Source organism: Ammospiza caudacuta, chromosome 3 (assembly GCF_027887145.1).
Source record: "Ammospiza caudacuta isolate bAmmCau1 chromosome 3, bAmmCau1.pri, whole genome shotgun sequence".
Lineage (NCBI taxonomy): Eukaryota > Metazoa > Chordata > Aves > Passeriformes > Passerellidae > Ammospiza > Ammospiza caudacuta.
This window is the reverse complement of record NC_080595.1, coordinates 45,581,980-45,726,158: the sequence shown is the minus strand read 5'-3', so window position 1 is coordinate 45,726,158 and position 144,179 is coordinate 45,581,980. Positions and strand designations below refer to the sequence as shown.

The 144,179-nt window shown below is 40.1% G+C and overlaps 1 protein-coding gene across 1 annotated transcript; it reads left to right on the top strand.

Annotated features, from left to right (window-relative positions):
* Positions 1 to 43,055: 43,055 nt before the first annotated feature.
* On the top strand, positions 43,056 to 131,952 carry GALNT2 (polypeptide N-acetylgalactosaminyltransferase 2). The gene is made up of 16 exons (XM_058801069.1): positions 43,056 to 43,203; positions 91,886 to 91,976; positions 93,802 to 93,955; positions 98,889 to 98,987; positions 99,560 to 99,627; positions 100,558 to 100,623; positions 103,663 to 103,784; positions 110,382 to 110,469; positions 114,265 to 114,352; positions 114,890 to 114,993; positions 118,504 to 118,630; positions 121,878 to 121,970; positions 122,168 to 122,251; positions 124,007 to 124,133; positions 127,750 to 127,869; positions 129,092 to 131,952. Exons 1-16 carry the CDS (start codon positions 43,081 to 43,083, stop codon positions 129,245 to 129,247), a joined length of 1,710 nt encoding a protein of 569 aa, XP_058657052.1. The 5' UTR covers positions 43,056 to 43,080; the 3' UTR covers positions 129,248 to 131,952.
* The last annotated feature ends 12,227 nt before the right edge of the window (positions 131,953 to 144,179 follow it).

Here is a 144,179-nt window from a genome sequence, read left to right as displayed (position 1 = left end):
ACGATATATTATATTAAAAGAAAATGGTATATTAAAAATATACTAAAAGAAGAGAAGAAAAGATTTCATCAGAAAGCTAGCAAGGAATAGAAAGGAGTGGAATGATAATAAAATCTTGTCACTGACCAGAGAGTCCAAGACAGCTGGACTGTGATTTGCTGTTAATTAGAAACAACTAACATGGGCCAATCAAAGATGCACCTGTTGCGTTCCACAGCAGCAGATAACCATTGTTTACCTTTTGTTTCTGAGGTCTCTCAGCTTCTCAGGAGAAAAGATCCTAGCAAGAGGATTTTTCATAAAACATGTCTGTGACACTGGTGCAGTGGGGTCCTGACTGCAGGGTGAGCCCTGCATGTGGTGTGTGGGGAGAATGCTGGGTGGTGTGTCTGCTGGATGGGCAGGCAGGTGGGTAACAAGCACAGGTTGCCAGAGTTTGGTAGTAAAAACCTTGTTCAATAAGTGCCCAGTTTGTTTCATGTTCCTAAAAGAACAGCCACTTCTTTGCTTTTGCTGTGCCTTCCCTTTGGGGTCCAGCAACCCCGGGCTTGATGGTTCCCTATCAGCGACTTGATGGTTCCTCAGTCCTGGAGAAGCCCTCCTCTTTCTGCATTGAACCACTCTCAGAAGCACCTCAACACCACTAGGAATATCTTTCCACAGTCCTAAAATAATTTCAATGGGTTTCATTAGCAAAAGAGGATCTGCTTTGAAAGAGATGTTTTTCTTTAGTGGATGTTTCTCTTTGTAGTTACCCTATCTTAACACTCTAGTCTTGATTTTTGCAGTATTTAACTGAAACCCAAATGAGTTTCCCCTGATCCTGTTTTCTCTGCATGCTATATTTCCTCCCCTGAATATCAACCTTCATTAAGTAAAGGCAGTCTTTTTTTTTAATGCCTGATATCATGAGTGTTTTCTGTTTTGATTACATTAGCCCCTAGCTCACTTATAGCTACTGTATAAGCTAAGGGCTAGGAACTTTGTTAATTTTCAAAACAAAATGCATCTTTAGGCCTAGACCTGAATGATGGATGAGCAACACAGTGCTGTGACTGTGGCTTGATTAGACCTTAACATTTAAAATAATTGGATCTACTTTAAGTGGTGCTTACACTTTTTTCTGCCTACCCCTCAGTCACCATGAGGAGACATGGTGGAGCTTGATTAAAAGAAAAGGATTTCAAAATAATGTTCCTATACATGGGCACCCAAACTGAATTTGAAATGTTTAAATATGCATGTCTGCTTTGCCTTCATGTTAATCAATCACAGAGGTGAACTGGCCCATTTTCTGTTAGCTAACCAATTAGGCAGCACAGCTTACAAGCTCTAAGTCAAATATTGGGCAAGATAGCTGTCTGTCACATTTGAGAAATAGATTTAGGAGTTAATGGTCTGTCCCCAGATATGTTATGAGCAAGAAATTGGCCTAAATGTGTAGAATGAATTATTTACTGTGTACAATTCTCCCAGTTTTTCTCGTTCAAAATGCACGATAGTTAAACACATGCCATTATCTCCACTTTTCTAGATTCATAGATCTTAAGGCCAAAGGGGTAATTAAGACCATCTAGGTTGACCTGCAGCTTAATGCAGGCTAAAAATTCAGTTCTGATTATTTCTGCATGGAGAGCATAATTTTTGCTTGAGCAACAGCACATCTTTTAAAAAGACAGCTAATTATGCTTTGGAAACATCGTGTGTTACAGAATCCAGTACATCCCTTTAAGCTGTTTGGATAATTACCCTTGCTGCTAACATTTTTTTTCTTGTTTCTGGTCTTTTAGCTTTCAGCCATGGAATCTTATTATGCCTTTACATCACCAGATTACAGATCCATCTGCCACCAGAAATCCCTTTCATAATGGTTTGTAAGTCAGGATCAAGCCACCTTTTGTCTTCTCTTGAATAAGATAAAAGCATTAAGCTTTGTTCATCTTTTACTATAAAGCCTGGTTGTCCCATCTTGGATTATTCTTGCAGCTTCCACCTGAATCTTTTCTGGTTTTAGTTTTTATTAGGCAGGCATGCACAAAATTTCCTTAGAATTGCCAAAATCCATAGATGGCAATTCCCTGTCTGGGGGACTGCATTCAGCCTCGTATAGCTCTGAGCTAGTCATTAATTCAGAAAGAGGGATGCTTTGGGCACAGAGCTGAAACTTGCCTTGTTCTTGAGTGTCCCTATTACATTCATAGAAGCTAAAATCCAAGTCAGTAACATAGAAAGCTTAGTAGTTTAAAAATCCAGTTTCCTGATGTCAAAAACATTTAAAAGCCAAATAATCCTATAGAAATAATTTGAAATGCAAGACATCATGGTAGTTTTGTTTCCCTGAAGCTCCAAATGAGTAAAGAAGAGGTAGACAAGTTCAGAGAAGAAGTAGAAAAGTTCAGAGCAGGACAAGAAGAATGATCACAGATACAGGGAAAATACTTTCATTCATAGAGTGATTAAATAGACTAGACTTTGCCAGCTTGGAAAAGGGTTGATTGAGAATGGAAGGTGGCAGAATGCAACTGAAAATGAGGTAAAAAAGGTGACTGGCGATGACTGAGTGCAATAATGAGGGATGCATTGAATGAAAAGACAGAGTGAACAAAAAGAGATGCTTCTTCATCTGTCCTCTCACACACTTTGATGTTTCCTGCCATATGGCCTGCTGCTAATAGTCTATCTATATTCCAGAAGCCACCAGGCAAGGGAAAGGAAGTAAGATCCAGTGAAGGCCTCCAATGCCAGCTTGGGAGGACATGCTGGAGGGTTTGGAGGTGGTACAGGGAGGTGCTACTGGTGTTTGTGCTGCTCTGTTTGTACTCCAGGCAAGCTGGCTGCTGCTGGAGGGTCACTTTGAGGGCCTTGGATTGCACTCTTTCCAGCTGTTCTCGTGGTCTTCTTAAATTGGGAATTGTATTTGGGAATTTTATACAGTTGCTTACTGCATGCCCCAAAGAGAAAAAATGTTCCACTCAGCTCCCCAAGAGAAAAAATGTTGCATTGGTAAGAAAAACCAGACTGGCTTGAAATAGGCAAATGTAGCTGAATACAAATGCACACACACACAGGGGAAAGGAGATAGTAAAGAATATCAATTAGAAGGATGGAAAACCAGAAAAAGTCTTAATGAAGCGACAGGACACCAAGAAAAAAACTAAGGTAAGAGGGCCATTGGCAATAAAAGAAAGGTTTGACTATGTCTGGTAATACCAAAAAAAAAAAAATCCTAACAATGATTCTAGTCTATAAAAACATGTTTTTAATGTAGAAATGTCAAATAGTTTCAATATATCTTGTTCCAAGTGTTTTTTTTTGAAAAGTCTGCATGAAGAATTCACAGAGGGTGAAGATGAAATCTGTTCCCTTCCAAGAGTAACTTGGCATTATGCAGAGCTAATAAGCCGGCTGTTTTTAACCAGTAGGTCTGGATGCAGCAAGAACTTTAAAGAGCTGGATGAGGAGATGTGTGGGCTATTAAAGTTGGTAAATCATGGGGATGCTAGAAAGGCTTGCCTAGAGAAAAGGAAGATTCAGATATTGGTAATTATAGACATATCAGCCTGACATAGACAGTGAGCTGGAGCAAAATAGTGCAAACTCGTTAACAACAAGGCAAAAGAAAAAAAGAACTGCACTTAACAGTAATCAGTTTAGGCTTAAGGGAAACAAATTGTTCAATACCATCATGGCACCACATCTATTTCTTTGGTGGGAGAGTTGTTGGGAACAATTTATTAATATTTGTCAAAGGTATTTGATATCGTAATTTTTTTCTTAACAATTATTCCAAATAACAAGGAATATTAAAAATATGGTAACATACTAGGTCTAAAACCTGCTGCTGAGTATAGGGCTACATTCAGTAGGGGACTCTTGGCTTTCTTGACCTGTGCTGTCTAACCCTTGGCTGTGGGAATGTCTTAAAAGCAAATCCACAAATATTATTGAAGGCTGGAGAGAGAGGATAATGGAGACGTTATTACAACATTAAGACAAATTACTTCTTCCAATGGGAGCCTGCAAAGACTTGTACTTTAATACAGCCAGAAGTGAAGTGGTTCTTGTAGGGAGGACATGAGTAGGCTGCACTTCCAGAAAGGGGGATGCTGCTTTGAGTAACAGCAACCCCAGAAGAGATTTGACCACAGCCTGTATAGCTATATCAAGAACAGAAATCTTATCCTGGAGGGCTCCTTACCCTGCAGGACCCAACAGTTTGAGCCTCAGCTACAAAGCTCCATTTTGAGCTAAGATCCACTCTTTTTAACACCAGGAGTTCCTAGCCATGAAACTGCTTCCTAAGATTTCTCACAGACTCTTTGTTGCCATAGAAGCACATAAAGCTCTTTTATACAGGAGGTCATTCCAGAAAAGCAATTTTCACTTTATTCAGGAAATGGACTTTCAAAAATTTCCATATGCCTACTCTTTTTGTGCTCTTTTACAGACCTTCCACAATTAGCCCATGGACACCTCAGGAGACCAAATGGGCCCGTCGACCCCTTCTGCACACAAACACGTTTCCATGAGTCTCTGAAATGGGCACAGTATTTTTGTGGATTTTCACTGGATTTTTCCAGTATTTCACTGGATTCTTCCAGTGTTTCACTGGATTTTTATGAGGGATTCCTCCACCTCCTCGGTATTTTCTCATGTCAACTGCATAACCACTCTGTTGCATAGGATGTTAAGCTGTGTGCTCAGGCTGATCATCCTCATCCTTTTCAGTGTCCTGCTGTCCAGCTCTTCAGTGTCACTGTGTTCTTTCTTGCTACAGACATGATCTAGATCCTAAGTTATGAACTCCCTGGATTGCTATGTATAAATGAGTTGTCTCCTTCACTGCTTCATGCTCCCTTCTTTTTAGGCTCAGCCAGAACATTATCATTGATGATTTTAATAATTTATTTCAGATAACTGTGTTAAATGCAATTAGCTTGCAAACTGATAGTAAGCAGAGATCTTTATTGCCCAGCCTAATTCCTTACCATCTACAAAGACTCTTTGACTTTGAAGGGAGATGGATTCAGATTTGACCAAGCAAATTATGTTAGGATTAGGATGATAATTTTGTACTTAGCTTGTTTTTCCTGCTTGGACTGCTAGACAACATTTCTGTCTCATTTCTTTCTATAACAGCAGTAAGGGACAAAGCCAGGATTCAATTGAGACAAAGAATGAAAGGCAGAAGAAATGTTCTTCAGTGGTACAGGATTGTTTCTTTCTGCAGAAGCACACAAAGTGCCTGTTTGTTGTGTGTGCAATTGCCAAGCTGAGAAGTTATAGACAATATTGATTTGGGCTCCCAGCTCTTTGGAAGCAGGCACTGGGTGGGAGCCAAGAAGGCTGAAGTCTAAATGCGAAGCTGTTTGTGCTCAATGAGCCATTCTTTGGGAGAGGGGACCCTTCTTCTTTTCAGTGTTTGCACCTGTGTGGGTTGTGTGTGTGCATAAGGAGTTAACAGGAGGCAGCATTGTCCAGACACCACAGCAGGGAAACCAAGGGAAGGATACTCCCCACTAGCTCATGGTTCCAAACTCGCTCGCTGGGTTTGCAGGCAGCCTGTGTGAACTCTTTCCTAGGCTACATTTAAGTGCTCTCAAATGGGGATAACATGATGCATAACATGTTGAGGGTTGTTGGAGGGGTCTAAATGAAAGCCAAAAATAACCAAGTAGTAAGTTTCATTATGGAATTTCACAAATCCTTTTCATGAGTTTTGATGGATATTATCTTCTCATATAATTTCATGACTGTGTAAACCACGAACCTTCTCTCACCAGCCATGAGATGAGTTAATCCAGATTGATATGGTTTTTATTTTTTCAGGTAAGCCTTACAAGATTACGCAATAATTGTTTGATGGTGACTTCACACAGGTAAGAAGAAATATAACTTTATCAGCCTTTCTGGGCAGAGTGTTTGGACTAGGTGTGGAAGGTGAAGTCTCCTTAATGAAAGTTTTTGCTATTTGAAATGTTTCTGTCATGTTCTCTTTTTGATGTGGGGAGCTTGCCGTCAGAGAAGGCATTTCTCAATCTCAAAACTGGTTGGAAAATGTGAATTTGAATTATCTTTTCTGTTTTTATGAACAATGCCATTTCTATAAGAACATTTACATGGCTTATGACTCTCTCTGGTTTTTATGGCCTGTAAATGTGGAAAATGTGTGCCAAAGGGCAAAAGCATTCCCAGAAATCAATATAATACAAACATCCCTGCACAGCCAGCCTGCAAGAAAAATGTGATGCTTGACAAATTCTTTGCTGCCCGCAGGACTTCGGGTTCTTGGCTAACCTCAAACATGCATGAGTTAAAGTCTATGTGGATGGCAGGATTTTGCTCACATCGGCATTGTCTGACCTCTCAATTTCTGCTGCATATCTGTGTCACCTCCTGATTGCTCTCTCTGTAAAATAATCCTCCTTAAATTATTTAGATACATATTCTGTCTTCCCCTTGGCTGCTGTTCTAATTCTGGCGAGTGAAATGACCTCAATTAGAAATTCTTGCTAAAACATACAACATCACTGAGAGGGTTGCAGTTTGTCTTGTCCCTTTTTAAAGGCCCATTTTTGTATGTGTTTGCTTGTCTGCAACTCATTAACTCCTGTCATTACTTTCCCTTATATCAAAACTAAGTATAAGATAATTATTCAGTTTGCAAAAAGGAATTAAATTAAAAAATGCCGTAATTAAGGTTACAGTTTTCCTTTTTATATCCTTGAGGGGATACTATGTTCCCTAATTATATAATCATACAAAACCTAGCACCATACACACATATGTGTGTGTTTTATATCAGTGGGGGGTTTTTTATTATTTCATTAGAAATGCTTCCAATTTGTGGCAGCAAAAGCAAGACTGGTGTGATGGCTGTTAATTTGCAACTCAGAGCCTTTTATTGTTGCTCATGTTACTATACTAATTAAGACATACAGTATTGAATGTCTCTTAACAACTCTGTTTTAGTATCACTTCCAAATATGTTTTGCACATTATTCTTATGTCAAAATCAGTAATACCATAGCTCCAAAAGTAGCTGGTTTTTGACAGAGAGAGTTCTTCAGTTTATCAATTCTTGCAAAAAAATTATGTTTCACCCCAGCATCCACTTACTTACAAATATTTTTTTCATAGAAATTATCTGGAAGTTGATCTGAAATTTAATTCTGTAGCCCACCAAAAATTTTATCACATTTTTCCTTTTTAATTCACCTATCTGAAACTTCTGGTGCTTCCTCATTCTTCATTACCCCTGAGAAAATCAGGACTGATGACATGGAACTCTGACCTCTGCCTGAGCCAGGGGTCTCCTTCAGGTCAAGCTTTCCAAGGTCACCCCTGGCTGTCACATCCGTGTCATCTGAAGTTTACCGAAAACATGCTTCAATTTTTTACCTCATCTTTCCAAAAGAAAGGTACTTTGTGGAGAAAACCCACATCTGTCTGACAGGATTTGCCTTTCAAAAAACTCTCCTGACTCATGATTAATAAATAATTCTCTCAGAATGCACAGTTTATGGCCCGACTGTTTGATCCCTAATCTCCAATATTAACTGTGGATTAACTCATACTTGCCTGGTACTTTGTGTCTGTGTCCTACATGAGAAGCTCTTTTGCAGTCTTTCATTAATATCAGTAGTCTCTGGTTTGGACTCAGTAGCCACACATGTCCTTCATAGGTTTGTCATTAACTAATTCAGAGACTAGGAAAATGTCCAGTTGGCTTTTTATTATTTTTTCCCAAGAGGTCTGTTTATTGACCCATTATTTTTCTGCAGTTTTCATTCCTCCACTATGCTGATGACTTTTCCTTTCTTTAATGATGACATTTCCTTTCTATATTCTATAATATTAGAATAATATTTCTATATTTATACACTTTCCTCTTGGTTGCATTTTCCCCTCTTTTTATTTTTCTCACCATGTTCTAATGTTACTCATGTCTCTTCCTATAAACTCTGAACATTGCTGTTCTGTTATTTTTTTCAGTACCCACAGTTAGACCATCATTTCTTTACTGGAATCCTGGAAGTATGGCCAAATTCCACCCTGATAGCATTTGTTGGATTTGGCAGATGAAAACCAAACAAGCCACATCCGGCAATGGATTAATATGTGGATAGATTGCAAAATCAATCTTATGTTTATTTCAAATATTTACTGACGTCAAAAGACACCTTTCTTCTTCCTCCTGCCCTTTCCTCCTCCTTTTCCCCCTACATCTTTTTGTACTATACATCACCATATGCTGCATTCTAGATGGTCTCATGGGGCAACATCTCCTGGCATCTGATTCCAGTCACCTTCTTGCTCCTAACACCAAACACCTCTGGCATTCATGCTGAAGGCTGCTGGATGAGCAAGAAGGAGGTGCAGTCTTCCCCATGAGCCACTGGGCAGGAGCAGGAAAAAGAGAGTGGACTGAGCACAGTGCAATTTTTTTTGCATCATCTGATATCTCAATCAAATTCTTCCAAATGTATTATTTAATGGGAAAAGAGGGTTGGTTAAAAAAAGTGGTTGAGGCAAAATCCAGGAAAATGAAAAGTATTTGAGGAAAAAGGAGAAGAGCTCCACTTCAAACTCGGTCAAATGAACATGACCTTGCTCTATTTTGTAAAACACTATTTCTGGTTTTTCATCATTTCTAGCAAATACACAGGAAGGGTGCTGACAGGAGAAGAGATTTATTGTGGCAAATTATAGTCTGTGGCCAAAGTAAGGCTAGCCTTTTTCACTGACTACAACCTTAGAAAGACATTTGAGATTATATGAACAGAGCTGTCTGCAATCTGTTGAATATAATAATCAGAGAGGTACCTGGTGGGTTTTTTAATCTGTGTGAATTTATTATGTAGAGACTCCACACCTGGTGGCTGTGTGCACCAGGATCCAGTATTTTGCTGTCCCTGCTGTCAGTGACTATGGCTTGTAGATCTTCTCACTGACAACAGCACTATCATTCAGTTTTGACCACCTGTGTGAGAGCAGAAGAGGTAAACTAAACCAGACTGCTTACACCTACCGCCACTTTTGGCTTATTTATCTTTTTATCACTTTGCTTAGCAATAGTGCTTTGAGACTCTGTGGACTGAAACCCCACTGTGCTACATGCTGTGCAAGGACAAAACAAAAAGGAAGTCTTTGCCCTGAATGATTTACTTTTTCAAGATAAAACCCACCCAGACAGCAGAATGAGATAAAGGAACAATAGTCATCATAGCAGTAGTGACGCACCAGGGTTATAGGCAGGGGATGTGGGTCTCTGCAGCATTGTCCCTGCAGAAGGATAATGATTGCTTTAGCCAGGAAAATGGATGTTAGACCAACAGAGATGTGAGATGATGAGGAACAGGGTAAGATTCTTGCTGGGCAATTGCATCATATTATGAAAAATATGTGATTCGGAAAGAAAAGACTGTGGAACTAAGGGGAGAGCCTTGGAGCCCCAAAACATGAAGGAAGGACAGAGAAGACTTCCCAGCTGAAGGGACAGGAAAGAAATGCAGCAGCTGCCTGCATTGAGAGTGATGGACCAGTCAAGATAAAGGATAATGAGGAAGGTGGAATCTTGTAGTCTGATTTAAAATACTCATTAATACTTGCCTGTAAATCCCTTGCCAAATCATGTCCCTAATGATATCTGAACAGCAAAAATATATCATATTCATGTCCTCAATTTCTATGCGTAAAGCACAAAAGGCTGTTCACAGTCAGGTAGAATAAGCAGATGTGCAGAGAAAGCAGCATCCCTGTCTGAGAGCTATGATTGTTCAGGAAAGAGGAAAAGGAGGGATTAGAAGCTGCTCACACCTTCTCAGCTGCACAGTGCAGGAACAAGGGAGCTGCAGGGAGCTCTTATAGAATCCAAGAGCAGTGGCAGCAATTGAAAAAAGAAGCATGGGGAGTCCAGGAATGATGCTGAGGTTGCCAAAAGCACATGGAAGAGGAAACATGAGGAAAACAATTGAAGTACCAGTAATACAATTGGCAAGAGAGCTGATGAAATCCACCAAGAGATCAGGAACATCAGGACAAGGAGGGAGAGGAAAACAGGCAAATATCAAGATGATGCTGACACATCCCTGTGTGTGTAGACAGTAGCCCCTGGTCCCTGTGCTGCTTCACTTTCTTCTCCAAAGAGGCTGACAGAGCAGGTGGTGAACAAAGATGCTGGCCAGACACCATGGGGCTGGTGTCCAGTGAAAGGATTGGTTCTGCTGTGACCTTCTTCCTCACATCACCCCTGCCCCAAAGTGCACACCTCAAACAGGCCATTTTCTAACCACCAGCACTTTTAAACTCATCCTATATTTTCTGCTCATGGCTTGTGACAGCATCCTCCTTATGTTTATATTCACTTTGGTTCGTCTCTCTGTTTCTTCATGTGTGGATTTACACCTCTGCTTTGTGGTGTGTGAGATGGGGAGAGCCTTTACATAATATATGGCAGGTGATGTTTATTAAAAAAAGGAGGCTGAAAACAGAGAAGTGAATGATTTGGTACAGTAACTCAATAAGCTAAAACATATTTTACAAAAAAACCCACAGGCAATCATGTAGTATAATATCACATGCTGAGCAAAATTCGTGGCCATGCATAAGTTAGTGCTGTGTCTTGGCAGATAAAAAGATTAATGAAATCTTCCCTTTCTGCTCACAGAAAAAACAGTTCCCACAGACTCCCTTAAATCACTTGTCGTTGCCAAACTCCCATTTTCCTTTTCCATGAACTCAAAAGCCGGGGATGAAAAGGCATAGAGAAATTTTGCCAACCTCCAGCTTCATATTTTCTGGCATCAACATTTAATTATCTCTGCAGGCATGTGGCAGGCAAGTCTGTTGCCATACATTTTTTATACACAGAGTATGAAATTTTGTGTGGTGACTAGAAGGTACCTGATGTGGGATGAGGAGATTAATTGGCTTTAAAATGATTGTCTGTGTATCATCAAAAGTGTGTAGGGCACTTTACATACAAATTTAGAAAATCCAAGTCACAGTGAAAACGAAACCTCTCAATCTCCAGCTCTGCAGTGATTTACATAGCACCCAACTTAACCTGCCCATGCTGCTTTAGGAGACTTGGAAACCACTGGACTTGATCCAGTGAGCCTCATATGGATGTTTAGAGACAATGGAGGTGCCTCTGGATTATGAGCCACAACTGCAGCTGGTGACCTGGAGTGGTCCAGGGTTCCCAGGCACTGCTCCACCTGCCCATGTCTCAGGACCTGGGGGACCCCTCTGGCAGCACCAGAGAAAACCTGGTCCCCAATGGCTTTGGGAGTCTCTCTGGGTGGCACTGGGCTCCTGGTGAGGTCAGAGGTTTGGGATGCCCAGGTGTTCAAGGTGCCTGGGCCAGGTGACAGCCAGCAGACACGGAGCTGGACAATAGGGTGAGAATTTTCCCTGGCACTGCTTTCCCTTCCAGGACACTTTGTTAGCACCCAGAACAGTGGTGGAGAGGACTGAAAAGTGAACTTAACATTCATTGTTTTCCCTCAGACAGGACTCAGCTGCAGCCTGGACAGCTGTTCTGTCTGCATTCTTGCTGGCTATATTTTTCTAAGATGCTCATTATTTTAGGTGCTGAGTTGTTCAAACCCTGTCCTTCTTCACAGCTGCCCTTTTAGCAGCTCTATGGATTGCCAATCGATTTTCTTTTACTTTCTACTGTATGTGAGAATAAAAATTGGAGTGTGGAAGAGTTCATTTCCATATTTACAAGACAGATGCATGCTGGCAGAAGGAGTAACTACACACATTATTCAATCTTCCTTGTGGAATTTCTGCCCTTCTTTTCAGACCCTGCTCATAGTCTCTGCACTGTCATGTCTTTCACCTGCTGAAAAGGCTCCTCTTGGGAGGCTTGGTGTGTCTATCCAGATGAGCTGGCTGATGAGTGAGTTTGTTACAGCACAAAGCAACATATGTAGTTATTGTGAATGCCACCCGGAGACAAATAGTGTACTTCGGCAAAAAAGGAAAAAAAAAAAAAAAAAACTAGAAAAGGGATTCTTTAGCATTTTATTTGGTTGGTTTTTTTTGGTTTTGGGGTTTGATTTAAAAAAAATTTCTGCTTTATTTGAATGCCCCTCCGCTGTTAGTATTTTTATTTATTTATTTATTTTTGTTCTCCCTTCGGAGAGAGTAAGTGTAAAAGAAAAGATGTAAAAATGTAAAATGATGGATTTTTTCCCTCATGGAACAAACCAGAGCTGAATATTTTTAACCCATTTCCCTAACTCACATGGCTCTTTGCATCAGCAAAGAGTGTAAAAACACTTAACAAGCTCTTGCCTAGAAAAATAGAGAGCAGTGAGCCCAAACTTTCCAGCTTGGTGGGTCATGATGTCATTGTGGTGTCAGGGTGGGCTGGATGCCAGACCCATTTCTCTTCTATCTGACTGGATTTCCTGCCCATGCACCACACAGTCTAGCACTCTAAATCGCAGCCCCTGGTCAGTGCATTGCACAGCACAGGTCATTGGCTGCTGCTTGGGGACAGTGAGCAGCCCCCAGGCAGGCAATCCAAGAGCAGATTGTACAAACACCTGTCAGGAGGGCTGCAGGTTTAGTGTGTGATGGGGCTTGATGGCTCCAGGGTCCCTCCAACCATATGGCTGGGGATTCTGCCCACGACGTTCTTGTCACTCCTGGGGAGCTCCAGGAGGTGGCCATCAGCAGGGCAGTGCTGCTGCCTGGTCTGCACCATCCCTTTTCCTGAGAAATGCCTTCAGAGTATGTCACAGCTGGCTATTTGTCTCTGTGCAGGGAAGGCTTGAGACCCTCAATATGAGTGTTCAGCAAGCTTCGTTTATTGCAAAGAGCATCAAACTTTTATACACAACCAGTAATAAGCTCATGCATATTCCGTAAGTTAGCAGTCTATTGGTTATATACGGATATCAGCTTCTTTATTCTAAAAGAGTTACTTTTGCTTTTTCTCATGTCTCTAGTCTCTTAACTACAGCAGTCTGTTATGGCAACACAGCTATGCTCAAGGACAGTGTCCTTGCAGGTGCAGAACTTAGATTAGCTGGGCTCTTGTCATGTAGCTATTTCTCTACAAGAGCAGGCAGACAGAAATGCATTCTCTGCTGTAGCAGCCCTGACAGCTGCTGGGAAAACTCCTCCTTGGTCACTCCCAAGAGAAAAGGTGCCAGGGGCAGGCTGTGGAGCAGTAAATAGTCCTGGTAGTCTGCATTTGCTCCATACATGAGCTGAGTTTGGTATTCCAGTCAGGGACGCCTCAGGACCTCTCCAGGTGACACACTAAGGTGCAGGTAAAAGCAACGCAGAAAAAGGTGAGTGGAAAGAACCCACAAGAGTGAGACATTTGGAGGAAGACCAGCTGGTGGACCTTGAGATTTTCATCCTGTTACCCTAAGGAGCTGAAGAGGTAGTAAGAAAGATGTTGAAGAGGCTGGAGGAGACTAGACAGATGGCACCAAATTGGTGTGGGAAGCAGCATCCCAGAGTGCTTCTGGAAAAGCAGCAAGGGAAAGCATTGAGGAGGGATGGGGCAGAGATACAGGGAAAGGCAGAGCTGATGGGAGCATGAGGAACTTTGGGATGTGATGTAGGAAAGAAATGAGGACCTTTGGGATGTGATGTAGGTGGTGTACAAGGACCAGGCTGAGAGAGGACAAGGAAAGATTGAAAAGCTAGGAAAAGAGGTTATCCATTGTATTGGTTCATACATGTTATGGTTCAGGGAAGGATTATGGAGAGTGAAGTGACAGTAATAGCCCAGCAAGTATGTGGCCCAGTACAAAATCACAAGCTGTGTCTGGCTTTTAATCACTCAGAGACACATCTGGCTGGGATTAGTGTGCTCATGACCAGAGCAGCTCCATTAGTTGTGCCATCAGGGTGGATGAGACAGTGGCTGGCAGTGGCTGGCAGTGGCTGGAATGCAGGGAGGTCAGGGATAGAGACTGAAAAGAGTAACTTGAAGCGGGGTCCTCCCTCAAAACCTCCAAGCAGTTCTTTGGAGGATCTCTCTGCTATGCATGGACCACGGGGGCAGGCCATGGAGACTCACCTCCTGCCTCCAGCATCCTGTGGCAGCAACACAGCCCCTGGCAGTGGGGAGGGCAGGCAGGTGGGTGCTCCAGAGCTCCCCTTGCCATCCCTCAGTCATTGATGCCCTTGTCCTGTCAGCAATCTTGGTCCCCCCACAGTTTTATTCAGCCATGTAGTTTGCAGAGCAAGGGCAACAAAAATGTCATCAGCAGGTCTGTTGGCCTCAGCTTGGTCCAAGCAGTACTCAGACTTGCAGGGTGTTAGGTGAGGGCTGTGATAGCTGTTAAATGCTTCCCATGTGCTATTCATGTTCATATTGTTCTTCTGACCCGTGATACCTTTTTTCCATTGAAATGGTATCCCCTTGTTGGCAGGCTTTGGGTCAGCAAGGAGGAGACCTGGCCTGGTCCAGTTAATTCTGTAATTGCCATCTAACTGCTGACAGAAAGGTTTTGGGCAGCTTCCTAAGCAGCCTAATGACTTTACATTGTGTACACCTAGAGAAGCACTCAGCCCTTCCAGCTCTTTGGTGCACTAACATGTCGTGTAATGAAACCATTCAGTTGAGATTAGAGGAAAGCTGTAGGGGCAGGCAGCAGGGAGTTGGCTGGTCACAACTGTGTCTTCCTGGCACTTGTATTGCCAGGGTCACAGAAATGGGGGAATGGAGCATGAAATGAGTACATTGCTGAGAGTTTATTAACAAACCAAATTGATATTGAGCTAGCTAATAGGGAGACTAAGATTTTGCTCCTAAATCCAGCTGTGGCAATGTTACCCTCATATTCTTACAAAGCACTTTTCTCCCTCCAAGACCTTGAAGGACATCTTTGTCTGAGCTCAGTAAATTTCAGTGTAAAAAGATGGCAATTTCTATTCCATCACAGAAGCTGCCCCATGCCTTGTTATTAATTGTTTTTAAAGGCTGAAGTTAAGTAAGCAAAATTGCAATTGTTCTTCCCCTAATCTTTCAGCCAAGGGAGGGAGCATTTATACAGATACTGCTCAGAGTATTTGAGAAAATATTTGTTTGTGGTTTTAGTAAATTTCCAGTGGAGCCCCCCATGGGTTATTTCATAGTTCTGTGCTCAGGGAACTCAGCTATGGTAGTGAAGGACAGACTTCTGCAACCCTCCAACTGCTGGGTGGCTTATGTTCCTGTGAGTAGTAGAAGATTCAAGGGACTACTTTTGCAAGCACAACTAAAATTGCTCATGAGTTTCAGGATTTACCCTGGAAAGCATAGTAGAGAAAACTCAGAGAGTGGAGTGGTTTCTCATGCTCCAAACCGAAGAAATTGTATTTCTTTTGTTCTCTCATTCCTTCATTTCCTTCCTTCCCTTACTGCCTTCTCATCCTTCCTGGCTTGCTTTCTCTTTCTTCTCTTCCTTCTCCCTCTTCTGTAACACAGATAATTGGAAAACATTCTGGAATTCCTTTGTCCCTGCAGAAGGCACTGAATAGTGATTCCAAAATAGTGCAACCTTTCTTTCAATCCATAATTCATCATCCTATATTGTTGCTCCTCACTGCAACCCTGAACAAAATGTCAGATGCAGCAGAAAGAAAAGAAATCAAGCAAATGAAAAAGGGACAAAGGGAAATGCAGCAAACCCTGAGGGTATCTGCAAAGAGAAGTAATTTAATACAAAAAGGCTTCTCAGGTCTCATACAGGAGATCTGACTTGTGCCATGTGTGTCACCCTGTATTGGGGGAAAGCAGGACTGGTTTCATCTCGAGATGTGCTGCAGAGTGGCTTACTGCGAGAGGGGGAGTAAAACAGAGACATGGAAAGACAGGAGAAAACAATTTTATCTACCACCTGTACTTTGACAAGCAGACCTGCAGTGAGTAGCCAGGCTTGGCTCTGTTGAGGCCTTCTCCACCCCATGTCAGACTGAGGTTTGCTCAGCCGACACCAAGAGCTGTCACTGACTGAGCCTGATGGCCCTGCCCTGATCCCTGTGGAATACTGTAGCAGCCATGGGAAAGCTGTGACACCGAGACAGTGAAGTGGGATGGGGTCTGCTGTGGGTGGTGGTAGTGCCTTCAGGTCCCTGAGGGCTGTACTCAGCAAAACTCCACACACCAAGGTTGCCTTGCAGTGATACACACCCCAACACAATGTTGCATTAATATGGATTTTCTTGAAAATGTCTTTAACTGGAAGGAATCCAAAGAGTGAGTTTTGTGGGATTGTAACCTGTAGTTTCTCTTCATCTCTGGCAGTGGTCATCTGGAAGCAGCTTCCTTCTGTGACCTGTGAAGTGCCACCAGCTTTAGGTATGGAAGCAGACAGAATCTAATCCTGTCCAGACAGGATTGCAAGAGTAGGCAGGTAGAAAGCCAGCTAGGCAACAAAGGATCCTGAGGGCTGGAATAATTGAATTAATATGTACTAGTGTTTCTGCCTCTGTTGAGGTCAATGGGGGCTCTTACCATGATCTTCACAGGAAATGGGATCAGGCTCACTTTGGGGAAGAGAAAAACAAAACTGGGGACAAATGCTTGCACAAGGGATTGTGCCATGATTTGAATCTTGTTTGTTTTCCTGTGTTATCCATGCAAGGATGTTGGAGAAATTAGATTGAAAAAGATTTTAAGCTCCTCCTGTCAAGAGAAAAAGAATGGAGAAAGCCATGGGGTTAGTAAATGCAATTATTATCCATTCATTCCCTTTATCCCCTTAGGCTTGTGGCATTCCCATTTGAGTTGTCCTTTATACACACTGATTTCAGTTAGTCTTGATGTTCCAAATAATGCCAGGAAAAAAAAAAAAAAGATAAACATATTCAAGGCCTTTCAAAAACTTGTTCTGCTGTGAGAAAGAGAGGTTAAGTCCTTGATCCAGGAAGGCATTTTAACATATGCCTTTATTTTAAGTGTGTGAGTCGTCCCATTGATTTACACTCAAGAATTCTGCTGAGGTAGGAGTCTTTGGCTTGTGCCTCAGCAGCACAGCTACACACGTGCTTTGCTTTTGGCATGTGCAGTCCTGTGACTTTCATGAGGACACTCACATGCTTGGCTGGCTCAGGGCTGAGGGAGAGTCTTCAGGAGAGGGAGCATTGCAGGACGGCCAGGGTTAGAGGAAAAAACGTCCCAGATCCCTGTCTCTGCCCCATTCATCACCTCTCTCTCAACTGTTTTACTCTGTCCAATGGTTTGTAGTTCTGGGATAAACAATAGTAGTGGGAGAGATTCTTAGGAAAAAACCCCAAATTTTACTCAACGTTTTGGCCTTTGCAGTTCTGTCCTTTGCCAGACATGGAAAAGAAAAGATGTAGCCAAGCCCTTAGAGTGTGGAAGAAGAGGATACTATAAGTTTGGTTTTAATCAGGGAGAGGAGTTTTGGAAAGCAGAGAGAAAACAACAATTTGGGTCCAATTCTGCTCCTTCTGGCAAAATACCCCCCCTCACCACTCTGCATGAGATCATTAGTGTGGCTTTTCTCCAGGCTGATAGCAGAAGTGTCTGGCTCGTACGCCTTGCTCCCATGCTCAGATAAACCTCCTGCCAGTTTTGGGGCTAAAAGGGATTTCTCTCCCAGGTCAGCTGCAGTGACTCTTTCCCCCTCCTCTGCAGGGAGAGGCACAGGTTGCTCCCCCAGACCACTTGGGCTGGTGTGTCAGACCTCATCCCAGTGCCTTCTGCGGGAATAGCTTTCTGTGGGAAGAGCCTCCTGCAGGAATAACTTGCAGTCTTTTACTACAAGCCTTGAAATTATAACGGCACACTGAGAAGCATTGTAGGGTGGAGTCGACTGTTCCTCTGCCCCAGGTCTCACCCCACATTGCCTCCAACGCTGGAGTTTGGGCTCAGCAGTCCCAAGATGCCCTCTAAAATCCAGCCAGTGTGTGCACTCTGGGGAGGGAGACCCATTGCAAGCAGTAACTGCTGGCAAATAAATATTATTGCAGTGAGGGAGCGAGGTGGATACATGCACAGGGTGTGTTTTGTCAATTCATTTTGAGCTGGAATAGCTTCTGTCTCGCTGTCAATGCACAACCTCCCTGCTCCTTCCAAAGCAGAGCAAAAGCTCTGTGCCAGGCATGCCACTAAAGCTTTGCTGGGAGCTCAGCAGCCCAGGCAGCTTGAGCAAAGCACACAGAGAAAGATCTGAGCATACTGGGGTGTAGGAATGCTGGGGAAAGGATGATGGAGTTGTCTGGGATTCCAGCTTCTTGGGCCTGACTCAAGGCTTTACACTTTGTTTATGCAAGAGTAATCCCAAGCACTTCACGTGACAGATCCCTGGTGATACATTTCGGGGGGGTTACACTGATTTACACGGCTTGAGGCTTTGGCCTCTATTTTCCAAAGAATTTTCCAAAGTTTTCTAATGAAAAATACCAGAGTGGTGGGATCAGTGCAGGGTTAGGTTACCTCAGTGAGCAGGCTGGAGAATACCGGGAGCCCCTCTCCCCAGTGTGCCCCAGGGAAGCTCTGGGTGAAATCCCTCCCAGCCTGAAGAGGGGCTCAGGGTGAGCTCTGTAGGCACTCACACTCCTGGAGTTTATCTGCTGGCTCTCACACCCTGGGGAGGACTGTCTGCAATGCACTCAGCTCCCACTTTTAAAGCTGTGGGGCACCCCTTGGAAGGCATAGAATTTAAAAGTCTCAACACTGATTAACTCCTTCAGGCCCAAAGAGCACCCCAGAAATATCCTTCTCCCATTGCCTCCATTCAGCTCTGGGAGTGGCAAAACTGAGATAGTACAATAGGGCCTGCAAGATCCCAATTCCCAAGTCAGATGAAACAACAGTAGGATCCAGACTTATTCTCCATGTTCCTGCTGCTGTACAGCTCAGAAACAGGCACTGCTTTTGCCAGTACCTGCTGGGGGAAGCCATTTGGCAGGAGGCAGGAAAAAGAGGTCAGGAGATCGTCTGTGCTCTGCTGGAGCCTCAGACCCTCCTCTGCATATGAACAGCCCTAGCAGGTCAGCCATGGGATCCATCTTGCCCTGGCTCCTGTTTCCAGCAGTGGCACTGGCTGGATGTCACACCTGTGACCCTCATCACCCTCTGTTTCCTCGTCCAGAGCTTCCCTGCAAGGCACTGTGCTCCTCTGAGTAAGGAACAGCACAAATGTAGGTAGCATCTGAGCATTTCTATCCAGGTAGGAGGCATTTGCTTGTGCTGAGTTTATGGATGAGTGGAGAAAGGGTGTAGGAGGAGAAAAGGGATGATGAGAACTAAGTGTGCAATCTAAACCAGAGTGTTTGTCAGGATTTTGAAGTCTGTGTAAACCATATTATTAATATTTAAACAAGGCTTGCTTTTAATTTTTTTTTCTTTCCTTTTTTTCCCCTCTCTCCTGCCTTCTTGTTACAGGATTGCAAAACTCATTTCCAAAGAGGCTTATTTTCTCGCTGTTACTATTAGCAGCAGAAGAGATTTATATGCACATTGGGAGAATAAGTGCATCTGAAAAGAAAAAAACATCCATCCTTTCTTCCACCTGTATCCAAACTTACTCTTTTTTCTTCATCTTTCCCTCAGGGCTCAAACACACAATGAACTTAGTGTGGTTTCTGGAGCTGCAATGGTAACTTGATAGTGTGTCCAGGCCCAAGAAAAGCCCAGCTTTGCCTTGTTGAAAGCAAAGTTTCAGTTTCAGGAGCTGGGAAAGGCTGAGATGTTAAGAATATTGTCTGCCTACAGGCAGTGAGGTTTCCTCTGAAATTCACTGCTCTGGTTAGAATTTGCGTTGCAGATTTTCACCTGGAATTAATTTTAATGATTCCATCATGAGAGGGCTCTGCCAAAGCAAGTTTATAATGGGAACATTGTCTTCACTTTAATGGGAGCAAGGAGAGGGCAATATCAATGCCTGTGAATATTTAAGCTTGTTTGGGCTATTTTTGGTGTTGGAAATCTGAAGGTCTTCCTGAGGGGCCCCAGCCCAGCATCAGGCTGAAGTGTGGTGGCAGGGCTGTGGATGGCACACGTCCCTGTGACAGAGCTGCTGCAGAGGGAGGCGCAGACCCTGGCCACACCAGCCCTGCAGTTGGTAGTCCTGCCCAAATGCTTTCCTGTGCAAGTGTTTTGCAACCAGAATAGAAGAGCCCAGCACCAGCACTGTGCTTACACTGTGGGAGAAGGGACAGACTTAACTGAAAAAAAACTTTCTAAGGTGAAACAAGTGACTGTGGGAGGGTTTTGTCAGGCTGGAACAGATGAAGTTGACAGCAAATACTGTACCTGATTTTGGTGGGTTTTCTCTTTGAGGTTGGTAAAGGTATGTTAATGAGTATCATTAGAATTGGAAAACAATGCACTTCCATGTAGGGTTGCCTGACTCTCTTTCTGTGCTTTCAAGCTGAACATATGTTTTCAATTATTAACATGATTAATGGGAGTCAGATGACTTGAATCCCAATGAGCTCTATCTTGCCACCAAGTGCAAACCCCTTGGTTATGGGCATGTTTACGCAGTGTGGAAGTGCATGATTTCCTTCTCTTTATTTCCTTCTCTTTCTTCCTGGTGTTTGGAGGTCCAGTTGTCTAACTTTGAACAAATCTAGACATCCACAATCAGAGGCCCTTGCTGTATTCGAGTGCCTGGGCTCCTGCCCCTGTGTCTCTAGGAGTATGGGATATGGAATGTGCTGTGCAGGAGTCAATTCATATTATGTGCCCCAGCTTGGCCTGGGTTCTAGTCCCAAGCCTGAGAAGGTTTGGGAAACATGAAATCACCTTCTCCCCATCATCACCTGCAACAACCTACAGGACACACAAATCTCCGATTCAGCTGACTCTCCCACTAATTTGTGTGGGCTCTAAACCTCTCTTTCCATTCTTACTGAGTTTTGCTAAGTTGTGCATAATTTTTCACTCTTCTCTATGTTTTTGGGAAGGGAGTAAAGTTGAGGATCTAGAACAAGAAAACCAGGCATTGAATATTCTTGTAATGTTTAATTTTTCTCTAGCTGCTAGACCCAGAGACCATGTATATCTCGGACCTTTCCCGCCACCCCCCTCATCAGTTAAGTCCTGGTCTAATTCCTTCTGACAAAAGTATATATAACTCCCAAAATCTGAAACTATGTATCTGCCAATGAGTCATTCAGCACCTTAGCCAACAGAGGTCAAAGCAGAATTGTACAGAATGAGTGCATCTGCCAAAGATCCAATATAGAAATGGATAGAGGAACACCCTCCTTCAGATCAACAGAAACAAAGCAGTGCCATGAACGCTGGAACCAGTGAAATCAGATTTCCCATTGTTTTGGGTCTGGTTCTTGAATTAAAGTTCCCATTTAATTTTCCTCAGATTCCTAGACTCTCAAAATTTGCTGTCTCTTGCAGATTCTGTGGGGTAAAGTGAGGGTAAGTTCATACCACATCCTTTGCCTCAGTCACAATACAGATTGAGGCTTTCTCCTGTGTCTCAATGCATAGTTTTGTTGATTCTGTAAGAAACTAGCCATTTCCAGGTAAGCTGCCAGAAAGGTTTGAGACTGCAAGGAGAGCAAGCAGGTGGAAGGAGAATGAATTCTTAATTTTTTATCCTTGGGAAATGTGACTAAAACTGCTATACAGTGCAAGCACAGATGGCTTTTACAGTACCAGCAGAGTGTGCATGTGTGTATGAAGATAGACATGAGTTAGCATCAAGGAGCTGTGTGACTAAATCTCCTTTTTAGTTTTGAAATATTCTATATATGTGTAAATATGTATATATACACATGGGCAAAAATTATATCTTCCTGTCTGTCTCTACACTTATATGTGTGGATTTTTCTGTCTAAGGATTCTATATATATATATAAAGAGTGTACAGCATTGTTAAATAGGCTGATATATGATTTTTTGTCTTACTGCACTTTAGTAATATACTTATTATTTTCAGATTTACCAAATCAAACAAACAGGTTGCATATCTGAGATCTCGAATTCAGCCACAGAAGAGTGTCTGGGGGGGTGTGTGTGGGGTGTGTGTGTTAGTTTAAGTGGGTTTGTGTGCAGTAGGTGATGTACAGCCACATAAAGGTTGCATTCACTTGGATGAGAGACAGCTACATATCTTAAAAGCAGCAAGGCCACTGCAAACAATGCTATCAGATGGTCCATAGTCACCTGTTCATGCTCCATCTTTCTGAGAGGAATTTTACTGCTAGCAGATGTGAGAATTCATGCCATATGAATAATCTGCAAATGGTTATGGGTCTTATTTCCCAATGTGAGTCTAACTGGGATCTGCATGAATAAAAACTTGTCTAGTAACAAACTATGGTTCCCAGACTGTAAAAGCTTACAATGATCTGCACTCAGTTGCTGATTTGTTTGGGTGAGCTGCCGTGACAGAGAGGAACATTACCAGTTAACTAATGGCATGCTAGTAGAAATTATGGACTCAAGACCATCACTGCTAGAGGTGTACACAGAAGCTGCTGTCAAGCAGCAACAGTTTCTGGTAATTGCCAAGCACAGGGTGAGGCAGCAGTGCTCCATATTCCATTACCCATTCTCCCAGACATCCACTTTTGCTGAGGAAAGGATTTTAGAAACAGAACCTATATTTAAGGTCAATTGAAGTCTGAAGAGGTTCCAATTTCTTTTAAAGTTGCCATTATTCAGTGTAATGCATCACTATGAGCATCTGGAAAAGGCAAGTCAGGGGAGGGAGCTGCTCTTATGCTGGGAGCTGAGCAGGTGTCTGGAAGCAAAGCAGCTGATGTTTGGTTGGGATAAAGCAAGCCCAAACTGCGGCCTTAAATGAAAGCAAACTGCAGCTTGTGAGAGAGCGTGTACCAGACTGTGAGCCACTTTCTGCATGACACTTTATCAGCATCAGCTGGGCTAAAGAGGTTATTATTGCAGATGATGGGGTTTCAAACAGGAAAGAGAAACTGCTTTAGCAAAGGGTGTTGATGTATGCTCATGTAGGGCATGCTCTTATGGCTACCAGGCTAGTCCCAAAAGACCTCTTAGCTTCCTGCATCCTTGGCTGCCTCCACCTGGGATAAAGCCATGTGTGTGCTATAGCAGGGCCTGATAAAAAGGACTGACTCCTTCACACATCTTCTTTTTCTATATGTAGTATGAAGTAAATCACACACAACAGCCTGAGTTTTAATAACAAATGTTCATCATCTGGAAAGTGCCTACAATTAAAGATGAGCAGGAGTCCATGGTGCAGCAGTGTTAGCTGGCACTTAAACAGCTTGCAGGGTTTGTTGCCCTGTTTTGGTACCATTTTTTGCTGGCAAACTTTCAAAAGCCAAATCTTTGTATTTCATTCTCAGCATCAGATTAATCCATTGGTTGGGCTCTTATGTGACCCTGCTAGAACCTCAGTTCTTGAAATACCTAAATAAGACGGAGAAAGGGGGACTTCCAAAGATGGGTCTGGGAGCTGATCATCCAGGCCAGGGTGCAGTATGCAGTGGTGTGGGCACTGCTGAGCCCCCAGGTGATCCCACTCAGGACCTGGTGCCCTGAGGCGTGAGCTGTGAGCTATGTGGCAGTGAGGAAGGAGTGGAGGTTTGCTTTATCCCACCCCTCCTTTCCCAACACTTTGGGTGGGCAGGCAGCCCCTGCCAAATGGCTGAGGGAGAGCTGTGGGAGCACAGCAGCAGCTGTGCCCAAGCCTGCCTTCCTTATACTTCAGTCACAGCCCTAACTCCCTTCCAGAGTGAATTAAGATAAACTGAATTAGGGGCTCTCTATTACTGAATGAGAGTGTTTAATCTGCTGCTGATTATGTGTCATCACCCAATCCCCTTCCAAAGATAAATCAATTTAATTCTTCTGTATGTCCCCATACCAACAAGCCCTGAACATGAATATCTTCCGTGCCTAAGGTGGCTGGAGAGATAACCAGGTTTAAGGACATCTGGAGCAAGTGATGACTGGAGGCAGGCAAGAGGCATGGCAATAACCTACTTCTCTACAACCCCATGAACGTTTTCCTGCAGAGACCTTTGTGTCTGTGTCAGCAGAGGCATTTGGTGCCTTCAGTAGGAGAGTGAGAGCCAGAAGCCTGCGGGTGCTGGTGTTGGCTCATTCTCAACTCCATCACTTCACATGCCCAGAGCACATTCCTGCAACTGAAGGCAGCACCATGAACAAACTCACATTCTTCTGCCCCCATTGTCTCCAGCTGCAGTAAATTTTAAGCAAAATCAGACCTTGTTTAACAAGGAAAGTTTACTTTTTTTACTTCTTCTTGCAGGTTTCAATTTGTAAATAGTACTTAAACCTCTGTATTAGAGTATTTTACCATTATGACATGGCAGACTGTCAGTACAATGCAGTATTTTGATGAATGCCAGAAGAGATATAGTGATCTGGAAGCATACCAAGACCTGAAATTCAGTTCTGAAAGTACTGTGAAAATTTGCCTAAAATGTAGATGTGTATTGGTACTATTATAAAACTGAGAATCTTTGAATTTTTGCCTTGTGATAGGATGACAATGAGAATACAGAGTTTGCTACTGCTGTGCTGCAAATAATGGGGTTCAAACCCAGCCAACTCAGACAGAAGAATCTTCACTGCAGACTGTTAGAAGGCTGGTAAGAACAATGACAGTTTTGCTGTTGGAAACTACATCTAGAACATCACAGCAGGGAACCTGAGTCATATTTTAAATACTTTTGAATTTAATGTTTTTTTGAGAGAGCTATTTGAATGCCACCCCCTGAAAAGTCAGTAACTGCTCATACAGGACAGAACAGGGAAGAATGTATGCTTCCCTCTCTGCAGCCCCCCGTGAGAATGTGTTATAAGCCTCTATGTGATGCACAGAGGGTAAGATTATTTGCATGTTTGAAGAGGTGCAGCTCTTTGAGAAATTAATGATTTTGTTTTGTTTAGGAAAATCCTGGTATTATTATTATTATTATTATTATTATTATTATTATTAATGCAACATCATTTGAGATGGAAACAAACTATTTTATTTCAGATAAAACAAAATATTTCATGGAAATGAATTGCAGATGGGGGTGTTATTCATTTCAGAAAACATCTACTTTTTTCCAGTCCATTTTATCTAAACCTGGAGTTGTTTTTTGTTTTCTTCCTCCTCCAAATGCACACCACACTGAAAATCCAAGTATCACAAATCCTAGATCCAACTTCCTTTCAGCACTATGTTTCACCCACTCAGTCCTCCTGCACTGGAAGGATGTGTCCATGACATCTATCAGCTATGCCCCCAGAAATAGAAGGACTCACCTCTGAGCAGGGGGTTATATGAGGAACCTTCTCTGCTGGTGCCCGAGTTTTGGAAAGAAAAAAAAATTCATACAGAAGATTCCAGATTTGTTCCCTCTGCCAGATGTTGGCTGAGAAGCTGTCTTCATCTGCTGATGTGAAAGCTCAATTTTTGAGACATGTGTCATCTGGTCCAGACCTATCAATATATCGTAGCCTGTGGCTTTTAGGTGAGCAGGATGAACAGGTGAGAAATCACCTGAAGAAGTTCAACAGGGGATAAATATTTCTCTCTATGTAATGATGGAAGACAAGACTGAGTAATGAGTGATTTTCAGTTTCAGCAGATGGCTTTTGTGCTTTCTTCTTGCTCCCTGCTATACCCAGAATAAACTCCAGTAACTCATTTGTAAAAATACCATTTCATCTTCTGCAAATCTCATGTTGTTTGTGAGGTACTGTTCAACTGTTTTGAGTAAATGTTTATTAGATGTTAATCACATGGTTTCAGTATTCCTAGTTGTATCTTCTAAAGAACATAACTGGGCTACTTGTGCCCAGAACACAAGCATCTTATAATTTCTAGTCCTTCTCTTCATTTCTCAATTTCTTCCTTATAGGTCTTCTTCTTGCACTTGATGATTTGCCTTAAAAATTATTTAAATGTATTTGATTTAGAGACTTTTTCCCTTGGTGCTTGTATGACAGCATGAGTCTTGTCTAGCTAGAGTATTCATAACAATCACACAATATTTGCTTATCATCACAGCAGGGACAACATGATCCTGTGGCTTCATCCTGCTTCCAACGGAATTCTGTGGGAATTCAGATAACTCCCTGTCTATGCAGGGGCAAGCTGGAGTCCATTACAACTGCAAGTCATCAATATCACCCTTCAAGGTTCATGCCAGGGGGTCAGAGGTTCTGCTGGCTCAGGGCACAGCTCACCTGCCTGGTGCATTTGTGGGGATGTCTTGTGCTTGGTGCTGCTCTGGTCACAGCTGGGCATCCAAACCTGATCTGGAGGGATGGTCAGTTCCTCACCCCAATCTGCAATGTTTCTGGTACCACTAAGCCAGGCAGTGGCTCTTCCAAAGTGCCTGAATGGGAATAGCTGAGATGCCAATTGACAGCAAGTAGCTTCCAGTCCAAAACACTGAATTGCAATTTGAGATGCATTTAATACCAGCTTGAAACAGCTGTTGTTCATCTGCTTGTCCATAGTGCTGAATTATTTACCTGTTGGCCATTGCACAGCATTTTCTTGTTGCAGTTTACTGTTTTGTACCCTGCACTCACTCTCAAAAGAATAATACAGACTCACAGGAAAACTTTGCATGTCAGTATCCAGCAACTGAAAATCCCTTTTATTGCTGAAGTTGTTCATTTTTGAACAACATGAGACAAAGGACAATTTCTGAGATAGATGTTGTTCCATCAACACACATTTTTGGGCTTTCTGCACTTTTCCAGGCTTTTGATTTCCCTCAGACCTCTTTCACAAAAAACAAGTGACGTACCATAGACAAGTCTGGCAGGTCATCAAGATGCAAAGGTTGGACTGTACACTAAGAAAAAAATCAGATACAGTTTAACACTTCAGTCATTGTTCCCAGAACACCATCCTTTTGGTTTATGGGCCTAAATATAGTCTGACTGGTAATTTATATACTATTTGACCTACCACGCCCACAGATTATTGTTTTTATCACACTGGAATAACTGGTGAAAAGTAACAATTACTGTACTCTGAGCTTGCAGTGGAAGCACATTTCCCAGTGCTGAAGGCAATGTGCCATGTCCAAGGGAGTTCCACACACAAGTAATTTCCGGGTATCCTTTGGGTTCTGCTGCAGGTTTTGTTATCGCTGTTTATTTACCGAGCACTGCCAACGAGCTCAGCTTTGTACACTGTGTAAGGAAAGCACGCAGAGCCTGACTCCCAGCCAAGTTAAACTGGCATGCTGTGCTCTGGTGAGTCTGGCTCTCACTCCCTTATCCTTGGGCTTACCACCAAAGGCTTTCCCTGCTGCATTAGGTACTAAGCTTATTTCATTTGCTAACTGTACATTCAAACCCTTCTGGGGAACCAGCCTTGCTGAGAAACTGGGACTTAAATCAGCTGCAGGGGGAATTCCAGTACCTCATTCCTAAACCGCACCAGTCTGCTTTTCCTTTTATTGTGTTTCTCTTATTTCTTTTGTACCACTTCTTGCATGCAGAAAAGCTGTCTTACTGTATCTTACTGGAAGCAAATGCCACAAGGTTTCTCTTATTCCTTTGAACACCAAATCAAAATTCTCCTGGACATGAATAGCACACAGTCAGGGCACTTGGTGATGTGAGGTGCTGCACAGCCAAAAACTTAACCTCCATTACTTTCCTCCCTGCTTGGACTTCTAAATGCTGTTCACCGAGGGGCTACAGAAAGTCTCACTTGTCTGGGGGAAGGCTTTTGTATTTGCAGAGTCTCCAGATGAAGAAATTATGAATCTGACTCCATGTTCTCAGAAGGCTAATTTTTTATTTTAAGATACTATATTATATTAAAGAATACTAAACTATGCTACACTAAAGAATACAGAAAGGATACTTACAGAAGGCTAACAAGATAATAATGAAAACTCATGACCCTCTCCAGAGTCCCGACACAGCTTGGCACTGATTGGCCATTGAGTCAAAACAGCTCACAACAGAAACCAATGAAACAATCACCTGTTGGTAAACAATCTCCAAACACATTCCAAAGGAGTAAAACACAGGAGGAGTAAATCAGATAATTATTGTTTTCCTTTTTCTCTGAGGCTTCTCAGCTTCCCACGAGAAAAATCCTGGGTTAAGGGATCTTTCCAGAACATGTGAATGCCACAGAAGGCCATTATCTCGTGAAGGAAATTTCCTTGTGAGCTCTGCAGGGAGCAGCTGAAAGGCTACATTCCTGGGCATTTGGCAGACTCTGGGCAGAGATGTGCTGAGGCATCATGAGTTGTGAGGAAAGGTACATCGGGAAAGGGGGCACATTTCTATTCACTGCCATTTCTAGACAGGACCATGTCTCCTGGAAGAGCCTTGGGCACATCCCCCTTTGAACCCAACAGAGTTTCTGCATTTCTCAGAGCATTCTGCAGCGCGGGCTGGGGTAAGGTACAGGTGGCTGAAGGCTGTCATGCCCTGCTCATGGAGGTTGTGAGCTCCCTGCTGTACCTCTTACAGCTACTTTGCTATGCAAGAATGGGCTTACACCTCTCTTGGGCCTTGTATTTTTGTCACAGCAATGAGCAGAGCCACAGCTAAGGCTCCATGTATTTATTAAGATCCTAGACAGACTTTGCAGTCCATGCTAAACTCTGCATTGCTCTAGTCCTACTGTTTTTCATACTGAGCTATTGTGAAACTAGGTGTTTCTTCAGCTGTAATTGTACTCTGGCTTGTAGTGTGCTCATAGTTGGAGGGATAGAGAACAGAAACTTACCCCACCTCCAGGGAACATGAGTCAAAACTGGGACATGATGGGAAATGTGAAAAAATGCGAGGGCTTCTGTAAGGACAACAGCCAAAAGCAATAAATATCTAAGTAAATAAATCCATAAATAATTGAGGAAATATGTCCTCAGGTGTCATAAAGAAAGTAAGTGGAAGATGGAATAGAATTAGAGAAAGGACTGGAAGAGAAGGAAAGGAGAAGCAATGAGAAAAACAGAGTATTTTATCATGTGTTCATTTTTCTTAGGGGAACTTGAGAGAGGGAATTGTGGAACAGGAAGAAAGGAAATAGAAACGTTAAGATCTGTGAAAGTAAGGAGAAACGGGAAGATGCTGAAAGATGTAAAAAAAAAGTTAAAAATAATGTTGAAGTTAGCGATAGGAAAACACAGGCTGTGAAAGGAAGCAAAAAGCAAGCAGAATCAGACTTTACTGTCCTTACACACAACATCTGCTGCTCAGTGTGATTAAACCAGTGAACTCAGAGGGTTGCTCTGCAGAGCAAAGGGCCTGTCTGTGAGAGAGAAGGGGTAAGAATCTGGCAAGACAGTGAGGTAGATGGAGAGTTGGATCAATGAGAATGTACAAGAGAAATAAGAAAAATCAATGTTACTCTGGAAAGGCTGATGCCAGAACATTATGGCAACAAATATTAATTATTCAGTTTCTGCAGAGCATGACTGCTGAGAGGCAGGAGCACTGGGTAGGTTTGGTGGTGGCTGAATTGTGTGTTCACAAGCCCCTGCATTTGGGTGCAAGAGTGAATCTGCCTCATCCGAAGTTTTCTTGAGATTTTTTTAGGAGTCACCTAAGTGCATCCATGCAGTGATCTTTTTTTGTGCACAGCGATGTATCCAAAGCCCAACAAGAGCAAGTTAGCAGGAGCCTTCCTTTATTCTGACTCAAAATCTCTTTTGAAAAAAAATAGAAATCTGAAAATAAAGAAACATCATCAGACTGGAGATCTTCTTTGCATCACCATGCAGTGTTTTTATTATGGTTGGAAAATATCCTCCTTCTGCTCCAAGAGACAACCAAATCCATGTGGAGAGGTAGTAAAGGAAAATGTAGAAGCTTGTATGCAAGTAATTCTCTTCTTAGGAAGTGTAAAAAGGTGCAATTTCCTGAGGCTGTCATTCAATTGATTGCATTGTGGGGGGCTTAGGGCTGTGAACAAATAAGAGCCGCAGTGAAACAAGGCAAATCAGCTTGTGTGGTGCTCCATCCTCCAGCAGATAAACTGCATCTTGTAGTTCGAGGTTGTCTCACACTTGTGGATACCACACCACTGTCAGCAGCACACAAGAGAGTAGAGATGAAGACAAACATTGCCCACACTGTTCCTCAGCACCAAGACAGGAGCAGCTGAGGTGATGATGGTGGTACCTTCATCTTCTTGCAGCACAGGCACTCCCTGTACTTTAACCTTCAGGGGGTAAACTGGAACAGTGCTGTGTATTTCTCATTTTCTGGGCCCTGGTGGGCAGGGGGGATACAGCACATGCAGCCGTTCACACAGACCTGCACAGCAGCCCATGGTTCAGCTTGGAGGGGTTCCAGCATCCCTCAAGCTTTGCCTTTAGCAAGGTTGGTCCTGGGATGGACATTGAATTCTAAGGGTCTTCATGGACAGCTGAAGCCTGAATAAACCTTCTCTCCTTTGGCTACAGAGACAACAAAGATTCAGGGTGATCTAGAAAATATTAACGGTAGCGTCCAATATCAGAACAAGTTTCAGGAGTGTCTGGAAAGGGGTTATGTGTGACACTGGAGTTTACTCATGCCATGTAGCTGTGAACATACACAGCTCACCACGGAAAGAAGAGGGAATGGAAATTCCTCAGGACTCTCACTACTGGAAAATCCGCATGTGAAAGCAGGGAGCAGAGTTGAACAATGATAATGATTCCTGCTTGTCCAAGAAAAGCATGAGAAAGGAAAGGTGTCTGATCCTGAATTTGTAACTGCCAGAGTGTTGAAGTGTCTGAAAAACACCTGCAGCTCAACTTCAACTCTGTGCTGTTGCAAACAAAAAGGAACTGGATGGATCTTTTGACAAAATAGGATTGAGAATGTTGATAAACTGTATGAAACCACTGAGAAAATTTCCCTGCTAAAAGTGGGATAAAATATACCGGTAGCACTGTCAGATCTTTTCCTAAACTTTTCTACAAGCAGAGTCCTGAGTGTTCATAAGAATTATTAGCCAGTTCTGAATTTTCTTTGATCACCCAACTGCCATTCTACCAGATCCACTGGACTTTTTCCTGAAAACTGAGTAAAGGAAGTAAGTTACTGTTGTCCTTTCTTGGACATTCTTTCATATGCTGGAAAACTATTATCAAATCTCCCAGTGAAGCTTCTATACTGACGAACCTAATCATACATGTGTTTCTGATAGGCCACATTCTAAAAATGTCTTATGTTTTTATTGTTTTTTTGAAAAGACATACTCAGAGCTAGGTCAAATATGCTAGCTGGCTCTTCACCAGTGCATTGAAGAGCTGAAAAATTCCCTATTGCCTTTGACACTCCTGTAATAATGCATCTCATATGAGATTTGTCTTTTAGGAGACTTAACTGCTTTGCTTGTATTTGCATTGAGTAATATTCTAGTTCTCACATCCTTTTTTCCCCAGCCCTTCCAACTCTTATGATTTCTCATTTTGTATTTGCGCATTTGATCTTTCATTTCTCCATTTAGTGTTTCGTGTACATTGTTACTAAATTCTGTCCTGATAATTTTAGACTATTTCTCCAACACATTAGGATAATTTTGTATTCTGATCCCATCTTCTGAATTACTTCCATCCGCTCCCACCTTGGTGTCATCAGCAATTTTTATAAATGCTCTCTCCACCCCATCATCTCTGAGGATGGCAAGAAGATACTGAGCTAGGTAATAAAACCATATTTTTAAAACTTGCAAAGATAAATAGTGAGCCTAACTCTGATAAAGAACACTTCAGGCTAAAAAAGGTGGGAATATATCTTAGCTCTAGGATTTCTAATCCCAGTTTGTGTGACTACTTTGCATGTACTACACACTTCAGTAAAGATTGAGAAAATGCAATCCTAATTTTTGTTAGAGGCCTTTTTCCTCTACTAGCCTAACCGCAAATGAAAAAAGATGCTGGTAAACTGAAGTATCAAAAGAGCCATATTGTAAAGTACAAGACGGTACCAGGAAGAAGTTTAGTATTCAGGGAATGTGCAGCACTAAAGTACTTGTCAATGTTGCAGTATTTTGACATATAAGTGGGACACGTCTGAAGCCTTATCTTTGCCCTCCATTGCCTAGTGCTAAGACTTGGCACAGTGACAGAATTCATCTTGCTCAGGAGTCAAGATGTTACAAGAGCCATCTCTAGGAAAAAAAAGGAAAGAAAGAGAAGAGAAGAAATGACAGCATCTCTAGAAGTCATACCTCTGGGTTGGCAATTGCAGCATCTATACTCTTGACAAGCTTGGAAGGTTTTCTCTGAACTCAGAAATTCACAATTTGTGAACTTGGTCTCTGAGAAAATGTCAAGAAGCATTGGATGAAGAGGATACTTTCCTTAGCCTTTGGGATGCTGCCAGTTCTCCCAAATTGCTGTCAACCTTGCCATTGCTTGTATGATTTTCCCATCTGTGTTATCAATTGACAAAATATATCTTTTTATTTCCAGAAGGTATTCATCCTGCCTTCACTTGAAGTGCTTTGTTGCTTTTGTTTTGTTTTGTTTTGTTTTTCTCTGTAGGGTTGTTTTCACGCCTGGAGATCTAAATGGAACAATGAGCTGGAAGTACAGTAAATTCCAGTTGTATCTGTTCAAATTTTTGGTTGGTTCCAGCAAATTTCATGGTTCTGAATGGTGCTGTGCCAGCAGCCTCTGTACCGAAGTTGCTTTTCTTTTCCAAAGAGCAGGAACAGGATCAGTGCTGGCTTTACCAAGGCTCCTTTACTGGTTTCTATCTCAGCCCAGTAGGGCTAAGAGCAGTGTAGGCACTCGGTTGTGGCCCCATCACACAGGGACCTGTTACAAGTGCAAATGGTCATAAGCTGTGCTGTGGATTCTGATCCACTGTGAGTGGGCTGAGGCCAGGCCATTTCAGAGACAGCTATTGAACAGCACTGGGAGGGACTGAGCAGCCACTTCTCTCTGGCACAGACTGGGAGCTCTGTGTGTGCTGTTCCCAGCTGCCTGGGGCTGCCAGCTCTCCCAGCAGACACATGAAGCCCCTGCTTGTGGCAACACCAGTCTGAATGCTTCTGTGCGTTTCTCAAGGAAGCAGAGGGAAACCTTGGCAGAGAGAGACTTAAATGGGAAGGGAGTAACTGATTACACACTGAAAAGACTCATTGGCTCAGCTGATTTATTTATTCAAACTTTTCTCAGCTCTAAATAATGTCAGTTGCCATGGGGCATGCAGGATAAAAGAACACTTCTAGACGGGTTTCCTGCACTGGAGAAGTTCCTCTCTAAAGACTTTATTCTTCTTTAAAAGCAAAGCCTCTCCACCTGGTAAATTCAGACTTCTCTTATATTTGCAGGTACATGCCCTTTGGTTCTGCATTTCTTAAAATGTCAGAAGCACACTAACTCCTCTCAGCATCTATTAGCTATTGCCTCAAGTTTCTACCAGGACCCTGTTTCCTTCTCTGTGGGGGTGGGGTGTGGGAGCCCTGTCAGGGTTCTCCTGGCTCTTGGAGGCCCTTTCTTCCAAGTTTTTTTCCTGTGCATTGGCACAGTACAATTTTTCAAGAACTAATAGAATGACATATGCAGAGGGACCCTGACATGCACTTGAGATCCAAAGTTCCTGTCTTTCCCTCTCTCTCCATGAGTGATGATATGAGCTCATGGCTGATCAAATGCAGTTGTTGAAGCACCAGTGGGATTCTGAACTTGTTTGGTGTCCTATTAAATTCTTTGATATAACTGTATAACAGCTCAATATTTTAGTGACTAGGAAAAAAAAAAAAACAACAAAGCACCTCTTCTGAGTGTTTTGGGCCTGCTGATGTTTTTTTGGCTTTTAGAACAGAATATCTAACTAAAATAATAATCTTATGAACTGCTTCATTTTTCCTGTTTGTTATTGTTACTCAAGCACATGGTATGCTGGGAGATAATCTAGCCAAGAAAGCAGCATTGACAGCAAGGAAACATTGTGGAAAGCCAACACAGAGCATCACGATCTAACCCAGGGTACCTCCAGTTGCCAGGTTAATTATTATTTACTCACATGGCAGAAAATATGTGATTAATTAAAGCAAGAAAATGCACTGCCCTTTATTGAATTTAAAAGTCTGCCTGCCAGGAAGAAGGACAAAATATATGGAACTGAAAAACTGAAGTAGGAGCAGGAAAGAGAAAGACACAAGCTAACAGTGGTCCCGCAGTAGCTGAGGCTTCCCATTGCATTCAGCCTCTTGCAGGGTCCCATCAGGAAGCTGGGAAAAACCATGACACTCAAGCACTGAGGATATTCCTTTTGTTCTGGCTGAAATTTTGTGCCAGTGTCAGGGTCCTGGGGAAGTGTGGGAGTATACAGAGAGATATTTCTTAAATACTGTGTTTCTCTGCACTGTGTAGGTGTGTGCCTGGCTAAGGTGTGGCCCTTTTCCTGATGGGATCCTTGCCCTTCAGGTGTGGTGGTGTCTGTAGCATCAAGTCACCACCCTCCTTGCCCTCTCCTTAGGAAGAACTCCATGCCTCAGCTGCTCCATCACTCCATCACGCATAACATGTAGGATCCTGGAAGGGCAGATGGCTCAGGATCCTGAAAGGGCAAACAAATGGCTCAGAAAATAATGGTTTAGGTGAGGCACTGCCAGAACTGGCAGGGGCTCTACAGGTTAAAGACAGGATCCTGCTGCTGGACTGCTAGGATTTTTGCCAAGGTCAGTACAGTGTATGCACATTTGTCTCACCACTGTCACACTGCACCTCTTCAGGTACATCTGTATCCCTAGGCAAGTACTTAGTGAGCTCCTCTGTAACAAGGACACACAGAGAATAGCTGGCAAATGTTTTATATGGGGCAGTACACTCAAGGATATTTGTTCCCATAAGAGTGTCCTGGGACATCCATCTACAGAGGATGACTCAGACAGTACCAAAAGAAAAAAAACACCACAGTAGAAGTGCTACTTGCAAAGATATGATACCAGAAACAGGGCTTTTCTTGTTCAGCATCACAGTTTTCTATTTCCAGAATCACAGCAGGAAGTATTTCCCAAAATGTGCAAGGTTTCCTTCCTTAACAAGTGATGTGTGAGAGGCTACAGCGCAAAAGTTTCAGGTCCCTATTGCTGGGCTACCTGACCCAAGCAGTTCATCCCCATACTTCACCAAGTGGAGGGCAAGTCTTCTCTTTTTCAATTCTTGCCTCTTTTCCCCTTCCTCTCTCTCACCTGCTCCCTTTCCCTCTCCCTCTCTTTTGCCCTCTCCCTCTCTCTTTCCCCCTCCCTCTTCCTCTTTCTGTGCCTTCTTTACCCTTGCCACCTCTGCCATCCCTGCACACAAGCCCCATGAGCATTTTCATGCACTGTGTTTCCAGCAGTGATGCTTTTTTAGGCGTGTTTGGTGAGATATAGATGCTGAAGTGTAGGACTCTGGAAGTGCTTTTCTTTTCTCCACTGTATATTACCATTTTTTTGGTAAGAGAAGGAGCTCTATGGGAAACCTGATTCTTTTTATCAACTTACATCAATTTAACTTGTTGTAATGACTTGGCCTTCTACAGAGTCACTCCCAATTTATACCAGTGTAAATTACAGTGAGATTACAACTGAACAAAGTATTGCTGTCTTGAACTTAGGGTGAATTTCTGAGGCAAAAAAATGTTATTTTCATAGGGGAAGCCTCATTTACACCCTATGTGCTGGAAAAATCTAATTTACAAGTAAAAATAAAATCATTATTTGACCCCCTCTCCCCAAGGTGCATGTCTATTAGTTCAGATATAGTTTTGAAAGCTAGAGAAAACAGTGAGCAATATCCTGGTAAAATGTGAAAAGAAAAGTGTTATTAACCTCAGTTGACAAAGTCACAGACTTTCAGCTCACAGGAAGGACAGAAGGTTCTTTTGTTTGATGTTTGACTCCTTGGAAGAAAACAGTTGCTCCTCTACTTGAAACTCTTGAAAGAACAAAGGGGATGGAAAATACATGGTCTCTGCAGGGAAATCCCAGCTTTTCTTTCAAATTATTTTGTGTGATAGGCACTGGAACCAAGGTCGTTGTGGTTCAATTGTATTATGGAGGGGGTGGGTCTGGCTCCTTCTGTTGGAAGAGGAAGAGTGTAAAACTAATTTCTTGAGGTTTGTTGTTTTTGGTCCTGCTTTCAGAAACAGTCTTTCATGATTTTAAGGGATGATGATAAAGGTTTGAAGCCAAACTGGTCGTGAAGGTTACAAATGGGGTCAATTTCCATCTCTTGTGGTAAGTGAGCCTATTTACTGTCTGTTCCAAAGTACTGAAAGATTAAACTTGGGAGAAATCAATATATGACTTCTGGAGAGTATGTGAACTGAAAGAAACATCTCTTTCCCCTATTATATGAAATACGTTATTGAGTGTGATAGAGATGACCTGTGTAATTTGTTATAATGATCTGGGGGATCCAAACACAAAATTTTGCAAATTGGCAAATATGCAAAAGGGACATGACAAACTAATGTATTTATTGATATTATGTGCTGTCTGAAAAGACTGCTTTTAATTGCACAGTGAAAAATATTCTTGAAGTACAATATATAGTGTTGATGAAAATACATGGCTGGGGTTTATTTCTTTAGCCACTGCTTTGATGCAAAAAGCAGACGTGGTGCTAAGGCAGGTGTGGGGGGAGTGGTGTCCTTCACCTGGTGCAGAGGATGTACAGCACTGCTAACTGTCAGATTGCACTGTGTCCAGTGGGAATAGGTTGCTATGGGCAGCACACCACTTTTGAGGCATGAGCTCCATTACGTGCACCTGAGTGGGAGGCAATAGTGTGAAGATGAAAAATTATATTAAAAAAATTAATCAAAGACATCTGAGCTGTATTCAGCCTGTTCATGATGGCATTTCTGATGTGACTTGCCATTGTCAGTGGTCAGAATGTTTCTCCAGAGAACTGGAGACCTGCTTGCCCTATCTCAGACTGAAGGCACATGCTTTAACTCCTAATATGAGAAAAGTGGGGAAGAAGTAAGAAAATGCTTTCCACTATCCAGCTGAATCTAAAATATTGTACAGCAAGGAAAGGTTTTCTCCTCTGCCCTTCTGAATGATACACCATCGCTGAAGAGAAATATTTACAATACACTCACTAAGCATCAGGTTCTCCCTGTCATCTGGGTATGATATCCTGAGTAGCTGGTGAACTGCACCACTTATCAATCTTTTCAATTTAGAAACTGCAGACGGTGCAGCAGCTTTGGAAGACAAAAGCCTGTGCTGCTTCCTTGTACTCTCACCTCCCCTCTTACCATGCCTCCTTCAGTCTTCTTCATGGTTTTTTTTTTTTGTTGTTTATTTTTCTCTTTTTCTATGACATTCCCTGTGGTGAGCTGATGATGGTGCAACTAAGTAAGAAAATCTTAGTGGAAAGACATGAGCAAAACCTGATTCTGGTAAAACACTTTGACTAAGGAATATCTTTTTCTTAATCTCCACAAATCTGATAGTAGGGTAACTCAGCTGCATTTTCTATGCTTGGCTGTAGCAAACTTGTATCATAGATAGTCTCAAATTTCTTGGCTGTAGCCTTACTGCTCTGGATTATAAACTTGAATGGACAAAGCACCAGTTGCCATTACACCACCATTGTCTGATGGGTTCACATTTGTCTTTGTTGCTCAAAAATAGACTTATGTATTATGCATTAGGACACAGTGTTTACCCCTAGCCTCAAATTACTTACAGTACTACAGCTGCCCTCCACTGCTACATAGTGTTGCTCGAGAGGAAAGGATGGAATTTCCTGCCTTGTCTCAGACCATAGATCATCAGTCTTTACCACTTCTGGTAGCTATGACCTTCGGAATTTGGATAATTCCAATGAAGGAGTGTCAAATTACCTCAATCAAAGGTGAGGTTGTTGTTTCTGCAAGTCTCTCACCACAGCTGATTCTCTCCTTCATCTATCATCGCTCTCCTATGAGAGAGACTTCTGAGCCATATCACATTTTGATATCGGATCAGCAGCCTACAGAATGCTGCAAGAGGTTTGTTTTGTTCTGCTGAAGTTCAGTCCAACATGCAAAGTGACTCAGTAAGAATAGCTGGCAGTGGGACTGCAGTTTGTTCTGGCTTCTGCCATCTTTAGCGGGAGGCCGAGCAAAGGCTGAATTGTTCTTTCTTTGCCTTCACCACCCATAGGAAAAGAATCTGTTTCCTCTCCTCGTTGAACTGAATGACTCCAAGGAATGTTGAACCTTAAACTTTATTTAATAGAGAGGAAAGACTTCCAGATTTGGATAATTTGCCTTGGAAGCATGAGGGCTTAAGCTGATACTTCAAACTCATGTGAGAAAGTGCAGTGTTTACAATATCTGCATCGCATGATGTAATGTGATCAATCTCTAATGTGGAAACAGCATAACAGCAGTGCTATCAGAGGAAATAGCCATTATTTTATGCTTTAAAAGAGAAGATACTACCTTCTCAAATTCAGAGTCTAGGATGAGAGAGCTTTAGTTCTGCAATGCCTGAACATATTTGGACCTTGCCTGACAAACCCTGTGGTCAGACACAGTGACACACTGTTTTCAAGGTAAAATGTGCATGTACAATATTGCTGCTTGGGGTTTCAACAGTTCAAAAAACATTCTTGGAGGCTAACAAGATTTTCTGGAAGTGAGCCACTTTTGAATGCTATTGCCAGCACGTCTGCCTACTCTGGGTAGCATCAGAAACTCTGCTGAAAAATTAAACAAACATAGTTCTTGGCATCTAAACAGATGGGAAAGGACATGTTGACTCCCAAGTCTTTAGCTGAGGAGGTAGTCTGTTTCTCATTGTTACCACTGTGCAGTGAGGAATTGCAAAACACCTACATAGATTTTCAGACCTGCTAGCTGCACTTAACCTTTAATCCTGCAAGTACTCAGCCATAAGCATATAATTTTAAATGTCTGAGTAGTCCAACTGACTCCAATGGGAATACGTGCTGAATGAAGTTAAACATTTGCATAAACATTTTCAGGATCAGCCTCTTTCACTACAAACAGAATTCTAGCACTACAAACACACACTGGGCTTGTGCTGAGTCAAGATTTCAAGACTTTAGTAGACCTATATCCTCTACAGATGTATTTTAAATTTCATGTAAATGTGTGATTTCTGTGTTATAAAACACCCTACATTAGGCTACTAAGTAATCTTTCTCATGAGAGAGGAGAAATTATTTACTTTGTGACATAACTGAATAGGTTTGAAAGAATGTAATATGAACTGGATCACCTATGTTTTAGCTTCCATGTATCAAAGAGGTTGTGACATCTTGATAGGTTATATTTTTGCCTTTTAAAGTCTTTTAAACCTATTTTCTGTGTTTTAGACCTGGTCTGAAAATCCTTCTTCCTGTTTTTGCAAGGACAAGATTGCTAGCATGAGTAAGAGGTTGACTCACTTATTCCTGAAGTTGAGGGTTGCTTTCCATTTGCCCTGCAGAAGGATTTGTTCACTTTTGACTAGATAATATAACTCCAGAAAAGGAGTTTTTGTGTTGTCCAAATTAGTCTGGTCATGGCTGTGGCTGGTTTTGTACCCTCTCTCATATGAGTTCAGTGATGCTCCCTCTGGTTTACACCCTAACTAACTAGATCAGAATTCTGTCCCTCAAATCTAGGTGTCTGCATTGCAGATCAAAAGCAAAGTTTTGATAATTCCTTCTGCAAATTTCACTCCCATTTGTATTCTCACATGCTTGATCTCTTTTGTTTAAAGGGCTGTGCTTGATACAGAGGCATTTCTATTCTGTGAATCATTCTAGCAATGCTGCTTTTAAAATATGCTAATATTTTCTTTTGAAATGCACTGGAAAGTAATTAAAAATATCTTACATTTTTCTTGAATTCCTTCCTTTAATTGAAGCACATTTTTTTCAGTTTTTCTTTGCTGACTAAACATGTTAGGACTTTTGAGGTAAAGAGATATCTGTATGCAAATGCATTATAATAGAACAGGCAGCTTTTCCTAGAGCTGAATCAATGTAACATTTTCCATTCTAAACCTCTGTGTTTTTTGTGATCTCTGAAATATAAATGATTCAGGATGAAATCTGCCGAATTGGGACTTTGTCCAAATCTGAATATTTTGGAAAGACTTGAACAAAACTGGTTCAGCCAGTTCAGAATATCAGGAGAGTAGAAAAAAAATTCTTGATCTAAATAGACTCTTACAACCTTTTTTTTTTGAGCATTTCTGTAATTTATCAGCAGAAGGCGGAAAAATGAACTCTGACATGGAAATAGCCTTCCTTGAAGTAGGCATGTATCTGCTTGTTTGAGAAGAAATTAGTTTTGATTTGACTGAGTTATAAACCTTTGAGAACTGTGGTTGAGCATGAGCAGTGGATTATTTCAATAAGCTTGTGAAGTCTGTAGCTATGGAAGAATTTTCTGCACATGCATGGCTGGCTAATCTTGCTGGAAAGGGAAAAATCTATCAAAGCACATTGCTAAAATCATTGAAAATACCTGCGGCTGCAGGGAGACCTTTGAAGACCATCCCAAGATATTTAAGACTATGAAAAGGGCAAGAAAAGTTCCTGTAGGCTTTGTAGGGTGTTTAAAGACTAAGTGGTCTGCAATTTTGTAAGTTAAATAGGATTATGGCTTCCCTTAGCACATGAAATTGTATGATGTTTTCTGTGGAGACATATGTCATGCAAAGCACCATTTCCCTCAGCAGATCTGCCCAGTGAAGGAATTCCCCAGCAGCAAGAAAGTTACTTCTCCATCTCATTGTAGAGCTCAAGAAGTAGGAGTTTATCAGGATGTTCCCAAGCTTGGGTGGCTGAGTCCTCTGATTTATATAGAAAACCTTGCTAATGGAAATTTAGCTTTGAAGTGAGGTGTGTTTATGTGTGTACGTGTGTGTGTGTGTCTTTTTAGATGCAGGCATAGTCAGTGATTTTGGAGGAACTGCTCTCACTTGCACCAAACACACTCTGGATAAATCAAAAACTCTCATCTAGAACATCTGTGTGTCTCCTGGCAGCCCATACGCCCCAGTGTACATCACTTCAAATAGATGCTAGCTATTTGATTCCAAAACTTGTATTTTGCTGAAATTGGGCGTCTGTCTCCAACTCCCTCCAAACTAAATTCATAATGCTCAGTTTATTGAAAGATTCATTTGCTCTGAAGAAATCAATCTCTTTGTTTTACACTCCCTGAATGGATACTTATTTGGGATTCCTTCCTTTGTCTTTTTACCATGCTATCTCTCCAGCAGTGCTATGGCAGGTGGGAAGGTATGTAGTTATCCCTTGAAATCTCTGCATGCCAGACAACTTCTGCCCAGGCAGTGCCAACACTGGCACAATTCACCTTCTTGACAAGACTGTCAGCAGAGTGACTGTGCTGGTGAGCAGGTGAGTTTTTGATGCCATTTCTTCTAGCTGCTGGATCTTTTCCTGCTTATGCAACAGAATTTATGCCAGACCCTCTGGCCCCAGCCTGGCCCAGCTTGGTGAGCAGTCTGCTACAGGGGCTCTGTAGTCACTGGTGTGGCTGGACTGAGAGAAGCCTGACATTGGTGTGGAGACAGGAGAAATGTGGGGTACAGTCAGAACACGTGGGAATAAAATAGTCTATTGATAGAACACAGTTAGAGGACAGAAAAAACCCCAAAACGTTTCAAAACCAGGCATGCTCTCCTTTGAGTTGATATGCCTCTGACATAGAGGTGCTTTTTAATTGTTAGAGAATGTGTCCCTTGTTAGTCTTGTGGTCTCATTTTTTGATGTCTCACAGTGGGATAAGATAGCAGCAAATGCTGAACAACAGGAAACTCATTGGTGTGGAATAACAGCAGCATGAGCTGTGCACACACGAGTCAGTGAACTAGTGCACTGCAGTGTCTGTCCTGGGGTGTTCAGGGGTGGAACTGTGTCAGTAAAAGACAGATAATTTTACCAGGCAATGACCATATCAACTGACCAGCCTCTAAGAGCAAAGCCTTACATGGGTCACCCGTCTGGGAAGATTCAGGCATAATCCCCCAGAGGTCCCGCTAGGCCTGCGTTAGTGGTGCCCATGCTTCCAGTCTGGGCACTGCTGTTGTGGTGACTTCAGAAGTGCAAGCAGAGCAGGTACGTGACCCCAGTGGGGTGGTGGGCTGTCAGGTCCTCGAGGTGTTCCATAGGGCCATGGAAAAATCTCTTCAATAATGTCATGCAGAGGGTAGTGGACATGTCCTGACAAGACTTTGCTTTCTGACCTTTGAGGCGTAATGAAGACCTGCCTCGCTACCTACCTCAAGTGACTTTAAGGGCAACATCTTCATAGAGCACAATTTCCATTCTGAAAAGTCAGAGTCACAACTTGTGTTGTGGTCAGTCTGGAACTTCTGGTGGCCTGGGAGCCTCTATGTGATCATCTAACATGAGTAGGGGAACAAGACAACTCCAAAGGGGTGAGAGCCACACACTAGTGCTGTATTTTAGCCCTTGGAGAGTGCACTGAACGAGGGCGCAGTCACTTCCAACCGCGGTGAGCCTGGAGCCCCCCTCATGTCCGAGGTGCCCTACGGCACTGCCCAGGGCCCGGCTGCGCGGGGACCCGCGCACCGCTGCAGGAACGCGGGCACGGACACTTCGGGCTACGGCAGGCGGGGGGTGCGGGGCGCGGACCGGGGCCAGTCTGGAGTTTTGCGGTACCGAGAGTCTCCGTGTAACCGGCCAGTATGAGCGGGGAGAGAGTGGCACAACTCCGAGGAGGACAGACCCGCACGGCCGCGCAGTCCCGCGGCGCCCCGCCGCCTCAGGGCGGGGAGCGGCCTCCCCCCCGCCGCCTGCCCGCTGCCCGCGGGGCGCGGCTCCCGCCCCCCGGCCCGGCTCAGGCAGCGCCCGCGGAGACCCGCGGCCGGCGGGGGGAACCCGAGGGTGCCCGGCGGCGGGAGGGGCGGGCGGGGCCGGTCCGGGCCGTGCCGGTGCCCGCCCTGCGGGGGGCGCGCAGCCCCCGGCCCGCGGGCGCGGCGGAGGCGGCGGCCCGGCGTGCTGCAACCATGGCGACGGCGGCGGAGCCGGCCCGCCCCCCGCGGGGCCGGGCGGCGCGGGATTGGTCGGGGGGCGGGCGCTCGCCCTCTGCCCCCTGACCCTGCGCGGCGGCGGCGGCGGCGGCAGGAGCGGAGGCGGCGGCTGCAGGCGGCCGTTTCCTGGTGGCCTGGCGGCGGCGCGGGAGGGAGGATGCGGCGCAGGTCTCGGCTGCTGCTCTGCTTCGCCTTCCTCTGGGTGCTGGGCATCGCCTACTACATGTACTCGGGCGGCAGCGCCGCGCTGGCCGGCGGCGGCGGAGGCGGCAGGAGGAAGGTGAGAGCTCAGCCCGGGGAAGGTGCGCCCGCTCCGTGCCCCGGCGGCGGGGCGGCGCGGGCCGGGCGGGGGGCAGCGCTGCGCGGCCGCGGGGCTGGGAGCAGGGGCGGCGGCCGGGGTGATCTCTTCGCCGCCGCTCCCTTGCAGGCGGCGTGAAACTGCCCCGGGCTGCTCCTTCCTCCTTCCCGCCCGCCCTTCTCCAGCCCGCTTCCCGGAGGCAGATGGCTTCTTTGTGGACTTCAGACCGATCTCAGCCCCGTCGCGTCGCTCCTTATCCAACTGCAGCCGGCCACGTCCCGGGGCGGGGGAAGTTGGTGCGGGAAGGGAGGCTGGGGAGGGCCAGGGCTGCGCTCCGGGGCGGGGGGGCCCCGCCTGGCCCCGCTCCGCTCTCGGCATTCCCCGTCTGCCCCTCTCGGCATTCCCCGTCTCCCCCTTTCAGCCTTGCGCGTGTGCCCCTTTCAGCATTCCCCGCCGGTACCGGAGTCCTTCGGGCTCCTGTTCCCACCTAGAGAGCACGCGAGGATCCGAGCTGCTAATGCATTCTCCCTTTGGATGCAAAGCACTTTCATTTCCCTTTAGCTCTGTGTCTGAAGGGTACCGTTTTCCGACCGGTTTTGTAAAATTCCAGGAAATTGCCGGATTTGTCATGTTTTGTGTCTGCGGCGTGGAAGGTCTGTCTCTTCCTTCTTACAGCAGCTCACGTTACAAGTGTTACTAATGTTCAAGAAGTTCCCTGCGGACAATACATGAGTAATTTTTCAGTGTTCTGGCCATCAGGTTATTAAAGAGATTTTCCAAGGTGTTGTAGTAATTCATCGATCGGGAGCACAGCTGGAAGTTAAGCCCCTCACAGTTCACGTTTGTGTCGATCAGAACGGGTTTTTGTGGCATGATGTGGACACAGTTGCCACTTCCCACTATCTCTGCTTAGAAAAATTCAGTGCTTTTTGTTTTGTGGTGTTTTGCCTGCAATAAAGATTAGGGATATCAAGAGCTTTTAGAAACTGCTGTTTAAGCCTTCTATTTTGAAATAGGAAAGGGGTAAAGCATCTCATAATTCTGTAATTTTTTACAGAAAACTCAGAGCAGGGCAAGAGGGCAATTGAATGAAGTACACTATACTTGAACGGTGTTGTTTGCTAATGAATTGCTGCTTCCTGTTAAATGAAAAGTAGTGTTCTGTAGGTCTAGCTGGTATATAAAAAGAGGAATATTTTTATGTTTCTTTGATACAGTTTGGTTCATCACTGTATGTATTCCCTGTAAAAAAATGCTGATGACTTGTTCCTGTGTCAGGTTGTGGAAGCAAATACTTGGATGGCTACTTATGTGAGCAAGGGTTTAGAGAATGAGTCACTGCTTGCTGATAATTGCCTCTCTGTCCTGCTTTTTATTCTCTCTGTGCCTTAGGAATGTGTTCAACTGCGACTTTTGATGTAATATATTAAAGTAAGTGTAAGTATCTATTGCCACATACAAGCTCCTGGTCCTTCAAAGTAGATACAATAGCAGAAATAGATCAAGCATGTGATAGGAGGTAAGGCAGTAGCCTAAAGCCTTTCTTGAAGAACCACCAGAGTGTATTTAGAAAGTAAAAGCAATCTTACACTGCTGCTGTATAATGGGATAAAGAAAAGCTATCAAGGCAAATGTATCTGCAGATAGGGAAATATATTTTTAACTCTTATGGTGTGTTACATTTGGAGTTTCCAGACAGATTTACAATTCTGTTCAATTAACTTTTACTGCTGGGGAAGCTGCAGTGTGGGGGTAGTGATTTGCCCAAGGTCACCTAGAAGACTTGGTGAGAATAAAATAGGAAAGAAGCCAGTATTTCTGAGTGAGAGTCTGGTGTTTAATCTGCTAGAACCTGTTGCTGTTTATTATTGATATTAGTAGCAGTTTTTATTATGTTTTTAAGAGATCAATGAACCTGTTACTTGCTTCGGTAGCATAATTTGGTGTCATTCTGCACAAAATTTAGTAAACCTTACTGGTCTGGGTAATTGGGAAAGTTTAGTAAGGAACAATTTCAAGAAAATTAGACATTTTGTAGACCTCAGCTGAAGCCCACTGCTGTGTTTAAAAATATGGAAGTTTAAAGTAGGGCCATGGTAAGGAAGAAAGTAGGTACTGTGACCACAAGAAACAAGTGGGAAAATTAACTATTATATGTGGATTGGTGATTTAGGGTTCTATTTTCTGTCAGTGAAGCATAAAATTTAATCCTAGGCTTCAGCGTAGGTTAGCAAATGTAAGTAGAGGAAGATGTGTGTAGTGTAATAGCTTTTGAATCAGAATAAAAGGCTTATTAACTTAGTGTCAGACACTGGTGTAAAGCAAAAAACACAGACTGTCTTAAACTTAGGAGCAGAAACCCTGCTGTAGTAAATTTCTTGATGTATATGACTTCATATAGTCCTTTTGACTTGCCCACTATTTCAATATAATGGAAACAGAGTTGCTTATAGGAGAACACAATTTTTAATAAATTGTAGTCTCTGCTGTTTTCAGTCTATAAATTTACAGAAACCAGGAGGGAATAGTTCTTCATTTGTCTAAGTAATTTGCATGTTAATTACAGATCTGGTTGTACAAACAGAATGTGCTTTTCCATAAGGATTATATTTTTCTTTTTTTTTTTTTTTCATGCACAGACCTAATGTGTTATTCAGACATACTGGACTTGTTTGATATGGCACCCAGTCCTGTGATGTATTGAACAGCACCAATTCTCTTTCTCTTCAGTAGAGTTGAAGGTGTTTGCCCTCTGCCAGGATTGCACCTGAGTAAGAGAAAAGAGTGATTTTTTTTTTTAATTTGCTTTTCTTATTAGAGTAGTGTCAGAGTTAATCTGAGCTCCTGTTTATTTTGGTTCTTCATTTACAGCCTTTGTTATAAGACCTGTGAAGCTGTTTGGATGTTGCAGGGTGTGGTACAGCCTTGATAAAGTCTTTGGTCCCTCTCAGCAGTGGTGCAATCCACAGCTCTGTGTGCAGTATTTGGCCTGGTAGGCTCTGAGCAGGCATGAAGGAGTCTAAAGCACATGATGTCTCACTGGTAAATGTGTAAATAATAATAACCTAAAAAAAAAAAGGATACAATGCTTCTCATTCTGGACCTAGGCATAAAAACTGTAGTAAAAAGAAGTGATGTATTCCACATCTGGAATTTTGTGTGTGACAACTTTTTTTTTTTTTTTTTTAATATCTACTTAAAAAGAAGAAAAGGGTAGAATCAAAGCCTCTCATTCAGGATGTACTTGAAGGGGGAAGAAATATTTTGGGGTTTTTTTCCCCTTTTTCCCTCTGGTGAATCTCCAATCAAAATTTCTGTGAACATGAGAGAGCCATGTTCAGTTGACTCCTTTCCAGCTGGATCACTGAGTTATAGATTGGAAAGAGTGAGTCTGATTCACATGTCTAAAGGTTAGAGAAATGGTTCCCATACAGAGGCTGTGACAGAGAAGAGAGCAAGTTGAAAGCCTGGCAATTGTGAGACTGAAAAAAAATGTGGTCTACTTTTATGTTCACTAAATGTGTTTTATATTAAAAAGCCTTTGGAGTGGAGACTGGAAGTTCCCTTCTTTTCATGGGTGAATTTCCTAACCCAGAGCAAAAGCAGTTCATGCTCTCTTAGACTTGCATAAAAATGCAGCAGCTTCTGCAAGATGGTTAGAAAGCCAAAGCCATCCTGATGTGATCCCCTCCTAAGACTGGTGTGAATTTGTATATTTGTCACACAGATTTTAAGTTGCTGAACCACTAAGCTCTTGCACAATAGAGTGATTGGATTGAAATCAAAAAGAAATTAAAAAACCCAGTACAACAAAACCCCACACCAAAACCCGCCAAAAACTGCAGCTGATTTCTAAAGAACTTGCTCTTCTAGGCATTAAGAAAGTAGCTCCATATAATTGAGCCCTTCAGGCTGGACAGAGGAAGGTTTGCATCTAGTTGAAAGTGCCGAATGCTTTGCTGCTGCCAAGAGAGAACTCCTGAGAGGCATCCCCAGGAGGAGATCTGTGGGCAGAATGGGGATTTACTGGTGAAAGCTGAGGCATCCAGAGTGGCCTGCAAGGTTAAGCCACAGCTGAACCAAGGTTCGTAGCCTTCTGGATTTAGGTGCCAGAGTGCTGACAAGCTTTTGCATTTGTTGCCATGTAAAGAATCTCAGTTGTTTTTAAGTGGAACATCTGTCATCTTCCCCCCTGTGTAGAGGAGAAAAGCAATATTTCGGTAAGGAGTGATGGATCGCTTTCACAGGTAGTTCCTACATTTAGAAACATTCTTCCTTTTCATCAGCTCCACCCCATTGAAAACCAAAGCCCCAAACTGCCTTGAACTAGAAGGCTGTTACTCTCTTGGCTCCCCAGATTTACTGGGTGTAATGGAATGAACTGGAGAAATCTAATTTAGGGCTAGTTGAGCCACAAGGAGGCAGGCTTTTCCTGTGGAACTGGTTATCCTGTACATAGTGCTAGTTTTCCCTTCTCTTCCCTTTTGTTCGTTTTGCTTTTTTTCGTTATTATGGAGCAGACTTGAAAGAGGTGACTATACTGGAGCTCGCTGAGGTGAAATAAATGAAGGTAAAGGGTGATGCTTCATACTGAGTATGTGATTGAGACATTTTTAATCAATCACTGGGTAAAGCAGGGGAAAAGAAGCAAGCCCTGTAAGTTCTTGTTCTGTATGGATAAAACTTTAAAATAACTCCTTTCAGCATACACAAAGTTTTCTTTTCCTTTTTGGTTTTTGTTTTGGGACCCCTCTACTATTTCAGTTACTGGTAAAGGAGGCTTTTATTGACATGTTCATAATACAGTCTTCCTCTCTTAATGCATAAACTACAGATTTAGTGTACCTAAGTGCTTTTTTGATGGTTTAGGTAAGGAGGAAAGGGTATGTTGACTTAAGTTCATTAATCTGTTTATGTGCAACTTGAGTGTTTCTCTTGAGGTATGTGAAACAAAGGGGTTAAACTTCAACTCTGTTGGTTTCTTGCATCACAGGAAGGCATTACTTGATTTAATTTCTAAATATTGTTTACTTTGCTGCATCATTTTTAATGTAACTTTAGTCCCTTATGTGTTGTGACATTGAATGTGATTTCTGATACCTTGATCTTGAGACAAGTGAAGATATCAGAGGTTAAAAAAGTCAAATTGTCATATGTCCTTTTCTGTATCATTCACTTCCTAGAAGGAGCAAGGAGATAGAAAATGATGTTCCTCTCTATAACAGGTAACAGTTTCTGCTAATAGATCTTTCTTTTATATGATTCTGTAATAAATGGGAAAGAGATTAAATGCTCAGGCACTTCAATAATAAATCTGTCCTCTCAATAGAATGTAAATGTCATACATGTATATTTTCTTAATCTAACATATGTCAATTGACTAAATTACTGTCTTGGCAATTCAGCTACTTATTTTTATGGATTACTTCATAAAACTTAACTTTGGGTACAATGAAAAGGTGGTCTGATACAAATTCTGTGCAGTCTCTTTAGGTCTGTAGCTGTATTCTCTTTTCCTCCCTTTTTTAAATGCGTCATTGAGGGAGTTTTTTTGTTTGTTGACATTGAGAAATTAATTCTTTGCTTAGAAGACTTGTGTTGTCCCCTGCAACCTGCTAGGTTAGAAACTGATGAGTGATACAGAGGCTGTGGCTCTTGGATTACTGTTAGCTGCTTGTTTCATAAATGCAGAAGTAGAGCAGGGCCGTAGATAGAAGGGGTTGGAGAAACGAGAATGACTTCTTTGGTACTTTCGTACCAAATTGGGGTAGTTAACCACCTTTCCCTGTTGTTTTTCCCTTTCATGTGGATATTGTAGTAGTTTGCTGAGTCCTGTGTTAGTCCATTGCTGCTGTGGTTTGCTGCTTTCTGGAATCTCTGGTACAAAGGTTGTAAGCTGTAGTGATGGCCTTTGACAGATAGGTAGTCCACTAACTAATTGTGCATGTGCCTTACCTGTTTTTGTCCCATCAGTCTTGTGATTTGAGGTGTATTGCAAATAAACGCCAGTAAATTTTTCCATGTGTTCTAGGCACTTCCAAAGATACAACATAAAAAGTGGTGGAATGGCACCTTTTTTCTAATTTAGAAAAGGCACAATATGACTTCATGTGTAGTGAAAAAAAATTGCGAGATTCATGTCAATGATGCTGCCTCACTTATTCTTTACACCAGCCTAGAATAAAAATATAAACTGTGTAAACAAATCTTAGCAAACTTAATTCTTAGTCTTCAAAATTACACGAGCATTCTGCAATTTTTCCTTGGAAATCCTGGGTTTTTTTCCTCTTTTGACTTGCCTGTCCTTTTCAGTTTTTCAATGTGACTTGTTATCTTAGTGTTTGTGTATAACTGGTACTGTTTGGTTAAAATGATGGCATGTCAGATGAGAGAAGTGTTATTGTCTGCTGGAAAGCTGCTTGCAATGGTACTCTACTACAGAATAGAAGAGACACCTTTGTCATGGAGCTGGGAGTCCCAACAGAGTGACCCTTGTTGCATGCCTAGAAGCTGTTTAAAACAATTCTACCAGGCAGCCTAGAAAATGGGTTTACTTGGCTTTTGGTAGCTACATATAATTTATACATAATTTAATATACAGTACTTTTGGTTAAGTTTAATCAGTTTGAAAGGAAAACATCAGAATACAGTTGGTCCTGTGAATAGAAACTGCTCAAATTAAGTCAGTGCAAATGATTTGTTTTAAGTTGATTTGGTCCACTTTTAAGTAACTTTTGGTTACTTTTCTTAAATGATCTACTCTTGACAGTGGTTAAGCTATAGTGGTACAAAGCAATATATAGCCAGGTGGTGTACAAACATTTTTGACTCCCTGCCCAACAGTAACATTGTAACTAAATGTGATTTTTATTAGGACTTAGGAGAAGATGTGTATTGCGAATATGTTGGCAATGCCATGTGTTGGCAAATCATTTGAATTCTAAAAATGAATCTGCAGGAAGCAGTGAGGCATTTGCAATTTTTTCAGGGATATGGGGCTGAATGTCATTGCCCGAATATATCAGGATATTGTGGAAGTGGAATATCAGTGTGGGTGTTACAGAAGGAAATGCTAAGCAGGTTGTTAAAATTACATATTGCCATCATGTAATGCAAAGTGGTGGTATCTTAAGCTATATACATTTTAAAACCTGGGTGCAGTCTTTAATGCTGTTTGTTTTGGATTAAGTAAGGTGCCCTCTTCTGCCTTTCCCTTTCATTTAAGCTTTCAAAGGAATAAGGGATGGATTGAGGAGGGAAATGAGGAAAAAAAGTTAGGTGTCCACATCAAAATGTTTGGTTTGTGTGTTTGGGATTTTCAAGATACGGCATAAGAGAATCTTGCTAACACTAGAAGTGAAACCATTTCATGTTCCCTCTAAGTCCATAAAGTTCCTCCACAGGAATCTTCATACAGGGGACCTTTTCTGATAAGTGGAATGAAGATATTTGAATGTCTGATGTTTTTTCCTTTTCCTCCGTTTCTTGGAGAATGAATTTTTTTGTGTGCCTGTATCTTACTGACATACCCAGAGGACGTGTTTAGCTGTCATTCACTTAAGTGTTCACTTGCCATGTGTTCTTACCATGAATTAAGCAGACCTGCTATTTATTGTGTCACATGAAGTCATTAATGATCAAGAAAGTTAAAAAACATCAGTGTGTGTTTTCTTTTCTATGAACTGAATCCCCTGTTGGAATGTAGCATATTTTAAATTTATATTTTGCTTATAGATAGGATTTTTTTTATTGTTTGTTTGTGTGTTTTTCTTGGATCTGTCACATTGAATGTTAAAAGCTGTTTTTCTTCTGCAAAATCAAGGTAACTTGTTAATATGATTGGCTTTCAGTGTAGCCTGCTAAAAATACTATCGAGACTATTTTTTTCCTTGTTTACTTTTCATGTGTCTAAACTGTTTAATTTTTCCTACTATCCCTGTTTTATACACTGGTTTTGTTAATTGCTCAGGGTACCTGTATTGTCATTTAAACAAGTTAAAATATGGAAGTTCAAATAGCTCCATCAACTGACAGGAGCACATTTGTGTAAAGGGACTGTGCAGACAGATGTTGGTTTTGAGCTTTGCTTATGAAATTCAAATGGGAAAAGAACAGGATAGTAAAAGAACAGCAAGTTTGAATTTTAGGGCATTCCATATATCTCCAAAATTGCTATGTAGTGCACATCAAAGGCAATAATTTGGATTTCTCTTCTTTGTAGCTGTGGTCTTGTATGGAAAAAAGAACCTATTGAAAAGGTTGCAAGTTCAGTTGTTAATAACTTTTCTGAAGCTGTAAAATTGTAATAAAACCTGGGCACTTTATTAAGGGAAGCAGAGAATAACTAGAGATTCTGCTGAGTTCAAGCGTTATCAAAGTGCAATGGACCTCCTGTACTGAGTAACAGATCTGCTCAACAAAAAGACTTTGGCCAAGGAAAGTCTGTGCAAAGAATTGGCACCCAGCTAACGCTATTGTGCATGAATTCTCCTAGAGCTATGACTTGATGGCCAGAAAATGTTTTCTCCTTGTGTTAAGTTCCAAATGTTTAGCCACCCTGGAGATATGAGCACAGCTGAAATTTGTTACTAAAATGAATTTTCTCTATCTGGCCTGGTTTACAGATGCTCAATAAATATACAAGTGTGTGTATATAATGGATATATGCTTCGCTGATGTGAAGGTTTTTGAGTTGCTTGATTTTTCTTCTTTTATTTGAAATGGAAAAGTCTGTTCACTCAAGTACACTTTGACTCTTTTGGGACCTTAGTAAGGAAAAGGAAAGTTTTGTCCTCATAAAGTAGTTCATTTGGTAGCAAACTCCTCCCGGCTAATGGTGGACCAGCCTAGATTCTTAGAGGTTACATTGTTCCAATATTGGGAAATGCCCCTGTGGCTAAACTGCTGCTGTGGTATGTGTGCCTACCAAGAGCGTGGGGGTGATGGAATTGCAGTATCTCTCTGCTGGAGTGTGTCAGTGTGTCACAAAATTAGGTCTGCACATGTTGTCCAGACAGTGTAATAAGCTCTTGTTATGGGTGGTGGTGTGGCTCCTGCTCCAGTGGAATGCCAAAGTCCTTCTGGTTGCTGTGGCACACCATCCATCATCTGCAGCCTTGGCATTTTCTGAGTGGAGCAAATAGGGGCTGGTATTTAATCCTCTGACTTGTGCTCTTACAGCACAATGTGTGTTGTGCTGTAAGAAATGCGTGTAAATGTCTTACTCACTTCAGTGGCTGCTGAACAGCCACTGAAATGAAGATGTGCTATGTCATTTAGCCTCCACAAACATAAAACTGGCTGTTCCATCATGTGGAATAGTTACAACACATATACGCTATGTTAGTGACTACTGTTTAAAGTTTTAGCTCAGGAAATGTTCTTTTTTTGTCCCACTGACACAGTGTATGCCTTTCTTTCAGTGTACTCTGAAAGTGCTATGGGTGAACAGTAATTATAGCAAGTCCTGTAAGGACTTGGTGAGAAAATTGGAGTTTGATTCCTAAAAGTGCAGAGAGTCATTCTTAAAACCTCTTGAACTGATAGATGTCTATCAAAGTCAATGTCCCCACCACATAGGCTAACCTGTGTGTTTCTGTTAATAAGTGTGGATTAAGAATTTACAGGTCTTGACAATTACATTGAAAGGCATTTGGAGCCTGAAATAAGTATTTAAATGAAAAGTAGAGGGCAGTGGGCTTGCAAACATCAGCACACTTTTACATTCTTACCTTCATGCTTAACGTTCAAAAACTGATGGAGAGACTTGATGTATTTGTACTGCAAGAAGTAGTCTGAAGGCCCTTTTTTGAGGAAACTTCTTTCCCATAGAGATATAAGTGCAAGTGTTGTTTAGCCTGGTAGATTCCTAGTGAAAAGATTGAACTGAGTGACAGGTTGTTGATACCACCCCTGAGTTATAACAAGACTTAGAAATATGTTAGGGCAAAATGTACACTGATCAGAAAATTTAAAAAACCCACATTTTGAAAGACTTCTCTGCAATGGCTATCAGATTTCTGAAAGGCTTGATAAGAATGCAGTATGTCTTGTTAAGGTACAATTTCTCAGTTATTCCCAATACTTCATGAATATTCTCTAGTAAAAATAAGCAAGAGATTGATTTTGATGTTCATGTTAGCTTAGACCTAAAATATCTGTCTTTATACAAAGCAAAAGCTATTTGCTTAAAAATCCATTTCTGTTACCTACTGAGATAACTAATGCCTCTTGCATCCTGGGAACAATAGTGAGAAAATCAAGGTGCATCAAGGTGTTAAAATCAGCCTGCAGTCATTTAATGTTGTCCCTCATGTACGTGCAATTCTAAGAGCCAGAAACTTGGGCAAAACCTGATTTTATACACATGGATTTTCATGGTGTGTGACTTTTCCAAAAAATTTTTTTTTGTTTTCATTATTCCCTCGTGGTTGCAGATGTTTCAGATTTGGTCTTTGTTTTTTTCTTTTAGTTAAGCATGTAGAAAATATTTTGACAGTTTCAGAGTGCATTTGCTAGGTTGTTTCTGTATAAGTAATCCTTTTCTTGGTAAACTTGGATGTTGTAAAAATTGCTCAACTGTATGGGAAAGAGTGGTGAAAGGATACCACCACTTGCTCAGGACACTTCTGAATGTTGTGTTCTAGTGCTGTTTAGAGTCCTGGTTCTGTTGTGCTAAAGATTGAATGGTCTTAACCAATGTCTTAATAACCTTAAGGTTATTTCTACACCATGAACTTAGAAAAGGGTTTATTCCCACACTCAGGATTTAGATACCTGAGTGTGAATGTTTGCTGTGGTCATATGGTAGAAATTCTCATGTGGTTCTCTCTTGCTGTGGCCTTCTGCTCAAAACCAGACTTGTTTTGTACTCAGCAAACTTTATTAGATAATTGGCTTTTATTAAGTCTCAGTGACTGAATGGATTTCAAGAAGTTACAATGTCCCAAGTTATATGTCATATGGAAAAGGTAGCTCAAGCTTTTCAGTCTTCAGCACTGAGGTACGATGGGACCTCGTGCTTCTTGCTGAGCTTACTGGAGTATGGATCTGGAGCTGGTACAGTAGTCAGGCTATGCAGGGAACCATGTCTAGTGTCTGATCTTAGTGTGGTTGATGCTGACCACTTCTGAAACCCTCAGTTCACACATGTTCAGTTTGGTTTAGAATTGTGATATTGTAATGTTTATTTGTAAGAGCAGCTTACAGCTCAGGGGCAGGCAACAGTTCGGAAATGTCACAGTATTTGTTCAAATTAATTGTGATTGTGGCTGTCATCTCATGATGTTGTTATCTCAGTTTCTGAGACAAGTTTCCAGTGTAGAGGTATGGAAGAAAATTGATGTAAAGACTGATTGCTTTCTCAGTTGTGCTTTGAAGATTTTTTTTTTTAAGAGAACTTTTACTTGAATGATTTGGTAAAATCTTGTAGAGACATTAAAAACTATGTTAAGAAGTGTTGGTTTTAGTACACTCAGTTTGTGATGAAAGGCAGTTTGTAATGTTGAATAAGCAAGGTGTTGGCTGCTGGTGGGTGTAGGTACTTGATAGTTTTTGAAGACATTGTCTTCTTTTAAAAAAGATGTGACTGGTAGAGCTTAGAGCCCCGCTGTGCTTAAGAAGACAATTTCTTATAAAATATTCCACAGAAACACTGACATTATCTGAGTTTAAGACTCTAATCACTTGTTTATGTATGCAAAACAAATGTCTGTAGCTGGCTTTGATTATTAATACTTTTTTTGTTTGAATCTTATACACCATCTTATTTTGAGTTTATTGCTAGCTATATATTTATGTAGGTTATCCCCTTAGCTATGACTTAGCTGTGTCCTTTCCTCTTCTAGTGTCATAATGTGTTGTCAGAACCTCATGGCACATGGTGTGTGTTTTCTTTTAAAGCATAAGTAGTTTAGACAGGTTTTTAGGTTGAGATTCTATTTTATTATACAAATGAAGATAGATGTAGAACTTATTTTGGCAAAATGTGTGTGTGACTTTTGTTCTCAGTGTTTAAGTTTTTTTTTCGTATAAAACTAAAGACAGTGGCCTTCTTGTTGATACTGATAATTTGTTTGCTGCTGTTTCTCTTACAATAGTGAGCATATTTCTCATAGAGTATTCTTGCTTGGTTTATGAACTTTGCAGTAATGCAGCTTGATATCAAGTGAGTTGAAGATCTTTGTCTGCATTTGTGTTCTGTAGGCTAAAGTAATGCACTCCCTATCCTGGAGGAAGGTGATAGAGGGGGAGCATTAAATGATCAATCTGGAAAATGTGATTTCACATAAGCATCTTATTAGAATAATTAAAAAGCTTTTTGTGATCAGCTAGGGCTCGTAAATATCAAATTTCTAGCACTGAATTCTTTTGTCAGCTGGAGGAAGAAGAGTCTCCAATGGGAGAGTTTTTTTGGAAGTATGTCAGTTGCTGTTCTGGCAACTGCATGATGTTTTCATTTAGACTGTTCTCATGCTCTTACTGGCAGTAGGCTATAGCAGCTGGGATGGCAGTATGTTTGCTTTCTTGCGACATGGTTTAGGCTTCTTTTTCTGGCTTATCAGTTTAAGACAATAATTGTGTAGTAATTTTTTCCTCCTGTATTTGAATGGCTTTTTGCCATTATACAAACAGTGACGAAAATGGCAGTGAAGTGATAGGAAGTGCTAGTGCTGGCTTTCCTTCTGGCTTTGGAAGTCAGAGTTGTTGCTGCATGCCTGAATGCTATTATTTGCCTCAGTACAATGATCAAGCACTTGATTCTTTTCTTCCACAGACTATGCTGTGTTGGAAGGGAGAAAACAAAACTTTCCCAGGTCTGCCAGTGAACAGCAGTGCTTTCCAGTTACTGCAGTGATATTAGAATGGATAGAGCTACTGCTGAGATGGGAATTGTTCCAATTGTACTCTTTGAATAGAAGCAAAACATGGTAGGGGCTACATTCCTCCTGCTTCTTTGAGTGCCAACGTGCATAAATCTGTGGTCTTCATGTCTGTGTTAACCTAGAGATTAATTCCCTCAATACTTAAAGCTGGTATAGCCTGTCTCACATGCAGCACTGTGTAGTTCAACTGTTAACTTAATTCTGCGTGGTTTTTCTGGAAGTGCAGCTCTAGCTCTTATGCCCATTCAAATAAGAGAGGTGACTTTAACATTCCCTGCCCTCTTACTCCCTTGAGAACTGAATATGTGCAGCAGAAATTGTATTGGTTCTATACTCCCAGTTTCTGTGCTGTGCTCCTGGGTTTGTATTTCAATCTCTAGCAGCTTTGCTCTTCATATCATAGTTGAAAATTAAGTGCTGTGTAAATAAATTGCTTGTTCTTTTTCCATGCGAGAATGGAAAACTACTGAAACTGACATGGCCTATTCCTGCCATGCAATAAAGAATATAGTGTAAGAAGTATTCTTGGGAAATCTACCGTCTAACCAAAGCTTAAAAAGACAGTTGGATGGACCCTTGATTGTTTTTCACTCATTAGAACTCTTGTGGTCTTAGATTTAAGAATTAAATGATTGCATCCTGGTAGAATATGAAAAGAAACTTCAATATTTCAGTAAGTAACTTAAGCTAGGAAGTGGCTGCTTCTATTTTTGATGCCCAAACCCCGTGTTTCTGTGAAGGAAGAAGGGCTGCAGGAATCCAGTAATTTTAATAGTATCTGGCACACACTGACATTTTACTTGTGTTCTGCAACAGAAAAGGGAGAGATAATTATACAGGCTGCTACTTTGTTTTAATGGCTTAGTAGCTGTTGTACATAATTTTCATCAGTTGCCAGCGATGCATCCTGTGTAGAGAAGGAAGTAATGTGTTGAAGATAAGCTGCAGGTCATAAAAAAAAAAAAAGGTATTTTAAAGATGTGTAGCCTTTTACTTTGTTTTTATCTATCTCAGAAAATCATCGCAAGCCCTAAGAAAGCAAATGTGTTTTTACTAATCTTACTGTTAGTATAAAACCATGCCTGTATTGTCTGTACTCTGCATGAAAGTCAAATCCAGTTGAACTGAAGAAAATCTGGGGAGAATACCATGCTGCAGAGTTTTTTTGATGTTCATTTGTACTAATGGTAGCAATATATAATTTTAATTATTCTATTAAATTCTCTTAGCTTTGACTTTTACAAAACGATAAATAGTCTCCGTGCTAAGAATAGCAAAGCAGTTTCTGACTGAGCTGTTCAGTATACCTATTTACCAAGTTTGCTTGAAGGCAAAAGCAGTTATTTTCTATTCAGAACAAACATGAGTGGAAAGCTGTTCTCTTCATGTTTGTTTGGTTATTTGGGCTCTTGTATCCCTCTGCTTGACCATTCTGTCACTTCTTGACAACACAACTGATTGATTTCTTTTTCAGTCACATTTGGATTTTAATGATGACAATTGGGTTTTCTCAGACAGTCAGCTGCCTTCAGATTTGCATTAGCAGAGAAGGAGGCTTCTAGAAATGGAAATTATATCTGTCATGGTACTATGGTGTCTTTTTTTCTCAGCTCTGAAGAATGGCATTTATAGAGAGAAATGAAATACGTTGTGTATGAGTGCACAAATCTAAGTTAAGATACAATAGTCACAGTGTAATGATCCTAGGACACCAGGTCATTTTGATTGTACCCACTTTTGAGGGATACATTTCCAAGGAATTTTCAAATCACAGTAATCTGTAAAAATCTGGGTTTTGTGTCGCCACTAATGATGCTACAAAGACTTTGAAATACTCTTCTGGGTGGGAGAACTCACAACTGGCAAAATTAAGGTATTGAAAAATCTCTTAAGAGAAGATTCTGTTTACTATAGCCATCACTGTGACTCCAGATATTGAAATACTGGATTTAGGTTATGTCCCTTTTTTGCATTGATGGCTCTTAGAGAACTCACAGTAACTTTTGGCTAGCAGCGCATCGGATTCTGGAGTATGGATTGCCTGTGGCCTCCACTGCATTCAGTGTCTTTGTGTGGTACAAACCAGTTGGCCCTGAACTTGTGTTTCAGTCTTCCTTTCTGCTTGGGCCATCACTGCTGCTAGTCATAGGCACTGGCTCTAGCAGTGTCAGTGCCTTTCTTAATGCTGCACTTCAGCTTAGTTCCAAAGAGATCAGAAGGAGTTCTGAAGAATTATCTACAATTATGAAAGGGAAGTTAAATTGACAGTGTAGTTTTTATGCTGGGGTTGGGTACCTACAAATTTTAACTTGTTTGCTATTTTTGCAATGTGGTTTTTCAAACTCTACTTCAGTGGTATGCTTGGACTGTTGAGAGAAGCTGTTTATTTCACAACAATGTTGATCTGCCAAGGCTCTATTTTGCAGCTGCCATTAGAGATGCACTAATTCTGAATGTGCTGCATGTTCAGCATCCCTCTCTGTCCATCTTTGTTTCCTAAATCAAAACCTGTCTTGTCATGTTATTGTAAAAAAAGTTGGAATGTAGATTTCTACTATTGCAACAAGAAATAACAGGCCCCGTTTTTCCAAAATATTTTTACCATTTGATGTAAGCATGTTATTTTACTTTATAAACTGTCTGCTTGAGTGAAAGTGGAAAGTATTATGTCTTATAAATAAAGGCTAATTTAATCTGCTTGTGATATTTTTGCCATTGTACTGTTTACAATTTAAGACTTCCTAGATAAGCTGGAGCTTGTTTCTTTTTGGGATTAGCAAAATATCTCATTGCTTTTTTTAAATCACCATTTACTCTGGGCTACAGTTTGAAGCAAAAGTGCTGTTGGAGCCTTCAATTCTCTACATAAGGCTGCAGACCAACACCTTGTTTTCTTCATCTTGGGTTGTTAGACAGTTGTAGTTGAACATGTGTTCCAAAACAGAAATGTTGACCTGAAATGTCACAAGAATAAGGACTTTGTAATAATTTCATCTGTAAAGAACTGAGGAAGTAGAAGAAAATCCATGTATACAGGTCATTTGTGTTTTATTTTTGTCTGTTGGAGGAAATGCACTGTTACTGAACTATTTCATGGCATAATACCACGACCATATGGTCATGATTAATGCATAAGTGGACTTAATTAAAAATGTGACAGTCCTTTCTTTTTTTTTTCCCTCTTTTTCCTCTCCTCAGTGTGCAGTGCGAACTAAGAGGAATGAAATTTTAATATACACTATTCTTTTCCTTGACAGTTAAAGAGAGTGATAACCTTTGGGAGATCAAGTAGCTCGTGATAGCTCTTGATGGAGCATGTTGTTCTGTATAAAAAAGTCTTTCTTCTGCAGAGACTGAACAGCATCTTCCACATACAGTTGTCACTATAAACAAATTTCGGTGTGTAGGCAAATGCTTGAAATTCAAGTAGGGTTTAGTTGGCTTTCTTTGAGTCATTATACAGAAGTTGTACAGAGGCTACCAAACTTAAAATTAATGTTTATTTTCAACATGATACTGAAAAACATTCAGTATTCAGTTTTTCAAGTGTTTTTCAACACTAATAATCAAGTGTTCAGATGATTAGTTTGTTCCTGTACCGAGCTGCATCATCGGATCTGCTTTAGGGAGGGAGCTTTGATTAGGTTTATAAAGGTTGCTGAGAAGGTTTTCCTCCTGTGCTGATTGGCTTTCTTTGTGTCAGGTAATCGTGTTGTCCCTTTTGTTTTCTCCCTTCCTCCTGATATTAGACTGCTCCAACTAAATACGTGTGTAGTTCCTGTTGTAGTTCCCTTTCTTGTCTGTTGATGTTTTTGGCCCCTAGTGCAGACTAGTACCCTCTGAGGAGGGAGTTATAAAAACTTTGTAATAAAACAAGAATAATTTTGACCCCCCTCTTGTGAATCCTCAAATCATTGTGAGAGGGGGTAGTTCCGAAACAAAGGAAAATAACAAGATTATTTTCCTGCTGGTGAGAAGGTGTGACACAATGCTATGTTGATGGTGACCAGAACCTGAGGAATATAGTGGTCTTAAAACCCCCCCAATTTTTCTGTGTGAGAATGTGTGTTGGGTGCTAGAAGGCTGGAAGGCAGCGCTTCAGTTTGCTGCATCAGGCAATTTGATGTTTCAAACTGATCTTGGTTAGGAATTTTTTTCAAAGATTTTGAATGAAGGTTAACTTAAAGATGGCTTCACAAGGACATTTTGAGAAAGAGTTTCTGCCAGATCTGGGTTTATTTTCGTTGTGAGTTTTTTTTTTCCAAAGAAATCTGCTGCAGCAGCAGTCTTGGAGTCTGTGAGTTTGTGTGGCATGGCATATCTCCAGAGGCTTGGGGGTTTGTTTTTGAAGAGTGGTGATGTAGCGACTTCCTTATTTTAGTTGCATTCAAAATCAACCATCTTTGTTCTGCACATTCTAAGGTATTTGTTCCATGAAATAGATATAACCCTCTATATTTTTCTTTGAAAATTCTCTTGCCTTGGTGACATTGTCAGTTGCTTGGCTTGGAGGACTGGCTTTCAAACCCTTGATGAGTTTGTATTTAGTGAGCGGGATATAAAAATTAACATTTCTGCTTTTCACATCTGATATTTGCACATATTGATGTGTATTGATGACAAGAGTACAATACATGAGCTGCAGGGAAATACACTGGTGCAGGTGATCAACACATACGTATGGGTAGAAGTTACAATAATACAGAAATCCCTTGAAATTCAGCCTTTGAAGCTGCATGTCAACAGCTAGATTCAGAAGTTGAAATGTTGTTATAAGTAGTTCAGAGTGGTTTCTGGAATTTAAAATCTGGTTTTAAAATTTTTGGTTGTAAGCTATACATTTTTGTACTTTGGCAAAGCCAATGTAAGTATATTTCTGATACAGGAAAAAAGCAATCTATTCAGTGGCATTTAATTTTTGACAGCAACACACTGGAATTCTTGCCTGCCATTGCTCCCTTTGACCACATGACTGCTCCTAAGGGTTTTTTGTTTCTCTAACCATGTGACTGCTTGTAAGGGCTTTTTTGTCAATTTAGTGTGGTTTTCCAATGGAAAGGTTAAATTTTTCATGCAGTTTTTCTTTCCCATTGCCATAATAGTAGTATTGCCATACTCTTGAGTAGCTTGTTTTGTGATCAGAAAGCAAGTCTTATGAAGTACTGCATGGGCACTTGCCTGTTGAATGGATGAATAAGTGGTCTCAATTTGTGCAGAAAGCAACTGACATAATTATTTTGTTAAGAGACAGATTTCAAATATGCTTGATTCACTGTAATTGCTGATTGACTAGTTCAGTAATTGGCCACTTCTGTATATTGTGCATCTGGTAGCTTCAGACTTTTGGTGGAATGGTCCTTGCCTTGAAGTTTTGGGAAATGTAGTACTTAATTTTCAAGCTGGCATCAACTCCAAAAGCAGTCATGCTAGAAAATGTTTCAAGACCCAAAGCTTCCTCATTCTGCACAAACTTTCATGGAAGTTGTTCCTAAAGGAGAAAAAGTAGGTTTTCCTTTTCCTGTTTCAGAATTTAATTTCTCAAGAAGAACATGTGTTTAGGGGAATGGAATTCTTGTGTTGAACACAGGTGCTCCTGTATTTAATAAATTAATGGTTTTGATAGTTTTAACTATTGTTATTTTTTCAGAGAATGTGCTTAGAAGAGCCGAGTTGATTGAATTGGTTAATTTTAGACTGATTTTCAGCTATAAATCTTTGTGACCTTTCTTGTGGAGAAGGAGGAACATAAGGAGAAGAGTCTGAAGAGAAGTGTTACTGCATTAAAAAGGAAGTCTGGTGTTCGACTCTTAGGTACTGCACTAATTTTCCCAGTTCCCTAATTTTCTCAGATAACTGTGCAGGACAGAATGTGCTTATACAAGTGCTATGATGATCTCTTCTTAAGGGGTAAGATGCCGTGTGGTTCTATATACCCTTACTAGCACAATAGTATTTAAGGGTATTTTTAAAATCAAAGTAGTAAATTTTAAAATTGAAAAGCTGAATCTGTTAACTAATAGTGAAGGGGTATTTTGGTACTTCTTAAAGTACAATGACTTTCTTGCTAGGTAATCTAGGCTTCCATCTCCTCCCTGCTTTTGGGGTAGGCAGTGTGATAGGTAGCTTCTCATGGTTAATCTGTCTAGTCAGACTCCAAAGAACAAGCCTATGGACAACTTCATAAACGTTGTGGTTCTGTATTATGTTGGAATCTGAGTCTAAAAGGCAAGTAGTGAAGAGGAAAGTCTCACAGCCAGGCATGCAAATACCCTTTCTTCTTTGGTTTTGCTGTATTTTACGGTAATAAGTGTTGCCTATAAAAAATATTCAGTTATTTTCTCAGTGCTTGCTCTTTGTGAAGACATTTTTTTCTTGTAATGTGATAATTCTTGATTCATGGATCTATGCTAGAATATCGTCAGACTCTGAACTCATAGCTACAAACATCCTAGTGAGTGCCATTGTAAAAGGCCATTGTAGATGGAAGTAAGTAAAAAAAAATTGCTTTGTGCATGTTGGGCTGTGCTGTCTGTGAGATTTTTTGTCAAAAGCACTGTGGGATGAATTCACAACTACAGTAGAGTGCAAGCCCATGGAATTGCTGCAGCAGAAATAGCTAGTGCCTTGGAAACACAGCAGTGTGTCTGTGTTGCAATGGAAATTAGACCTGCTCTTCCTGCTTGTGAATGACCATGTATTGTCAGCCTTGGCTCTCTGAGGTGAGTAGGATATGCTTTGCTCTTCTCCACCACATTAGGGTGGAGTACAATATGGTTTTGTGCATGCGGTTACACTGTGAGGAAGATTTTACTCTGGCCATGATAGGACTGCGTTTGTACGACAGTATTGTACAAAAAATACTTTACACCACAAGTTAGAAAGGAGATTCTGGAAGCACCAACAATGCTTGATGGCTGTTCATTTTCAAGTCAAGTGTATGACTATAGCACTTCATTCAGCTGTGCTCAGTGTGGTGGGTTAACTTAACTGGCCACAAGGTGCATACCAAGTTGCTCTGTCACTTCCCATCTTCATGAGGATGGTGAGAAATGAATGAAGAGTTTGTGGGTTCAGGTAAGGACAGGAAGACCACTGAACAATTGCTATCACTGACAAAACAAACTCATCTTAGGGAAATTGATTTATTGCCTGATAACAGATTAGGATAGTGAGAATAGAGAACAAAAACTAAAACCACCTTTTCCTACCCCTCCCTTCTTTTCAGGCTCAAATCTACTCTTGATTCTTCTACCTTCTCCCTTTTATCATGTAACAATACTGTAAAACTCAGTTGTTTTTTAATTTTCTGCTTGTCCAGCTCTTTGAGTAGAAACAAATTACATTACTTAAAACTGTGGAAAGATAGTAAAGCAAGAGAGTAATTGTCAAATCCAGTGCACAGTTCATAGGCACATTTATGTTGTAGTAAAATGCACCAACTTGTCTTAAACATGGCTGGGAAAAAGGGACTTCTGTATCATTAGGAGCATGACCATGGACCTCTAACGACTTGATACTATCTGCAGGAAAAATGTATGAGCACACATGGTAAAACCTCTTGGTTATCACTGCTGTTTCATTCAGCAGTTGGAGCAGTGTGTGTGTGTAAAATCTAAACAGATGTGTTCACCCTCTCATTTTGAGGAAATAGAAGTGCATCATGTAGCACCATTGATATAAAACAGTTACTAGTCTTGGTAGAGGTCCAATAAATGTGTGAGGCCTTTCATGTAATCAGTGGGTTATTAGACAACATGCTAGAAAAGTGGGCATGTGTTCTCGGACTCGCTGTTAAAGTTTGGTTGCCTTTCAATATGTGTCACTAATCCCTAGGTGGTTTTCTAAGTTTTGTGCCAGTAACCTTTATTTTGGGTTGATAAAGTCTGGTAAGGCAGTACATCATCTGGAAGCAAAGCAGAAGTGATAAGGAAACAATTTTCTGTTTACCTTGTGAATGTCAGTCTAACTTAAAGCAGTTAAACTCAGGTGTGAGTCTGGGCTCCTGCAGGAGGCCTGTTTTAAGCATTTTATTAACTTTAATTGGTTTCTGTGATCTCAATTACTGTGTATCAATACTTAGCAGCAGATAATTTACTGGGAAGTACTGCTGAGTACTTTGCTAGAGAATTTGCTCTAGACTCAGCTGTTCTGCAGCCCATAAAGCAAAGAGGTAGGAAAACAGAATTGGGAAAGGGAGCACAAAAGAAGCTGAAAATAACCCCAAAACAAAACAGTAAAGGTTGAGGAAGAGCAGAAGAGGAAAATATGTAAGGATGCATACCAAAGTCTACGAACACAGCACAGTAGGAATGGTTGCTCTGCATTAGGAGAAAAGAGTTGGCAGAGCACAGGGAGTGGGCACTGTAGAGCTGGAGGAGCAGATGCGTCTTAGCAAAAAGAGGGTAGATCATAGAATGAATTTAAGCACGTTATTTTTGATCTTGTGCCTTTAAAGTGACAGTGGGTAGACCAAACACCTGTTCTTTATCATCACTTTTTAGGAAATGTAAATAAGTCGAAATGTTAATTCACTTCTAAAGCTTCACCTTAGCTTACTTCTAAAATATTTGCTGGTGTGTTTGTTCCCTTTGGCTTGCTGAATTTCTATTGTAAATGCAGCTGGTGTGAGCCACATCTATTACCTCATTGTTAACGTTTTCAATGAGCTGTAATCTGCTTACTGAATGCTTGATTACATAGAATCACAGCATTATTTAGGTTGGAAAAGACCTTTAAGATCATCAAGTTGAACCCTTTACATACCACTGCCAAGTCTGCCAGTAAACCGTGCCCTGAGCGCTACAACTCCTTATCTTTAAATACCTCAATGACTAACAAATTCCCTCAGTGTAGCCCTTGTGTGTTGGCTCTGATGTTTTTTTTTTTTGCATTTGTTTGTTTTTTCATCAGCCATCAGGGCATACAGGAGTATAACCCTGACAAATTTACAAATGGAGAAAGAAGCATGTCCTACTTTATTTCGTGTTTGTGTCTTCAGAAAGTCCTAGTGCTAAATTTTATGAAATTACAACCCTGAGATTTCTATAAGGTAGTGCCAGTATTAGCCTGCACAACTTGAAGTTATAATTTTTCTAATCGTTCTTGATTACATCTTCATTTCTTGCATCCCAGGGATAATTAAGTGTTGACTGATTGTAGTGCTTTAGATTTTTGCTGACAAAAGCCTGCTTTAGAAGGTGCAAATTCCTGTTCCGGTTATAGTTGTCTTCTTCCAGCCTATATTTTAAGACACAAAAATATCACTTGAAGGCTGTCTAAGTAAAAGTGAAAACAATCTGAATCACAGTGATTGGCCTCCTTGAACTTCAGGAGCTGTAGAATTAGCTGACTTGAAATGGTGAGACTTGCTGGGCACATCTACCTGTGCAGTGGTTCTTATACCTGCCAGCCACTTCTACAGTTCTTTTGCTGGAGTCTGGAATAGTAAAGAGTTGTGTTTTCTGTTGGGTTTTACTAACTGAATTCAGGTGATAGAAAGTTCAGTTATGTTTCAGAAAGCACCATACAAAGCTTAAATGTGGAGCATCTGTAAATGAGATCTCCAGTTGTCAGTTAGCAAGATAATTACATTGCAATTGCATTACATTCATTGTAGAAAGCAACTATCTATGGGAATTGCAGGAAATTGAAAGATATCTGGAAACGCTAGCCATACATCTAGAAGAGGATGAAATTCTGGTGATGCTCTTCAGCCTTTTAGAGTGTAAGACTTGTGTTTTGGTGTGCCAACTGGAACAACTGGCTGTATATCTGAATTCAACCCCTAAAGTAGAAGGTAAGAATGTATACTACTCTTGTCAGTATACTTCTGTGATGTTCTATTTGTCAACTTGGGATGGATTTTCAAGAATTAAGGTATGAATTGCTGAAGATGCACCTCTAGTTCTCCTAACTCCAAGAAGGTTTTATAAAGATTCAATGATCAGTATTTTATGTGCAGTACAGTGAGTTACCATACTAGAATCTTTTTAAGAAGTACAAACGCAATATCCCATAGCTTTCTGTAACAATTTCTTTAAAAGTATCACGTATAGCCTTGAAGATTTAAAATACTTCTTCACTTACTGTGAATATATAGGGTTGTAATTTTAGATAAGGCAAAATATTCTTGGCACTTCTTGTGATAATACTTCTTTAGTTGACTGAGAAAATAGAGAGATTATAGTGATTTCATGGCAGAGTGACCACAGAAAAATTATTCCTAGTACTGAAGCAGACCTTGGTTCTGGCTTTTTGGTTTTGCTATAAAGCACACTCACAAGCAATTGTGAAAATAAAACTTATCTAGCCTGCTTGGTGTGTAGGGGAGTATTGATTGTTCTTGAAATTGATTTAGAGATGCAACTTGCTGTGTGTCTCTGTGATGACTATATAAAATCTGTGGGCCTGTTCTACATGTGGTGGTTTTTTTAGTGTTTCATTATAAAGAGCCTCCTGACTGTGCAATTGGTATTGCTGTGTGTGCTGCCCAGGAAACAGGCACTGCCAGTGTGCCCTCTGAAGCTTTTCTACAACCCTCACAGCCCTGTGCAACTTCTAATGGCCCTGTGTTAGATGTGGAAAACATCTGGCTGGGAGGATGAATATGTCTCATGTTCCTTAATGGCTTTCTTTTGAAATATCTATAATTTTTTTTTTTTGCAATGTACTTGGCAGGTTGGTTTCACACGAGAGGCTGTATCTTGTTTCTGCAGTTCCAGAACTGCACTTCTTTGTCATCAGTGAACAATCAGTAGAGCTAGTCATGTACAGATATGCCACTTTCTCAGAATGATTTTGATGATTAAAATGCAATTTGTCAGTGAAGTCAAATGTGTGTTTTCCCCTCCGCACTAGTCTCCCTTGAATGATGAGTTTTGAAACTTGACTGTCAATTAAAACAAGAGTTGAAGCCTGATAGTCTGGGTGGAACATGCAGCTGAGGTATTTTGGATGGGACCTCTGATGTTGGTGATTTCTGACAGGAAGGTTACAGTTGGTGAAGTGTATTTCAATTTCTTTACATTATTACTCCAACCATTTCCATTTGGGTTTCTTGTCTTCCATATCTGATCTCCTTAGCCACTTTATCCATTCAGCTCTGTTCTTTTACTGCAGGCAAAAAGTCTGGTAAAAAGATACAGAGCACTCTTCCCTTGATGGGTAGGTTGTGTTGCATAGCACACTGGGTGTACAGGCATCTGTGTTCAGTTTCCTGATCACTCCCTTCCCAGCTCCAGTGAGTTTCACAGTTCTTAATGTTTTTGAAAAGCCTCTTAGTAATCACAATGCTAAACAAAGGTTTAGTGGTTCTGATCCTGGACTGTGGTTCTGGGAAGAAAGAGGTTTTATTGTTACCTTCTGCCTGCTGGGGCTAACAGAAGGCTTCCCAGGCAGTACAGTTTCTCTAGCCTCTGGTAGCAGGTGTAGCATTCATCTAAGCTTCAAATCTCTCTGAACAGGGAAGTAAAGGTTTTCTTCAGGGTGCTGCAAAAAGGTCACTAATCTAAAACTGTCACTTGTTTTTATTGCTGTTTTTCATAGCTTATGCGATTTCTCAGATAAGTAATAATGGCATCCTTCAAATAATTAAGTTTATATTTCTGTAGTGTTTGAGAAGGTTTTGAACAAGAATATTGGGACTGCAACAGGGATGCTTCACTGTAAATTTGCTTTGTATTGACTCCTGAAAAACTGTCTTTAGGGGAGAATTAATGTCATGTCTGACAGTCATGAGAGAAGTTGAAAAACATCTTGGCTCTGCCTTCATTTGATGTGATACTTGTGTTTCCAGTGGTTTGCTGCTGTCTTAGAAAGCTGAGAGGAGATACCGTCTGATCTGGACAGTATCCCTAGCTGAAAATTACTCTAAAATAGAGATATACTTATCTGTTTAAGTGCATGGTGCTATGGGCTTCTGCTGTACCTTCTAAATTTCTTTGAAGACCAATATCTGTAGGAAATAAATTTCTAGAGTGATTGGAATTTCTTTGATAATAATAGAGGGAAAAAAATGGTCAACAGTGCAAATATGAAAAATGAGCAGAAATTGAAACTTTTTTCTTTGTGTGATTGTTGTTTTGGCTAAAATTCAAGTTTTTGAATCTTTTGTGTGTCCTTCTTAGTTTGTGTGAATACTTGAAAATAGACACAAACTATATGCCAAAAGATTAAATATCAAAATGCTAATTCTCCTAATACTTGGTCTTCCTTGTGTTGGTTCCCTATGTTGTAGCCCTTTCATACTTTACTTCCCACAGATTTTATGCAGTTCTTTGTAATCACAGCTTGGTGTAAACATACTTTTTTTTAAACCAGCATGGATGCCAGTTCCATGATTCTCTAAAGTTAGGGGCATTTTTAAGGTTATTAGCTGCAAAATTATGGGTTTGAAAGTGAATTTGGACGTGCTGAATAATGGAAGATGTGACTTCTAATGAACATCATATTATCTGGATGGAAAAAAAAAGCTTTTCAAAAATTGAATCTGTGAGAAACATGAGTGTATTCCTACTGTGTAAGTAGTGTTCCAGGCTAAGCAGACCCTGGATATTCAACACAGAGCTTGACAGTTCAAGTTATCAGAGAAAAAGATGCACACAGGCTATCAGTTCAGTGAGGGGAAAAATTACTTCTTCCTTTACAGTTGAGTGAAGAAAAATGTTTCCTTTTCCTTAATGTGAAGGTGCTCTATTTTAAATAGTTTACTTCACCTTTGCCTTCTACTAAAGTGTGACAATTAATAGTTGATGCTCTTTGATAAATCTGAGACTAAAAGAATTTGATGTTATACTCTTTGTTCTCTCATTTAAAAACAAAATTTAGGAAAAAAACTTTGGAGGCACAGAGCACTCTTGCAACCAGTCCTTTTTGGGTTGAATTTTAAAAGATTTTCACTCAAGCAAGGTTTCACTTGTAAAAAGCATTGTGTCTCATTTCTTGCTGTTCTTCTATTGCAAGTTGTTGGGTTAAGGATATCTTTTGGAGTTTGTATCTTCTGCAGCTGTGAAGTCTGCAGTGGTGTGGATTTGTGGCTATGAAAACATTTGTTCAGAGCATGGCTGATCAATTAAGACAGGGCCTCCTTAGTTTAAACAGGAAGGAGCATGGTTGCTTGTGAAGACTCAGGGGTCAAGTGTAAAATGTTTCTCTGGGAATTCTAGTTAGCTTCTTGCAAAAATGCTTCTTGAAATGCATGTAGAGAGGGAAATTTCACTTGCAACTTTCTTCACTTGTGCCTACAAGAGAAAAAATGTTGTATTTCAGGAGCTTATTTTTGCTCTGTACTGAAACCTATGGCAAGGATTTTAATACTCCAGTGGCTCTTGAGAGGTTTTTTTGTAGAAGCATGGTAATGATACATTTAAGGTATTTTGTACCTTTTTAGATACTGAATGCTTTAAATGGGTTTCTGGAGTTAAAACAGTGTATGAAACTGCTTAGCATTCCTGGGCTGGAGATGTGTGTCTCACTTCAGTGTGCATGCTTATAAGTATTCATGGTTAATTTTTACAGTATTTTTACTGAGATTCTCCCTTCCAAGAATCTGTGGTATTGTCTGATTTTCTTCTATTCTTCTGTTCCTTGTAGTCATGAGGATTTTGAATTATTCTGAAGACACCACAGAGAGATCAGATTTTCCCCAAAGCATCTCTGCAGAACTGAAAGTTATTAGAAATGTCATATTACTAATCTCCAATATTGCTTTAGCAATTAGGTGGCTCTTAAGCGCTCAAAATCCCTTTACCAATTAATGATGACAGACTTTTAACTACATGCATCTCTAAAATGAGTTTTATGTGAAAGATCTGCTTTTACATGATAAATGTAAATCCAATCCACTGGAAGAGGAGGGTTTGAAATGCCTTTACGTAAGTTTTGTCTTAAAAGTTATACCAAATAGGTCTAATAGATGATGTACTTGAGAAATTTTTCTTTTTTTTTTCCTCTCTCTTCCTGTTAAGGTATCTTTTTTGGTATTGATGAAGAAAATTCATTGTGTGTTTTTTTTTTTTTTTTTGTTTGTGCGTGTTTGTGTAATGATAAACCAAAGTTTGTTTGCTATTTTTTCCCCTCCCTTCCCCTGTCCCAATTATTATCAGTATCAGTTTATTGTTTTAAAGTGGAAGAATTGTTATAGCTCTACCTTTATGGCTGCCTCCTTCATGAGTGACATCTCTTCCTCAATAGCCCAGCTGTAGGACATTTCTTAAGCTTTATTACTTGTCATTTTTATAAAAGCCCTCTACCTTAATATTTTTCCATTATAAAGTAAGCCAGATAATAATTTTTTTAGATTTTACTGAAGCTTCTTCACTGAATCGCAGTCAAAGAAAGTTTGATTGAGGCTCAGTTTTGTACAGGTAAACTGTTGGTGGGGAGGAAAGGAAGGTAGAGGTTTAGGGAGGATTGCTTTTGTATGATGATAAGATTGCTTTTGTATGATAAGATAGAAATGTCTCAATTAACTTCTAGTTAACTTTTTTGCCTCCACCTGTGTAATACTGAAGAGATTCTTAACTGATTTTTCAATTTTTTCTTTCCCTTATCTGGGCAGACACCTACTATCTTGACTGTATTTGAGTTGTCTCTTTTCTTGAAATTACTCTCTTTACAAGAAACGCTATGGCTTGGAATCAAGTTACTTAAAAATGAGGCTAACCCTTTCCACATCCCTAAATCTTTAGTTATTGCAGAGAACTAATAATCATGTGAAACAATGACTTTTGTTTTCTAAAAGTACTCTACAGCTGTTAAAGTAGTAAACAAATTATTGTAATGCAAATTTTATCTTTCCCAGTACCTTTCTCTACATTTGCAGAATCTTAATTATGTGAATTTTTGGTCAAGTAAAGGTTGGCTTCCCAAATGAAGTCCTTAGAGTAACTGGGAAATTCTTTTGTTGTCAATGTGAACTAATTAGTATCACATTGCTTGGCTTTTAGCACTTGCTAAGTGAACTCAAATTAAATTGCACATGTCTATTTGTTTCCAAAATAATAATTTTGGATGTTTGACAAATGGGCTTGCCTTTGTTGTCACACACTCATTCTGGGATAGTTTCTCCATTCCAAATGAAAATAATGTCTGTGAATCTAATCAGAAGATTAATGAGGTAGCTTTGTATTTAAGTATTTCAAGCAGATAGGGCCTAATTATGTCCTTAGGTGCCTTAGACTCTAGTCATGCAAATTCAGAGAAATTGAGTATTTCTTCTCTTACTGTGACACGTTTATTTGAAGTAAGAATCCGTGCTGTACAGTGTGAGATGGATAGCAAAACCGGCTGTTAGATTCTTCTGCTTTTTATGCCATTTGGTTAGATACTCACTTGTGTGCCAGAAAGTGAGGCATTCCACAGGCCATGCATCACCAGGCTGTCTGGTTTTCAGGCATATTTGTCAGTTGCATTTATTGCAGTTAGGAAGTGTATTTTATAATAAATCATCTATTGCTGATGGGGCTGATGGGCTGATCAGAGATGAGGCTCAAGTTGTATTTGCCGTGAATGGTCTCACAACAAGGGGACTGGATGCACAGCAAGCACCCGTGGGGCAAGCATGTCCAGGCACTTTGGTTTTTTAACAGTTAAATGTCATCAAAACTGCACATAATTGATTTGAGCCTGCTAAATGTAGCAGTGAAGCAAAACCCAATGCTTTTTGTGACTGCAGTAAATTAATGGTGGAAAATATGTCTGGAGAAGAGTGATGAATTTGAGTGTGCTTGCTGCTTTTCAAGTTGTTTTTAAGGACTAATTGATTATCAGTTGCTCTTTCCCCCAGACTTTTCTGAATCCTCAGAATAATGGCTTTCTGGCAGAGCTCAGGGCTCAGCTGGCAGCTCTGAGCAGGCGCGCAGTGCCAACTTCTGCGTGGTGCAGGGGATGGCCCAGGGCCAGCCACTGAGCCATGAACTCTGGGTATAGTTCTTCTGCAGGTCATTGTGGAGGCACTGAAGTGAATTCTGTCCTTAACACAGCCTTTTGAGTTAAAAGGAAAGCTTCCATTTACTCAAGTTCTTATTTGTGCTGGCAGATTGGCCAAACAATTTAATTCAGCTCTCTCTCTTCGGTTAATGCTTCAGAAAGGTATGAATCATGTTGCAACATGGGTGTTGTGCCTTCATTCTGAAGGCTTAAAATTCTCTTGCAAACAAATTATGTTAGGAATGGCTGTTTTTCATTTCAAAAAGAATCACGGAAAACTCTGAATATAATACCAAACTCCATGTGTGTAGACTTCAAATGTTCAAAACATATCATAAAGAAAACCTTAAATTCTTGATTTAAGCAGGGCTGAGAATGTGAATAGACCAGAATATGTTAACTGCATGGAAAAGCTAGCTGTAGCTGCTGCTGAATATTTGACTGTTGTGTAATGTTCTATTAACTTTATCTTTTAGATAGTTTGAGTAATGTCTATAGTATATGTTCCTCCAAGGGTTTAAAAACAGAAGTTGAAAATCCTTTTCTTTACAGTCACCTTTGCAAGATGGAAAAGGAATGTTACTAAGTAATATTTTAATGTATTAAATTCTCACGGTTTTGCCACATTATTCTTCAATCATTTGAAAGCAGAGTTCTTAGTAAACAGCACCTTAATTGGTAGACCCAGACACAGGTGTAGTGTACTCTTAATAAATCTTTATTATTCTCAATACTTAAGTATTACTTAGAGCAGGACTGCTATCAGCCCACAGATAAGCATTCACATAGAAACTATAGGGTTAGCACTTTTTTTCTGCATTTTCGCTATCTAATTTTGATAAAGCCCTTTTTTTCTTGTTTGCTTCTATATAAACCTTATCAGTGGTAATTTCATTAAAAACTATTTAAAAGATGAAAATTTGTTTGCTTGTATGTGAGTCATTGGAAGACTAATGCAAGAACTCGATAAGATCATGAGTAGGAGGAAGAGAAAGCCACACTTGGTTTTCTGGTACTGCAATGAAGTTTGGCAGCCTGAGGATTCAAGAATTTAATTTCTTTATTAATACATTTTTTCAAGATAGATGACATGCAGTGTGTTTTTCTAGGATAAGAGAAGTATTGATTGCCAGAACAGCTATTTCATTTTCTCTTCTTTCCCTTGAAGCTCTCCTCCCTTTGAAAGGAATATGTTTCTGTAGCGTTTGCTGGTTGTGCAACAAAAGATCTGTTCATCCAATATTTTTTTTTTTTTTTTTTTTTTTTTTGGCTGGGGACAGTTTTATGCTTCTGCTGTGGTATTTGGTTGTATCCAAGTACCATGAGAGACCAGTGGAAAAGAAGAACTACCAACTGCCTTTTTTGTTGTATTGGTCCATGTTGCTGTGTAAGGTGCTGTGAAACAATTAAGAATGATTTCCCATAGCCTGTGTTAGCTTCTGGAAAGATAGGCTTCTGAGGTGAAATCTGTTTTTACTTTTACACAGAGATCCTATGATGGAAATCAAGTTTGTTGCTAGCAGATTCTTTTTTTGTTACAAAAGTTCACACCTTACTTGTATTGCAAGTTAGAAAGACCTGTTTGAGAGTTTACCTGTAAGAATTACACACTCATAGAGTAGTTTGGGTTGGAAGGGTCCTTAAAGATAATAATGTTCCAACTCCCCTGCCATGGACAGGGACACCTCCTCCTAGACCAGGGTGCTCAGAGCCCCATCCAGCCTGGCCAGGAGCAATTCCAGACATGGGGCATCCACAGCTTTTCTGGGCAAGCTGAGCTGGTGCCTCCTCTCCATCACAGGAAAGAATGTCTTCTAGGTATTGTATCTAAACCTACCCTTTCCAATTTAAAACCATTCCCCTCCTATATCACTACATGCCCTTAAGCATTAGGCACCTGGAAAATGAAAAATGACACATTTCAAAGTTTTGTACCTTTTTAAAGATTAAATACATATTGTGGTTTAGGTTTTCTCATCCTTTCTTCTCCTTTTTCTTGTGTGTTTGAAAGGTTTTCAGGAAAGGTGTGAGGTGTTTTTGTTTGGGTGGGTTTTTATTTTGTTAAATTATATAAATTATATTCGGGGCAATTTTGGTGTAGAAGTTAACATTGTTGAGAAAATACATCCTTTCTTTGGGATCAACAGGAATTACAAAAATGCAACTGAATTTACTACCAGAAAGTTGAGTTTACTTATGTACTTTTTAAATTGTCTTGCACGTTGTTTTCAGGTCAGCCAGATGAGATTTAGTAGATCTTCCAAAGTCTAGAAAAAGAGTGAAGCCTTTCAGGGCACAAAATCCTTTAGTTCTAAGGTCTCTGAGCAGTCAAGGTGGCTGTTCTCATGACCAGATTCTCCTTTTGATGGCTCAGCCCTGCTTGCTGCCTTGGCTGGACCATACCTTCCCAGTACATTATTGAGTTATTTTTGTTGCAGTGTGCCCCCAGCTTTGCTAGCTTTGCCACATGACGAGGATTAGTGTAACTGGTCTAGCAGAACACCTTCTGTGGAACATCTGGGTTCTCATGGCACTGCTTGCATGCTCTTGAGCTTCACAATTTTTGCCTGGGTCATCACTAACGTAACTGCACGCCTTGGATTCCAGACTCTAGTGTAATGGTTGATTGGAAATCCTTGGAAGTGTCTTCAGTGGAAAATGAAACCAAAAGCTGAAATGTGGTGCTGTGTTGGCACTCAGGGATTAATAGATATCTTGATGGAAGGATGAGAAGCTTATCTTCAAAGTATTCTCTGATAGTTTTGAGTCACTACTAGAAGAGCTGAGCTCTGTCAAAGCAGAGCTCTCCTTTGTTCTCTGTTCTGTAGATCCCCGATGAAAAGCATTTGGACAGAAATGATCTGTGTCCACCAGCTCTGCTCCTTAGCCTTTATCCTGTGTTCTGTAGTGTTGCTGGCTGAGTTGATTGCTGTTGGAAAAGGCTGATCTTTTGGTGGCATTGTGCATGTAACAGAATTGGATTTATTTTTGTGTATTCAGAATTAGATATATAAAACTCATTAGAAATAAGCTTTAAGGTTTTTGTAACAGTTTTTCAGCCGTGACTAAACATATTGTCAATGTACATGTGTAAGAATATGGTTCTGTGTGCTGAAACGGTGTAGAAAGCAGATTAAGAAATCAAACTACAAAAAGTCTGATATGAGAGCAGGGAAAACTAATTTTAGTTTAGTCCTTTATTGAAAAGCAGACATGTCTAGTTTATTGATAACATGGAGGAGCAAGGAGGTATTTTTCTTCCAGTAGATCTCTCATTTGTGTTCCCTGAGCCATGTATTGGCTCAGAGATCACAAATACATACATTGTATTTAATTTCCTGCTTCATACACTGCATTTCTTACCCTAGCTACAGTAAGTAATGCTAGTGTTTAACTGGCAATGAAGCCACCTTATTGCCAAAAGAGTAGAAGATTTCAGTACAGTTTTTGAAAAGCTGGGAGCTCTTAAGGTCATACTGAACTTTGCCAAGAAAATGCATTGTCATCAGGGAAGCAGTTCCACTTTTAAGGGGATGAAAATGTGAGAACTAAAGTAAAAATAGCCAATCTTTTATTTCATCTCCAAAGGAATGATTTTGTTAAGAGAACTAATATTTACTTTCTCTCATCTGGACTATGTATTATTCATACTGTTATATAGCTTGTAGATATTCATGATTCAGATTCATTTTGGACTTCAGAGCAGATTTATTTTTTCTTGATCCTGCTGGTGCAAAGCTTTGGGTTTCTTTTTGTTGTGGACAACCATTCCTTATGATCTCTGCTTCCTTTCAGGGAGTTACAGTAGAAGTAATCCCAAGATGCTTTTCCTTTATTAAACCTGAGTACACAGGAGTTTTTTTTGTTTGTTTGTTTTCCTCTTAGATGCATGGGTTTGGGTTTTGTGAGTAAACAATATATTATATTCACTTTTCCCCATCCCTTGGGAGTTCCAGATGAGCCCCTTTCTTCTGAAAAGTCTATTGACTCTGGTTTAGTTGTGCATGTTCTGAATTTTTTTCCCTCAAATTGATTTATCTTTGCCCTTGCTACAAATTTTCCTGTAATTTAACATGGGTGGATCTAAGTATATACAAAGGACTAATTGGTTGAAAAGGGGAGGCATTATATTTTGTTCAGAAGAGGGTCCTTTTAATATGACATCTGAGGGTTGATAGCTTATATTCTCCAGAGGACCTTTTTTATTATTTCCTTGCCTCACATATTCCCCCTTCTTCATATGGTTGAGATTCTATTGGTTGTGAAGGTAGGTGCTCCCCAAAATTATTCCGAAGAATTGCAATCAAATAGGTAAACTGCTTGAGAAGTAGTCTGTATTTTTTTTGTTGGGAAGGCAGGCAAGAAAAAAACCAGCATATATAGTGAAATAAGAGCTACTGTTCCTCTTTTAATTTAAATCATTCTATACAGAGAAGTGAATTAAAAATCAGCAAACTGTTTTAATCCAGACATCCAGTGGAATGCAACATGTGTTGGAAAACTGGGCTAAGAAATAGAAATTAAATAGGATAGGAAAAACATACTACTTTAACATTTTCAAGTTGAAAGTGAGAAGATGCAGGCATAGGTTCATCCCTGTATAAAGGGTCACTAAGAAATAAAATATGCTGCTTGCAATCCACAAAGCTGAAAGTGTGGTTACCAGGGTACTATTTTCAAATTCTGTATTCAGTAGATAAGTCTTGAATAATAGTTGGTAAAACTTTGTATCCTAGGCTTAAAAAGTCCACTCTGCTTTTTACTTGCAGTGGTGTCAAGGGTATCTCATTATTTCATAAATCAAATTTTATTATTAGTTAAAATATTTCTGAAAAGCAATGTGGAAGAGTATTTGAAAATCTAAAACTGGAATTGTGTTATTTCTCTTCAGTGAGGCTAGCAGCAGTGGTTTGTAGTCAGTGGAATGAACTGATGGTTTAGACAGAATCAATATCTTCCATTCAAGTGTAGGGTAAACTTCAGTGTTTGAGTCTCTCTGTAAGTTTATCTTTGCCTCAAGGAGGTTGATTTCATAAATGCAGGATCTTCCTGTGTCCAAAAATAATCAATAAACCTGTCTGTATGCACTGCTTCAGGCTTGTTTTACCGAGGATTGAACCAGGATCATTCTCCAAATTGTTGTTTGTAGCTGCGCATTTAATAAGATGTTCCTATTACTGTATATGAAGAAAATTTAAACCAATAGCCTGATTAACAAGCAATTTACTTAAAATGTTTTTCCTTAAGGGCAAACCTATGGCTCTTATTTTAGGTTGTGGATTTTAACAAATATTCAATTTATTGCTGTTTTTCACCTACTTGAGTATAATTCTAAAATTTTAAATTCCTTCTTATGACTGACAATTCACCTCTTTCATCTTTAGCAACGGGCCAGTTGTTTTCACTAACTCAACCAGAAAAGAGAATTCTCTTGGTAGTAATGAAAGTAGCTGATACAAGAATAACCACAATAACTTTGTGCTACAAGTGTTCCAAACCAATTTATTGTATTTGTTCACCTATGAAGGGAAACTCTTGGCCATTTTTCTGTGTGTAAGAAAGCTCAGATGCTGCCTCTATATAATCTCAGCATTATTTATAAATATGTACCTTTGCAACAAATGTTTAGCACTGGATATATAGCTGATAATGGGGTTTTGAGTGTTTTGCCTTAAATGCTGATGGTAAATGGGTCACAAGTATGAGAGATTGTAAAATCATTCATTTATCTGTATGTGGCTCTGAAGCAGTAGCAGAAAATAGGCAAAGAGTGTTTAATAGACTACAACCACCTGGAATTATCCTGTACAGATTTTTCAGATAATGCTCATGGTAAGCAACTCCTTTGTATAACACCAGGAGTTCTTTTCGTGAAAGGGAGAGACACAGGATTGGAACAGTTTGTGATGTTAGTGTGAGGAAATAGAGCTGGTGACTTTCAAAAGCAATATCAGAGACAATTGCTGTAACCTACTCATGTTTGTGTTACAGCTTGGGTCAGTGGCACCTGATCAGCTTGAGCATCAAGGAATTCACTCTGGTTTTAAGGACTGATAAATCCTTTTTGAGGGAAGGAGTGTGGGTGTATGAGTGGAAAGAAAAAAAAGGAAGAAGGCTGGAGACATCAAGCACTATTGCTTGGGGCTGGCAAAAAGGTACCAGACACTTGGCTTTTGGAAAGAAGCATTCAGTGCCTGGAGAAGTTAACGTGTATCTGCCCTTTCTTAAGTTGTTTGTAAATGTTTCTTTGTGTTTCTGTAAATTTAGGGGATTTTCTCTCTCCAGGTTTTCTCTAGCACTTCTTTTTTTCAGCTTTAATCTCAATTTGTGGATATCTATCAACAGAATAAAACACACTGTGAGAACAGGTGATCTAATCTGCCTGTCTTTATCTGTGATTTCCTGCAAGTGAAAAATAAATGAGTTTTCAAGGGATCTATATATTTAATAATAAACCTTTTAAAGCTGCTGTTATCTAAAACATATGTATTCGGTAGTGAAAATTAAGTGTCAAAGAAAGACTTACTTTGAATTGTTACTTGGTGGGTCTGAAGTTTTTTCTTTATTTTCTCTAGGAAGTTTTAGGTTTTTTCTGGTTTTTCATGTGTGTGTCAGGCTTTTCTTTAGGCTTTCCTCCTGACCCAGAAAGATCTTTTGATGGCCTATCCTGTTCTTTCCTTTCTTATTAGTCCTCCTTGTTCTGCTTTTGAATCTGTTGCTCAATTCAAAATAGACTTCAGTGTGTCATCTTTGACAAGCTGTTTGAAAGATATTAGACAATGTAGCAGATAAGGGCAAATCAGATTATGATTTGCCTGAAGGAAAGGCTGGATTGTGAATTTAAATATTTGTAGCTCCTTGTGGGTTAAGATTAGAAAGCCTAATTTCTCATGGCCTTAGTTTATAAATGCTTCTGCTTGTGTTGTTCTGTTACCCATTGTTGTCTTAACTGGAACATTAAATTATGGTGAAGGTGCATTTAGGCTGCAATTCAACTATCAATCTGGGTATGTGAGTCAAAATAAAAGGAATTCTGACAGATCATATTTACTCATTAGTCTAGAAATAGCTTTTAAGTTATGAGTCTGTTTGAGAAATGTGCTACACATTACTTTTCTGAAGCTCAACTTGTGTGGGATGGCTCAATATTTAGTCCTTTTTTTCCCCAAACTAGAAGCATTAGAGCAATGTGTGGAGTACTAAAACCTGGTGTCTCTAATTTTTTTTGACAGCATGACCGGTCTAAAAAGTCAAGCCATTAGACTGTACCCACTTTATTTATCCACACTATTCAAAGCAAGTCATTGAAAAGATAGGACATTCTGATTCATGTAGTTTGAATTCCTCCAAGTCTGATGAACAACTTGTTTCTTATTCTCTAAATATTTTAGAATCTCTCTTATCTTTAAGGACTTTTCTAATCCCTATGACTATTTATTCTACCAGCGAAAATTGAGAATGCAGCTGTTGCTTGGGTCCAAGATGGTTATTACTATTGCTTTTCTTAAGTTTTGTGAATTCTTGTTGCTCCTTAGGTTTTGTTTTGGTTGTTTGTTTTTCGTCTTTGTGGTAATATATCTTTAAATTTTGCTTTTTGCTCTTGTGCTGTGATTGATCTCAACTCTTCTCTCTCTTGCCAGAGACCAATTAATTATATTGTTTTTCTTCTATCTAGTGGAAGTTTACATTTGTTATACTTTTGAAAGTGCACTTGGTGTCTTACCCTGTGCCTCGCCCCAGTTTTCTAGTACAACGTAAGTCTGTGATTAACTCTGTATATGCACATGTATATATTTTTGTGTGTACATATATTTGTATATATACATGCATGCACATCATACACATCAGTACAAGGAATCTTTCTCCTCAAATCCTTTTATTTTCTCACCTACTTTGGGCAGGCTTTAATGTCAGTATATGGTCACATATAGTGAGAAGAGGTGGAGAGCTTAGTGTTAAAAATAGTGGGGTAGTTTGTGTTGTGAGAACACGAGATGATAGGAATGACATTTTGCTCTTGTCTGTTATATACCAGTTATGACTTCCAGACTAGATGATGACTTTGATCTCATCTTCTCACATGTTTTAACCTTAAGGTTGATATTCCATGTATTTGAAGGTATTCTAGAGAATGGTACCTCATAAAGTTCTGCAGAATGTTTTAAATTTTGCTTGAAAGGTTTCTAATAGCTGGAGTTAGGCAGCCTGAAAGCAGAGTCTGGGTTGGAGTAATTTTTCCTGTTGGAGTCTTTTGAGTTGCTAAATTTCAAGACTGTTTCATATTTTGGTAGGTTTGAAGCAGCAAAAAAGCTTTTTGCACTGCACTTGGCTTAGCTGTCATGCTTGGATCAGGCTTTAATTCTGGCTCTCCCCCATTTACGTCAGTTTGTGTGAGAAGGGCTCTTTGTGGAGCTTGTGTGAGATCGTCACTAAGGGTCACAGTTAGTGACCTCTCCTCTGAGAGACTGCAGATGAATAGGCCATAACTTCAGCAGACTTGAGCCCCAACCTTTTGCTGTTAGGCCTTAGCATCCAGGAGGAGGTTTTCCATCTCTCTTTAGAATGGGATTAACTCCAGTGTGCCTGCATAGTGTGAAATCGCCTTGCTGCTTGCAAGTGTGCAGAATTCCTTGAGTGCCTCAGTAAATTGCCCAGTCTTTTCTAAACTTTTCCCCCCTAGGTTTTTTCCATGAATAAGTTTGTGTATTGTTAACTTTATGTGCTCCCAACTCTGATAGATGTCTGATACACAGTGGGAGTATTGAATGTTTTGCACACAGGACCTAAATTGTATCTAAAGAGCTCAATTTATACTCTTGGTATAAAATTTGCCTGAAATTACTGCTTCCCTCTGTGCCTTACAATCTGCCTTGCTCAGGGCTGGACTAACAGTATCCCAGCTTGAAGGACTACTTTTTCTGAGAGTACAAACCAACTAATGCAGCCCAGATTGGAGGAAAGGCAGTGCTGTCTGTGAGGAGCAGCAAGGCAAATGCCTGATTTCCTGCCTTGAAGCTCTGGGTCTGTGTGTGGTCGAAATTTTACTAATAGAGTGCTCTCTCTAATAGCTTCCTGTACTAGCATGGGTTTGAGTGCTAACCTCAGTAGACAAAAACCCTCCAATCTTTTCTTTTCCAGTTGATGCCTTATTGCAGAATGGTGTCTCTCAAAGGAATAATCAGCTTTGTTCTGTGTTGAGCACAGATCCAAAGATCTGCATTGCCTACTTCAGGTAGAAATCGTAGTACTAAAGTCTGGCAGAAAAAATTTGAAGTATAGATGTCTGTTATCTCAGGAGGGATTAGTATTTGTTCCTTCTGGTGTAGGGGTCTGTCTTCCACACTTCCGTCTTGTTTGTGGTGGGCATTTGTTTCATTATGGGATTGAGTTTTGATTTAGTAGTCCTGACTATTGCAGATGAATGATGCTGTCTGGGTCTGGCAAAAATCAAAGATGTTACTGGCAGTCATCCATGTGAATTTTGTAGTATGGAGCCTTTTATGTTTAATGCATTAATAGATACCATTTTCTGTCAGAAGTTTTGAACTGGAGTAAAACTTCACACTAGCTGTGGACAATATATTTTTTTAGTAAAAATCTGCAGATCTGCAGTTAGACACAGATGCCGAAAAGTGATACTATGTGTACAGTGTCATGTGCCCAGAGCTGCAGAGACCTGATCATAAATCCTAGTGTTGGGATGGAGGGAAAATATGCAGAGAGTTATTGAAGGCAGAAGTCATCTGTCAAGCACAAGCTTTCTCTGAAGGTTATTTAATTAGAGGAGTTACTAAGTAATTTTTCAGACTCCAGGGACTTATTTCATCTCTTTGTGGTCCAAGATGACCTCCTTGAAAGAGGTAGAAGGAAATGGTTTCCTTGTTTTTCAATGCCTTGATTTTTGAATCTGAAGATTAACCTTTTTCCATTTAAAAATAAGTCAAGATTTTTGTGTCATTTGTATCATTCTTGCTTTTTTTTTCCCCTTGTTGTTTTCTTAGAAACCAACACAATGCTCTTGCATTCTACAGAAAAGTTCCAAGACACAGCAACTTTAATTCCATGGTCTCAGTCTACCTTCACTTTCTTTATGCCTGTGGTAACCTTCCATTATGGCTGAGAAAACGTGTCGTGATGTTGTGTTGCTTTATTGCATTGTAGCTCTACAGATCTCATCCAGCAAAACATTCAACTTGTCAGCTGCATCTTGGTGTGTTTTTTCCTTTCTTTTTCCTTAATGCAAGATAGTTTTCTTGGTTTAACAATTTCTATGTTATTTTGGTATAATAGTCATCTTTCCCCTTTGCTAACAAACTGTAGATGTGACTGCCCCAGCAGTTGTTGTTTTAGATGTAATTGCATTTCTCATATCCTTTTGATCTCAGGTACATTTGCAGGTTTAAATATTTATTAAGTAAAACTAAGAGAAAAGGATTTTGTTCCAATTACTTTCTGTTTCTGCTCTCTGTGCTTCAAGATGCGTGTACAAGTTATGGGGATTTTTTTTCTTCATTTTTGCTGCATCTGGTTCTTGTATTGCTGGTGAGCAATTTTCTTATTGTTTCATTCAGATGTATATAGGTGGAGACTTACAAATGCCTGTGCTATTGGAATACTTCAGTATACTTAGTTTTGGATCAGTACTTCACTTTTATTTTAATTAACTTTAGTTCTCGGGACTTCCAGAAAATATAACACACTCACATAAGTAAATATTAAAATTAAATTTTGCTTTCTGTGCTTTCCTTTTTCTTCCTGTGCAAAAGCTTTTTTTTTTATATTTTCTTTAGCAAGTAATTCTTTAGAGAGCTAAGAGCAAGGATTAGGGGTAGGACTTTGAAATACAGACTAATTCCTCAGACACTTCTGATATTGTAGAATTAAGAGGTGGCATTAAATCATGCCTGAGCATTTGTTGAGTAATTGCCTTCTTTCAAGGAAGGAAAATTTGTAGTGGTTTTGAGTGATGTGTAGTTTAATGTTGTAACTGAACTTGTAATCCTTTACTTGTAATGGGAATTCCCCTTTTGGCACTTTTTTCCCTGCTACCCTGGCTGGGAATGCTTCCTTGCATCCAGTACCCCAGATTAAGTGGTTGGTCTTGTGGTTTAAAAAATCCCACCCGGTGAAATGATACATCCACACCTCTCCCCAGCTCACTGCCAAGTCAGCCAAATGAGTTGGGTGAGCTGATGTGCCACACCAGTGTCTGTGAGGGGAGCAGTGGGGACAGTGCAGCAGCTGGGGATGGAGGTGTGGTGAGGTGTGAGCAGCCCCTGCCAGCAGCAGCTGCCTTGTCAGAGGAAGCAGCACCAGCTCCACATTTGCTGTGCAAAGCATTGCAGCACTTCAGGATGATGTCCTTTCTCCCCCTTACTGGACTAGTTGTTCCATGGGATCTTTCATCTCCTGTAAGTAGAATCAACTGGGATTGTTAAACAGTTTAGTCTAATCTCATGAATTTTTTGAATGACATGGCTTCTGTACCCCTTGGATCTGAATTGACGCCTGCGTACTTGTATTAAGCTATTTGGATGTTCACGTTTCACATCTTGGAAAGCACTTGAGTGAGAAAATGAATGTGCACTGTAATTCTCAAACAAGAGCTATGGACTCTGAAAGAAACACAGTGGGCAGATACAGACTGTGTACCAAGCCATGTCCTGTTTGGAAGCTGTTGCCACTTTTTCTTCATTTTCCCATTTCAGAAACTCATAAATTAAAACAAAAAAACCCAGAAAACAAAAACAACAACAAAAAACCCAAACAAGAAAGAGAAATATTACTTGCAAATATTAGAAGTTATGGGATAGGCATGCTACAGTTATTGCTGCTGCCTAAGTATGTACTTCAAAACACTTTTAAACTCACATCAGACATGATGACAAAATGTTCCTTGGTGATGAATATGACCAGTAAGATGTTTTTATCAAGTTGCAAATAGTAAAGTTTTGCTTTCTTTTTTGCTATTGGAGTTTCGGGGGGGTTTTTTGCTTGCATATCTCTAATAGATCAGCTCAATCAGCTCCTTTTGATTGATGATGATTTGTGATAAATATATTCTTAGATTTTTTTCCCCCAATCTAGCACAACTGAAAGAGCCACTTAAACACTATTGCTGCTGAGTGTGTACTTATAAATCATATAACTGTGTCTGTACTGATAAATACTTTCAGAATAGAAGGCTGTTTTCAACATTATTTTAAAACCCCCCATGAATTAACTTTTCAAGGAAAGGTCTTTTGTCAACATCAATGCTTCCTTTTGGAAACTAAAATTGAATGATAATAGCCTTTGATGTTACCCTTAATTGAAATAATCACTGCAAATGTTTTCTGATGTTTTATTTTCATAGTTTGTGGCAGGTAATGCAGACAAGTGAGGTTTTTTTGAGACATTATAAATTTACCAGGAAATACTGGATTCTGTTTATGACTTGCTGACATTCTTAGAGGTGTTCATTCCTTGCTTTCAAAGCTACTGGTGCACATGAGATTATTGCCTTCTGTCAGTCCCAATACCCTTTATATGTTTCTCCTACTCTTCTTCCCTCTCCTTTCTTTTTGCCATCTATCCTTGTACATTTATGCAGCTTCGTGAATCATGAGGATTGAGTGATCTTAGAAAAAAACAGTAAAGCCTTTTCATGACTGCTCTGCAGTGTTTTTGTCCATTTGAGTTCTTTGGGGGTATGAGACCTTCCCCTCACTTCTGCTGCTTCTGTGAAGAGGTGACAGTGAAGCCGGAAGAGTCCCATGTTGCTTTCTGCTGCTTGGGCACTGCACAACAGGTGCTGATTCTGCTTCTGCCTGTGGTGGCCTCTGTGGAGATCTTTGGTTGGCAGGGCTTCTTTTGGCATGGAAGACTTCAATAGAAGTAGCCTCTAGCAAGAAGATGTGTTCTTACCCACACTTCATCTCTTTGGGAGGAATGATTGTGTTGTCTTGACTGTCAGTGTGAAAATCACTTTAGCTCTAACAGTGTTTTTTCACTGTAGAGCTGAAGGAAATGGAAAGGATGTTCTAGTTTCTGGGGTTTCTGGTTTTTTTGTTCCCTCTTTCTGGTGATAGATTGTCAATTTTGTAAGGCAAGTAACGTTTAATTCTCTGCTTTTCTGGTAAGTGATAAGGTTGTCCCACTTAGTTTTGACATTTATCACTAGAGTGGATGAAGCCTCTAGGCAAAAGGAAACATGGTTTATTATGGGTTACCTGGAGCTGGGTATCTGAGTTCTCACCAAGCTGTAAGTGTTGTGGGTTTGTTTTTTAAAATTTATTGACAGGTACTTACAGAAAAATGCATTTTTTTGTAAAATGCTGAAATACAGTCTGAAAGTGTATAGCATTTGTGGGCTAATCAGTTAATCCCGTGTATGTTATACCAATGTGGGTATTGGGGAGGGAACTCATGCTATTATTTTTAGGAAACTAATGAAAATTTGAAGATAACCTAAAATATACTTGCATGCACATTTTCATATTTAATAGCTTATCTATACTTCTTGAATAGCCTGACCTGCTCTACCTGGAGTTTTCTGTTGCTCCTTGGCTTTTGTCATTTGAGTAGGTCTATTGTGCCCAGAAATTAAGTTGAACCCAAATTTCCAAATGATCCTAATTGCTGTACAAATAAGTCTGCAACTGCCAAGTTGGATGAGACCTTCCTCAGAGAATATGTATACTTGTTTTCCAGAAACCTCAGATGAAGCATTATTTTTGTTTAATCCCATTCTAGGTTTAGAAAATGTCATGTTTTATAGTTGTTTTAGTACTTTAGATAGTGCCTGTAAGCTACAAAATATGTACTTTGCACTAAGTAAAGGTAACATTTACAGAGATGGTAGGACACAAAGGCATTTAATTTTGTCTAGAGAGTACAGCTTATAGTAATTGCCATTTTCAAAATGTTTTGAATGCATTAACTGAGAGTATATCTAAACACATTTCCTGTACATGCAGCTATCAAGGTATAATCTTGATGCTTTTCCCTGTTTTTTGTTTTTTGTTTTTTTTGAGAATATAAAATGTTGTTCTTATGAGGGCTGTGTGTGTTCCTCCTGCTGGAAGCTTCTATTTTTGTTCTGAGTACTCAAATAGATGAAAAGAATGTGCCTTTGACAGCAATTTACTTACACTGAGTAAAGGAGTAAGAACGAAAATGAAATCATCTTTGCTGTAATAATTGTGGACACTAACAGTGATAATCAAATATTGCAAAATATCTAGTTTTTCAGTGTTTATGTTTCGCTTCTTGGTGTGCTTGGAAATGTCTGCTTTAGTATGCTAAGCAGGTTGGCAGTCAGAAGAAGTTAACATTTTTTTATGGGATATTTTCTGCTTGTCTTTTCTGTGAGAAGCAGCATTCCAGGCATTTTCAGAGGATACTTTATCTCTGTTTTATATAAAGTGCTTTTGCTGAGAAGGGAAGAAGTGGGTGCCCCATAATATAATTACATTAAATTGCTAGAGTGCTTGCCTGGCACACAGGGAAGCTGGATTCGTTTACTGCAGCAGGAGAGACTGGAGCTGTATTTCTGGAGACTCCTTGGGAGGCAGGGAGTGAGTGCTGGGTCAGAAATCAGGCTGAGCTGGACACTGGACTGCTGAAGGAACTCCTGTGTTGGAAGGAACTGGTGCTTCAGAGCTTACTCTGCTGATTTGATGGGTAATTGAAAGATTGTGAACTGAATTGGGGTGGGGGAAGGGCACACACTGAATACAGAGGGAGATGCTAAGCAGCAGCAAAGAAACTTGGGTTTAGTGTGTCAGTGTCTTAGTCAGCTGTCAGATTCTCCTCATCTCTGAGACTTTTTCTTAGGAGGAGCCTTTATGCTTGGTTTAGGGATGCAAACCTTGAGCAGGCATTACGCTGTTGCAATGCCAAGTGCTGCTCCACACCACATGGAAGTGCTTCTGTGTGTCTGGTCCCAATTATGTGGTCAGAACAGAAGTGTATGAAGTCCTGAGAGGAGTCATCTTGCAGTGAGAGCACCCTTCCAAACCCACCAGTTGGTGTGACTGATGTGTGCTGCTGGATGCAGCACAGCCTTGTGTTAGGCCAGCTGGATCAAATGCTGCTCTTTGAAGGTGCTGCCAGTATGCACTTTCCTCTTAGAAAATCACCAGTAGCAGAAAATCTGTCTGCAGTAGCCCTCACCTCAAAAGTTCTGCAACAGATAGTAAGCTTTAACAGGTATTTTGTTCAACAAAGATACATTTCTCAATTATTTTGTCTGAGTGTCTACCAGTCCAGGTAGGACATAGCTCACAGCCATCTCTTGTGCCCAAATGTTGCATGCTGTTCGGCATCTAGGTTGCCTGTGAGAGGAATGGCTGGTATTGGGAGCACAGTCAGCTCCCACTTGAGTTATTTCCAAACTCAAGAGCTTTTCAGAGATGTGTGTTGAGTTGCTACTTGTAAGGTCTGTGTGATATCTTAATGTATCGAAGGATGTTTCGTGTTGTTAAGTTGTTCTCTCGATAGGAAGCCACTGTGGGGTTGGAATCTCTGCTATAATGAGATCGAGTTCGTAGCAGTTAAATGTCAAATCCGTGATACTTGAAACTATAATTAAAAGGAAGAAAAAAGTATTGTGAGACAAAAATAAGAAACACAGTAGTACTTTTAAGTGTGGTTTAAATTTTTTTTTATATAGAAGCAATACCTAGGGACTTGGAACTGTTTAAAATTGGTTTTGATGCCAAGTGAAATAACTGACGAAGAATTGCTTTGCAATGCTTGTAAGGAATATAATATTCAATGCATACAAATATACCAAAACTAAAGGGAAGTGGTCTGGAAGATTTAAATAATGGTAATGAAATTATCCACTAATGTACATCTGTGTATAATTATAGCTTTCTAAACTCAAATTGAGTACTCTTAAATTTCTCATGGCATACGATCATGTCTTGTTGTATATGTGTAGAAATGCTGTGAAAAATGTTTGAATCCTGCTTTGAATTTGAACTACCTCATCCTTTCCCTGCAGCAGAGCAGCTGCAAATGTGTAACCAATCATTTCCTGAAACAATTTTTTTGAGTCCAGTTCACAGAAACTAGACCCAGAGAAGCTTGCTGTTGCATCTTCAACATGTCTCAAATTCAGTCTTCCAGCTAGTCTTGATGGAGTGAGTGAGTAGAGCAAGGGAAGAAAAGTGATCTGTAATAGCAGGGTTTGTCAGTAATGTGGGCTTTCTGCGGCATGCAGAGCTTTCAGTGTCCTGAAAGAAGAAGTTGCAGCAACTCCGTGATTAATCAGCCTAAAAAAAATCCACCCCACCTTCAGATTAGTCAATTTACCATAATGAATTGTGCAAGGTTAGGGCTGCAAGGAATGTTTTAACAATGTTAAATAAATGTGCATCCCTTAGTTTCAGAGTTTTAGGAATAGCAACGGTATTTAGAAAATTGAATTAAAAAATTAGATTTAATATACATTGATTTGTTATGTTAAAAATATTACTGTAGTATTATTGCAATATTTCCCACTGAATGGACTTGAAAGGTTGCAGTTTTGTTTTTTTTGCATGTCTTCCCACTAATTTCTGATTCAGTAGCAGAAGCAGTGACATGATGTGTAAAATTAAAATATGCCAAATCCTTGCAACACTTGCATTTTAGCTGGTGTGCACCTATTTTTTTGTTGATACGTGTCCTGGCCTAAGAAAATAACTGCATGAGTAATGGCTACAAAGGTTTTATTCTAGTGATGTTCTGTGTGCATCTAATGTGTGGTCAATGTCTCTGCTAGCTGGCAGCCTCATTTTTGTTTTTCAAAAACTTCAAAGTGGTTGTCCATGTGCATTTACATACCAAGTTGTAGCCTGAAATTGTCAGCTCTTTTTAAAAATGTCAGGAAAATATTATTTTAAAGTATTAGTAATATTTTAATGTAGAAAAATACAGTAGCCTTTTTAATTTTTATTCATTAAATCTCCCTCTTGTGCTCTCATGATGAAAGAGCTGTGCCTCCTCTTAAGCAGTTTAAGTTGCTTTCAATCTTCCCTTAAGCTTAGCTTTCTGTATGAATGAGTTTTGTCAGTGCCAGCATTGTTGTCTTTTACCAAGAGGATTACTCCTCAAAAGCAAGTGGCCTTTTAATATCACATTAGAAGTTGGGATTTTGTTTGACTCAAGGCAAGCTGAAAAAGCAACTCTGTGGTGATGGCAACATGGTAATGCCATTTGAACATATGATTGATTCCTATATAGCACCAAATTACCATGCTGAAGCACTTTGCAATCAATGATATAAAGAAACTGGGTGTTTTTATGCCTGTGATTTCAATAACTGCTTTCATCTATTTTCCTGCTCTCAAGTTCTTGCTAAAGGGTGTAAGATCTTGTTTGCACCTAAAAGGTAGGGGTTTCCCACATGTGCCTTCCAAAGTCTTAACTGGATGAAAGTTAGGGCTTACACCAGAGTATCAGTTTTAACTGAGTTGCTGATTTTAGAGCCACTAAGTCCCAATCTAGGGCACAAAGTTCAAGGTAAATATCCCTTAATGCCCCATACCGTCCCATCAAAATACTGTTTTATAAGGAATCATAGGAGGCAAGGTGAGCATCAAGCAATGTGCAGTGGCAACTTCCATCCTGGCAGCTTGGCTCACCTCAAAATGTCTGAAGGCTGTACCAAGTAGTTCCCTGAAAGGGTGACATTTCTAAGAATTCAAAATGGCATTTAACTGTGAGATTTCTGAATCTAACTTTGCCTTTGGCAGTTTATTTTATAAAAAACAAAACACAGCATCAACAAAATGCAAAGTGGAAGAACTTGATAAATAATTACTCTCAATGGCACATGCACCTTACCTAGAAGGATCAATGTGAAGGCAGAGTTTTACCCCAAAGACTTAAAAGGGAGGGGGACAGTGAGGAAGTACTCAATAGTTTTTGTTTAATTACAGGAGAAACGGTTGCATTATTACTTTTATTGTTTCTATTGTTTAGCAGATGTTTTGCATTTATTTTTCAACTTATGTGTTTTTTAGACTCATTGCAGTCATCTGGAATAGTAAAGAGCTTAATTGAATTTTGCAGCTACCATTGATACTTGGATTTCAGTGTTTCTGTAGTGTCTAAAATGGTGCACAAAGCCAAATAATGAGTGAAATACAACTTTCTCAAAATACAGAAAGTATCTATTTCACTGTGCTGGTGGGACTCAGTGCACAGTGACATATAATTTCCCTCATCAGTGTGAGTCATAAACATTTTCTTGAAATGTGTTGTGTGGTTTTGGGAGTGTGCTTTTGTATTGGTGTGGGTTTTCTTTGGTTTTTTTCATTGTTGTCCTACAGCTTTCTCTAAGCAGAGGTATCAGTTGAGGTCCACAAGGCCCAGTAGCCCAAAGCATGTACCAACATGAGGATATGTAGTATAAGAACCTGTTAAAATTCCTTCTCTCTAAGATCCTTGATGCATGATGCAATGAAAAACATGCACATATATATATATTTAGTAGTACTCAGAGTAGTACTCAGTTTTTAACTGATTTAGCTGTAATTCTCAGGGAGGGGGGTGGGGGAAGCCTCTGTATTTAACTTTTCATTTCACTATTTTAGAAATATGTTGCCTTTTTCAACATATTTCTAAATATTAGTGCCAACTTAGCACTTAGTGACTTAAGCTGAATTTACATTGGAAAGTTCTGGGATGCCTGGGGACAAGCTGGAATGGTATCATTTGTGGTTAAAATGTTCCCCAGCATAACTTAGGCTTGTTCCAACTACTTACTATTCCATCAAAGAATTCCCCAGATGTGGCTCAGGAGCTGGGACAGCAGAGATATTTTCCAGTATGCACTTCATACACCATCACCCTGCTCTGGAGACTCTGGCAGATTCCTGTAAGGGATGAGAGCTGTTCTGTACTGCTTGGCTTCAGTGCACTCAGTGATTAGTACAGGCACAGTGTTGTATCTTCTTGCATGTTGTAGTAAAGGTCTTCTCTTTCTCAGGATAGTGCCAATAGAACTGGTTTTATAGATGGGACTCCTTTGGTGCAGATTTAAAAAAGGAAACAGAATTTCTTTTGGCAAGTGTGCAAGAGCAACATAAGCTGATGGCACTTAAATCAATTGGCTAAGTGTAGTACAAATTGGCATACAGTCCATGCAGTTGCTAGTTTTTTTTTGTTTTAAAGTTAGCTTCTTCTTCACTTCTTCCAAATGCATAATGGGGTAATTCCAGCTTTATATTTTGTATTTTGTGGTGATAAGAATGCAAAAGTGTGGTGGTCAGGGGTTTTTTTTTCCCTGTTGAAAGGAAAATGAGATTTATAGGTTCAAAATAAATGCTAGCAATTGGAGGAGGGCGTTGGTGAAACTATTTGCCCCCCACCCATCTAAATCATCAACATCTCTGCAATCACAAATCCAGCAGAGTTGCCTGTGAAGCCCAGAATAAACTCCCATGATATTAACATGGGAAAATATTTTGGAAGCATTTTTCCAATAGTAAGGGTGCCATTCTGGATATAATTGCTAGATAACCTGATTTCTCTTTTCAAAGAACTTTGTTTAGGCTGTTCCTTGTTAGAGCAGGGCTTTCTTCAGGTCTTGCTTAGCCTTTTTGCACATGTAGCTCCTTGGAACATAACTGATTAAAAAAATAATTCCATCTTTCCTAATAATTTCCTTTTATTTTTCCAAAGAAGAATTTTTACATAAATTAATTGCAAAAGTCTGACTCTCGTGTTTTTCAAGAAATTGAGAGAATAATCATTGTTTCTCTTAAAATCCTTGTTTTCTTGGACCACTCTTAAGTCTAAAATCTGGAAAACCTAGTTTACTTTGACGACACAAAACTAAATTAAGATTATTTTAAAGATCATTTACTTTTTTTCAGGAGGACCCAAATGATATCGACCCCAAAAGGAAAGAAGTGCGTGGCAATGATGTGGAGGACAAGGCACAAAGTGTGGAGACACTACCTCCAGGTATTGCAGTAAGATTTGTTGTGAAAGATCCATAGCCATAAAACATTTATCAGTGAAAGCCATAAATCACTGCCGTTGTTCTGATTCTAATAATTCTTGTCGTTTGAAAGTGCTAGGATTACTTTAGCAACATGTACTTCTTTGTGCTTATAGCTTCAGCATCCTTAAATCTCACCTGCTTCACTGCTCCTTTGAGATAAAACAATAGGGAGTGTGTTCTTTGCTAGTATGTTTGTATTGTCCTTCAGTAGGTTTGAGGTACTGTAAAAGCCTCTGGTACAGAAGTAGTCCATTTCTCTTGTTGGATGATGCTGGCAGGCAACAGACAAGTCACCTTGGGACTGTTATTTTGACTGAAGATTCAGCCAAGGTTTATACATTTTTAGGTTTATTTCTAGCTTTTGATTTGGCAGATTTTCCTAACTGTGCTGGTAGTGTACTTTATTTTTTTTCCTCATGCTTGTTCAGTATTTGTCACATGCTGGAAAATAACAGAGCAACGTGATTTTTATTTTGTTTGAGTGAAATCCTCAAGCCTTGAGGATGAGTTAGGAAAACTAAGTGTTAAGGAATCTTCATTTCATGTAAATGTTTCCATAAACTTCTTTTGCTGCTTAACTGTTTCACATAAAGGAGATTTTATATATAGCTACAATTGACAAACTAAAGCATACAGAAAAATGAAAATTGAATTTGAATATTTTACACAATTGAAGAAGTTTAACCTGTGACAAGGACAACTACTGATGAGATAGCATCACAGGTTTTGCTCCTCTTCTATGATTCCTTGTGTTTTGCTTACAAATATGTCTGGCCAAACATTTGAAATAATGTGAGTTCTTACAGAAAGAACTAACCAAGGCAAGCTTTCTTTTAAGCAGCTGGGAACTCCCATCCCCAGGAACATGTGAGGCATGATTTTTCTTTTTCAGTCATAAGCTCTTTGCTCTTGATGCCTTTTTTTCTGTATCCTTTGGCCTACCTTAACTTAGCCACTCTTTGGAGAAGGGAAATAAGACTGGTTATCTATGTCTACTAGTTTGGCAAAGCCCTTACTTTGTGTATGTATTGAGAAATAAATCTCAAAAAGCTGAAGAGCCTGGCTTATTTAAGTTGGTTTCTGGCAGATATTTTCAGTTATTTGTTTTCCTTAACAGACCTGTCTACAAATTTTGTTTCTGGTGTTAGATCAGCCAATTTTGCACCTTCCAGCAGTTATTTCCCTTTTTTTGAATGTTTATGTATTCTGGACCAAACTTTATACTTTCCCAGTGGCCTTAAATAGCCTGTTTGAGTATTAAAGGGAGTGGGAAGTGTCACAGGTTGAAAGGGAGAGCTATCAGAAGCTGGAGGGGTTGAAACCAGAAGATTTAAGTGTGCAGTAGAGCAGGTCATGGCTTTTTTCATTTCATATGTTGATTAGTAGTCTGTTCTGGCCTGATGTAACAGACAGGAGAATTGTTACTGCAAAGCAGTATTAGAGTCTGGAATTAAACATCAAAGATGTCACAGACAGAACTGTACACCCTTAAATCATTATTTTTTTTATTTTCAGTTAATATAGGCAAACTTCTGAATTCTTGTGGCAGTGAAACTTGGTATTCATATTTCTGCAGATTCTTTGCATTGTTTTAAAAATTTGGTTCTAATTTGCAGGATAGTCTAGACAAATTTAATATATAAGTGAGTTTTGGTGTTACACTGTTAACATTACTGTTGAAGTTTAGTTACTTAATTAAATATTCCATCAATTGTGTTTGGATTACTGAATGTTGTTCCTTAAAACATGACTATTAAACTGGCTATTTTCCTGTTTTTACTGTAGGGAAAGTTCGGTGGCAAGACTTTGATCAGGACGCCTACGTTGGTGCTACCGTGGTGCGATCGGGCCAGGATCCGTACGCACGGAATAAATTCAATCAGGTGGAGAGTGACAAACTGCGAATGGACCGCAGCATTCCTGACACCAGGCATGATCAGTAAGTGCCAAACTGAGCCATCTTGGCTTGGATTTGCCTTTCTGTATTTATTGCTCTTGAGCTGCTCTTTCTGAAGCAGGAGTTTTCAGCTTTAGAAAGGCCAATAGCAGCAAACTCTCTGATCCTTGAACAGTGGGTTAAGGAACAATGAATCTTATTCAAGTTTTTCTGTTTCTGGGACTTGCATCAGCATGTACTATATATCCAAACTGATGCTGCATTTCAGTCTTTCTTTTTTCCTGTTTATCTGGTGGCATTTCTCGGTTTCTATGTTTGTAAGTCTCTCTCACAGTGAGGATGATCAAACAGTGGAGCAGGTTGCCCAGAGAGGGTGTGAAGTCTCCGGGCTTAGGGATATTCAAAGCCCAGTGCAGAGCCTACTGTAGCAGGTACTGCTTCTAGGGAATTTGAGCTCACAGATCTCCAGGGCCACTTTGGATCTCAGTCACTCTGTGATTCTGTTTGTATGTGATGATTGTCAACTCTAAACCTAAAGGAATCAATTTTGTCACACCGTGGTAAACATAGGTCAGAATTATACTTTCAGGCTGCTTGTGCAGTTTCAGGAAATAGTACAGCTCACAGTAAGGAAGGATATTATTTACTATTGGTTAGAGAAGACCTTCATTTTAAAAAGGATTTAATAACTTGCATGAGTCTTGCTTAAAAAAAATTGCTTATTAGGACTTTGTAACTTGAAAATACAAAACCAGGTTTGGTTTGGTTTTAAAAACTAGGCAAGCCAGTCTCGAAACATATCATTGCCAACCACATGTGGTTAATTTGCCTAGCTAATTCTACAGTTAGGATGAATGTACATTCACAGATTTGTAAGTAGAAGAAGCAAAAAAAGACCCCGGGAGAGGAAAGAGAACAGGAAGATTCCTGTTTTCTTCCATAAAGCTCTTTAATCAGAAATGGCCTACTGAAGAAAATTTGTGTAGAAACTCAGTTATGTCTGAAATCCCTTGTATAATAGTGTGGATTTAGGTTTCTTTATGCAAAGTAGTTGCAGATGGGGTAAACCAAGTAGTTTGTTGCTAATTGCATGTCAAAGTAGGAAGAATCTGATGTTTCACCTGTTGTCAAGAAAGCAGTAAAAAGCTCAATGCCTGTGATGCTGTACTGAGGAGTTTAAAATTACTTTTGAGTTTTCTTCTTAGCATATACTTTTTTTCCACAAGAAATGTATTCTAATTTTTTAGATCAGGTGTTCTTTTCCAAGAGATCAAACTCAACTCTCAACTTTTTTAGAAGTTTCTGTTATTCAGATATGCTGAATTTGGGACTTTTTAGATATCTAATAACCTTGGAGGGGGAAGGGGGCATGTCTCTAAAGACAAAGGGTGTCTGTTGAGAATAACTTAAGTAAGAGAGACATCCAGAGATAAATTATATTACAATGGTAATTTCTTTTAACTGTTGGTCTTGTTATTATATGCTGGCTTGCTTAAGTGTTTCCACTAAACAGAGCTGAAAAAGAACCCAGAGAGAGATGTGTTACTGGGGACAGGCTATATCTGAGCTGTGATTATTACTTAGACTGTGCCATGGAGCAGATTTAAGTGCCTATCAGTCTGTGAACAGTCATCTTTTAAAGAAAAAATGAACCAAACAGTAAAACAAACTGAAGCAATCATTCTTACAAGTTGTTCTTAACGAGTTCCTTGCCACGCTGCGTTTAATTTTCATTCTATTTTGGGAAGACCTTTCACTGCAAAAACTTAAAAAGCTGCATTAAATATTTTTTGGGAAGTGTGCAGTGGAAAAAACAAAAGCAATAGCCATAGGAAGAAGACTATCTGAGCACAAGACACTTTGAAGCATGTTAGTTTCTAATAAAATTGAAGTCAACTACATTGAGATTAAGACCTCTTGTGGAGCTGTTGCAGTCTTCTTTAAGGAAAGAAGCCTGGGTGAGAAAATACTTTGTTTCTTCTTAAGTAACTTGTTATTAATTGTATTGATGTGTATCAGGATTCTGCATTACATGAGTAGGTGTGAGTAACTATGCATCTTTTAATTACTATATTGTGAAGTCTTTTTTTACATCATGCAAACTTTTACTAGCAGGAAGACAAAAGTTTTCCTCGTGCTTTTTGTGAAAGCATGCCAGCAGTACCACCAGACACTTTTGGTTCACTCATTTTAGCTGCTTGCCTTTGTTTTAAGCAAAAGGAAGAAGAGAGAAACAGGCAGATACAACATAAGAAAGGAAGTGGAGAGAACTCTGAGCAGGAACATGGATTCTCACTCCAGCTGATGCTCACAAACTACCACTTGGGCTGATGCTCACAACTCTAAGAAACCTCTGTGCTTCCTTTCATTTCATGGTAGATTTGGGAAATCCAGAAAGGGACAAGTGGGTGTCACAGTTGTAATAGCAAACTCATAGAACTGTCCTTCTGTCAGTGTAAAATAGTTTCCCAAGGGGGATAAAGGATTAAATACCCCATGGTTTTTGTGGACCAGTGTTCCCCATGTATGCTTTGGACTAATGATTTCTGATCACATCTTCTAATTGATGTGATGTGATGATTTTTGGGAATTACTGTCAAGTACTATAGCTGCACTGAACTGTTTTCTTTGTCATTTGGCACCTATTAGAAGCTTCTGACCTCACGCTTAAGTCTTATTTTTAAGTAGAGAAGAAATAAACTTTCCTGTGCCTTTAGGATCAGTTGAAATGAATATTCTCCTTGCACTGGTTAAAATGTATATTTCTGCCAAAAGCGGTTTCAAACAAATCAGAGGTTCTGGGAAAAATTGTTAGTTAAATGAACCAGTCCAGATCACTGGGGGAAGGAATGTACTTTTCATGTTTTAACTGATTTTACTGACCTGTGTTAAACATTGAAGGTCTTGATTGAAATTTTCAGTTCAAGTTCTGTCTTAAATAAATGTATTTTTTTACTCTGCATGTAAAATTGAAGTGCTGCAGCTTGAGGAGACAAAGTTTAATCTTTGTGCCAAAAATAATGACATTGTTTCTTTGGTTTGAATTTTAACTGTGGCCCTGTTGACACAGCAGAGTAGGAGGAAGACTGATACTGAGTCAGTTAAAGCAGGGATTTATGAAGAGCTGAAAACAGTGATACTTGGTGAAACATTCCTCCAGTTTTATTTGGATGACTAGAAGTGTTATTTCTCCCTCAGAAATACACAGTAGTGCTCTTCTCTTGAGTTTTCTTAAAATTGAGAGGCTTCATTGCCTTGAGTAATTCTCCCTAATACATGATCTGGCTCAAGTGCTCTCTTCTGCAAAGAGATCAATATAAGTTTAATGTGACTTTTTAATTATTCTAATGCGAGTGCTTTGTGTGATAACTGTGTACACAGTAGCTCTGTCCTCTGTGGGTTATTTGAAAGCTAGCAGGATAAAGAATATCTTCTTTGGCACCACAGACTTTGAGTATAATAATTGCACATCTTTTAGCTGTCTAGATGAATTGCCAGAAGCTCACACTAGAGGAGCTGCTCTTTATTTTTCAGGAGCACAGGCATTTGAGATTTATTTGTTCCATGCAGGGCTCTAGTGACAAAGCCATCGTGTACACCCACCACAAAGCCAGAGACGCCCCCGCTAATCTGACACAGCAGTTGCAGGCTTGGCATAGACTCTGCTTTTGTGCAGAGCCAAGTGAGGTCACTGCAGCATGAGAATGTTTTGTTTCATGCAGGCACTAATGTGTGTGACTGTGCTTGAGTTGTATCGAAAGTACCACAGGTTGTTGGGTTTTTCTGGAGTGGGGCAGGGGAAGAAACACATTACTGCTTGCTCTCTGATCCCAAGAAGGTGGAAGTTGTATTGTTTATGGTGCATGTTGCAGATGTTTAATTGGGTGTGGAGTGGGCTTTTATACAGGCAGAAGGCTAGTTTTAGAAGTGTGGGTGGCAAACTTCTCTTAAAAACTGGTCTGATTAATACTGCACAGAGTACAGGAATTTAATTGCTGAAATAAGTACTGAAATCGCTGAATTTGCTACAGGTGTATGCTAGTTGGGTTTATTCTTTCTGAAGACAGCTAGGCCTGTTGTATTTCTTCCATGTCCTTTAATTAAAGGTAGAATTTTATCACTGATGTGTGTCACTGCACAAATGGCAATCAGTATTGTGACTTGGCACATTGTAATGCTTTTGGCATCAACTCAATATACATTGTTTTCTACAACTGTTAGTTTCTAATACAATGAGCATAATATCTTTTTAGGCTTATTTTATTTGATTAAATAGCTTAACTGTATGTAGTCCTGAAGGAAGCATTTTGGGATTTGCTTATTTTTGCTTATTATATTAATTTCAGGTTTCTAGAGGTGATGAAAAATGAGTTGACATAGACTATTTATTATCTTTATGGTTTGGAAGGATATAGTTCTGCGTTTAGTTGGCTCAACATTGTCACAGCTAGCTCTGTTTTTCACATTCTGAATATTCATGATCCTTACAAATTCTCATTAGAATAGAAAACTAGTTTTATCTGTAAGTATGGCCAGGATGTTACAGGAGCTTTAAAAATAAAGGGAGAAGTGGGCACATGCCATTATAAACAAGAAACATGTGGTGAACCATGCATTTTCGTTGAAAATATGCTTATTGCCTTGGATGTATTGCATGCTTTTAGTGTAAAAGAAGAGCTCTGGTTTCATACTCAGCTGCACAAATGACATTTGACATAGTGCAATGATGACAGTCTGGTGACTTGTCTGAACCTGCCCATATCTGCCACTGACTTTTTAGCCTTTTGTGCACTAAAACAGCTGCCAAAAGCATCAAAAGGCAGGCTGATTATAATCTCACTTGAAAACAAGCTATTTCATTTTTCTTAGGCAGCGTGTCTGTGAGTTTAATCAATAAATGCTTTGCAATGAAGGCAATCTCCCAAGCCTGGAATGTCAAAGTTAGGTTGAACTGACAGGGTTTTATTTCTTTCAGGTGCCAGAGGAAACAGTGGCGGATAGACTTGCCAGCCACTAGTGTGGTGATCACCTTTCATAACGAGGCAAGGTCTGCTTTGCTTCGAACTGTTGTCAGGTATGCACAAGAGACTCATTTTTCTTTCAGACCATTCATTTCTGTCAGCTTGTGATAAGAATGGGAAGTAACAACCCATTATTGAACTATACTGAGCTATTTGCAGAGGAAAAGGTAAGTTTTAATTTCATTGAGATCTTCAGTTCTTACATCCTGAAGTAGTGATGTTAAAGAAATTGCTCGCCTTAACTAAAATGCATGAAAGTATGGGACTGATTATCAGATGATGTTTGGAGGCTGGCTGTTTCAAGAACAAGTCAGGGTAGATGGATTCCCAGGTGATATTGACTCAAAGATATCTGCAAAAGTTCCTTGTTGGACATTGTCTAATGCACTGATTTCTGGGGGCTGGAATAGTGGAAGTGGGGGAGGTAGGGAGGCAGGGAAGAAGGAGCACACAAAATTATACATGTGCCTCTTTTCATGCTTTTTGTAAGAACAGGCCATCAGCAGTTGTTGAAAGTAATATCCTGGGCTAGGTTCTACTGCAGCTTAACTGAGTAGCTGCTTTTCTGACATTATTTTGGAAATTTAACACTGCTGGAATGATTTTTTGTTTTGGTCTGTTTCAGTGTCCTTAAAAAAAGTCCATCACATCTTATTAAGGAAATCATACTGGTGGATGACTACAGTAATGATCGTAAGTACTTTTATAGGACCCTACCTTACTGTGCTTATTCTGGTAAGATTTCTTGATGCTGATAGGTCAGTCAGTTGAGAATAGGCAGAGGAATGTGATTAGGAATTGGCAGAGACTTAGTCAAAACCAAGTCTTAACTCTTCCATATCTGTCATTGTGGAAATGTGAAGTCTCTATAAATATTTCCAGTATATCTTGTCCTTCAACTAACAGGAAATAATAAGAGTGTATTTTTAAAAAGAGCTTTTTCATAGTGTGTTATCTTAAATAAAAATAAAACCCATGGTGTTTGCAACAAATATTTTTGTAGTGCTGTTTTAAAAGAATGCCCATCTCCATCAGTCTCTCAGAAAAAATCTTACTGAACCTAAAATAAGTCCATGTCTTCTAGGTACTAGTGTATCATGACAGAAGTTGAAACAATTGAAATGGACCTCAGAGTCATATTTCTTAGAAGAAGCTAATATATATTTGCATTAATACTTTTACTAATACTAGCTTAGGTCAGGTTTGTCTTAATGTTGGTTAGAAAGTGAGCTTTCTTATAGGCAAACAAAGCAGTTTATTTAATTTTATGGAAGTTTTTTCTCTGTATGTAATGTAGAAACTGTCTAATGAAAGCAAAGAGAAAATAATTAAAATTATTTCAAGACTGTAAAATTAAGCTAGCTTTAAGTTAAATGGTGAAGGTAGTAATTTCTTAGCCTGGTAATTTTTCTCTATTTCTTGTGAGATGAGTAGCTATTTATGAACACAAACATTTTCACCTACAAAACTTTTGTTTTCTTTAAAGATGGCATCTCTTCTGGTATACAAATGTTGGATGCAAAACTATTTTTGCATGTTGGATGCAAAACTGGTTCTCATCACCTGACTTTTTTTCCTTTTTTTTTTTAATTCATAAACCTATTATTGTTTTTTTTTTTTAAGCTGATGATGGGGCTCTCTTGGGAAAAATTGAAAAAGTACGGGTTCTTCGGAATGATCGGCGAGAAGGTAGGCTTAATTTTAAGAAAGTAAGATACAAATTCCACTGTGCTGCCTTATCTGTTAGTTTTCATCAAGTCTTTTAAAGGAACATTCTGCTTTACTTATTGGAAGAGAGATCTTCACTTTATAAATATACTAGTGGAAGGAATAAAAAAGATGTAATTGTTCAGGTAAAAACAGTAATTGTGATTGTTTCCATATTGTTCTGTGCACAATTGCCCATTGTTGGCTTTTATAGTGTGAGCTTCCTTCAGGAATTGCATTTAATCTTCAACCTTTCCTTTCTCTTTCTGCCCTGAATCCTTAGTTAAGCTGCTTCCATAGTACACAAGGTCTCACTGTAAAATGTATCTGTGTTTGAAATTATGCAGCTTAAAAATAGACGTCTTTTTTTGCTGGTTCCCTTATTAGATATCATTTTATGGATTTAGTTGATGGACAGCCAGACAAGCAACTTGCTTTGACTAGAGGGTTTGAGGAGCCAGGAGGGCTGGGACCAAGTATGCTGGTTTTTCTGAAGCCAGTTTGCCCTGTAACAAATTTGTCTTACATTTGTGTTTTCTTCTACATTGCTTTTTAAGTTGTGGTGTCACAGCACTGAGCACTTCAGTCAGCAGTTCACTGATAGTGGAGTTTAAAGTATTAGATGCAGGCAACTGTTATCTACAGCTGTTTGAAATAATAACTGAGATTTGACAGTTGAAATAGCTGACTGAATTAGCACATATGTGCTTGCTAATTTTTATAAGCTGCATCTTCTAGACTGCTGGCCTGGCCTGGGGAAGAGCTGGAATCATTAGATTGTCAGGAACTGGAAACTGCATGCACAAAACATGTGTTGTCCCATAGTTAAAGTTAGTGCAATAACTGATGGGTTCTTAGTGTTTAAATATTCTGTTTGGAATATACTTGTGAATGAAGGCTTATTAGGAAAGCAAGTCTTTTATGACTTGCCATGGTTGCCAGGTTCTGAGTAAGTTAATGTCATTTTTCAGTGTATCGCTTGAAGATGGAGGTAGCAGTAAAGAAAAAACAGAATGAAGAAACACATTTTTGATGTTTGTTTCTTTTAGTAATTTTAAATATTAATTTGCAATGCATATGCAAATACATGATTAGGAATGTGCATCCCTATATCTGAAAATTAAATGTAATTTGACAAATCTATTAGGTCAGAAGAGCACAAATGTTTGCAGATAGAAGACAGAGTATTTGTTTGTATCTTTGTGAGATTAAATATTACACATACAAATTAAAATTTAAGAGAATTGCTGAAATTAAGCACTGTGTAGGGTGATAAGAGTAGCTCAGCAGTATGAACAATAGAGGAAAGCAGTGTGTTTTAAAGCAAAAGTTGAGGTGAAGAGATGGTGTCAGTGAAGGGGGTGACATTAACTGCCTTTCTTTCAGAAATTAATATTAGTGGCTATTAGTCTCATTTCTAGTACCAGAGTTTGTTATGGGAACAGATGTGTTTGAGGGTGTGGTAGTCTACAGAATAAATGTTCAGTGTAACCTTTTCAGCTCTATTCATTATAAGCCTGAATGTGATTGTGGAGGACTCAATGACCAAAGTGCCCATGTCTGTTTTTTTAAACTATGAAATTAAAAACACTGTTGTGTGTTTTCTAAAGAACTAAAGATGGCTCTTCAACAATATTATTTAAAATTAATTAGCTCTGGGGAGTGGAATTTGAGAAGTTTGAGAAAATATAGTGATAGTGCTTGGGGAATGGTTTGATGTGGAAAAACTGAACAGAACAGATTCAAAGACTGAAATTAAGGCACCAGCATTAAGTCTGTGAGGTACAGTTACGTGTCACTGTGCCACAGATAAAATGTGAAATGTTGGAGAGCCATGGCATAGCATGTACCTGGAACTGTGTTCACACTTGAAATAAGAGATAGGAAAATGATCTTGATGGAGCTGATATTGAATGTTGGTCAGAGCAAACAAGCTTTTCCTCATAAGCATCTTGTGTTCTCTTGGCATGGTCATGTTTTGTGTGTTTGTTTTGTAAAGGGAGGAGCAAGTAACAGGCTTGATTCTTTTACAGTATTTCAGCTGGTGAGGGGGGGAAATGCCCAAACAAAACAGGACAGATTTAGTGGGAAACAATCAAGAAAGAAAAAGGAAAAAAAATTTAAAAAAGAAAATAAAAACAAACCAAATCAGACTTGGCTTTGGTCTCACATAACAAAAAGGAATCAATGAATTTTTGAATAGCAGTAGAAAAAAGTAGGGAGGAAATTTGCAAAGAAATGGGAGGAAGCTTGCTATGTGTGTCTATATAGCAAGGGACTTTAAGGATTGGTGAGGTCATCCAGTGAACAGATAGTAAAGAAAAGGAGCAGAGTAAATCAGTGATGACATCTATGTAATCGAGACATAGAGAAGAACCTTTGGGTTTTGCCAGAAGTTTCTGCCTAAAGATATCTATTCAGAACAAACAAACCCCAAACAAACTGCAAAACAAGAGAATGGCTGTAGGCACAGCCATTCTTTCCATGTAGAGGAAATACAAATGGGTTGGATAGGGTTCTCCAATGGGAATTAATGAAGCATTGTTATTTGTTGAAGAAATTCATAGAAGACTGTACAGACTCTGGTAAGTACTAAGATGGGGAGTGGCAAAAAGGTGGGGAGGGTAAGTTAATTATGGTGCTTTCCTTAGTGGCTTAGTAGAACTTGAAGAGGCATACTTGTTTTCAGGTCCAATCTTAAGATTTATTGGTGTAAATACCACTTAGAGTAATACAGATCCATCTGTATTCGTGTATCACTTGTTTTGAAAAGGTACTTTTCTTCTTCTGCTTAAATCAGATGGAAACCTGTGGAGTGCAGTAAGCTGGGCACTTGCAGGCTGTTTGGTGTGAAGTCATTTCACTGAATTCTTAATGTGCATCTGGTTTTGATAATGGAGCTTGTGTATTTGCCCTGTCTGAGTAATTTAACTAATTACTAACTTAGAATGCAATAGTTTCTCACTACAGTTGATTGTTTTCCCTAGGAAGTACTTAAAATTTTCTGTCTTTACTTCTCAGGCCTGATGCGCTCCCGTGTCAGAGGGGCAGATGCAGCACAAGCCAAAGTGTTGACCTTCCTGGATAGTCACTGTGAGTGCAATGAACACTGGCTGGAACCACTTTTGGAAAGAGTAGCTGAGGTTAGTAAAGAGTTGTAAAGTAATTTCCTGAAGAAGCAGCTTTTAAATTTTAAAGCCATCTGGTTTATACTAGATTAATTTTATTCATTTTCCTAAGGAAGCTTTTTCCCTGATTTAAGATGATGGAGATGATTGGAGTGTTCTGTGATTAAAACATATTTTTGTTCATTTAATCTGTGAACACAGGAACATAAAATCTGAATATTTATTACTATCTTTGCAAGTAATTCAAATATATGCTTCCTTGGTTCTTTAGGGACTGCCTCAGTAAGCTGAAAATCTTTAGAGCAAAGTGTGATTCTCTTCTACCAGTATCATCTTGATGTGATTCAGTTTACCTGAATCTTTATGCCTCATTAAAATTCAGTGTGATAACAGGAGAGAGGATGACTTGTCAAACCAAAATTCTTGTGGAAACTAGCAGGAGCTAGAGGCTCTCAGCATCTATGGAAATGATGCTAAGTCTGTGTCCTGGAAAAGCAATTGAGAGGATTGAGAGAGAAACTATACTGTTTTCTCCAGGGGTTGGTTATACTTGTTAACTTGCTCTGGAAGAACTCAGTTGAAGTGGAAGTTGAATGAAGTGTAATTCCAAAAAAGCACTAAGAAACACTCAAGACAACTGGGTTTTTATTCTTTCTTAATTGCATTCCCTTTCTGGAAAGCTAGTCTTCCAGGAAAGGTTTGGTTCCAAAATGCTTCTGATCAAAATGGCTTTGTTAAGCTACTCTGTTTGAATGCCCAGTTCTTTACTTATCCACCTTATGCTTTCCTTTGCATTCCCCAAAAACAGAAAGTGGGAGAGAGAAGGAAGTGAACCCTGTATACTCAGTATGCCAATGAAGAAGCTGTCAACTGATTACTGATTTTCTTTATTCTGGTTGGTTCTGTAATGCTTTTAGAATCATAAAATCATATAGGTTGGAAATTACATTTTAGATCATTGAGTCTGGCTGTTACCCAAGCACCTGCCAAGCCCATTATTAAACCATGTCCCTGAAGTGCCACATCTACACATCTCTTAAATAAATACCTCTAGGGATGGTGACCCCTCCACTTCCCTGGGCAGTCTGTTCTAATGCTTGACCACTCTTTCAGTGAAGAAATTTTTCCTAATACACAATCCAAATCTCTGTGATGTAAGAGACGATTTCCTGTTTCCTGTGCTTGTTACTTCTAAGAAGAGACTGATCCCCACCTTACTGCAAACTTCTGTGAGGTAGTTGTACAGAGTCATAAACTCTCCCCTGAGACTCCTTTCTCCAGGCTAAACACCCTCAGCTCCTCCTCAGAGGGCTTGTGTTCCTTCATAGCTCCCCATTACTCTTCTCTGGACACACTCCAGCACCTCAATATCTTGGAGTGAGGAGCCCAGAAAAGGACACTGGATTGGGGTGGTCCCAGTGGTGCTGCATACAAAGGGATGATCACTGCCCTGCTCCTGCTGATCACAGTTGCTGATCCAGGCCAGGATGCCATTGACCTTCTTGGCCACCTGGGCACAGCTGGGTCATGTTCAACTGCTGTCAATCAGCATCCCCAATCCTGTAGTATTGCATGAAATTGTGACCTGAGTGCAGAACCTGGCACTTTGCCTTGTTGAACCTCATAAAATTGGCAATAGCCTGTTATGTTTGCCAGGTGTTCCAGAAATACTGCAAGTTGCCCAAGACACATCAGCAGTTAGTCCTGTTTTGGAGTAGAAATAACTAATCAGCTCAAACCTGGACACTGTTAAAGTACCTAGAGCCTAAAAAGCCCTTGAGCATGGCTACCATAGCACTTCCTCCTGTTTTTTTTTACCTATCTAAAGTGTTACAGCTTCAGAAAGCTTGGGAGAATTTCTCTCTAATTATTAACTAGGAAAATAAACTTGAAGGCATAAAATATATCTCTAAAAGAAGTGGAGAATGCTTGCAGCTAAAGCACTAATGAATTCTAGGACATGGGAACTGTTTTCAGGCCTTTTGTGTAAACTACTTGAAGCATCTATTTATTCAAGAAGTAAGAAAAGTGGTTGTTTTGGTCAGCAAAATCCTGCATTTGGTAAGACAGTTATTGGTAATTTTCCCATTTCTCTTCTGTATGACTTTTTGCAGGTCATACTCATTTATCTTTCTGAAACTGATGTGGAATTGGAAAAAGTGTTACCTTTTCATTGTAACAGAATGTAAAACCTCTTACTAAATTGCTGGCAATTTTGTGAAGATCCAGCACTGAATGGGGTGTATTAGGTTGGAGAAGCTGGTGCATATTTTGCTTCTTGCAGCAGCTACATTTTAGTGGCATGTGAATTATTAGATCCTTCAAAACTCGCTGCTTCCAACTGTCACCATAGTACACACTAATTGTGTACCACTGAATAGTTTTCAGCTGTATGAATATATTTTTCTCAGTCTTAAAAGATTGATGTACTGTTAAATAAATAATGGATATAGAATTTCATTTAACTGTCATCTGCAAAGATTCCCAGCCAACAGCTATGGGGATTGAAAAAGCAGCTTTTAAGTTTTCTGGTGTTCAAATAATTAAGGCTGGGTTAGTGTTTATATATTGTATATGATAGCTCTTTGTTATTTTAAATGGATTAATTCAGCTCACAGGGCAGACAGTATGTTAGTTGATGTTAATTGGCACCCTTTTTTGATAATCTCAGTGACAAGAAGCTGAATAGACATGAACTCTTTTCTGCTCACTGGTAACTTTTTTCAGGTCAGGGCTGCTGTTCATGAATACTGTGTTTTCTGATAGGCAGCTGCTTCTATTGTATATCTGGTGGAAAGTGTGTTTTGTTCTTCTTTTTCTTTTTGTTCCAGAATTGCCCACTTGGCATTTATTTCTGTTGGAGTGTTAGGAGAGTAATAGTGTGTGTTAAAATATAAGAATTTACAGCTTCCAAGAAACAGTCTGAATCAAGCCAGTTCTGCAGAACTCTATCTGCTGTGCTATAACCACTTTAGAAAGCTCTGCCTCTGACACCTGAGATATCAGACTTTCCTCCTGAATTGAAACATGATCCATCCCAGTTTTCTTCTATAAGATGGATTCCTTTTTAGAATATCTTCCGTTTTTCAAGAGCCATGTTTGCTTAGCATTTCTGGAGGGGTCTGATTCTGCTAGGGGCTTTTCTATGGCAATTTGAGCACAAGCTCAGTGCAGAAGCAGCATACACACAAGGTGACCACTTCAGAGTTCAGAATGTGTACAGATATTCGTGTAACCAGGAGCTGGTGTACCTTTTCCTCCTTCCTGGAGAGTGGTTTTCTGCATGATTCTTAAGGCTACCTTTTATGCCCTCTAGATTTTTTGTGTGTGTGATTAAATGAGGAGACGGTGGAGGTTAACCCTTTGATTCCTCAAAAATGTCACTATAGTAATAAGTATACAGTTCTGAAAACAGCTGTAACTACTAGCAATTTCATGGGCACTCATCTACTTGGCTTTTTCCTTTTCAAATTTCTAAACACTTGGACATTCTGTTCTTAGAATTCAGCAATTGTGTGAGAAAATTAAATGGGAAGATTCTGGTGCAGAACTGAACTAATCTGTTTTCATAGCATAGCAGTGAATCCTCTGTCACATTTAGGAAGGTATTTTTAAACAGAGATGATCTTAAAAGGAGAAAATGACTAAAATTAACAGGTGTGATGTGGTTTGCTTTTTCATGTCTGTCTCAGATTTTTTGACTTTGAGTGAGACCACTTTTAACTGATGCTAAAATGAAAATATTTATATTTTCTCTTAAGAGTGTTGTGAAGTTTAATCTTTGAAGTGTCTTTAGACTTTTAGAAAGGGGAAGCAATGAATGCAGAATCTCGAGGATAATTTCTCATGGTTTATAAGAACAATATATAAAGCCTAATTCTCTAGAATATTCATAACTTCTTTATAAATTGTCAAGATGATGTGGTTTGCTACAAATTTTCAGGTGCTACGGACTTGCAGTGTTTGCAGGCTATTTCTTTTCATTATGTTCACCAAGGAGTACATGGCTTTCCAGTTGCACCTTCCATTAGAGGGCAAAAGATTTTCTACATTAAATTATCCTAAAGCAAGGTACTTATGCATGGTGTGATTAAGGGAACCAGCTGCTTTTTAGTCTTTTAAATGAGTGAACTCTGTAATTTGGAAACCCACAAGTTCTCTTTTAGCAGTGTCTGCATTAACAACTTTCTAATGCTCTGCAAAGCATCACCTTAAGAATGTACAGAGTTTTTTTCTGCTTTGCTACTGAGCAAATCCTGTAATTTCAAGTCACAGAAGGGCAGCACATTCCCAAGCCAACAATGTGAGGGTTATACATCAAGACTGAATGCACACGGCCTGGGTATTTGGCTGTCAGAGAAACAACTGGGAGTTGTTTAAATATGTTAGGTGTAGCAAGTGGTGTTAGTGTGGTGTTGCACTGATATTGACAGAAATAATCAGACCAGCAGTAAAAGCTCGGGTATATAAAGACAGCATGCTACCTGCTTATGCAGCTTGGTGGAGATAAGCTGAAGCCTAATTGAAGCTCTGCCTAATGTGGTGCCTGATAACTTGGGCAGCTTTTACCACCAGGTTCAACCTGATCAAGTAGAACTATTTGAAAAACAAATCTTCTTCAAAAATACTTTGAGAGGGGCATAGATGTATAATCTGTCTGAATTTCAGCTGAGGAATAAATGAGAAAGAAAGGAAGGATGTTTTAATTTCTGTATTTTATGCTCATAGGTAAACTGTGAATAACTGGACGGGTTGATATCTTCTGCCTCATCAGTCTTTATTTAAGGGAGTTTCTTAATTCTATCACTATATATAGAATGCCTAAAATAAGGACATGAGTACATCTAAAGCATTTCAGTGATGTAGGAAGGTGTACACACACACACACACACACACACACACACACACAGGACTTTGCAGGGATGGTGCAGTAAATTGTAATTCCCTCCCAAGTGCAACACAGTTAGCAAAACTGTGCCTTGCTTGCCATTGCAAACATGGGCTTGAGGCTATCACTAGGAGAAACAGGAGCTAAAGATGTGATCCATGGGGGAATATGGCAGGTTGGCCTTTTTTGTTTGTATTTAGACCAAACAAATTAATTCTCAGTAGGAGGATAGATTAGATGTTCTGTTACATTTCTCATGAAAGCGAATTTTTAGCCTTGTTGGCATAGCTGCAGTGATAGTAAAGGCAGTGGAAAAAGCAATGTGTCTTCAGCTTTTCACTTAGTCTTCAGCTTGAATTCTCTTGGGCTTGCTTGAATTCTTCTTTTGGATGATACAGAAATACATGACCTTTTGCTCACTCAGGCAGAATGACCTAGTAGATGCCATTTATGTAATTAGGGCTGATTTAAAATCAGCAGAGATTGAATAGTTAAGGTTCAATAAAAAGAAAATGGGTGTTAAAGGTTCTTATTGGACCAAGCAAAGCATTTGTCAAAGTTGCTTTTAAATCTTTTCTTATGACCTCAACCTCATACTAATTTGGTTCCAGTCTGTTCTGCATAATACTGGTTAATAAGGGGGATACATGCTTGAACCATTGTTTAGAATATATGTGGTGTTGTTTCAAGATATACTTATAAAATAAATTCCTAAATACAGATGTTTAGGTTGTATTTCTTTTAACCATGAGAACAGTTTCTCTATAATAGGAGTAACCAAAATATCTCCTGTTTGTTCAAAACATTTTTTTATATTCACAGATTTGATAATACGCTGTTCTGAAGTTAACTGTTCTCTGAATGATGTTAAATTGTGCAGCTCCAAACTTTTATTTTGAATTCAAGCAATAACTTGTGGAGACAAACTGGCTTAACCATGATACTGCATTTCTAACATTAGATGAGTCTTATTTTAGAACACGGAGGTCTTGTGATTCTGCTGGGTAATACACATGGAATTGTTGGAAAGGTTTTTGTTCTTAAACTATTTTGGCCAAAACATCAGTTAAAATAATTAACATTGCTCAGAATAGAATACAAGACCATGGTTGGATAGAGGACTGTGGTTATCTGTACCACTGGAATCTTAACTGCTGGAGATTAATATTATTCATGAGTCTGAGGTGCTTTTTAGGTTCTCTTTCCTGAGCATCTGTTATTGAAGTGTGATTCTCCTGGTGTGAAATGGATTGGCATTAACCTAAGACCTTTCTGATTGCAGAAAGGCCTAAGTGTCCCTTAAAGGTTGCAATAATTAAACTGTAGTCCACTGCATAGCTGGAGACTTGCTGTGAAAAATATGAATTGTCTGGATGCTTTTCTTTGCATTGGATTTAAAAGTAAGAATGGAAGGGCTGTTTGCTTGACTGCCTTTAGAACCACAGGTTTGCTGCCTTCTTCAAGAGCAAGTCAGAAGAGGGGGATTACTGAATAAAAGTTGCCTAGAATAGAAAGAGGAATTCCAGTTATACCCTGTGCCATGGTTTCTGCTCTCTGGAGCAGTGCTGAGCAGTGCTATTCACAGCACAGGCTCTTTGGAAGTAGGGGGAGAGCTGGGGAGACATGCTAATGAAATCCTGCTGAACTGTTCAACATCACATCCTGCCTGAATCATTATATATTGATTTCATTATTTCAATATTACTTTCTAACATTTATTTTAGGACAAGACCAGAGTTGTGTCTCCTATTATTGATGTAATTAATATGGACAACTTCCAGTACGTGGGGGCGTCAGCTGATTTAAAAGGCGGTATGTACCTGTACTGGAATACAGACTTGAAAAAACCCATCAAGAATCAAAGCTCATAATCACTGCAGTTGTGGAATGGGCAATTAACATATTGTTCTTCCCTTTCCTAGATCTAGTTTCAAGTTCCATAGGTCACTTGCTTCTTGCCTTGGATTTTAATTGGCCTTACTGTTCTCTGCTTTAAAAGTTCATCTTTATTATACTAATTCTTATAAGTTTATGCTGCCTTTTACCAATATGCAAGACTTGCTCCAAGGTTTGTAGGGCTGTGTAAATGTGTCAGAAAAAGCTAATAGCCAGAGCTTATGGTTCTCTTTTTAGATAACACAGGCTTTAATTGCTCACTAGTTTAGAAGCCCATCAACAATGCAGTGTCTATGAGGTTTTTTTCAAGATGCTGGTTTGCTTAAAAAATTAAACTCTTCTGAATAAGCAGAAGGCTTTGGAATGTGTTTAAAAAAATAAATGTTTGTTAGCCATGATCTGTAATTGTGAAAACACTCACATGTGACCATGAAAATTTGTAGTATTTATACCTTTGCCATTGAAAATATCCCCAGTTAAACTGAGAAGTACTACAGTTTCAATATGTCTAGTGTAAAGTATTGACAGCAAATAGCAAGAAGGCTTTTGAAGCCCTAAACAAGAATAAAAAAAAAAATATATTCTTATCTTCTCTCTCAAAGAGGGAGAGGGCAACTACATGCTAAACTCCTTACTTACTACAGATTTTTAAAACTTCTTTAAGTGCTAATAAGAATCTAATATTTAAAATAGTTTTTCTCTACCCACTTAACCCCTTTTTTCAACTATTATTTGTAAATAATTGTTCCTACAACCCTGGAAACACAACTGTCTGCATAAAAGGTGTACAATGAGCAACAATATAAAAATTAGAGTGCTGTTCTCAGAGTGGCCTATCTTTTTCTGAATGGGTTTCCTGAAGTGAGGAAGGAAAAATCAGTTTCCAATCTATTCTTTTGGATTCTAGTCTCTGACCGGTCACCTAGGTTGTTGCAGTGAACTAAAATAAAAGCAGTATTTGCATAGTGTTGCATATGCTCCAGTGATCTGGAGGTGAGAGGTTCTATGTCCTTTTAATTAGTGTTTTGAAATGACACCTATGGTGTATATATTCACAGTGTGCTAATGTACAGTTCTGTGCTGTTGTATGTGCCAGCATTATTAAACCTTAAGGCTCTTACCCAATCTATTCATTAAATATTAACTACAGAAATCTCTATCCCATTGTGTGGCTTTTATTGTTGTCTGCAGGAGCAGGAGGAGGAATTCTTTCTTTGAAGCCTTAGATCAGGTTGCTGCTGGGTTCATGCTAAATTCTTCCCAAGTTAAGTGGGAGAGGATTGAGAGTGTTTCACTTACTACTGCCCTTTATGCTTTATCTTTTAATCTGTAACCTAATTTGTTCATTTGTCTATTATTTTTAGTACTAATTTTTTCCTTTTGTACACGGAAAGAGATTGGGTTTTTCATTTTTTAAGGTGCATGACTCCTACATACTTCTGATAGAGGAGTGAGAAACACTTTTTTGACCTTAATGGTAATTTTGCACCTACTAGTGTGCCAAGCTATTTGAGGGTCGCTTGAAATATCAATAATATATTTGTCAGTTCCCAAAAGCCAGATTGCCATGGTAGAGGCACTACAGCATTTCGCACCACAGGACACTTTTCACTGGGGCCAAGTCTAAACATGGAAACTGAACTATGCTTTCAACCTTAGGTACAGTGTCTGTGTGGCTGAAGCATGGAGAGTTGAAACAGCTGGGACAGCATTTGTGCCTGGTCTGTCATGAAAGGACTTAATCACCCAAGACAAGCAACCTAGGAAATGGTACACACTTTTTTCAAAGTGGACAAGTCTGAAGTAATTCCCAAGTCTGGCCAAAACTAAATCCATGCTTTTAATGTTACAGGTTCTTTATTTGGTTGGGCTTTTTTTGTTTGGTTTTTTTTGTTTGGTTTTGGTTTTTTTTTTTTTTTTTTTTGAGGGGGATTTATGGAACTGTTTATGCCACCCTGAGAAACACCACAATTACTGGAACAAGCTGTAGTTAACTGAGAGCTAATAATTTAGAGCATGCCTGTGATGCATTTTACACTGGATAGAGTTTCATACTGGATATGCTCTGTGTTTAAAAATACTCCTTTTACAGACTTACTGATATTATCTCATTGAGTGCAGATTTTTCCCAGAGTCTGTGAAGATGGAGACGGAAAAGCAGTTTTGAATGGGTAGAGGCTTTATGCACTTGTTCGGTTTGTGAGAGTGCTGTGTTCCAAAAGAGACCCCTTGTGTTCACTGGAGTACACAGTACAGTGTCTCTCTGCTGCTGCTGCAGATCAGGGCGTTTTTCAGCTTCTCCCAGATGCAAGTAATTTTGCTGGCTATCTAGGATGAAATGTGGCTTTTTAACTGCATGGAATTATTAGAACTCATTTTACTCTTCATGCTGGAGGCTTTGCAGTGCTGTGGGTTGGAGCCATTTTTCAGTTTTGCTACTTGGAGTTTTAGAGTAGTTTGACAGTCTTTCATTTTTACAGTGCAATGCTTCATGAAATACTCAGACATGGAAAGAAGGAGCTGCCATGCATGCTGTAAAGACTGTTCAGGGTAATTTCTGTATTGTGTGTGATAACTATCTCATGAGTTAAAGTGAAAACTGCGGAGTTTTTAACTTCCTACATCAGTCACTGCTATGCACCTTTATGGATGCAGACAGGCAGTTTGTAGGCTGTAATTGTTGCCTGTTTACATTAGCTATTTTCCTCCACTTCCCCACAAAGCAATTGCTTAATCTTTATACTGGAGAATGAAAACTATTGACATCTGTGCACCAGAAATCTGGAAATCATTCATTACATGACCTCATAGGATCTAAATGTGTTTGGCAGCAGGCAGAGTGTACAAGGCTGATTTGCTAGGTGTACTGGGAGAGGGCTATGGGTCTTGTGCAGTTTTTTAAATAGATATTCATGATTATGAGCATAACCCAGCACGAAAACTGTTCTGAAAGTGTTTCCTATAAGAAGTTTGTCCTATATGAGCTCTGTATCATTGCCTAAAAGAGGTAATTTAATGGCTCTAATGTAGAAAGCTGCTATAGGTGACCTATTGATCTTGTCTGTTCTGGTGATCTTTGTGCTCTGTGCTTAACTCACGACAGGCCCTGACCAGTTGTTACTGTGTATTCACACTTACATGTATATGCATAAGGAAAGCAAGATTTTGGTGCTCTAGTGCACTTGCCTCAGGTTTAAACAATGATGCATTTATAAACACAGTGTTTTTAAAGTATGAAGTTAAATGAATATTGACAAGATAAGTGGAACCTACATAATTTGTTGTGACCTTCATGATGGAGAGCTCTTGCTGTTAGAGTTACTTCAAGAGTACTGCATAAAGCCTGTGTTCGTGTAAATATGAGATCACTGCTAAAGAGTGGAAATGCAGTTATTCAGTAAAAATTGTTGGGAGCATTTGTAATGGCTGGAAGATCATCATATGATCTTTTCTATTTGATGTAAGGAAGCCACTTGGGTTTCCCACTTTGTGAAATAGTTGAAGACAAGAGATCCGAAGTTATTTGGTGCTTGAGATTTACTCTTTTTTCTTTACCTTTCATCCAGACTCCTTATTTGTTTTCTACCCAGAATTTTGTACATGTTTAAGATTTTCATTTTAATTACAGTTCCTGGTGTTTTTAATGAACATTGTTACTACAAGTTGAATGATGACGACAGTAATTTTAACATCTTACTTTTCTTCTTGAAGGTTTTGACTGGAATCTTGTATTCAAGTGGGATTACATGACACCAGAGCAAAGAAGAGCACGACAAGGAAATCCAGTTGCTCCCATAAAGTATGTCTGTACCACCATTTCTCAAATAGATTGTAGTTTGCAATTAAGGAGAGTTAGAAATCATCTTCTTTGAGTCTGAAAGAATATCTTCACTATATCTTAGATAAAAAATGAAATTTCATTCATTTATATGGAGCATTATGAGATTCTCAGAAATAAATGGTATTTAAAAAATTGCTTAAAACACACTAGTTAATTGTTTATCCTTAAGAAGTAGATGTCACTCAGTTTAAAGTCAGTGTGTTTTGAGGGCTGTAAATACAGCATCAGTTTTAATGTATTTTGCTGGCACAAATCGCCATCCTTAAAGTAAGTGACTTGTGAGCCAAGTGGAAATTTGGAAGCTACCTCAGAAGGTGGTAATGGCCATAGAAATGTCCCATTGGAATGTGTGGAAACAACATTTGAATTGATAGATGCAAAATAAGTTTCATTCAAAAACATTGCCAGTTTTTTCAAGAAACTATTAATCTTGATGTACAAACAATAGTTACCCCCATGTTCATGGTTCTGTAACTAATTTGTTTTTTTCTTTAGGACACCCATGATAGCTGGTGGATTATTTGTGATGGACAAATCCTATTTTGAAGAACTAGGAAAGTATGACATGATGATGGATGTTTGGGGTGGAGAAAATCTAGGTATGTGTATTATTTCCCTTCTGATCAACCTTGAATGAAAGCAGGTTTCATAATTTCCTTTATTGTCAAGGAGTCATGGTTTTCCTGATTTTGTGCAAAGAGGATTAAAAACCAGCATTTAAATTTCATACACTTTATTGGCAAAATCCAAAACATTTATTTCAATGAAAGAATTATAACAAATGAAAAATTATATGCTAAATATGAGGGAATAAAAGTATTAGCTCATTGAGCAGTTACTTTTTTTGTAATGTAAGTTGGTTAGTAAAAAATACAGGCTGTAGATTGGCAATTAAGTATAATAATGTTTAAATGCTGACAGTTGAAGGCATGTTTTTAAGATGTTGCTTAATTTAATCATGAAAAGTGGAATGCAGGAGAATGAATTTAATGTTATTAGATACACCTTAATAAATCAATTAATTTAGCTGACTGAAGAATTATCTGTTTCTGAACTTTGCCAGTAGTATTCTGCCTGGCAGCTGAACTTAGTGAATTTTGTAGTTTTATACCCCTTCTTTAGCCCTATGAGATATTAATGGTTGAGAAGGCATTTTTTCTGTATTTTCAGATGTTGACACAAGTGAGATTTAGGCAAGAGAGGTGAGGGGCTGAGAGAACCTGTGCTTTAGCCATTCTCCTTTGAGCTGGTGGTTAAATCTGGCATTAGTAGGTTTTTCTGGCTGTTTGCATTACAGCATTGTGCAAAGGTTTTCTCCAGTTAAGGCCAGTATACTTGTTTTAAAACAAGAAATATTTTAAAGGAGCAGAATTTGACACCTCCTCAAGAATTCCAGTTTTTCATTTATTTAGTTTTTTGGGGTAGAGATGCATCTCAGACATTCCAAGTAGTGCATTTTAGGAACGCTTCTAAGCATAGAAGCTTCCATGCTGCACATGCTAGCTGCAAAATCCTGAAATACATTGAACTTGTAAAAACCCACGAGTATTTTGAGTTACTGAAATCTGCATATGCATTAAGCATATGCTGGGCCTACAAGGAAATGTCTGCTGTGTGGAGACATGGTAACCAAATGTTCAATGCTGCTGTAACACACTGAAAAGTTGGAAGGGGCATTCCTGCAGTCCTGTCTCTGACCATCCTGGGCAATACTCAAAAGAAACCCTACAGGTATTTTAAACAGTTACATTCCATGTTTCTGTTGTCTTGCTATTTTGGCTGTATATTGCTAAATTGTATTTATGTAAACATAATAATTTTTCATTTTTTAAATGTCCTGGAAAGTCATTGGATAAATTTAATGCAGCAATACTCTTTTCACTCTGAAAACCACTTTTGCCACTCGAGCACTTAAATATTTGATTAGTTACAAGCGTGTTCTTGAGCTACTGAGTTTTTTCCTGAACACTTAGCAACTACTTTTATGCTTTGATAATTGAGGCCTTGATAGCAGGAAAGGGCACAAGCAACAGCTTCTCTCTCAAGGATGCCAAGAGATCTTTATTTTGCTCCTGCTCTATTCAGTTCCTCCCCCTCCTTGGGAAGAAAAAGATGGAGACTTAGGGGTGCCTGAAAAGCAGGCAGAAGGCAGCTAATGGTTTCTTCCTAGTTGTTGGACTAATTGAAGATGAGTAAAATTCACATGGCATATGATTTAATTGGCAATAAATGACACATGCAGCAGATAACTAGAAATCTGTGATGTGCAGTTTAAAATTCAATGTGCACACTTGTCAGGCCTCTTTACTCTCAAGTATAGCTCTACATCAGGGGCTTGGTGTTACATGCAAATAAATGCTAAATGGACTAGCAAAATAATTCTGCACATCATATTCATTTATAAAAGCTAGCATTTTTCCTTCAAGCATGTACAGAGCAGCTGTTATGAGGTTTTGTTCACATGTCAGTACCAATTTGACAAATTTTAAGATGAGCCTGCAGTATTTTCTCTAAATTGCCCAAATTACCATGAAGGTAGGTACATTCTCAGACTGCTGCTAAATGTAACTGGTAATGCATGTGTACTGTACAAAAAGTGGATCAAGATTAGCTCAATCTCTTTTCCAACTCAGAAACTTCAGTTCTCAGTATGTTTATGATGCTTTTTGATTAGCTTAGGAGAATCAGAGTATACCAGAGAGCTGGGTGGACCTTGAGAATGTTTGGGTCTAATTTGAAAACCTAGGCTTTTCTTACTAGTTTTTCTAAAATCAGGGAATGAGTAAGACATTTCTTGTCTTCTATATTGATGACACACTCTAATAAAAAGAACAAATCTCTTACAGAAATGTAACTTGATCTCATAAAAAATTATTGATGTGCTGCTTATGCCTTTTCATTTAAAAACTATGTCCACTGAACTTGCTCTGGTAGTAACATTTCCTACTGTTTGAGTATAACAAAAGAGATGTCTTAAAGGAGTTTGTGGGGTTGTTTTGAGTTTTAGTTGCTGTATATTTTTTCTTTTTCCATGCAGGCTTTGGAAGCCATGTTGGTGCAAGTAGTAATTAGTTTGCTTCTCCCTGTATTCTCGTCCTTTGCTGTGTTTCCCACTGAGCTATTTTGTGTAATATTCACTCTTTTTGAGATTCTTCACAATCTAAGGTGCTGAAAGGTGTACAAAAATGAAAAATTAGTTGTCTTATGTGAATACTGTCAAAGACAATGTTGTCATTCACGTTTTTGGAGTATGATCTATCTACAGCTTGAGATATGTTGACTGTCTAGGATTCATGAATATGACAGTCAAGAAGAAAGGCAGTTAACTTACTCTGTCAACAGCTGAAATCGCAGCATCTCTTTTGATTTACTTTTATTTTTTCTAAATTTTCTCTGGACATGCAATGAAGATAACATGTTCTCTAACTTGTGGTTGTGGGAAAGTTCTCTCTCCAGGTGACTTCTGCCATCAGAAGTTGAAGATGAGAAAAGATTTAGACCTTTGTGTCATCACTAGGTGGCTGAGATCATTAGTTTGGCTTAGACATGTACTGTCCATAACCTTGAATTTACAGAAGTTATGTTTTTATTTGGTCTATCCTCAAGTCAACATTGACTTGATATAATTCCTTCCACTGTTTGGGAGTGTTTGTTTATCTATTGTAATAAGTTAACAGCTCAAATCTATTGGTTATTTTAGTTTGCCTTGGTTTCACTTATCTTCAGTTACTCTGTTTTCAGCTGAAAATTTTGTTATAAACTAGGTCATTAATTTATTTATTAAATGTGCCTACTATTGTTTGCTGTTCAGATAAAGCACATATACCTAACTCACTGGCAAATTGAAGCAGGATTTATAGATTTGGGCAAAACTGCTAACTTCAGATAAGAGAAGATACACATTTTGCTTCCAATGTAGTGTGTTTATTTCTGCTGAGCTTGCAGAAGCATAAATGCTTTAGATACATGCCTTTGTTTATCCTACAACTTACTAAAAAATTGTCTCTCTTGATCTTCTTAACAACAATCACTAAAAGCCTTCTCTGTAAATATAATACAAAATAACAGTAGTATATTATGTTGGTCTTTCATTCCTGTTTTTATTTCAGAGATCTCATTCAGAGTTTGGCAATGTGGTGGGAGCCTAGAAATCATCCCTTGCAGCAGAGTGGGTCACGTATTCCGCAAACAGCATCCCTACACATTTCCCGGTGGGAGTGGCACTGTGTTTGCCAGGTGAGTGCTGAATAGCAATGGTTTGGGTTTCCTCAGATAGTCAGCAGGTGGCAGTAATTCCATTTCAGGGATCTTGTCTTCAGAAAAACTTGCAATATTATCTATCATGGTAAAATATTAATTAAAAAGAAACTAATGACTTTGAGTCAGCTATGTAGATTGAGAGAAGAACCTATGAGTTGGAAGAGGGAAACTTCTGGTGGACACGGACTGAGAATCTGGAAAATAAGGAAATGCTTAACTTAGTATTTCATCAATATTGTGTGTGTTTGATTTTAAAGAAGGCTTTATTTTCAAAACTGTCATAAAACTTCATTTTGTAGAAACAGCTTCATTGTTCACTAAAAGCCACAATACACTAAGTTATGAATATGCTTTGCTTGCTTTTCATTATTACATGATCAGCATGTATTATATATATTTACAAATACTATGGATTATACAATATACAAATATTATGGAAACTGATTTCTGTATTTATGCCAGTCTGTTGGCAACTTGGTTCTCTATAATATTTGCCTTTCCTGTGTTCTGTTTAAAAATGCATTCTCTACAGATCTAAGAAATTGCAGTTTTAAAGGCTTAGATTAATATGCCTGTTAATTTTCATGTTGGTACCCATGCATAGCAGTAGCTGAAATACTGAGCTGTCTCCCCAGTTTGTTTTCTAAAGAGTGCTGTGAACAGCATGTTCATAGTGGTTTTGACTTAATATGGATAAAAGTATGGCATAAATGTACTGAGGGCATTATGGTCAAGGCTGTATCAGTTGTAGCTGAAGAATTACTGTAGATTTCGGTTTAGAGACTTGAACTTGATGCTCAGGGAGCTGGAGAAGTACAAGTCTCAGCTAAAGATTCTGTGGGCTAAGAGCTGGAAATAAAATTGTTTATTTACACTTGAAGGGATGTGGAGCCCAAACTCTGTTTAACATGAAGCAACACAGAGTGCAGATGCACTTAAATTCATAAGAATGTTCCTAGCTGCTGATATTTTTGGACTCGTGATTTACTTTATACTGAGGAATCTCCTTAGGGTGTAGTTCTTCCCTTCCATGCTGGTTATGCCACCAAGGTGACTTTAATGAATTGAATATCTGCTAAAATAAAGTCACTGTCCTGGTTTTTTTAGTATAGAAGGAACTCTAGTATTTTTTTTCTTTTTTCCCATTCTTTGACATATATATTTTATGCTGCAGTGAAAAATGAAAAATAGTACTTATGTGAAAACAAAAGCTAGCAATGAAATGTCCTCAGTACATCACATCTCTGTTCCAACATTTATAGTGGGCATCAGGAGGGTTGAAAGCTTTACCTTTTAAACTGCGTTGTGTAAGCTTAGGATGCAACTGGTGTAGTTTAGTGAGGTTTTGAAATGACAGTGTCATAACAAGGAGCATGGTTAATAAAAGTGAATAAATTTATGAATATGCTGTGCAGTTTTCCCACTCCTGCAGCTTTTCCATCTTTGGGGTGTTGCCAAGATACTGCTTTGCTTGTGCCGTTAAATAGCTTTCTTGGATTTCAAACCAATATAATGGGATGCCTTAAAATTGATTTTAGCAATGAGACGATAAGAAACCCTAGGTAGAAGGATATCCTTGTAGTACAGGTGTTATAATACACATGTGTAGGACCATGGTGCCAAGAAAACTGGTGCATGGAACCTGTGCTGGTGGTGCAGTTGGGATGTGTTGGCATCTGTCTCTTGGCTGTAGGCAGCTTGTTCTGGACTCCTCTCTTTTTAGCTGGCTAGTCAGTATGCACTGCCTTTTGGCAGCCCAAACAGGTTGGTAATTTTGGGTGGGAGACTGGGAGTCCTGTTTCATGGGAGAGGGACCACATCACCATGTCCTGGCTGTGTGATGTGGGCAGGGACAGCTTGTGTGGCCAGTGCTGCCTTAACACAGCACTCCAGTGAGCCGTGCAGGCCCAGTCTGCTCCAAGCAAAGCTGCCTCTGATCTCTCAGTGCTCTGTTTCATTAAGTGGCTCAACATTAAGTGTATCCCATGCTGTGTTCCTCAGCACTCCGAGTTCTTTAGGGCCTTGCTAGTGCAGGCAGTTCTCAGCATCTGCACAGTGCCCATATTTGTGTCACGCCAAGCCTGAGCTGTTCTTCCTCTGTGAGTATGAGCCAGTGGGATACAGGCAGGCATTCTGGCCTTGAAAGTGCCTTTGGGGTTGTTACACCCTGGAAACAAAGTACCTCCTCTCTCACCACCCAAATCTGTTTGGCTTCTGGCATCCAAGCTGCTTGCTGGGCAGACAGGAGGGGCTGAGTGACTGACACTCGCACAGGCCTGAGAGACTGCAGGTGAAGATACATTCACATAGCTTCTTATCTGAATCTAGTAGGATTTTACTTACAAAAAATTTAATCTTTGCAAGAAAAAAATCAGTCCTCAAACGAAAAAATTATTCAGACCGGTCTTGTGAAATTTTCATTCGCTGTATCCTGTTTGCTCAGCAACATGCAAGCCTCCTCACTTAATCCTGATTGTTTTGTCTTTTGAATTGGAAAATCATATTAAAGGAGTTATTTGCTTACTGAGTTCACTCCAGTTGCTTTAGGTGAACTTTCTGCCAAATGTAAAGTAAGCTTCAGAGCATGGCAGTTGCAAATGAAGTAAGACTTCCTTTTCAAAGCATAAAATTATGAACAGTAGAAGTAAAAGAGTTTTACATGGAAGCCAGAGGAGGGGAAAAGCCATTGCACCATGTTGCAGTCCAAAAGAAAATGTAAAGACACCAATTACATAAATACAGGAATTTTAGTTAGAGATGTGTTTGATTAGAAGTAAAACATTTGGATTAGGATTTTTTTCCCACTTATTAGAATAATGAATCTTTCTCAAATTTTACAACATTTCCTCGTACCTCAGCCATAGAAGACTTGTTTGTTTCATAGGCTTAAGTATTGTGAAAGCTTGTGTCTTTTTGGGACTTTGAGTGCATCAACCTAATAAATTCCATGAAGTTTGCAGAAAGAGCTGAAAGATCTGTGTTAAGTTCTGGATGAAAACCTGCAGCAGTGAGGAGTGTGGAAAATATATAAATTTCTTTATAAATGCATTAATTTCAGTTATGTTACTCAAATGGTTTTCTATTAAGTGGGTCTTTTATAGGGAGTCTGCTGCCTGACTTGGGGCAACTCAGGGAAGGGTTAAAATTAATCTGAGGAAAAATTGGATGGTTTAATTGCACCTAGAGAAAATATAACCCATGTGTTTCCTATGATTGTCCCTAGAAATACACGCAGAGCAGCAGAAGTCTGGATGGATGAGTATAAAAATTTCTATTATGCAGCAGTGCCTTCAGCCAGGAATGTACCTTATGGCAAGTAAGTCACAAGTGCTTCTTCGCCCTATTTGTTAATTCTTCATGACATAGCACCTTCTGAGGTGAAAGCAGTGCTAAATCTGATGTTGTCTCTTAACCTATTTCTACAGTTCTATAGTTCTTGTGTTTTCTGTGTATTCCATAAAATATATGAAGACAGTAGCCTGACTCTGAAAACTTTTTTTTTTTCTCCTCTAGTATTCAAAGCCGAATGGAGCTCAGAAAGAGACTTAGCTGCAAACCCTTTAAGTGGTATCTTGAAAATGTTTATCCTGAATTACGGTGAGTTTTGGCTGAAACAGAGTTCATATGGAGTTTTCTTTTTTGCCCTCCCCAGAAATCATTGGTTTCTCTTCCTCCATACTTGGATGTAAAGGATATGTTTTACTTTATCTATGAATGCAATGCTTCATGCAGATTTATTTGCTTTTTTTGTTAGTTCTGTTCCTAAAGAGTAATTTTTCCATAGCTAGCTGCTTTTTCTACTTACAGCAACTACAGCTGCAATATTTTAGAGAAGAGTGTCCAAAGGACTGAACTTACCTGAGCCTGAAGTTAGTCCCCTACCCAAGCCATTTGCTCAAAAGTACATATTCTGTGTCCTGTTGTCATCCCTTTAAAGCTTTTGCCTGTGCCTAAGCCCATGCCTAGTTAAGTGAGGAGACTGAATCTCGTTGCAGAACAAATGATGACATTCAGCAGACAAGAGGGCCTTGTGTGTTTGGCAGACAAGGGTAGATGTCTAAGGCTCTGAGAAGCTGAGTCTCCTATTCCTTCTTGTCTCCTTTTCTCTTGTCACTGAATAATCACTGACTTCTGGAAGGGCTGAGAAGGGGGAAGTGAGGGATGACACTGCAAACAGTTTCTATAACATGAACATCCTAGCTAATGAGAAATCCTCCAAGAGAAATGCTTTTTGAAAGGATAGAAAGATTTTGGTTAAATAATCCATTAAGTATGTTGTTCAGATCTGAGCCCACTAACTAGTCTGACTAGCCTGTCAACCTAATGCTGGTAGTGTAGTGGTGTAAGATATTGTGTGTATCTTGTAAGAATGCTTGAGGTTTTTTCCCTGGGGCCACTTCATGTCAGTGGTGCTAGGTAACTGCTAGAGACATACAGGCTTGAGATGCAAAAGCAGCACCAGCTATTACAGCCCCAGTGCAACATGTGCAGAACCATACATACTAATGAGTCTCATTAAGCAGGATGATACTGAGGAATTAAGTTCTCCTTTATTTACTCTTAAGAGTGCCAAAGCATATTTGGTTTTGTTTAATCTGTGAGAAAAAATGTCTCCCCTGAAAAATGTGCTACCATAAGCATTACTTACATGTAATGTTGTCTTGTTCTGTCATCCCTCACGTGCTCATTCTGCTGTGTTGAATTATTATACTCATATTATAGTCTGGAGTTCTTAGAGGCTGATATGCCCTTGTTTTACTGTTCAACTCATGGGCTGTACCCACAACTGTACTTTGCTGAATGGAACTTGCCTAGGTGGTTCCATGCTAGGAGTGTACTTTACGTGCAACCATTAGAAAGTAGATATCAGAAAACTTTGATTTTTTTTTTTCAAATTCCTAACCCCTTTGTTAACGTTTCAGTAAAAGCAGTCTGAGAAACATGTAGTGTCCTATTTCTGCCACAAGCTAAGTTGCCTGAAAAGACAAAAGGACTTGATGAGCTAATTGATAACATTAAGCTTTGAGTCACTTTAAATGATAAGTCATCTTTAATTCGATTTTTGTGCCACATTTGTATGTTCACCCTCCTTCTCTGGTACAAGTCTTCTGGTACTGTGTGTGGTAAGCTTGCAAGTTTACTCATGCTTGATCAATTCATGATTAGATAATTGCCTCCCCTCAAAAGATGATAGAGATTTTCAGATGATAGTCATCATTCACCCTTAACCTCTCATCTTAAAAGTACTCTGAGTGTTTTTACAAACAAGGAGTTTAAAAAATAAAAAGGTAGGAAAAACCTGCCAAACAAACCCTGAACTGAATCAAGCAGATATTTCTGGTTTTGTTTTAGGGTACCTGATCATCAAGATATAGCCTTTGGGGCTTTGCAGCAGGGTACCAATTGCCTTGACACTTTGGGCCATTTTGCAGATGGTGTTGTTGGAGTTTATGAATGTCATAACGCCGGGGGGAACCAGGTCTGTATGCCATTAATTTTGCTTTCTACACTAAGTCTTGAACAAAAGAAAGAAAGTTAAGCTAAACTTTTAAACTCAAGCAGTTACTATGTACTGGTGAGAGAAAGATGAACCTAAACCAGCACATCAGTTGTTGTTACAGATGGGCTAAAAAGTTTCTCCCTCAAATATAATTTTGTGTTTTCAGGATTAGAATCTGATCCCAGAGATTCATTCAGTGAGCACCACATTATCCCCTTCCTTTGTCACTATGGCACTAGAAGCCATAGCTTCCTTCTCAGAGGTTTTGTACTTGCTTAGAAAGCTTTTTTCCAATGAAATGGTGTGTTTGATTTTTTGGGAGCAATTTTTACTTCAGAAAATATTTGGGTTGCATTAAGCATATGGCCTAAGATCAGCAAAATAAAAGAATGCTTTGCTGTGCTGCACTGTTAGTCATTTACAGTTTGCAATAGTGGAGTTTAAAAAAAAATCTGTCATAAATCCCCATTTGGCTCTTCTAGAAAACAGCAGTGCCTAATGTTCACTCACAGTAAGGGGAGTGTTTTAACAAATCCTTTCTAATCCTACTCCTAAACTAATTGTAAATGTGTCAGATCTTTAAATGAGAGCATTAATTATTTCAAAGAATCTATTTATGCAGTTGTGACTTAGTTATCATTCATGAAATGCACACAGAGGTTCTCACTGCTTTGTGTGCTGCTTTGTCACTAAATCCTTGTCAGATTAAACCTGACTTTAAATCAAATGTAATATTAATGTGTCAAGTACAGCTGTTAAAATAGAAGGCTGACCAATTAAAAACTACTCTTGAATGAGTGTCAGAAGTTTGCTCTAATTTAAATTAGAAGCGGAAAAACCTAAAATAAGATGAAGCCTAAAATGAAGTAATTTCCTGGAAGATGTGTGATGACAATTCATTGAAATCAACATGTGAGAAATGCCTCTATTCCCTATCATTAAAGAGAATTTATCCATGGAGGCTTTTTCAATTACCTTTATGAAAGTACCCTCATCTTTTCAGAAACCACAGTGAGGTTTTTGGAAGAAAGGGTAGATGTGTCACAAGTGCCTTGGAGCAGAAATTGTAGAATTTTCTGCTGATATTGTGTACTCTTTGTAGATACACAAAGTTATCTTCCTTTTTCAAACTCCCCTCACTGAAGCTGACCCTCTGCTTTCTGTGTCTGTGGTTTTTTCTGTGGCACTGACCTTGACAAACCACTATGCACTTGCTCTGAACAAATACCTTTGAGAGGACATTCAGACAGATCAAACTGAGGTTTTATGTCCAAGCAGAACTTGTATTGGATTGAAAAGAAATGACAGCATGGGAGGAGAGGGATAGGGAACAAACCACAGTCTGTAGATCTGTACTTTGTGTTTTGCACCTTATTCTTATCAGGAGGTTTTTTGAGGAGTTAAGGGCATTATAGGCTGTGGCAGTCTTCTGTAACTTGAAGAGTGTATTCTGTCTTATGTTCAGCACAACTTAAAATGCAAAACCTAAGTAAAAATGGGATTTCTGCCCCCTTTTTCCCCTGCTCTCCCCTCCTCCAGGCTCGTACAACTCAGGGGTAGTTGTGCACCTCCAGAGGGCTGAGTAGCTTGTGGTGTGCTTGACAATATGCAAATATGCAGGGCTGTGATAAAGAGCTAAAGGTAAAGCCAAATGCACTTAGGCTCAAGGGGAAGGTTTCAGATTAGTTTGTCTATTAACTTTTTATTTCTGATTTGACACAGATTTTCTCAGATATTCTGATTTTTGCAATAAAGCTATCCATTTTCCAGCCTGTGCCCTGAGCATATACACTGCTTACAATTTCTCCTCTGGTGTAGTGGAACTTGTTCCATCTTACCTCCATTATAGTCATAGTTACTGATCTGTGGAGGAAAGTATCTATACACTGTGTCTTGTAACATGAGGGGCAATCATGTAGATGTTTCCAGCAACAGGGCTTGGAGCTTTCATGAAGCAGCTGTAGTTTGGCTTTTAAAAGGTTTAACTTCTTGCATAATTTCTGTTGTGCCTGGAGCTCCTACAGCTTTTTGATGGAAGGGTAGAGATGTATAAAGGTAATCATTTCAAGGCTCTAATTCTGACTGCAGGGTTCTCAGATGCAAGTTTTACTACATCCCTGATAGTATTTTCAGCTGTCATTTTTCACTATAAATCTTACCAGGGAAGAGTTTGGGGCCATTTGTAATTCCTGATAAGCTCTGAAAAGAACTTGCTTAGTTCCTTTACTTGTGACTAAAAAAAGTGGCTATTAATATTTTATTATACATTAATGGTTCTTGTGGCCATCTTACTGGACAGAACTGAAAAGGCAAGTAATTTTGCTGTCATCTGAGTTTAACATGCTGAGAGTAAAAGGAGAAGCTATCAGCTAAGAGTTTGGAAGACAAATGGATACACAGATTTGTTCTAGCTTTGCTTTGTTTTCCACAGTTGTCATCATTCTAGTACTTGCTGAATATAGTGCAGTAAGCCCATCCAGTGGCTTGGGACCTGTATGGTTGTGATTACTTGTAATTTTTTGGGCTGCAAATTCTGAGTGTTCTGAGCATCTCTTCCCAAAGAGATTTAATAATTATTAAATCTGCTGAGTTTCAAAGTAATTATACATTTATTTTATTTCTGAAACACTGATTACATGCAAAATAACATTTAAATGTTATTTAACATACACGCTTGGCCCTGTATGTCTAAGGTTGTGTATTATACACCACTAAATCCTCTTAAGTTGCTTGAGAGAAGCTAATCATGCCATTTTAAGTAGTTTATAAGCATGATTTGAATCATTAGCCTGGCTTTAATCAAGTGGCTTCTTTCCTCAAAGGGTAGTTAGACAAATGGAGACCAGTGTGGACCCTGGAGAGCAAACTTGAAAGGAGAGAGGCATATGGAGAGAGTCTGAACATCAGTGCAAGATCAGGCTCTGTGTGAAGAGATGCTGAGATCAAACAAGCTGGGCAGCAGTACATGCAGAACAGCTTCTCTTTACTCTCTATTTAGGAGTTGCATACTTAAATACATTTAACAGAGATTCTGTTGTACATCATGCCTTGGATGGGAGAAACATTCTCTCTATCCCTTTTGTGTATTGCTTTCTGGTGGTCTTAATTGTATTAAGAACTGCTGTTTCCTCACTGTGGTCCATGTGCTTTGTTCAGTGTGTGGGCAGGGTGGCCAATGGTGCTGCAGACCAAGCTTTTAGGGGTTTTATGTATACAATTATATGTATATTTACACATGTAGAAATACATATTACACCTGTCCCTTTCTTCCACACACACACAAAAATAAATACCTAACTAAATAAGCATTTGGAGGAGTATCTTCAGGAGACCCTGTGTGACTGGTAGCAGCAGCTGTGTAAAGCCAGCAGAGGGAGCAAACAGCAAGCTCTGCCCTGAGCTGATGTGCAGACACTGAAGCAATTTAAATTACTGTTTGAAATGGACTTTTCATCTCCTGCCCCGTGGGAAGCAATGAACTGTTCTCATGGCAGTACATAGCTTTTTGCAGGATTTTAACTTGGGCTGTGTATGCAGAGGTAGCCTGTATTAACATACACAATTTTGTACACTTTTTGTTTCTTCCTTTTTGTAGGAATGGGCCTTAACAAAGGACAAGTCAGTGAAACACATGGATTTGTGCCTTACTGTTGTGGACAGAGCTCCTGGTTCACTAATAAAACTTCAGGGCTGTAGGGAAAACGACAGCAGACAGGTTAGTATGTCATGATTGCACTCTGCAAAAGGTGGGGAAAACAAGGATGGTGAATAAACAATGCCCTGGTGATGTGTCATATCTTCTGTAGGCTCTACTTTTACTGTTGTTTGTGTGTGGGAAGCTAGGATTCATGGTGTCATCAGGGCAGAATAAGCTTCATCCCAACAGGGCCTTATGTAAAGGTTTCACCCATTGATGTGTAACAGCATTCAACTGCCTCGTGTGTCTTCTGAAAGAGTTTGTATATTCCACAATGTCTTTTTGAAAGGTCTCACTCAGTGAAGTTTGAATATTATGTAGGCTGTTTCTCAGAAGAATGTGTTTTGGCTTTCCTTCTTTTCAGTTTTGGCCTGCTTATAGCAGCCCTAGAAATCATCAAATTCATTTTTATCAATGCAGCATTGTAACTTCATCTATTTCCCATGACTGAGGAAATTCACATTTGCAGAGTCATACCATCTTTTTGATCTAGTCATAAAACAACTCATCTCTTTCTGCTCAGTCATCGCTTCTGATCATCTGCCAGCTTCCTTGCTTCTATATCTGTTTTTGCATACAGGTTACTGGAACACTGTTTATTGATGAAGGAAGGAATATTCTTGCCACTCTTCAGAGAAGGAAACTAAGGAAGCAAGATTTTCTTTATAAGGTTTACAGGCATATTATGGTAGACATACAAGAGAAACCACCCCCCCTTTTTTTTTTAAATCCTGTATTTGGAATTTAGTCTGTCCTTGACATCATCTTGGACAAAGAACTTTTGACAGCACAGATTTCTTATCTTCTGTAGAATTGAAAGGTGTCTGGCAAATTTCTGGATTTCTGTAGAGTTGACTATAGTGAATGTGCTTCTTGCTTCTCTATGCTCAGTATTGTAGTGCTATGTGGATGGACTTTGATTCTCATATTTTTCTTCAGACCAAAGGTGTCACACAGGTAACAGGGTGAGGCAGTGCATTTGAGAAGTTCTGAACTAGAGGGAAATGTGTTGGTGTATTCTGTGTCTTGCAGAGTGTTAGCAGAAAGAACAGCTGTTCTGGCAAGGCTTGCCAGAATGTACATACTCTTACTCAAGGATCATCCAAACTGCTCCTGTTATTGCAGTTTGTACACATTTCCAGGCACAAGCCAGGGAAGCTTATGAAGACTGCAAAGGACATGATGTAGAATTCTTCCTTTTCCTGCTTTTCCAGGTCAATAACTGTATTTTCTCTTCCAGAAATGGGAACAAATTGAAAGCAATTCTAAACTGAGGCACGTTGGCAGCAACCTCTGTCTAGACAGCCGAAATGCCAAAAATGGTGGTCTCACCGTTGAGATCTGCAATCCTTCTTTGTCACAGCAGTGGAAATTCACACTTAATCTGCAGCAGTAGAAGGACTTACAAGCAAAGTGCTGTTTCAACTGAAAAACATTGGGCTAAGTTTTGATTGAATTACTGATGTATTTCTTAAAACTTTCCACGGAACTTATATACCTCAGTATTCCACCTTTATCTGAAAGTAGAGTGCTGAAGCAGACACTAGGGATCCAGGGGACTCGGAGCACTGCAAAGATGTCACTGAGCATTACTTCACAGGAAGAAGGAATTGTGCTGCAGACTTGAACTGTTCCTTTCTGTCTTCAGCTACTACTTGCACAGCAGATAATTAACTCTAGGAACAACTGACGTATTGTAAACAAAAGGATCTGAAGAAACATCTGTGGGGAACAGTGTGGGAGGGTGGGTGGGAAAAATTACTAGGAGAAGGTCATTTGAAAACTCCATTGGAATAGAAGTCATGGTTTGTCATTTCCAGAACCAGAAGTGTCATTTTGAAGTTTCTTTTTTTTTCTCCTGTGTGTACTTGGTAATTTGAATATGAACTTTTCTATGATGGACTCTAAATATAAATATATGAAAGTATATATATTGTCAGCTCCCAATGATTTGTATCAGTTTTCATCATCCTATAATTATCAACAAAGTGATTGACATATGTATAACCAGAAATTGGATTGGAGTGCTAGGAGAGAGAAACTCGGAGGGTGCGGATTTTGTGCTGCTGGGTGTGATGTCCCTGCTAACACTGGATGCTTTTGCTTTGCAAACTGGATCTACTTCTTAACACTTCACCCTCGCTGGAGATCATGAAACTCAGGAGGAGAAAGAAAATAGCAGAGGAAGTCAATGCATCTGCCCAGATGATTGCTTGGATTGTTTATTCCAGCTTGGGAGTTCATCACCTGTGCTCTGGATAATGTTAAACCTGTACTTTATATTTGTGTTGATCATTTCTGTAGTACTTTGTCTTTAAAATATTTCTTCCTTTGTTACAAAATTATATAAACTGCACAGAGCTTTTGTGCAGGTGTATTGGTTCAGCAGAGTTTTATTCTGGGCCCTAATGAGGAAAAAATAGTCTCAAACTCCCCTTTTGAGCTGTAGAAATAAGTTAGAATTGAAACACCACTGACAACAGCACAAGATCTGAATTTTAATTTGCAAGGATGAGCAGCTATGTAATATCTCTGAATTGCACTTGCTTAATTTATAGACCTACTACTGGGGAATTTTCTTTTTTTTTTTTCTTTAAATGTAGCTTTTGAATGAATTCAGGCTTGACTCTGGGAATCAGCCTGGATACCTGCATAGCCTATGTGCTTTTAACCATAGAACTTGTGCATTTTGCAGCTTCAGTCCAGCTGATGTCATTTTTATAAAACAATGCTGTCAAAGATAACCCAAACTTTGACCTGTCCTTTCTTATGTTTGCATAGACTAAATACTTTTTTATTAAAAGCAAATGCTTCAATGAGCTTTTAAAATGAGAAGGAAGGTAAAAAAGTATTAATAAGTAAGACAGTGTTGACAAAAATTAGTGCAGACATGGAATGCCAGGAAGTGGTTTTGGAAAGATGGATCTTGGGAAAATATAAGGGTTGATCATAAGGAGATGCAAAACATCTGCTGTACTGTAGTATGCTGGTACAGTTCCCCTCTTTCTTTGTCCTGGAAGTAGAGTAGTTCCTGATTTTTTGTTTTCCCTTGGCTGTACCTGTGCATCAGGTGTAGAGATGGTACTGTCATGGGCAGGGTGGCTTCACTGTGCCCATAGATGCCTTGTGTGTCTGAAGTTATGACCTGCAGGTACCTGCTCACCTTTTGGATGGGGTCCTGAAATCCAGTCTCACCCATCCATCATCATCTGACTTTTAAAATAAATAATTAATACTTTTTCTCTGCTTATCCACAGTCCACTTTCTCCAAAAAACTTGCCTGTTTTAAAGGCCAGTGGATAAACTATTTTCAGCTTTTAGTCTCTCCCTGTAGCCTTTGACCTAGCTGAAGAACTTGAAGAACGTATTTCATAAACATAGCAATAGATGCCTTCATGTTTTGGAAAACAAATGCTGAAATATGAGCTCAGCAGCAAACCAGTTGTTTGAGGCTTTGGAAAACAGAATTTAAAAGGAAGTTAAAAAAACCTAACCATTCAGCTTCAACTGTGGAAGTATTTCCATTCACAGCTTTGATCTGATTGAGGGTGGTACTAACTGAAGTCAGCAGCTGCAACTCAATACTGACCTGCCTCTTATCTCTGAATCTGAATTGCTAGTAAAGAGAAATTTTTTAAAAAATCCATATTCCATCACTTTAGTCTTCAATGACTGCAATATTCATAAAGTAGGAATATCTTTTCAGTAATTCCCCATGGATGTTGTGCATAGGGGTTTTAATATAGGAGCTGTATGTTTTTCTTTGAGAGAACAGACAAGAAGTGGTATCCTTTTGTTATGTTTACATGACAGTGTGCCAAAGTTACTTACTGTGATTTTAGGGGTTTTTAATGCTGAAGAAATTAATCTGTTTGAAAGATAAATTAAGAGCCCTTGAAGCAAATTGTGATGGAGTCTCCTGAGAACTTTTCTTACTGTCTTCAGAACAAGAATGGTGATACTGTTTATTTTGCAGATTTTCAAAACATAGTTTGGAAACTGTTTTTTTCAGTTGGTTTGAAAAGTCTGCTGTACAGAGCTTGTACTTGTTCATTTTATAGATGGAAACCATCCTTGAAAATTTGTTTAACTTAAATAAAGAAGAACGCTTTATAGATAAGTGTGTGCTGGTTAATAGAGCTGAGTAAAGCCAGTAAAAGTCTGCCTGGAGCTTGTAGGTTGAAGTAGTTTTCAAACACTTCATTTCCCTTGGTTGCTTCAAAAAGTTCCTGTTCTATAAGTGTGTATATGTGGGTGTATATTTGTATTTATGAAAACAGATTTTGTTTGTGTTTCATACTGTAATTTTGAGGAAATTGTCTTGTTTTAGAAGCTGTGTTACACTGAAGAGAGGGCTAAAGCTGACTATAGTCACCTGAAAATACATTGTCAAGGCACTCACTCTCCTGTTCCTGTAGGCCTGAGCTTCTGTAGGTTCCCACTGTGCCCCAGTTTGCTCCAGCAATCCCTGTGGCAGGGCCTGAGCAGCTGCAGCTCTCAGCATCGTGGGGTGCCTGTGCTCAAGGGCTCCTGTGCTCTCCCTGCTCTCGTGTGCAGGGCAGGCACTCAGTGCTGCATGAGGTCATCTAGTGTAAATATTTAAACAAAAAAATACCTTTTTTTCTTTAATAAAGGTTTTTCAGGGAGCAAACACACCACCACTCTAGTTTAGAGAGTTTGCAAATGAACCTGCACCAGGACAGCTGTGGAGGGAGCAAATTCCACTCAGGAGGTGTGGAAGGAGAATTTTCCTGCTGCCTTTAGAAGAAATGGGGACACCAACAGGGCATGGCCTGGCATTCCCTTGGCAGAGCTGGGGTGCAAGCTGAAGGGGCTGAAGATGGGACCAAAAATTTCATCTGCAACCTTGTGTGCAGCCTCAGAGATGCCACAGGGCAGCTTTTGGGGCACATCATTCTTTCCCACTCCATGGCAGCCAGGGCTAGGTTCTTTGCTCCTGGTCTAAGAAACTCAGCTTTGCAGTCAGCCCCAGGGGCAGGATTGGCCAGCAGAACCTGCAGAAGCATCCACAGGAGAGAGGGAAACATTTCCACTCCTAATTGTACTGACAGGAGGAGTTTTGCCTAGCAGCCTGTGGAAAAGGAGAAGTCATGGGTACAAACTTCCTCTGTGGAGCATAAGTCAGTGACTTTCAAAACCTAAATTAAATCAAGGAAATAGGTCTTTAATATTAATGGCTGGCAAAAATAAAAAGGCCTTGTCAAGCTGCAGTAAACAAAAGGAACAGTTTTCCATCTGCTGATTATATTTGAGAATTCAAATGAGGATTCTCTATCTTAAATGCCCTTTAACACCTGGGAGCTGGTAGGTGATACCTAAATATAATTACAATGGGCTTCAGGCAATAGAAGCTTTTAATCTAATCCAGTGTTAAATGTAGGAGTCTGTTACATCTCTGCCTAGAGTCTTCCGTGTTTCCTGTGTGTACAGTTCTCAGTTCATTTCTCAGTGTAAGTAGCAGGAGTGAATGAAGCATCCAGCAATTTTTTTTGCATTGCTGCTGACCAGAACTCCCTTGTTGCCATGTTACCCGAGTACATAGATCTGAAAAAAAGTTCATTTTCTGGAAATTCAGGTCATGCTTTTTAGCAACTTTTTATGCATGGGTTTACTCTGCTTGCTTGTCACTGTGCATAAAAGCAGATATCTTTATACTGCCTTTATGAGGGAATGTTTAAGCTTTACTCTCTGGGAATTTAAAAAGGCATTTAAAATCCTATTTTTTCACAAAGATGCCTTTCTGTATTTGGAAAAGAAGCTGAATTTTGGGAGAGATAAAAAGACTGCAGCCTGCTTGAGGTAAAGACTGTTGTCTTGTTTGAAGTGGATCCTGTAGAGCATTGCCTGGTTCCATTCTGGGTGTTACTGCCATAACCTTAGTTATGTTTCAAGATGTTTAATTGTTGTGCACAAATACCAACATCTACTTTGCCTTACCTAGGTTTATTTTGAATGTAGATGCTGTATGAATTTACATGTCCATGAGTGGCACAGAGGTATCACCTGTGTCCTCCTTCCAGCATGAAACACAGTGAGTAATTTCATAGCAATAGCTTCTTACAGATCACTCTAGCAAGAGGTTTGTTCCTTTCCAGATTCATTTCAAGTGAATGAAGCCGCTGAAAAAAATTCTGGGATAATAGGCCATGATTACAGAATGAGCACAAATGTCAGAGATGCAGCTTTTGTTAGTCTGCACATTTTATTTACAGCTTAGCATCCAGTAGCTATTTTAAGACCTGCTAGTAATCAAGCTTAAAAATTGGGAATAGACTCATTCCACAGATGTTCTCTCTACAGCCCTCCAAGAGGTCTGAATGGGTGCAAAATACCCTTTTGATTTGGTTTGATTTCTTGCAGCACAGCAGCAGGTTGCTGCTCTGTATGCAGGAAGAGGGATCTCTTTGATTTCAAGTTCCTATTTCTACCCAGAAGATGTTTCTAATCCAAGTACTTTTTGAGGTATTTTTTAATTAAAAAGGATCTGGAAGTAGCAAATATCTTTCTGTCAAACCTGTATTAATTAAAGGTCACCTTTGGTAGTCTGGTAAAAACAAGGTTAGAAAATTCCTACCAAGGGTCTGTTGTGCTCTGGTAGTGTGATCAGCACCACTTTTGTAAAATACTTTTCTCAACTTTTGTGCCACCTCTCTCCCTGTGCAGCAGGTTGCTTTTGAAGTGACCAGGGGTGGATTCCTGGTGGCAGCTCTGTGCTCAGCTGAGCCAGCCAGTCTGGGGAAAGGAGTGCTGATCCCTCCTCTCCTCCCTTGGGATAGTGTTTCTGCCCGTTCCGTAAGACAATATAGGGAACGCTGGCAAAAACAAACAAAGAAAATAACCAACAACCCAAACATAGAAAGTGTTGTCACTCTTGGTAGCTGAAAGCCCTTTGAGCTTGGCTTAACTAGACCATAAAATCAAGGCTTATGTTTTTGTAAGACTGAGGTGAAGGACGCTCTGGTTTGCCTTCCAGTTGAGATGCCTATTGTAACAATAATAACAATAATAACAACTAATGCCAAAACAGCCTGATTGCTTTATGTAAAGCCAGCAGCACCTGTAGTATCAAGAGAGGAGGAACAGGGGTGAGAGAAACAAAACGATTTTAAGCTTTGCATCAAGGTGCAAGTTTCAACATAAAGCCAATGTTTGACGGGGAGATTGCTACTAGAAAGGGGTATAACACTTTGGTCTAGACAGTCAGGAGAAAGAAATTGCTCCACCCTGTGTGCAGTTTGTGCTTTGTGTGGCATGGAGGCTCACCATGCTGGTGTCAGGCTCTCTCCCAGATGGTTTCAGAATTGTATGAAGATGTTGCTCTTACTTTTCCTGTTGAACAAGTTATTTGAGAGAGGGAGGCATCTTCAGGTGAGGATCAGAGCTTCTGTCATAGGAGGAGCTTTAACAGAAAATGACATACTCTGTCTTCTTGGTGTCTTGGTAGAAAATATTTTTAAAAAATGAAGCAGAAGAAAAAAAAGGTGCAAAGTGAGAGGGTGTGGAGAAGCAGATGCAGAGCTGCAGCTTAGAATGTATTTCAAAGTCAGTAATTAATAGTTTAAGGAAAAATGAGAGCAAGCTATCCTGTGCTCTACAGCATCAGCTGTAACATCTTCAGCAGTGGTGTCTGTGCCAAGTGCTCAGCTTCTGTCTGGATGTGACCTCTGGGAAGAACTCAGATGTAAAAGACCAGCTGAATTTTCGGAAGTTTTTAGGACGGTTAGTTTTTAAAAATAAAATTTAGGAAGTTTAGACATCTTGAGAAACAGGAAATTTGAGAGTTAGGAAATCTTCAGCTGATGTAATTATCCTTTTGTCAGTTCTTCCAATATAAGTTTGCTATAACGAATAATTGCTTCCAGGCTGAATGTCTAGCTTCAACTGCCAGCCATGTCTCTGCTGATTCTGCTTAACCCCTTAAACCAAGTTTTTATAGAATCAAAGCTCCTGGAATATGATTCTGTCATTTCTTTACTTTTGCCCTTGCAGACTGAGCCCTTCAGCTAGGTGAAAAGCAGGTTTTCCAGGTCACCCATTGCTACAGCTCTTCCCTGAGCTGTCCTCAAGGCTGACAGAAGGCTGATGAGGGGTGAAGGTCCTCCTCTCAACTCCAGAAAAATTGGATGGGACCCCTGTGGTTGTTACTTGTGTAAGATTCCCACTGGTGCATCTCACTCACATTGCTCTTGGGGCTTTGTAAGAAGGACAGCCAGGCAGTGCTCTGAATGATCCTGAGGCTGTTACATCTTCCTCAGCTTCCAGCAAATCCAGTGTGGCAAGGCAAATCATTGTTGGGCCTGTAGCTGCTTATTATTGTGGATGAAATCAGCAAAGAGAGCACTGCTAGATGTCCACGAGCAGTGCTTGCAGGCAGCTGGTCAGAACTGATGCTCTTGAGGGCCTGGCAGTTTGCCCTGGGAACATCCCAAAAATTGGTTGTGCACCTGGGAATCTCTGTGGTTCCCATTCTACAGAGCAGGATTAGATGCTGGAATGGATCAAAGTATTTGTACATTATACTGGTTAAATCATAAGAGGAGAAAATGGAATAAAGGAGACAGACATAGCTCAATTACAAGCCAAGGGGCACAGAGTGGATGCCAGGGGACACATCTTTCCCTGCTAAATCTGAAGTCCTCTATCAGCAAGGAGCAAGAATTGTCCCATTTTGAGATAAAAAGGCAGGGTGCTTGTACAAGAAGGGGTTAGATCATGAACAGTAAGGAGTATATGGATGGAGAGTCAATTCATGCCTGTTTTTTGCAAGTAGTGGGTGAGAAGACAAAAAAAAAAAAAATGTTTCCAGGTACCAGGTGTAGGACACAAGCTCTTCATATTGTTGAAAATTACTCCATGGATGTGACAGCTCTTTCAGTGGAAACCAGTGCTGTAAAACATGCAAATATATTAATGTGCACTGGAAAGTTTCTACACCAGAGATTGATGGGAGCTTGAAGGGCAGGTGGAGGTAATTCTAATTGGTTTTAATTCTGTTGCTTTGGTCTTTCCTCAGGCAGTTGGTTACTGGGTTACGAAACCCTTTGGTCGTGCTGGCTCACATTTTCCACCTGAAGTGTCCTGAAGCTGGGCAAACACATGGATGCACTGAGCACCCTTGGAGCACAGCAGGCAAGAGAAGACAGAGCAGCACCAGAAATGTGCCAAGGGATGGTGCCAGGTGAGCACACCCAGAAGGAGTGAGCCAACAGCTGGTGTCTAATGTGCTGGGTGGAGAGTCCCATCTCCAGCTCTCATCTCAAATTGCTTTTCTTGCTACTTACAAAACGGTGTCCTCAACCTCTCACATAAAATGTGAAGATGTTTCTGGCTGATTTTTATATTATAATGGAAAATGGCTGCAGACAGTTTTTAAATTTCAGACTTTCACATTGAGGAAATATGGGAAAGAAATTCGTCTGGAAAGGATTAGTAAATTAATTTTGTATTTTATTGTGAATAGCAGTTTAGTGCCTTTGGGGACCAAGTTCTACATGATTTTAAGAATTTTATTCCTATCCAAAACTGCCACAGAAATCTGCCCATAGAATTTGCATTTTCAATAGACTTTTAGGCAGAGGATGGCATCTTTGACATTCTGGTGTCTTTTCATTGCATGAGTCCCTGAGGACAGTCTTTGAGAGCTTCTGAAGAAAACAGGTTATATAGAGTTCTGAAAGCTTGCCATGGGATTCACAATTAGCCTGGATGCAAAGCTCTTTGTGCTGCATTTGAATTTTGACCTTCATTATCAGTGCGTGGGGAAAGGCTTGTATGAGCTTCTGGAGATCCTCACCTGGCACAGAGGAGGTCCTGGCTCAAGGTGGGGCACCCTGGGCTCCATTGCTGGAGAAATTGTGACCAAAAGGGCAGGTGGCTTTTGTCCCTGGGAACCCCTGCACTGTGGGACTGGTTGGAACCAGCCCTGGTGTTTTGGCTCATGCCAGTGCTCTGGTACTTCTTTGATCCACGTTGTATGGGTTAAACTCTTCCTGGTCATGAAGCTGAAGATGTGCCCAGCCTGTGTGGAGCAGAGCTGAGCCTGGCAGGAGTGAGCAATGCCCTTGTAGCAATGACCCTCGGATGACTTTCCAGGAAGATTAAAAAAAAAAGAATAGGAAAAGCATTCACTTATATAGATTTGGCCAAATAAAAAGCCATTTCAGGGGGGACACAAAGGGTGAGCCCAAATCCATATGAGTGGAAGGTGACCTTTGTCCTGCTTGCTTCAATTCTGGCTTTGCCTGAAGGCCTGTACTGGAGGAGGCATGGAGCCAGCCTGGCTCCCTGTGCCTGCACAGGCTGGAGCAGGAGTAGCCACAAACAGTGCTGCTGCTCCTGCTGTTGTGTAAGAGCTCTGTTGTTGTGCTGGTGCTCTCTGCTGGGGCAGGGCAGGTTACCTGCCCCTCACAGGAAAGATTTCTGGTGTGAGTTGCACATACAAAAAAAGCAGTCTGAGCCCAAGGTATTCCCAGAGAAAATGCTTGTCTGTGCAGGATGGTTATTTCTGTGTCCATCTATGCATCCCACCCCACTGCTGTTTTGTCTGTGGGAAATGTCCTTCCCTTTCCCAGCAGATGGACTTGGCTTCCCCTGTGGGGTAGGATCAGAGTCGTGCATCCTCTTGGCAGCTCTCTTTCTTTGACTGGGTGCCCTGGAGCATGAATTTCCTTAGGAAAGCCAGAGATGGCAGCAAGACAAGTTTTCTGCCAGTTCCCTTGTTCCAGTTTCCTCCTTTTGGCAGAACAGGATTGGATTTTCTTTCTCACTATTATTATGGGCTGCAAAGAAGAGCTCTTAAATTAGCCCTGAGGAGGTGGAAGGGTAGAGGAATCGCTGTGGGGAGTTTGGTCTGACGCATGTAATAAGCACAAGCTCTGCCTGATTCGACTGATGAACCCTGTCATGGGCACAGCCCTCTCCCCAGTTTGTTTTTGTTGTTTTAATTAACTTTTGGCAGCCATGCCAAATGCAACTCCCACACCTTTCCCAACCACTGCTGCAATGGTACAGTGAAGTTCTTTGGCCACAGCTTGGCTTGGGGGGCTTGGGTCCATCCAAGCAGGCTCCTGTGAAACTCAAGGCTGGTGTGAAAGTGCCTAAATATCCCCCAATATGATCCTTTATCCCCTTTTCCTAAAATACTCCTGGATCCACCTTCTCCCCACTGCTTTGAGCAGCTCAGAGTCTGACAGCTCTGCTGCTCTTCCCACTTCTTTGGGACACTGGTGCACTGTGTGGCCAGAGATGCTCCTGCTGGGAAGGCAGAGTTGGGCTCTTCAGCCACCCAGCGTGGATGTGCACCCATGGGGATACAGATCCAGCATGTGTGACACTGGCCCTGTTACCAGAGCCTCTGAAGGCTGTCCTTCTCTAGGAGAGACTTCTCATCAGCCCCAGGGGCTGTGGAGCAGCTGCACTGCTCTGGCTTGAGGGGACAGACACCCTGGAGCACCTCAGCTGGTGGGGAGGGGAGGGAGGGCAGCACACAAACCCCATCAGTGCCCTGCAGCATCCTTGGGCAAAGCAGGATTTAGATCACCTGCCTAGGGAGCAGTTTGTGCTCTGCTGACTGCCTCTATCACACAGGCCTGAGGTGCTGACAGGAGAGAAGGGCAACTTTTGAACCTCAACTATAACTTCCTTTGACTTCAGATGAAGTGTTATGGCTTGCTTTCAGTGAGGGAAGGGAGCCTTGCAGCCATCCATTTTTACAGAAACTTGCCCTAAGAAGGTGGAGCTGCTCATGCATCCCTGGGTGCTTCAGCCTTTGCGTGGGGCCCCAGAGAGCAGCAGCCACATCACATCTCATCCACTGCGGATTTTCATTATCCACATGAAAAACTGGGTTAAGCTACCTCAGGCAAAAAGAAATCCTGCAGGCTGCTATGAGGCTGTCACTGCTGGAGAGGCTCTGGCAGCTGGGAAAGGGCACTGCTTTCGTGCAACAATGAACCTCACCCTGCTAGAAATAGCTCCTCGAAAAGAAATACAGGAAAGTCCTCTCACTCCCTTTCTGTTGCCTTTTCTCCTTGCAGGTAGCAGGAAAGCCATTTGGTTATCTGCAGCACAGGAGCAGAGCTGGTTGGGACCAGGGGCCATAAAACCAATGAGGCAAAAGGTAGGGTGAGCACATGGGGAGCAGAGTAGGGTCTGGCATGTCTGGTGGTTAAACCTGTTGCACAGGCATGAGGCAGGGTCCCACCCAAGGGATGCCAGACAGCATTTCCAGCTCCCTGGGTTTGGGCTGTGACAGGCCAGCTCCCTTGCAGCCCAATGGTGTTTGGCATCTGCTCCCCCTCACTCAGAGGGAGCCTGGTCATCAGCCCTGTGGGCTGCTCTTTGGGGAAGCAATCAGGGAAGAGTCCCTCCCAGTGCCTGCTAGCTGTTCAAGATCTGTGATTTACCACTGGCCAGCTCAGCCACCACTCTATCTTGAAATTTGGTGGTGAAGCTACCAGAAAAATCACGAGAAACAGATCATATATGCTGGCCTGTGGGAAAAAGTTCCTGAATTTGTTTTGCTTCTCACACATGAGCAACAGAAAGCTGTTGCTGGCAGCCACTGAATCCACTTGAATGTCTGTGCTTTGTGTGTGTTTGTGTGTACTTGCCCCAGGCCAGGGGAGCTTTTTTTGTTCAAAAAAGCAGCTTCTAAAATCACTGTATTGCACCATACATTGAAATTGGCTGCTGTCATCTCAGGCAAGAGAATGCTGCTGTGCATGGGTGACTGGTTTAAACTGTCTATGGCCAGCTTGTTCCACTGGCCAGGAAAGGGCCACAGATGTTTAACAGCTGGTCTGAGTCCTGCTGAAGTACCTTTCACATCCTCCAGGGCCATCTCAAGCTCCTGGCTGCAGTAACAGGTTTTCTTCATTAAACATGCAAGTATTTCCTCTATTTCAGTAAATTTATTAAACCTGACTTGCAGCATTTAATAGCACTACTTGCTCAGCCTGGCTGCAAACTGTGGGTGATCATCCGTGACCAATTTCATAAATACTTGACATTACCTGGTGTCTGGAAAGACAAACTGTGGAACTCTGCAGTGGCACTTGGCAAATTGCTTTTCTGAACAGAGCAACACTCTACCTGTTCAATGTTAATTACAGGACAGGAGTGAAAAAAATGTGATTATCTGAACACAGAAACACTCTGCTGATGTTCTGCCAAGCTACTTGTTGGGATGCCTCTCTCCCACCCAGTATCAGAAGTAGCTGTGTGTTTTAGGTAGTGGTGAGTTGTTGGGCACTGTAATGGAGAGGACTGAAAAGAGATGAATTGGGATGTCAAGGAGAAGAGCAGCACACATACTCTGGAGGAACACCAGCAGGTACAGAATTACATTTCTCTTTGCAAGTGTTGGATGGGGCTTTTCCTCTGTGGCTGGGTGCAAATACAATTGCTTCTGCTTGGAGACCGACTTTTCCAGTGCATATGTCCAACATATAACTATGCCTATTAATTCATGTGTTTGTCTTTATCTCCAACAGTTTCAATCTGAAAAGGCTGGGATACCGATAGACTAGTAGGCAATGAACTTTCCCAGTTCCTGACAGTGATTTGCAATTTATTCTAGTGTGGCTGCCTGCAGATGCTAGTCTTATTCACAGCAAATAAATGTCTCTCCCCTCCCTGCTTTCCCTCAAACCTTTCCATTTTTTGGGGATTATTATTTGGCATCATTTTGGCTGACTGTTTCTAAATTTTGTATGAGTCCAGGAGAAATGGAAGAGGTTTGCTGTGCTGTCTCCTCAAAGGCTTTGAGACAATGTTGCCATCTTAAATCCTGCCTTGTTGCCCCTGGGGAGTCTGAATCTGGCAGGAGGAATATCTAGCATTTCTTTTAAGGTTGCAGTCCAGCCCTGAGCCATAGAAGTGGAAAAAGGAGCATGTTTTGGCTATGGCACCTCGGTGTCTTCACACTACAGTTGGTGCCAGCTGCAATGTCTGCACTGCGGGAAGTGAGTCTGTCTGCTCAGGGGAGATGATGCTTATCCAAGTTTGTGGATTGCCAATTCCCCCTGAACCTGAGAACGTCCACTGCTGCTGCTCTTGCTTCTTTGATGAAGGACAGACTGCAGATTCCCAGGCAAAATCTGTGACAGGAAACATAATCTGCAAAAAGAGCTGTAGTAAAATACATGAATCCCATGCCAGTATCGCTGGTGCAGGTGTTCTGAAGAATCCTGCCCAAGCCCTCACCTGGGGAAGTGGGAATATCAGAGAAGTGAGAGAGGTTTCTGGTTTCTCAATTCCCATCACCTTTTGTGTATTGATTTCTTAAACTCTCATTCCCAAGACAGAACTGTGGCTGTGCAGTAATCTAAGGGAACTGCTGCATGGAGACTGTCTCTAAAAAGAGAGGGGAGATAGCTTTGCTTTGCAGGGGTCTGATGAGATGCCATTCATTACTGTCTGTAAAGTGCTTTTTCAAATCTCGGGTGAGGGTGCTTTAGGAGAGTCTGTGCTTTGAGTTGCTGACAGCTGGGGGTGTCCTCTGCAGTGTCTGTGAGGTGGCAGCTTTATTCTCTCTGTTCCTCTCTGGAGACAGAGGGACAAGTGGAACAGGATATTGGAAAACACTGCAAAAGGGCATGTTACGTTTGGCTTAATTAATAAAGACCATGTTGTTGGAATTAATTGCTAATTCTCCTGAAAATAATTTCACAGGAGATTGAGTTACTGTAGGCCCTGGCCTGATCTGAGTGGATGGCAATGTTGTAAATGACAGCACCAAGGTAACGTGTGTGTCTGTGTCGATCAGATCCTGGGTTTCATAATTTCATAAATTAAATTCCTTCTTTTATTCAATTAGTATACTAAAGACGATTTGCATTGCTTATTGTACCTCTGATGGCGTGACCTGATCAGACACAGCGCTAGCTCAGGTCACAGCACATCCAGGGAACAAAGTGCTGTGCTGCTGGGGGCGACTCCGCAGCCGTGCCAGGGAACAAGGAGAAACCCTCCTTTGCTTTATGGCACAGCTGCACTCTCAGCTGGTGTGTTGCTGCTGTCCCTGCAGGGGCCTGTAATCCTCTCCTGGTGCCTCCTGCTGTGTGTGCCCAGGGAATGATGCAGAGAGGCTCCCGTGCGGGGCTGTTCCCGTCCCAGGGAGCCCTGCTCTGAGCCAGGTCATGCTGATCCATCACCCTGACGGTGCACCCACACATTTCCAGGCTCTGCACTCCTTTGGGATGAGCCAGCCCCCACGCTGAGCTGCAGGCACGCAGGGGTTTGATCGCTCCTTCAGCATGGATGTGGCGTCTCACAGCAGAAACTCGTGAGTTCCTCCCCTGCTGCTCAGCAGTGACTGCTGCGGTGCAAAAAACACGCAGCAAAGGGGAAAAGGAGCCTGTTTCTTGTGTGAAGGGGACAGACTGTCTTTCAAACCAGCATTAAAAAGGGCTGCCAATGCAGCTACTTACATGTTGAAAAGGTTTCTGAGATCTTGGCTGTGTTGAACAGCCAGAATCTCTTGTGTCCCCTTTTGTGATACTAAGCAATTTCACAAAAATAGTCTCTGATGGACTGGGTCCATAAAGACATCAAATAGGTCAAGGGGATTGTTGCTGGTTGCTTCTGTTAATGTTTTCTTTTCCCTGGAATTCTGGCTTTTTCTTAGTACAGCTTAGGTGCAAACTAAATTCCTTCATGTGGAAAATCCAAGACGCTATGAAGAAACACCCTGAGCAAATCAGACAAATCTGAGCAAACCAGACATGGCAGCCCGACAGAGCCTGGCCAGAGGTCAGTGTTGAGCCACACTCACACACCTGGAATGCTGGGCAGCCTGGTCCCAGTGGAGCCTTTGCAGCCAGGGGAAATGAGGGACACAAGGCATGGGGGACTCCTTTATTGTGGCTGCTGGCAAAGACCGACTGTAACCCCACTCCTGTGTTCTTGCAAGGCTTCTGCTGCCTTGTGGAATAAGGTTTAAACCAGGTCCTAGCAACTTGCTGACCTGGAGCTGTGAAACAGCAGCCATCTGCAGATCACACATGCCTGATTTTTCCTGCAAATGCCACTCATGTGGCATGCAGGTCATGGGTTTGGTGGGTACCACTGGTGGTACAGACAATGCTCACCAGGAAGAGCCAGAGCAGTGAGGGCAAAGGGCTGGTTCTGTTCAGCGTTGATATTTGAGAGCTGGGACAGCTCTCCCTGTCCTTGTGTCCGCCCTGCTCTGCCCTGAGGTGCCTGTCAGGGTCAGAATGGCATGGCAGGGGGAGACAATGGTCCCCTTTCCTATGTCTGTGTGCTGACTACACTGAAAGGCTTTTTCAAGTCAATTTTTTCTAAAG

What these genes read in the sequence shown, in the direction of transcription:
- GALNT2 (XM_058801069.1), top strand. Translation starts at nt 43,081, where the DNA reads ATGCGGCGCAGGTCTCGGCTGCTGCTCTGCTTCGCCTTCCTCTGGGTG. An exon ending in GGATGACTACAGTAATGATC is followed by an intron (nt 99,628 to 100,557) that starts GTAAGTACTTTT and finishes TTTTTTTTTAAG; the next exon opens with CTGATGATGGGGCTCTCTTG. An exon ending in GGGAAAACGACAGCAGACAG is followed by an intron (nt 127,870 to 129,091) that starts GTTAGTATGTCA and finishes TTTCTCTTCCAG; the next exon opens with AAATGGGAACAAATTGAAAG.